The sequence below is a fragment of the Tachysurus fulvidraco genome, chromosome 10 (assembly GCF_022655615.1).
Source record: "Tachysurus fulvidraco isolate hzauxx_2018 chromosome 10, HZAU_PFXX_2.0, whole genome shotgun sequence".
Classification (NCBI taxonomy): Eukaryota; Metazoa; Chordata; class Actinopteri; order Siluriformes; family Bagridae; genus Tachysurus; species Tachysurus fulvidraco.
Genome location: NC_062527.1, coordinates 12,221,843 through 12,364,710, shown reverse-complemented (window position 1 = coordinate 12,364,710; position 142,868 = coordinate 12,221,843). Strand labels below are relative to the sequence as shown.

General features: G+C 38.0%; 11 protein-coding genes across 29 annotated transcripts in view; 3 read left to right on the top strand and 8 right to left on the bottom strand.

Annotated features, from left to right (window-relative positions):
- Positions 1-13,642, bottom strand: part of lsp1a (lymphocyte specific protein 1 a) — a 23,324-nt gene extending 9,682 nt beyond the window's left edge. For 2 of the 6 annotated variants that reach the window (XM_027173376.2, XM_047819532.1), the window contains exons 1-8: positions 13,324-13,641; positions 7,415-7,561; positions 5,123-5,510; positions 4,688-4,830; positions 3,373-3,625; positions 3,100-3,240; positions 1,449-1,490; positions 992-1,035 (exon numbers count right to left, since the gene is read on the bottom strand). In XM_027173376.2, the coding sequence (XP_027029177.2) occupies positions 992-1,035; positions 1,449-1,490; positions 3,100-3,240; positions 3,373-3,625; positions 4,688-4,830; positions 5,123-5,510; positions 7,415-7,561; positions 13,324-13,382 (1,217 nt within the window). In that variant the 5' untranslated portion in view covers positions 13,383-13,641. Of the gene's footprint in view, positions 1-991; positions 1,036-1,448; positions 1,491-3,099; positions 3,241-3,372; positions 3,626-4,687; positions 4,831-5,122; positions 5,511-7,414; positions 7,562-13,323 lie in introns of all 6 variants that reach the window. The other 4 variants (XM_027173377.2, XM_047819533.1, XM_027173378.2 and 1 more) reach the window with 3 other exon arrangements.
- Positions 13,643-28,474: 14,832 nt separating this feature from the next.
- On the bottom strand, positions 28,475-31,987 carry LOC113659906 (troponin I, fast skeletal muscle-like). The gene is made up of 7 exons (XM_027172977.2): positions 31,417-31,987; positions 30,385-30,416; positions 29,756-29,792; positions 29,503-29,631; positions 29,030-29,119; positions 28,767-28,943; positions 28,475-28,667 (listed from the first exon to the last, which is right to left on the bottom strand). Exons 2-7 carry the CDS (start codon positions 30,390-30,392, stop codon positions 28,578-28,580), a joined length of 531 nt encoding a protein of 176 aa, XP_027028778.1. The 5' UTR covers positions 30,393-30,416; positions 31,417-31,987; the 3' UTR covers positions 28,475-28,577.
- A 234-nt stretch (positions 31,988-32,221) lies between these two features.
- LOC113659907 (troponin I, fast skeletal muscle-like) lies at positions 32,222-36,706 on the bottom strand. Its single transcript, XM_027172978.2, has 7 exons — positions 36,605-36,706; positions 35,341-35,377; positions 34,807-34,843; positions 34,571-34,699; positions 33,057-33,146; positions 32,779-32,955; positions 32,222-32,507 (listed from the first exon to the last, which is right to left on the bottom strand). The coding sequence occupies exons 2-7, from the start codon at positions 35,346-35,348 to the stop codon at positions 32,421-32,423; spliced, it is 528 nt and encodes a 175-aa protein (XP_027028779.1). The 5' UTR covers positions 35,349-35,377; positions 36,605-36,706; the 3' UTR covers positions 32,222-32,420.
- On the bottom strand, positions 35,341-42,250 carry LOC113659925 (troponin I, fast skeletal muscle-like). Its single transcript, XM_027173014.2, has 10 exons — positions 42,160-42,250; positions 40,569-40,601; positions 40,372-40,408; positions 40,130-40,258; positions 39,860-39,949; positions 39,585-39,761; positions 38,761-39,432; positions 38,419-38,533; positions 36,605-36,738; positions 35,341-35,377 (listed from the first exon to the last, which is right to left on the bottom strand). The coding sequence occupies exons 2-7, from the start codon at positions 40,574-40,576 to the stop codon at positions 39,346-39,348; spliced, it is 528 nt and encodes a 175-aa protein (XP_027028815.1). The 5' UTR covers positions 40,577-40,601; positions 42,160-42,250; the 3' UTR covers positions 35,341-35,377; positions 36,605-36,738; positions 38,419-38,533; positions 38,761-39,345.
- A 702-nt stretch (positions 42,251-42,952) lies between these two features.
- LOC113659924 (troponin I, fast skeletal muscle-like) lies at positions 42,953-46,355 on the bottom strand. The gene is made up of 7 exons (XM_027173013.2): positions 46,241-46,355; positions 44,842-44,871; positions 44,560-44,599; positions 44,281-44,409; positions 43,871-43,960; positions 43,592-43,768; positions 42,953-43,284 (listed from the first exon to the last, which is right to left on the bottom strand). The coding sequence occupies exons 2-7, from the start codon at positions 44,847-44,849 to the stop codon at positions 43,180-43,182; spliced, it is 549 nt and encodes a 182-aa protein (XP_027028814.1). The 5' UTR covers positions 44,850-44,871; positions 46,241-46,355; the 3' UTR covers positions 42,953-43,179.
- A 2,849-nt stretch (positions 46,356-49,204) lies between these two features.
- Positions 49,205-53,026, bottom strand: LOC113660140 (troponin I, fast skeletal muscle-like). 2 transcript variants are annotated; one of them, XM_027173443.2, is made up of 7 exons: positions 52,906-53,026; positions 50,757-50,789; positions 50,567-50,603; positions 50,320-50,448; positions 50,069-50,158; positions 49,798-49,974; positions 49,205-49,532 (listed from the first exon to the last, which is right to left on the bottom strand). In XM_027173443.2, the coding sequence occupies exons 2-7, from the start codon at positions 50,762-50,764 to the stop codon at positions 49,437-49,439; spliced, it is 537 nt and encodes a 178-aa protein (XP_027029244.1). In that variant the 5' UTR covers positions 50,765-50,789; positions 52,906-53,026; the 3' UTR covers positions 49,205-49,436. The 2 variants fall into 2 exon arrangements, with proteins under 2 accessions (XP_027029244.1, XP_047675584.1); XM_047819628.1 differs by having other exon boundaries at positions 52,910-52,987.
- A 2,869-nt stretch (positions 53,027-55,895) lies between these two features.
- Positions 55,896-62,940, bottom strand: LOC113659886. Of its 7 annotated transcripts, none has more exons than XM_027172947.2 (5): positions 62,854-62,937; positions 62,118-62,206; positions 60,531-60,617; positions 59,344-59,528; positions 55,896-58,870 (listed from the first exon to the last, which is right to left on the bottom strand). In XM_027172947.2, exons 1-5 carry the CDS (start codon positions 62,856-62,858, stop codon positions 58,007-58,009), a joined length of 1,230 nt encoding a protein of 409 aa, XP_027028748.1. In that variant the 5' UTR covers positions 62,859-62,937; the 3' UTR covers positions 55,896-58,006. The 7 variants fall into 7 exon arrangements, with proteins under 7 accessions (XP_027028748.1, XP_027028749.1, XP_047675582.1 ...); XM_027172948.2 differs by having other exon boundaries at positions 62,793-62,868; XM_047819626.1 differs by lacking the exon at positions 62,854-62,937 and adding an exon at positions 62,660-62,769.
- A 2,812-nt stretch (positions 62,941-65,752) lies between these two features.
- On the bottom strand, positions 65,753-72,201 carry syt8 (synaptotagmin VIII). Its single transcript, XM_027173462.2, has 9 exons — positions 71,869-72,201; positions 70,522-70,822; positions 70,047-70,213; positions 69,857-69,952; positions 69,447-69,614; positions 69,182-69,349; positions 68,062-68,179; positions 67,817-67,950; positions 65,753-67,200 (listed from the first exon to the last, which is right to left on the bottom strand). The coding sequence occupies exons 2-9, from the start codon at positions 70,787-70,789 to the stop codon at positions 66,961-66,963; spliced, it is 1,359 nt and encodes a 452-aa protein (XP_027029263.1). The 5' UTR covers positions 70,790-70,822; positions 71,869-72,201; the 3' UTR covers positions 65,753-66,960.
- Positions 72,202-74,018: 1,817 nt separating this feature from the next.
- pdcd2l (programmed cell death 2-like) lies at positions 74,019-79,264 on the top strand. Of its 2 annotated transcripts, none has more exons than XM_027172980.2 (6): positions 74,019-74,344; positions 75,018-75,181; positions 75,288-75,683; positions 76,686-76,799; positions 78,514-78,671; positions 79,092-79,264. In XM_027172980.2, exons 1-6 carry the CDS (start codon positions 74,252-74,254, stop codon positions 79,220-79,222), a joined length of 1,056 nt encoding a protein of 351 aa, XP_027028781.2. In that variant the 5' UTR covers positions 74,019-74,251; the 3' UTR covers positions 79,223-79,264. The 2 variants fall into 2 exon arrangements, with proteins under 2 accessions (XP_027028781.2, XP_027028782.2); XM_027172981.2 differs by lacking the exon at positions 74,019-74,344 and adding an exon at positions 74,773-74,937.
- A 1,917-nt stretch (positions 79,265-81,181) lies between these two features.
- Positions 81,182-128,760, top strand: LOC113660066 (BTG3 associated nuclear protein). Of its 4 annotated transcripts, none has more exons than XM_027173296.2 (13): positions 81,182-81,376; positions 84,455-84,536; positions 84,976-85,061; positions 86,328-86,468; positions 86,590-86,717; positions 87,016-87,185; positions 89,630-89,869; positions 91,664-91,825; positions 93,191-93,318; positions 95,193-95,264; positions 104,833-104,877; positions 119,308-119,448; positions 127,619-128,760. In XM_027173296.2, the coding sequence occupies exons 2-13, from the start codon at positions 84,461-84,463 to the stop codon at positions 127,739-127,741; spliced, it is 1,512 nt and encodes a 503-aa protein (XP_027029097.1). In that variant the 5' UTR covers positions 81,182-81,376; positions 84,455-84,460; the 3' UTR covers positions 127,742-128,760. The 4 variants fall into 4 exon arrangements, with proteins under 4 accessions (XP_027029097.1, XP_047675592.1, XP_027029096.1 ...); XM_047819636.1 differs by having other exon boundaries at positions 81,183-81,376; positions 86,328-86,519; XM_027173295.2 differs by having other exon boundaries at positions 81,184-81,376; positions 86,328-86,527; positions 86,613-86,717.
- Positions 128,761-131,257: 2,497 nt separating this feature from the next.
- Positions 131,258-142,868, top strand: part of LOC113659969 — a 182,471-nt gene continuing 170,860 nt past the window's right edge. For 2 of the 3 annotated variants that reach the window (XR_007144083.1, XM_047819421.1), the window contains exon 1: positions 131,511-131,717. The gene's annotated coding sequence lies outside the window, so the exon portion shown is untranslated. Of the gene's footprint in view, positions 131,718-142,868 lie in introns of all 3 variants that reach the window. The other variant, XR_007144084.1, reaches the window with a different exon arrangement.

Sequence of the window (142,868 nt, the reverse complement as noted above, 5' to 3'; positions counted from 1 at the left end):
GTGCTTGCACATGTACAAGGTGCTAGACTCTTCTATTTCTTTCTATTTTCACAAGTTTAAATAGTATATGTCTGTGTGGGGGGGGTTGGGGTTGGGGTGGCGTTGGGGGGAAGGGGGGTTAAACATTTAAAACTGGCTGGGAAATACAATGTATTTTTCACATGCCAATCATTACATTTGTATAAAATTTTAAACTAGTGAGTATGTGAGAGACATGTGTTAGTCATTACTGATACATGATAATGCTATCCCATGACAAATGCAGTCTATAAATCTTAACACTGAGTTGTCCTATGGGGAAAAATGACTTATATGGAACTGAATGTCATCCTGACAACAGTCAGACAATATAACTTAACTCATACTTCTAGTCACCTTTTGCTGTCATAGTGTTTTAACCAATCACATAGTGACTTGTACTACTGTGTCATCTTTTTTGTACTATCAACAAATACTAAGATATAGTCATATTCTGAAAAATAAGTATTAATGCTGAAATCCGGTACACATATTGTGACACGATATCCATAAGGACATCGGCTTCACTCTGCCTCTGTCACCCATCTGTTTCTTGTATTAAATCGTTCCTGCAGCCCAAAAGTGGACATTTTGCTCATAATAACTCGCCAACTTTACATTTCTAAGAGTTGTGAATACTGATAAGTTTCTGCCTCAGACCGCATGGAGCCTGGCCCGAGTCTACCACAATATCTCACAAGCCACCAGAAGAAAGACACACATTTTCCACATCTGGTGCATGTTACCCGACCCATAAATCACTGCTAACAAAGGTGATGAACTTACAACATATGAAGGTGACCTATGGCTCCCAAGCACCTATGTCAATGTTTATTTTTAGACATCAGTCATTTAGCTCCGAAGCCTTTCATTTGTTCTAATGTTATTTATAGTCAACTCAAGAACGAGTTTACACACCAAGAATAATTTGCCACCATGTATATGTGAGTTGGACATGCATTGTGATGCTCACCTTTTCTTTAAGGACCGATTCAAGGACACTGTTCTATCCATGATCTGTGAAGAAAGCAGTGAAAAAGGAGAAAAGCATTACAATTCAGTTGCTGGTGGTGTGAACATTCCATTCCATTATTTTACCCCCTCGTTCTCATTCACATGAGAAATTTGAAATTGAAGCTCTAGCTGCCCTGCATTGGAACCTACTTGCACGAATTAGCCCTAGTTTCTATAGTCATTGGTTTTTGGTATATTATTTTACTGCATGCTCAGTGTTTAAATGAATCAGCTATGAACAAGTCAAAAGGTGATTGTAAACATGTGTATAAGATTTAGGACCTAAACAGGTCTTTTCCTGCTTCTGTACTTCAAAGCAAACTATCAGTGTGCATGTTCACTGACTCTTGATTCAACCCCACAAAAATGCCCTTGTTTTTCTGTCAAGCCTGCTGGCTTTTTGATCCCCAACTCACCGAGCATGTACTTTCAGCTGTCAATCTCTCTTCATTCTCTCTCTGAAATTGCACATGCAAGCAGAAGGAAGCTCAGGACCACATATTTGAAACACCAGAAACACCAGCTAACCACCAACCCACAGTACAGACAGAACGTGTAAACCAACAGAGAAGTTACATGCATGTTTTTGTGATGACCAGGGAAAAAGCATATTATTACTAATGTTACCAATTGGATGTTAATACAACCACAAATAACATACAGTTAAGCTTATGACCGAAATGTTGTTTGATTTTTTTTATTATTATTATATGGTTTGCAATACTAAAATATTTTCATTAACCTGTAAACCTTCTGTTACGTAATGTAAAAAGTGGCCAATGTAAAAAAAAAATAAAGCTGTAACTGCTTAATGGTTAAACTGCTTTGAAAAGGTTGTTGGTTATATGTCACACTGGATAAATAAACAGTCTAAATAAAATAGCTGTAAAATTATTAGTTCGAACAACTATTACACGATAGAAATGGCAGTAGATGAAGATTTGATGTTTTAATGTCAATCACTAAAGGAACAAAAGTCACTGAATTCATCAGTAGTTGTTTAAGTACTTTAGTACTGTAGATGTAGGACTGTACAGTCTTTAGGACTGTAATCAAATGCCGTGACTGTCATTTAACCCAGGAAATGACACTAGAACAACAACATGGATGATGCTAATGATCAAAGTGAGTACTCAATTTCCACACCTAAAGTTATCATCTTTGATAAACGTATGTAAACATATCTATTATTTTTGAATTCCATACGTGTTAAATTCAAATTAAATTAATAAGCATCAGGTTCTTTTTAGAAAATATGTGTATTTTTCAGATCTCAGTTGTAACTTGCTTTGAGATTAAAGATTTAGTTCATTATAAAAAATCCCTTCAGAAAGCAATTGCATTAAGTGTAAAAACTAAAAGAGTAATTTATGGTCATTTGATAGATTCATGCAGTGGTACAAATACAGCAAAGAGGCACATACAGCAGCATTTTAAAGGTACATTCACACACAAACCCATGTCTAAGATTAAGGTACTGTAGTATCATTTATACAATCATTTTGCTGGTGAAACAAGTTAAATTGAAAAAAGGCATACAGTATAATGTGAATTGTGATGTATTAAGATATGAGGCTATGCTAGAGATATCAGGATGTCTTGTACAGTACAACACAAAGTGAACAGAGTGAACAGCAATACAAACATATACAGTATAAAAGCATAACGTATGTTAAAACGAGACAATCTTTTAGCCTACTCTCTTAAAAAAAGGATTCCTCAAAGTTTTTTCGGATAGTTAAGATTAACATTGTAACATTTTCCAAATTGGGAAACTACTTAGACGCTTTATGGGTTCTCCCCAGAGGGACAAACCAAATATGCCTTTAAGATTGAACCTTTTTTATAAGAGTATACATGCACTTCATGTGAAACCAATAAAATGTAAAAAGGCCACACAAGAAGACTCACATCATCCGACAAACATGCAACTTACAAATTTAAATGTTCTATCATCTGAAAAAAAAACAAATCTTTTCATCAATTCCATTTCCAAATTAAATTTACAGTACATATAAATAGTACATATAGAAAGTATGGAGTACCCATACTACTGCTGTTATTTACCTTAGAAGTGGGACTCTTTGGACTGAGAGGGTTGAATGACTCATCCCCTTCTGTGGAGGATATACTGAAGCGCTTCATCCTCTTTTCAGCAGCCTCCATCCTTCTCTTCTCAATATCTTCCTTCATCTGCCTCTTTTCCTCCTGTGATCCATACCACATGATTTTTAATTAGCAACCGCACACATTGCTCTCATTATTTTTAATCCAACTCAATACAAAATATCATGAATAATTTAACAGAGGTTATATTTGTGTGTGTTTCTTTTCTATTACCTCCTCCTTTGCAAGACGCTGCTGCTCCTCCTCTTCCTTCCTGCGCTCTTCTTCCTCACGCAGTTTTCTGCGTTCCTCTCTTCTCTTCTTGAGCTCCTCCAGCTCCATCTCAGATTCAGCCTGCCGCTGACGAAGCTGCTCCAGCTCCTGGCTTTCCTTTTCCTGGTGGCTACGCCGGATCTTCTCCAGCTTCTGCTCTGTCTCCAGATTGGCCCCTGCCTGTTCCTTCAACTCTGATCCCTGACCTATGATCCTGTGAGAGGAGAACATGAGGAAGAAGGGTCATGAAATATCAGCCACGGAAGGCAGTTTTGGAAGTCCCCTGGCAAGAGGCCATGTCTGACAATACAACATCAGCTTTTTTGTTTATTTAGCTTTTCCAGTGTATTCACACAGATTCCTTTGGGGAAAAAGTTCTCAGCCAGGTAATAATGACGTGATATGGTTCTGAATCATTTCATCGTAGATTGGTAATTCTTTGTAGTTTATATAACTAATATAATTTACTGCATTACAGGTAGTTAAAATTAACAAACTACAACCTCCTATATTATATAAAGAATACAACCAATGGGATTTTATTTTACTTATTGAACAATGAGATGCTGATTCGTTCATTTATATTTCAATTTTACAATTGTGTATTATACATAATTTTCTTTTTCTTGAAGTAATTAAAATTATAAAGTAAAATGTCCCTCTTTCCTGAAAAATGTCTCTTCAATGAAAACTATTTCAACAACTGCATACATTTTTTACAATTTGTGTGGCGAATCGAACATTAAAGTATTGGTGTAAGCGATTACTATGAAACTGATAAGTTATTAAACAAGCAACAAGGCCCAATGTCAGAGCCTTTCTGAGTAATCAGATTTAAGAATTCAGCAGTATTGGGGTATAAGTAGCCATACATAATGCTTAAAGTAACAGAAAGGAAGTTAAGACATATATTAATGATTAACTAATAACCAAAACTATGTTGTGTAACCCTTCTGGTGTGTGTTGAGGCACTGGACCAGCAGGAAAGGCAAGAATAATTTACAGGAGCCCTTAATGAGTCTATAAAATAAATCAATAAAAGCTCAATGTAGCAACCTAAAGGAATTTTAACTTTGTCACTGTGAAGGAACCATAATGGGTTTCTAGAGACCTGTACAAGAAAGGGTTTTCACAAAATGTTCTTCTTGGAAAGCTAGAAAGAATCCCTGAGTAGTAGCTGGATTACCTATGTTATATAACTAACTCTATAAATATTGTATACACCGCATTAAACATGTTCTGCATAATAATATTCTTTCGATGACATAAAACTCACCGTGTAGTTTTTCTAGATTGGAGCGGAAGCGATGTCACTTCCTCACCAGCAGGATCCTCACTGTGGGTGGTGGGAGTTTTATCTTGCTGCAGGAAAACTTTAGATGTATATGAGACCTTCACTTCTTTCCTCACTTCTCTCACCTGAAAATGTAGCCAAGACAAATATATAATGAAAATTTTGTTATGTATACAAATATTCATTCGTGCATTTTTTTACTGCTTATGCTACACTGGGATGGGGTGCCACCCCATCACAGGGCACAACTGCACACACACAGAAATGACAAACCCCTGAAACACAGCAAGAATATGCAAAGCACACAAGACAAAAGCATGAATCAATTTCCCAACTCAAGTCCCTAACATGCTAACCAGTAGGCCACTGTGCGCCCCAAATATAAAGACTGCTTTAAAAGATCATGTCAGCTCTTACCTTATCCTCCACATGATGCCTTGGCTCTTCTACTTGTCTCCTGTTAACTTTGATTAAATCTTCTCTCCATTCTGGTGTCTCTTTAGCCATACGGCTGCCTGTCTTGTCTCCAAACAACATGCACTTTTCACTGCTCTTCTTCCCTGGAATGTAGTTCACGACTTCTTCCACTTTATCTTGTCCCTTATGCTTTCGATTTAGTATGGTGGAGTCAATCTCTCTTCTGCTTCCTCCATTCATGGTTCTTTCCACCTCCAAATCCTCCTCTCTAGACTCATTTTCCTCCTGCCTGACCTGTCTAAATCTCTCCAGCCTTTGTGTCCAGTCACTGAAACCTTCATCCTCTTCCAGTCCACCAGAGCTGGTAGGTTTCAGTTCACTCTCAAATCTGCACACACAATGGGTCAAACTCTATTCTTATTAACTCTTTTAACTATATACGTACATTTCCTACCAGTTTTATTATGGTAAACTCATAATGGATTTTTTAGTGTTCCTTAATAGGATGATTTATTATAATTTATTAATTAATAATATCATGCATTATATGGTATTCTTTCACATCCACATTATTTATAATCATCATTTCACTTTGTAGTTGTAATTTTTTAAGGTTTTTGTAAGATTTTTATTTTTACCCACCCAGTCCTATAATTATATATATATTTTTTGGCACTAAAGTGAATGTTTTTGCTTTTTTGTTTTTGAAATCTGGGAATTTTATAACAGATAAACAATCATATAGACTCTCAGGTGTGTTCTTCTGCAATAGATCTGAAACCATTAAATTTAAGTGCCAATAGGAAGATGGCTACAATCCAAAATCACTTATGAGAGATGTGCTTAAGTTAACATCCAGCGAAGCATGTACAGACACCATGTGGTAAAGCAACATATGGAGCCCAAAGACCTGCAACAGCATAGCTTCAAATATCCAGTCATAAAACTACACCCTGACGTCATTCACTCCATCTATTAACACCAGCGTTCTGCTTCAAACGCAAGCTGAGGAAGCAGATGTTTGAGGTGTGATTGAGGTTTTTAGGTGGTTTTGTTGTTGCTCTGGTTTTTTTTGCCACAGGCAAGCAGACACAAGTAACAGATGTCAGTATGAATAACACCTGATATGACTTTATACTTGATATGACAACACATGAAATGACAGCAAAAGCAGACCACACGATCGTTCATTGTCTAATGTTGCATGTTAAAGAGAAGGGAGATTACTAATCAAAGTCTCAGGAGCATTCGATTCAACAAACAAGATTAAACACAGCTTGGAATTCTTGGTTTGAAAATAGATATGGATTATCATGTTCCATCATCTTAGAGATGAGATAAATTAATGATTCTGACAAACAGCATGAAGGGCTAAATACAACAAAGACTTTTTTTACTCACACTTACTAAAACTAAAAGACTAAACCGCTATAAACAGTAGATATGTATCTTATCTTTGTGACATGTCATCTTTGCTGGCATGGCTCAGCATCCTTGGCATGTCAGCTGACCGACATGGCATTCTATCAAATGATAAACAAACCACCAAACAATCCCTTACATTTCTTGCTAGTAGTCTTCAGACTAATCACACACACACCTGTTCTTAATCATTACATAGACCTACCCTTTATTGTCTGTAGACTTTTCACCCTTATTTTCCCAAGTCTTGCTCCAGCATTTATGGCTGTGATGTTTCTGAGACATTGTTTGCTTATTTTGTGTCAATCCTGTCTTTCTGGTTTGACTTTGCTTCCCTGTTTTCCTTCCTTTGTCCAGGTTATGCCCGTTAGACGATCACACAACCTACAAGCTTATTGTTTACAAGAATTACATACTCGTTTGGTCTTGTTCATGTTTACAAAAACCTGGATATACACTTGCAATATACATCAATATACATAACAGAGTGATGGTATCAAAGAAAGTCCTCAAAATTGCTCAAAAACTCATAGCCAAGATTCTTCTAAGATCAGCCCATAATTACAGGGTGCTCTCTAACAACATGTTCTCCACTTAAAACTTTGGAGGAAAAAATTTGAGTCTCTTTTTGCATGTCTGAAAGCTATGAAGCTGACAAGCTATAATTATTCTGTTCTGATAAAAACTGGAAGCTGTGCAAAATGAAGGACAGTCAAGGAGCCCACTATCAAGCTTTGCCATACTATACATTCTTTACTACTTAGGTAGTAATGAAAGGGTAGCTGTGGCTCTGTGTAGTAAAATAAATTAGAAAAAAGGAGAGAAAGAGAAATAAAATATGTGTAAAACATCTTTGACTACCAGACTTACAGACACTCCTCGGTGGGTCCAGAGCAGTCCTGCGGAGTTCCGGCTGATCCGCTGATACTGTGTTCTTTTCTGAGAGCCTCTCGTGCCCGGCGTCGTCTCTCCCTCTCAATCTCTTCTGCGTCCTCAATGCTGCGCTGAGCCGTCACTCTGTTGGAAACAGGACAGGAAAATGTCATCATTATACAGATTCACAATTGCTTTTGCATATCCCCAAACAATAAGTAGTCATTATTTTCTACTGCATAAGACATGCAACCCGCTCTCCAAAGCCATATGGCTCTGTGACACTCTGGATCCTTCACAGCTTCTTTGGAAGATTGTCTAAACAATAGCCTGTTATATCCTTGGGATGAGAGAATAAGCCAATGGAACATCTGTGTCAGGGTCAAGCAACAGCCATGACTAAGCAAAGCCATCCCACACACACAAAAACACTAAAGATGTCGATGCATCCTTGTGTTTATATAGCCTGTAAATACACACACATTCATGCCACACACATCCATTGTGCCTTGGACATGCACATGCACGTGTGTGTACATGTTTGTGGTTGTGGTGTAGGGATGGAAGTTTACACTGAACCCGAATGCTTTGTGTAACAGGTCATAATGTTAGTAAATTCTCAAATAATACATTTAAAAAGAGATGCTACTCTGTATGCCAGAGAAACGTTTTTGCTTTTCCTCTGGTAAGAGATTATCCCAGTCCCCTTTGGGACAGTGTAGAGGGACTTGTCAAATGGCTTCCATCTGGGTGCCTGGGTGTCATATTACAGTAAACACCAATCTGGATTCTGAATCACTTAAGAGCTTATATAGGTCACTAATAGGCCATTAATGTATACCTTAGCACTTAGCACTAGAGTCACAATCTGTTCTAGTGGCTTTTATGATATGCCCTAACAAGAGAGGGCCATAAATGACCATAATCAGGAATGGTCTACTATAACGTAGACGGAGCTACCATCCCTTTTACATATTGAAATGAGTTATTATGCTGTAAAGAAACATTCATTCTAGTCTCTATCTATTGCAGCACTTCAACATGCCTGCCCAAGCCAACACAAGTCCTCAGGCACTCAACCAGGAAGAGAAAGTGGGAAGTAAGAGGAAGGGTTAAAAGGGTACAAACCAGATGGAGTAGTGGAGCAAACCCTTTACAATCAGTCAATTATATTTCATGCAGGCACATTTATAAGTTATATAATTAACAAAGAGAAGCCTATTGTAGCTTAATGTAGATTTTCTAAAATGTTAATTCAACGATTACAATCAGAGATGAAAGGATAAATAAATGAATGTTTCAGATGTTCATTGAAAAAGAAAATACATGTGGTAATGATCAAAAGTTCAACCAAAACTTTTATTGCTTGTGGCAATCAACCAAAACTTTTATGCTCTCTTATTATTTATTTCCTGGCATAGGCCTTGTCCATGACGTCATGATGGAGATTAGGTCATTCATCTTCTTGTGATTTGTCTAGTAACCACAGACTCACAGATTGCTGTTATTTAATTTCTTTCTACACAATAAAAAAAACAAACCAATTTCATTTAAATCAAGCCTTCACCTTTTAATCACTCTAAAAAAAAAAGAGCAGGTTACTTTTTTATTCTTTGTATTTGTGCATTTTGCACTATAGAGAAAAAAACAAGAATCTGGTTCACCTCAATGTATCTTAGCTTTCTCAACAATGTTGATTCAGCTTTCTAAGCCTAATGCAAGTAAGCCCAGAGGCTGAATGGATTGGGAAAATGGGTGGGGGAGGTTGGTGGTGGTGGAGAGTGGGGGCTACTAATGGGTACAGGCATTGGCTTTCACTCGGCTATTATTGCATTTGTTAATTCACACCAGAACAAGCCTTAACCTGTAGCAGAACACAATGAGTCACTAGCTGCAAAGCCAGATTGGTCAGTCGTTGTTACGGTATGTTTCGAAAATACTGTAAGAATGTCTGTTTATACAATTACACTCAAAGCATGAGTGTATGTTCAGATTATTTATTGTTTTTTATATTAGCGTTGCATGATGTTTTAGTCATATAATACTTTTATTAAATGAAGACATTATGTACCATGAGGCAATATAATGGATATGCCTGTATTTCATTCTGCTATCACAGTGGGAATGTCTTGCAAACATTTTACAAATCCAGCAATCTGCCTTGTTTCATGCAAAGAAAAATAAGCAACAATATGGAAGATGTCAGCTAACCCAGAACAGGCAAGAAATTTAGAACCCTCTTAAAAATCAGTGTGCTATAGTTCATGCACAATGCAGAAGTTAAGAACAGACAATGTACTTGCTTTGATTTAATAGTGTCAGACAAACCGTTACTTTTCATAATGCAGGAACATTTCTGAGGGTCTTGAGTTCATTTGGATGTGTTTAACACACTTGTACTTGCAGCACATGAGGTCCAACATGGTGTTTAGCAACTATCTAAAACCAATCTAAATGACACCCAGGATTATCCCTAATGATAACTAACATTTTTGCTTTGTGTAAGCAGCTTTGAGATGGAGCAACGAATAAATTTCCTGAAAAACAGATTAACAAAACAATAGCTATGTTAAGCCATCTTTTTTTCCCCCTAGATACACACCCTTCACAGAAATTGCTTAAGGGATTCTTTCTCTTATGCCTTTCTTTTCAGAAGAAAAAGAAATAAATTGCACCCTTTTTAATAAGTTGATCAGTGAGTGCACAGAGTTTGTGTCATTGACTGGGTAAGCAGCTGAGCCAGATGATGTCATCATAGTGAGTCATATTGCAAGAGTAAAAGAGAGTTATTGACCCAGACCAGCTGAATTTCTCCCTGCTGACAGTGTACTGTAGAGACTCAACAAACTCCTCACAGAAGTCCCCAATGTATGAAAAGGAGCTTGTGGAAAGTCTAGAGCACCAATTTAGCATTCATGGAAAATCCCAGTGCAGAAAGTCACACTAATTATTACATCTTCCAGCCTGTAATTCAAACAGTGGAAAAGTGATCTCTTTGGCAAATATACTTTATCTCTCTGAATAGAAGAAGTGTTTTACAAAAACATAGTCCTATCTTTATGTACCCATCCTCCACTAGGAACAAAGGTCTCAAACTTCCTTGAGTAAGGTAAATAGTAAAGAAATAAGGGTTACGTCCTTTGACATTCAGAGACGCCAGTTTGCATGTTATGTCTGAGGGTCCAGACAACAAGAGTGAACAAACTGTGCGTAGCCCATTTGTCTTGCCTGGTGTCTGAAAATCCACAGGCACCACTTGTCTAGTCACATAGGGGGGCATTCTGAAGCACAGGAAGTGAATGGGTTTAGCATTTAGCAAAGTATTTAGCACAGATTAAGCTACTGGTATTCAAAAAGAAAAGCTCAACAATAATGTCCTGTATAATAAAGGCCAGACCTGCTTACCTTCAACTTTTGTCAACCACCCTGCCAGGGGAATGGCAGAGAGTTTATTGCCCCTTTAGCACAAACACCTATCCCCCCCTGTTCCCCTCCGCATTCCTGCAGGTCTTATCACAGTATCGTAAACAGAGGCGAGGGCAGAGTAAAAGCCAGGGATCAGTTAGGTCAAGGCTGGAACCACAATGAGAAAGTCTGTTCCTGTGCATCGGTGAGCATGATGAGCTTTCGTTTTTCCATATGAATCTTTCTAGTCTATTTATTAAAAACCATATCTTGGATCATATCCACTCAAAACTCACAAAAGTTCTTTGGACAGCAAATTAATGGGACAACTGTCATTCATAGCTACCACATTCATGCCTCAGTTCTTGTAATTACTCTGTAGATCCAGTGCAGTCCGAGAAGGGATTCTGCTTACACTGATTCACTCCAGATCACAGTCATTCATCACATGCCCCCTCTGGCAAATATCCATGTCATTTATTGATGGGCCTTGAATGCATAAACAGTTTTTATCTACATTTCAGCCACAGTTTCGCTTTATTTTTGCTTTATTTAGTGATATATTTCCTTGTTTCCATTTGTGTGTTGGTGGTAAATGCAACAGAGACCACAAATTTTAAGGCTGCTTGGATGACTTTTCCTAACAGCTGCATTTGTTTTCCTTTAAGCTAGTGCTATTCCTTCTTACAAGTGTTTGAGAGGTCATAATAATCCATCTCTGTATACTGTGTGCTTTCAGTCGGTAAGTATGTAGTATGGCCAAGCACTTATGCATTTTACCGATACATCATCCAGATCACATGTATTGCTTTCCATGTCCAAATACTGCGATATATACAAGGGATTCTACAGAAAATGTCGGCATGTGAAGATGAATAGCCTGCTTTACACTGGGCTATTATGGATCATGCTGTTTCTCGTCTGATTACGTAAAGTACACAATTAAGGAGAGAAAAACATGCAAGGAAAAAGGAAATGTTTATTAAACTTGTTTGAACTGTATGAACAAAATCAAAAGTGTTGCATGCATCATTAGTATTTTGTCCTGTAAGTCATCCAACCTATACAATAATAATAAAAAAAGCTGAATGCTGGGCATTTAAGTGCAAATCCAACTTGTCAGCTACAGTATGAGAAAGGACTGTTTTGGCAGCCATATAAAAGCCCAAGGAAAAGAATCCACCCTGTACAATGCAACCTGTGTATACCTCATGAAATGCCTTTGAGAAAGTACACCTGATCCTCCCAAAGCCCTGTTTCTGCAGATATGAATACAGTATGAGCCCTGATGAGCCTAAAGCACTCTGTTCTTTTCTAAAACACACGCTTAATGCATGGAGTGCATTACTCATTTGTCCTCAACTTGTTCTCGACATACTGTGTTCATCCTGATCACACGTGAAAATGAGATCAGGTTTAGGGAGATGTTTCATTTTACATCAGAATTTTAAGAAAGAGTATGAACCTTGCCCCTAATCCTAGCATTTGTTTTTATAACATTTCGTACAAACTGAGTCGTGCTCATTCATGCAAATTTGCCCATGAATGAGACTATGCTGACTGTCTTATTTTGATCTGTAAATATTTTGATTTTGGTAGATAATGTGATAAGGGATTATTCACTTCAATTCTTTTCTATATTTTGTAGTGTTGTAATCGGGAACTGTAATGGGGTTAACTGTAATTATATGTCATGACTATTTAAAAAATAGCTCATGATACTGAAGGGAAAGTCAAACATTAATATAGTTTGCAAAATAAATTATAAATAAATAAATAAATAAATAAATAAATAAATAAATAAATAAATAAATAAATAAATAAAAGTTCTGATTGAAGTATTTGCCACCCCCATGGCTCTAAAACCCCCAAGTGTGGAATAAAGTGTGTTTAATAAAGTTCAAGGCACTGTATTAAGGACCAAATGTATGTTTTTTATATCTATCGATTTTGTTTAAAATGAGATGTTGCATGTATTTTGTAAGCTAAAACTTAAAGTTTAAAGTCCAAAGAAGGAGTCTTAAAATTCCAAACAAGCCCCAGAACCACTGTAAGCCCCATTTCATAGAAACCCTCCAATTTTTGTCACCCCAGGCAAAGGTCATGTGGTCACTTCAGCCATGTCGACAACTCCACATCACATCCTGAAGAAATAATAAACTCTTTCACAAGTCTTGACAAATGTCTTTACCAACACTGATAATGACCCATTTAAGATCAATACGAAGGGCTGAAGGTGAACTGATTCTCCCTAAGGAATGTTGTACACGGTTATTTGACCTCAAAAAATAAATTGAGTCAGAATAAACACATGAAAGTTTTAGGATCCCGTTCTGACATTCATTCATTACTAACAAATCTTGTCTTTTCATGCAGAACAAAGTCTATTCAACAAAGATCACATGGTTTGTCAAACACTGTGAATTTTACACTCTGTTAAGTTTTACGGTAAACACTAATCCTTACTATGGTATTAAATTCCATCTCATATAAAGACTCACCTAAGGAGGTTCTGCAAGCCTTGCTTGCTGGAGTTTCGTCTCAAGAGTGCACTTGACATCTCTTTTCCTCTGTCGCTCTTTTTAACTGAACTAGAGCTGAAAGAGTCGTTCTTGCTTTGGAACCTTTGTATTCCCGTGTGTCTTTCCCAGCTCCACACAACTAGCACTCTTCCTGTGAGCTCCTACCCTACGTCCTGTCCTCAGTGCTGCCTAGCGAAAATATCAAGTGAGATCCACACAACGCTTAGTCCTCTAGGAGTGACATGCTTTAGTCACAGCCTTCCTCTACCCCTCCTCTGTTCACCTCTCCTCCCTCTTTCTCTCTGCCTAGTTTTTGCATGTGGTTCTCATTGAGAGACCTCAGGCTGCAGTTCAACATCTTTTTTCCCCTCCCTTCTCCAGCTCAGTGAGGTCATGTGGCTGCTCCTGGGGGGAACTGTAAGATGATATCCTCCACCCCATGCCACTAATCCACCTCCACAGCCCCTGGTCCCCTCAGCAGACCTCGGTCTCACTCCTCTTCTTTGTTTTACAAAGGTGGGGGATAAACAGATCCTGTTAAAATCTCTACAAAATTCAAAGTGATTTATGGTAATTATTAATGTTTTGGTACAATGTACAATTGTATTTAACAAACTATGTCATAAAAGACCTGTCATGTAAGGACCTGTCCTTAAAATAAACAATATAGGATTCATTAGCGGTATACACTTCCTATTCCCAAACATTTTGAATGGTTCACTATTCCTTTTTTTTTTTGTTTAAACTCTTATTATTTAAAGCACATTTTTTAGTAACTGCTGTAAATGATTTGGTAACTACAGTGAAAGTAATAGGAAATGTATGAAGATATTTAATGTTTGATTAATATTTATTCAATATTTAATATTTATTAAAAGTTATTCAAAGGCTAATCAAAGAAATCTGTGTTGTTTTTCAAACTCAAATACAGTAAACCCCTTTGTGTAATAATACATACTCCAATGTGAATGGTTCAGAATGGGGAATTTTCTGAAACTTTGTGTAGTTCTGGGACTTTCACAAGATACCAGCCTTGATAGAAAAGCAGCTATTAGCCAATCCTGTACATACACATACTGAAACAGTCTGTAAACAGGCAATCAATAACTGCCAGGTTTGTAATGATTATTGTGTTGTTATTATGTCAAGGTTTCTTCCTCATGTCATTGAACAGAGCTTTTTCTTGTGGCTTGCCCATTAGGGATTTAAATCTACATCTAGAGATCTGCACAATGGATTTGTGAAAAAGGCTACTGCTAAAAGTTCTAAACTCTACAGATCCTGCTTGATTTATTTTTATTTACAATTTGTTAGAATTATATCCATTTGGTAAATATGTAAACTGTCCAAGTGTTGATTCTCCTTAATTGCTTATTCTTCAAGAAATTTTATTGAGACTTTGTTTATTGACACCAACCTCAATTGCACCTACTTGAGTGCATTTTCTCATGTGTTTCAACCACAGATCATAAATCACTGATCATAAGAATGCATCGCTCACTCAAGTCCTTGCCCCTTCATGTCCGGTGTCTCCCATTGTGCCTTACAGCACTCATACATACATTTACACACACTGAGCTAATTAAATTTCTTAGACCCCAGCAGCATTATTAACATTGCTAACGTGGCAAAAAACACACCATTCAGGACTAAAGTGGTGCTATGTTGTCGATAATGACACGCTGTACAATGGAAACCCATTTTCTCCTGTGTCCAGTCTTGTTAACAATACCTCTTTTTTTTAACCCTGATAAAGGAGGGCTTGTGGATATTTTGAAAAACAAAAGCTTCAAATGGAACTGTTACATCTTCCAAGACTTTTACTGGTCCAGTAAACAGTTTTATATCTATATCCACTGGTATAATAATGTGATCCTGCAGTTCAAGTAGATTTCATGATGGAATTGTAAGACAAAATGCCTTCGTAAGTAGGAATGAAAGCAACAGTGTCACTAACTGAATAAAGGTTTCCTGCTACAGACAAACAGAAAACAACAAGCATCCATTTTTCTGACACTTAATCCAGGCAGTGGCAGAGTGCCCACAGTAAGAGTAAGGGCATTATTAAGACAGAGCAGGATCATCAGACCCTGCTGTTTGTGTATGTATGTGTGTGAGAACAGAGAAAGTGTAAGGCTGGTGGACTTGCAATAAAAGAAGAAAAAGCGAGAAACCGTACAAGTGGTAAGTCTGGATTTACCCTTTTCATGAAGCAAGATCTATTAATCTTGCCTGATCCTGGCTACGCTGCATGGATATAAACAGGAAGAATTACCTCATTGTGGAAGTCAAAAGACCGCACATGTGAAGGGAAATGACCACTCCATGTACGCATTCAAGGACACTAGCAGTAGGTGGGTGGACATTTATTGGAACTTTAAAAAACTGGTGCAAATATGCAGAATCAGTTCTCAACACCACAGCTGCACTAAACACTCTTCAGCCAAGCTTCTCAGACATAAAATATGTGCAGTTGTATTACAGCTGGTGGTAAAACAGAGAATGAATTAGGACACATTCTGTCATTAGGTAAAACATATATAGAGTATCCATAATGAAGAGCATGACATATCTTTGCAAAATTTGCATGTCTGTTTTCCTAGTTATCTGGGTCCAGTATGCTAATACAAGGGCAAAGTGCCTACAACCCTGGTGTCTAGCTTTAAGCCATCAAACTGCTAACAGTCTCATAATTTCTGTGAAATCCTGTAATGTTGCTAATTACACACTGTGCTGTGTACATCATGTTTATACCATACACAAATGGTCCATATGCTGCTTGATATAGTCACTTTGTTTTAACACAATAGTCTATTAATAGTAATTTACATATTATTTGTAAATATTTCAAGATTATTGGTGTCATAAAGGTGTTTCATTTCTAATTAAGGTATAGACTCCTGATTAAGACATGTAGCATTATTTTTAAAAGCAAGTTAGATTTTGTTTTCCAAAATGTCTGTTTTCTTACAACATACTGATACTTAATATCAGATACCCTTTCAAAACAACTGAAGGTGGTTGTTGTTACAAGAAAATAAGAGGGATAATAATTAGGTAATTATCCTCAACCATCAATGAAGTTGGCTTGCTAACGAAGGATGTAACAGGCTTAGCTTGCTTGTTCGCTAACATGTCTAATTTATATTGCTTTAACAAATAAATCTACAGAGCTCACATATAAATATTGGATAGCTAACTTTCTTACTGAGGAGTTGCCCATAATCAACGTATTTTTCTAGCTAAACTTTTTCAGCTTACAAATGAGTTGAGTTTATTATCTGGTTGGACAGCCACTTAGCTTTCATTGGCATAATTTTCTCAACGTTGTAAGTAGCTACAGAAATAAATGTATGAAGGTCTAGCTGACGATATGCATAAGAAGGGTTATGAGCCATGGGAATCGCTGCATGTGGCTGTGTGGTTTTGCGATACCATAGAGGGCAGAATAGCTCTCAAATATAATTAAAAGTTTGCTTTCGCACTCGAAATTTGCAGAACCATTCATTCTTTTAAAGTATGTGCATTTTCCCCACCACAGCTGGCAACAATTCGGTACCCAGAGGTTTTATTTTTACTGTTTCCATTACGCCAGCTATCCACCTTAGTAATACTTTAAACTTCCTCACCATTCTCATTTTATGATATTTGTTAAATCTCATGCGATTAAAAATGTTTTTGAAAAGAAAACCCCACATTTCAAATTGACTTCTTCGGCATTTCTATCTTATTTAAAAATTGCACAGGAAAGAGATATCCGGTCAGATATCCAGATATTGAAGCCATGTGATGTTGACAAACATAAACGTGCCGTTTCCTTGGCTGATAACCTGATCTGCTTGATCGGATTACAAAGAACAGAGCCTTAGATATATACAGTGAATGTATCTAGTCACGCAGGTACAACCTTCATTAGCATAATAACAGGACGCCAAGCCATGGGGAGCTTCTAGAGTTACACCATTTGAAATTGTTAGTTTTAGCCAAACAGTACTCCTTATCTTTTAGTGGTAAATAACAGTAACATGTTGATAACATTGTAGCTAATGTCTAATCTGTTTGTTTGTTTTTTTGTTTTTGTTTTAATAAATTCTGTCAGGTTTAATTTTCCTATAAAACTGTCCTGAAGTTCATTTCTATATACACAATTTGCAATTTATGTTAGCAAATTAGCAATTTGCCACTTTCACCAAAGCAAGATATAGAAAATAGAAATTCTATTTATTAAAGAATGATGTGAAACGTATTCATTTAGTTACGTTCACTCAAACAAACTCATTTTATCATTTACAATAGCTATAAACAACCTTTTCCTCATCAACCTGCCTTTTTATTACTCTTTATGAACTTAACACAAATAAACAACAACCAAGAAATCTTGTTTCTACCAAGAAACAAGAAAACACGCACTGTTCTGTAAGCAGCTGTTTTACCACAGGCAGAGCTTGTAAATAAGCAGAAAACTTCACCATATGAACAGTTACTCATCTCTGTCAGTTAGAACAATGTCTGAGCGCAAGCTTAATAACATAACCCTGTGATTTGCTCTATGGCCAACACTACTCACATACCTGTCACGATGTGACATGGTGTGAAAAAGGCAAGTGAGGATCCAATTGCAGTTACTAATTTAATAAACAAAACATAAACAGGCAGGCAGGCAAAACAGGTCAGAACACTGAACAGGACAGGGAACAGGGACAGGGAACAGAATACACTAAACACCAACAACGACTCACAACAGGGGAATGAACAAACAGTGTATATATAGTAAACAGGGACCAATCACAAAGCAGAGACAATCAGAGACAAAGACAAAACACCTGGGGAAGAGATGAAATGCAATTAGTGTCCATGGTAAGGAATGAGTAGGCGGAGCAAACAATTAACATCAGGGAAAGACGGCAGACAGAAACAAGGGGAAACACGGACAGACTCGTTACAATACCACTAACTTTATAGAACTGTAGAAAATTAATAATATATAATAAAATAATAGAAAATTGATAAACACCAACTGATCAGAATTGTGAAACAATGCTGTGGCATACATTACATAATATCATTCCATCTTTATACATAGGAAAATATTCTCACCTATTTATTCCTTAAGCTTATATCTATTTATAGATGCTTCAACAACTGATGAAAAATTTGTGGGTGAAAAATCATGTTAGAACTGTAATGCAAGCGTTATTCTGCAAAATATACGTGTGCCTATACAGTATCATCTTTAAATATTCTTGATATTCAGATAACACTACACTCCCACATTTATATAACCATTATTGTACCACAATTATACCATTCAACAATTAAAACTGTGACAGATGGCTCTATTATAACAATTGGTACAAAATGTGGAAAATAAACGGTTTTATTACTTTTTGCATTTTAAGACAATTGGGTCTAATCAATATTTTGTACTATGAATCTCAAATTCAGTATTTTTTTTCTGCTGGAAAACTTTTATCTTTGCTTTTAAATCTTTTAATTTTTATCTTTCTTTAAATATGTAAATATTGTTCTGAGTTATATATTCAAAAATTATAAAAACATGCTGATATGTTGCAACTATATTGCCTATATTTGTTTAATTGTTTTCTCACTGTCATTTTGCTGAGTATGGCTCCCACCACATCATTTATAAGAAAGTAATGTTGGAATGATGTGGTGTGATCCACCATGAGCAAAATGAAACTGATTGTTGCAGAAACATCTGACACTGTTTTCATGTCTACTGTACAAACCGGACTGTATCAACTGAGGTAGAACAGTAGTACACATAATACCGAACTTGTATAAGCCACTGCGTTTGGCTAAAATAGTCAAATTCCAGCACACAATATGAAATGCATACTTTACTATGAAAAGCCTGGATGTAATAATGACTGGACCCTATTATATAAATTTGTTATAAAATAAAATATTGTGAAAATAAAAGGTGACATTACAAACATGGATATGGTTCTGTATTCTGAAATTTCCAAACATTCTAGATAAATGAGAAGATCTTCATTCCCATTTTTGAGGATGCAGTGGCTCCAGATTTCTCTAGTAGACACCAAGGGCAATACCTGGAAATGAAATGTAAAGTAACAACTATTCTGCATACTAAAATGTGTGACCTCAAATGACCATGAATTCACAAGTTTGTTTTTAACTTTTTGTAAACTGTTTGCTCCAAAGAGAAGCACACTCAATCAGCATAGCATTAACATTCTGAGGCTTTGTAAATTTCTTCAAGTAGCAAATGGTTGAATCATTTTTCCATGTTTGGGTGATGTTTAGATAAAGATTAGACAACCATAGCTGTGTCAGATAGCTTTACATTCACTCAACCTTTTTTTTACATTCTTATTCCTTGCCTTGCTACAACCCTAAACCGTCTCTTGCATCTCTCTTGCATTCACTAGTCTACTGTATCTCCTGGGGCCTCTTGGGGTTGTCATCACCTGCACTGCTCCACCTCTACACACAGAGGCAAAAGCACAAAGTTTGGATCTTTTGATTGTAGACAGCGACAGCCTGGTTTATTTAACAGGGATAGAATGCAAGGTTTTTGTGTTTAATCTTTAGCGTCATTCATTTCTAAAAATGAATCTGTACAAGCACTTAATAGAACATCTGATAGCTAATCAGGGTTAGGAGGTTAATTAGATAAAAGTTTCTGTTGTGGACACATTCTGTATGTCACCATATATTTAGTAAGAAATTCATAGCTAAACCAAAAATGGATCACATGACCTCAAATGGTCATTTTGATAGGTAATTTTAAAATAGGTAAAGTCAAACTCACTTATGACCTTAAATAGCAAGGGTTCATAAATAATCTAGCATAGACCAAATATATGACTCATCATTAAGGGATTGCTGGACAGGCTTTATGTTGCCATGTATGAGTGCAGGAACTCTGGACCTGCATGCAACCCCTGATCCAGTGGCTCTAACTCCTCCACACTTTGCACAGCTCAGAGATGAAAGAAAATCTTAGGATCATAGGAAATAAATCCAGTCATCTCAAAGAGCTAAGGGCTGACCCATGACTCAGTGTGAGGAATGCAAAGGCCTGCACTCCCACACACACACACACACACACACACACACACACACACACACACACACACACACACACACACACACACACACACACACACACACACACACACACACACACACACACACACACACACACACACACACACACACACACACACACACATGCACTCCCTGTGTTCTATCCTTTGCCTTCACACACACAATAAAGAACACCATCAGAGACAGTCTCTCTCTTTCTCACACTTACACATAGCTCATCACTTCCCACTTACCCAGGCCAGCAACAGAAATATAAGAACTTGGCAAGCACTTGGTTTCTTTGAAACTAATCACTTACAGTCAGTGACAAAGATACATAAAACATATGCGGTTCACTTCAACATGCTACAACAGGAGTGAGTGCGTATCACAGCTTATTCTCTAGAAAACACCACAAACAGGTCTTTGAGAAAAAACATTGAATAATCATCATTATTTAAAGGTCAAGGCTACAGCTGCATGCAGTGGGGTTTGGAAACAAGTTAAAGAACAAAACAAAGCCACGTTATCGTGATACAATGTGTACAAAAAAGAACATATAAAGCACTGTGTTCATAAAAGCTGGAATGAATCCCAGCTTTGCAAAACATCTTCTGATCAGCACCCAGCACTGTTGAAAGGCTCCTGCATCACGACTCAGAATTATTTTTGAACATTTAAATTCCTACATGAAAACTAGCAGAATAATAATATTGACCTTACCATGACTACCATAGTATAACGGTAATAATGGATTATAGATATAAATGTAACATATAAAGTGCTCATATAATAATCATCGGGTACAACTGTATGTTTTATATGTTATATATAAACGTTTATTTAATGGTACCTCTTGTGGTTAAGGCTCAGAGGATCAGGGATCAAGCCCCAGCACTACCAAGCTGCCCTTAACCCTCTGGTGGCTCTGTATCACGGCTGACACTGTGCTTTGACCCCAATTTCCAAAGTTGAGATATGTGAAGTAAGAATTTCACTATGCTATAATGTGTAATGTGACAAAATTAAGGCTTCTATTCTATATTATGAGTCTTAAAGGCAAAACAACTGGCAAAAAGATCTAGTGATTTATCACTGTTAGGAAAATCATACTCAATCTTACTATTGCAAGAGTAAAAATGTTTCTAACTGACACATTCATGTACAGTGCACTAATTTGGTTTCTTTGGGAGTCAGTTCTGCTTTAAAATCTTAGTGTGTGATTCAGTACATGAAAATAATCATGTTGCTCTACAGGGCTGAACTGATAGATATTTCTCTGTCAGGTTTTGCAAGCCACTTTCATGTGAAATTCCACATACTCATTCCTTCCATCCATCTTAAACTGTACAGGATTGTGTAGGTCCGGTATAGCAGATATTCTCAGCTATACATATAATACTGTGTAAAAGATTTAGGCAGGTGTGAAAAAATGCTGTAAACAAAGAATGCTTTCAGAAATATAAATAATGAGTGTTTATTTCTGTCAATTTACAAAATGCAAAGTGAGCAAACAAAAGAAAAATCTAGATCAAAACAATATTTGGTGTTACTACTGTACATTTTGCCTTCAAACCAGCATGATGTGATAACAAGGCCCCACAGAGTCCTGATCTCAACATCATCGAGTGTATCTGGGATTACATGAAGAGACAGAAGGATATGTCTCCGACATCCACAGAAGATCCGTGGTTAGTTCTCCAAAATGTTTGGAACAACCTATCAGCTGATTTCCTTCAAAAACTGTGTGCAAGTGTACTAGAAGAATTGCTGCTGTTTTGAAGGCAATGGGTGGTCACCCCAAATATTGATTTGATTTAGATTTCTCTTTTGTTCATTCACTGCATTTTGTTCATTCATGAAAGCATTCTTTGTTTACAGCATTTCTTCACACCTGCCTAAAACTTTTGCACAGTACTATATATATACACAGTATATATATCCTATTTCTGTCTCTAATGTCATGGATATATAATATATAATGTAATGTGTATATTTTGAAGAAAGGTTTGAGATAAACACTGAAAATAATGCAAAGAAAGAATAGTTCCATGATACTAACAACTAGATACTAACAAAAGTATATCATTAAATGCAGATGTTCGTATCCCCACTGACTTCTGCGTGGAAATGAGGGGGGGGAATTACTTCTTTATGATTTATCAAAAACTAAAGAATTTGAGGCATTTTAAAATGAAACGGATACATGCTGCAACAAGACAGCAATCAAGATCATGTAGCAGAAAAGTGTTTTCAGAGCTTCAAACTTTAGTCATGACTCTCTTTCCTTATGGAAACAAGTGAACATCTGTTTTTTTCTTATGCAATCATGTGAAATACATGACAAAGTGCATTTCAGTGTTATGCCATGAACTGTGTACACACATGAAATGAATTATACATGTGAGAAAATCACATCTGGAACATTTTTCCACTCATGACTCATGAATATTTGCATGTGAAATATTAATTACTTTTTGTAGAATTACTATTTCACATAGGTGTTATGCTTATTAATGATTATTATAGAGCATGGAGGAGATACCAGGACAGATCACTGAAGGAGGAGAACTGGACAGGGCTGTAAAAGGGCAACAACCGAGCATCAGGACCCAGTATCTACTCCTATGTCTGAGAAGGACCTGGAGCAACAAGAGTATAAGATCATCAGTAGCATATTATACATTGCATAACGTGAACTGTAGTGTATACAGAGTTTAAATGTTGAAAGAACCTAGTGAAGACATCTGGCAGTGTCTTGCCAGTATGGCATCTGAATATAACAGCTGCTCTTCAAAGGATATGAATAGGATTACAAATTATGAAAGAATGTCTATGACACATTTAGAAAAGGTGATGTAGACTTCTTAAAAAATTCCTACACTACATAACACCTCCAGTCTGTGATCCTGTGTGATCCAACATCTAACTAGATGTAGTCTTCTGCTCTTCATGTTGCTCAGAATCTGCTGCCTAGGTAGTTTAGGTATTTTTACAGAGTCTAGTTGGCTTTTACTGCCCCCACCTAAAGCTTTACAGCATGCAAGCTATACTTCATCCATAGCCAGAGTAAGGCTCCACTACTCAGCCTTGTGAATTTCAAGCTCCAGAGGTCCTTAAAGCTGCACTGATTTGGGAATAGGGGCATTGTGTGGGTGCATACCGAGAGGCTGAGATAATAACACAGAGGTGATGCTGATTCCTAGTACAATAATCACTCACCATGTGACTCGTCTCCTGTGGTCTGGTGAGTGGGTGTAAACTGGGATGACATCATTAAAAGTCTACAACAACTTTACTTTTGTTTGCTCTTCCAGATCAATGTCAAACACTGTATATACTAATTTTTAATATGTCTACAAGTCTTAACAAAAGCTTCCTGGCAGAGAGAACCATGTGTGTCCTGTGCCTCTCTGTCACACACACACATATACACACACATACATACATATATATACATATATATTAGCATTTCATTATTATTACATTACAGTCAAATTTGTTTTATGAAAAAAAAATAATGTTTTAGCTTGGAATGGCTCGATTATGTTCTGTTTATAAAGTGAATACAAATACAGATTATAATCTATCTTGTTGTTTTCTTGCCTAGTTTAGAATTGCAAATTACGTTTTTGTCAGTAGAGCAAAACTATGAAAACCCAGGCCTATTGTTTTCAGGGGTAAATAGCTATGTGGATTTAAAAAGCCTGCTAGGCTCTGGACAGTTGATTCTTCACTGATTCTGCAGATAAAGATCAGTTCTCAGTCATTATCTTCTTTCTTCCCTATCCTTTAGGAGATAAGGATGTTTAAACAGACTTGTTAGGAAAAAGATTACATGTAGAACTCCTAAAAATGCCTATGGATGAACTCTTAAAGGAAAGCTCAACTTCTGAAACATATTGCACATTGAAGTAATTGTGATTTTTGTGTTAATTTGTTGGTTGGTGTTGTATATTTTTTTACAGCAGTTTTACAATCACACATAAGAGAATTTTGCTGCTAGCTCTTAAAAACAAAAGAAGAAGAGATTTTTCCCCAGTCACCATTTTCCAGTGATATTCTATTTAATATTGTTGAATAATCAATGGGTGATTTTCACTTTTCAGATTGAAGGTACTGTACTTAGAAAACTGAAAAAAAAGACAGACAAATCTGTACACGATCCAACAGCTGTTTGGCTTTCTATCGAAAATATGCAATTTATATAAGATTAGATTAGATTAGATTGGATAAAATTACATTATAATGTAGACATAATGTAGACATTACATTCTTCATATACACTTATTTCATATGTTCTCAGTATTCTTCTCAGCATATATTTTTCTTTATTTCTCCTGAGGTAAACCTAAACATATTTAAAGGCTTAGGTAATTGATATGAAGTGCCAGATGACTGTTGCTTTCTTCTAGAGCCATGTTTCTGTGGGAAATGTGGACATTTATTTTAACTATATATACCCAAAGAGTGAAAGCAGTGATATGCCAGATATTATGACATGTTCCAGCTATGTGATACTGAGAGACCTGGTTAAAGCCAGCCAGATATAATGAACAACTTGGCAGGGGAAAAGCATGTTTTTTAAAATCATTATTTGTTCTTTGACGTTCATCAGATATTGGTGTGCTTTTCACAGTACAGCTTATATCTTTAGAAAAACAGCTTGAAACTATTAGGAAGAGAAACCAATAGAGGGGCAAGTCTGGGGCATGTTAGACCCCCCAAGAACATGACCTGAATACATACACCATCTAGTGGTAACATTCAGACAGACAGATCGGTTTTATTAAATGAATTAATTAAACTGTCATAAATATAGCATATATATGCAAAACGTAGCTATATTTAAAAAATTATGAGATACATTCCAGTTCTAATTGGTTAGCAGAATCTCTGTCTGTGATAACCTCCTAAGCACTGAGCACAAGCCAAATACACAAGTAAAAAACTTTTTCCAGAAAGTGAGGCTCAATAATGCCCGAGGCACACCGAGGCCTCTGACAAAAGCTATGATCTCATGCAGTCTGGTAAACAAGGGGTGTGTTGGGGTTTATAGTGTAGGTTAATGCAGGTCATTTCCACACACATCCTGTACAGCCTGCTCTGTCACTGCTGATAGCATCATCATACAAGCTTAAACAGGCGTTAGACGCAAAGTCGAATGATCTCACTTTGGATAACTTTTCAACAATTTGTAAAAAGTCACATTATGTGTTAAAAAGTCAAGTTACCTAGTTTACTTAAAGTATTATAAGGCTCTGTTAAGAATAAATGAGACCTTATAATACTAAGGTCATGACACAGATGTAATATATTAAAAGCTTCATTTTTATTGACATATCATATAAACACACATAAAACTATATATTTAGTGGAGCCAACAGTTGGTTAAATCTTTGGCTCGTGCATCTGCACTGCTAGAAAATTGTGCTGGTGTAAACATGACACAGTGTTACATGCGCTATGTTTAACCAGATGGTGGTAGAATTGACCTGCGCACTGACTCTGTAGGGGATTTATTAGCCCAGAGAGGCCATCCATTAAACACCCAGAGTGGGCACAGCCATTACAGCTAGCTCCAAACTGTTAGGATCAAGTTACTACCTAATTTCTTCAAATATAAAAATTCCCCATATTAGTTACTCCAGGTATTAAACCTGCTTTTCCATATATGTGTTGGAGACTTGAAGTCTGCTGTGTACTCTGTGAGCTGTGCTGTGGTGTGTGCTCTCTGTATTGAGTGGAAGCAGCTGCTTTCAAGTCTGTTTTCTCACACTTTCCGGCATTTAAAAGAATCTGCAGTGGGTCATGACATCATTGCCATAATAACATGTTAGCTTTAACAGCCCCGCTGACTCGGTTTATTATCTTTTTTATTTCTAGAAAAGTATGCAATATGTCACTGTCAAAAAACGTTGGATAATGATAACCTAAATACATATTAAGTCAGGCAATAAGATGATTTCAAACACATTATATTCATTATACTTCAAAATAAAAATGTAAAATTTCAACATGGTATACAGGAAGGGGTAAAAATGCCACCTACTGTAGCTCATATTTTACAACTTAGAGTGTCTCAGTGCATGTCTTGTGCACCTAACATAGCTCAGTATCCTCTTGCATTCAGTGCTTCAGATTCAGGAGATATTCTTAGCAAGTCAACTCATCTTGGTCCCACATTTGAGCTTCTAGAGGAAACTTAAGAACAGCAGACACTAAACAAGTGGGCATGGCAGGGGCTATTAACGTCAGGCAGCCTTCACCATAAATGGAGACACCAGGTGTCTGAGTTCAGTTAGGGGAAACTGACTGGGCTGAAAATATTTGTCTGGAAATGAAAGTCACTTGCTGCAGTGAAAGTTGTTTTGGGTCTTTCTGGATCATTTGCAAAAAATAAAAAATAAAAAATAGCAATAACGCAGTTGTTCGTCAAGGGACTGAAGATTAATTATTTCTACTAGACTAAAAGAGGATTGGAGAAAAGTGACCTATAGTTTAAACGACGTTAATAGGTTTTGGGCTGTTAATAAACTGACACTTGTAAATTGCACATCATATTCCTGATCATGTGGATCATAATGTCATGTTATCGGGTACTCCAGAACAATGCAACAAAACATTGTTTATTTGGTTTAGCTTAATAAGTGAGACTTTAAAATATATATTCTGTAGGAAATTATGAATAAACAGTCACATGGCACATGAGATCATAGGGGCAAGTGCTTGCCTGCTACATCAACTAATCCTGGGCCAATATTCACTTCACCCTGTTATATAATCTTCGATTTAAAAAAAAAGTCAATATGAATTAAATTTACATTTAGAAATCTTTTTTCAATTAACATTTTTAACTTTTTTTCCAGTATGACTGGATTTAGAATTTATGAAAGAACTTGGTGAAATTAGAGAATATTTTTGTTATGCATTTTGGGCATGACAGAAAAAAACAAGAAAATTGTTACAATCTAATTTCATTACAACCTCAAAGTTATTTGATTCCCTTGCATGAGCATGACTTGCCTAGAATAAAACATGCTCTTTCTGTCTCGGTGAGAGAACTGATTCCACAGCCAAATTATTCATTTCACCAGAAGCCTGGAAACACACCACTGTGTGAAATGTCTCTTTGTCATAATTAAATTTGGTCAATGATTTGATGTTTTAGGTTTTAAAATTATAATTATTTAAAATCTTACAAAAAAGTAATGAATTATTAAATTAGACTCAACATCATACAATTACAGAAAGAGTATGAACCTTGTCCCTGAATCACATGTTGAGGTGTGTATTGTGTACTGTTTTGAGGTTGAGTGATCCCTCTCAAACATTCTCACACACACACACACACACACACACACACACACACACACACACACACACACACACACACACACACACACACACACACACACACACACACACACACACACACACACACACACTTTGTCAGGACAGACTTTTCTTTTGGAAAGATTTTGTTGTTGCTGTACCCAACAAATTATACAAAGTATTCTATAACACTCAGAAGTTGTAGACTATAGGATGTATGTATTTCTTCATCATAAATGGTTTGTTCTGGAAGACAGGATTGCAGCCAGTCAGCTAATCAAGAACTCAATGAACAGCAATGTTTGTAACTGAAGCTAGATTTCATTTGTATTCAAACAGGTAGGAGAGATAGAAGTTTATAGAAGTTTAAAGCCTTGTTTTCTGTTTTCTTAGTGTTTTCTTTTCGATTAGTGATTAATTCAGTGTGATAACTAATACTTCAGAATTTAATTTGATTGCTCTTACCTGCAACTCCTTTACCAATACTGTGACTATTATATTGTGGAAATCTACATTTATTATTTTTAACACAATTATGTTTTATTGAAGGTGAGGGGTGGCCTATTCAATAGAGATTCAAAGATGTATGTTATTTTAAACCACATTTATTTGCTTTACGCATGAGCAAACATAAAGGGCACATATATATATTTCAGTACACTCTATACACTTTGTATTTAATATCATACACATGAGGTGTAAAAAAAAAATGTGAAAATTGACCGGTAAACCACCTTTATTGAAACAATAGTGTGTAGGGGATTACAGAACAACTGCCATAGATAATTTAAGCTGAATCAGATAATAATCACTGTTCCCTCTTAAGCCTCGGACTCAAACATCTTCTTCCTGCCGTCCATACCAGCCTTGTCCTCAATGTTCTTACGCCAGTCACCAACTTGTTCTGCAGACTGTAAAAAATAAACCAGAAAATGTCAGAAACAATGCAGAAAGCATTTTAACATGTTAACAAGTTCACATGTTTCTTTAAAGTCTTCTTTTATGCCCACCTCCTCCTTGACCTCCTTCTTCACTTGTTTCAGGTTTGCTCTCAGGTCCAGAGACACCTTGTGTTTGGAGCCGAGCAGAGCCTGAAGCATCTGATCAGCAGACATGCGCACCTTCCTCAAAGCTGGCTTCTTAAACTTGCCCTTCAGGTCCTGAACTTTAATCTTCAAGTCATCAATCTAAAAAAAAGAAGTAATGTTTAAAAACTAGTATTAAAACTTATAGGTATTGTATGTTGCTTACATGTGGTACATTTTGTTCTTACTTCTTTGTTTGTCTTTGCAACCTTCGCCTCCATGTCATACCTCTCCTCATCAACTTTTTCAATGCACTGATGGAGCTTCCTGCACAGGTCCTAAGAGACAAGGAAAAGGTTAAGGATATGAGAATATAGTAATGTAACACATAGATAGGGTTTTCACTTCAACCTGCCAGGGACTGCCAGTGAGCTTCTTATGCCCTGGACCATAACTACTCAGCTATATCTGTGGATTATCACTGGATAAATAAATTCTTTCTGTGACACAACACAAAGAGATTTGTATGGTCCATACTTTCATTGTGTTTACAATAATTATCTGACATGTGCTGCATAGCTGTAGATTTTGATCCAAATAAGCCACATGAGCATATGTAAATGTTATTTTTATGTAGTTATGACATAAAAGAGCAGTTCTTTGGCTTTGTTGTCTTTGACAGATTCAGGTTTATCTTTATTATGCTTGTGATTGCTCTTACCTGCAACTCCTGCACAGAGCTTGGAAGGCCCTGTTGTTGGCATTGCTCATTTAAGTAAGTCTCCTTATCCTCAACAAGCTGCTTGGCCTCAGCCTCCAGCAAGCCAGCAGCAATGGAGAGCAGCAGGCTCTAAAGTACAGAATGAGAAATGTGGATGGTTGAAGAAATTACTTCAGGTTGTTTACTATGGTTATTAAATTGTTTATGATGTTCAGGATGAAGATTTAATTGGTTTCATTTTAATCTGATTTACCTTCAAGTGATACCTGCGGCTGGATGTAAGCTTTTTCCTGTTCAGGAATGAAAATGTAATATTATTTTCATGAATTTCATTATGGGATTATTACATCTAATACATCGCACAGATCTAAGAAATGTGCACAATCTTGACTAAATTAACAAAAATAATTGTGCAAAATGTTATGCCCCATGGATTCTTAATAGAAAGGAAGAGGAAAAGGTACAGACAAAAGTAAAGAAAGGGGGGAAAAAGTACAAAAAAGGAAGTTAAAAAGAAATAAAATCTCAAGTATAAGATTAAGAAAAATGAGAAAACCTCAATTATAAGAAAAAAGTTTTTTCATGGCCATGCTCTCCATTGCGAGACTGTGTGTGTGTGTGTGTGTGTGTGTGTGTGTGTGTGTGTGTGTGTGTGTGTGTGTGTGTGTGTGTGTGTGTGTGTGTGTGTGTGTGTGTGTGTGTGTAGCACACATTAGAAGCAGTTCGAAATGAATAGCATGAAAATATACAGGATGTTGGAGAATATTTCATAACCACATTTTCAAAGGGTTTGCAAACATTTGCACTCATTTATTCAACCTATTCTGTGGCTGGGATTAACTGTGACAAACATAACATGTAAAGTTTAGCTACAGAACTTACTCTGACATCTTGGCAGTTGTTGTGCTCACACCCTGTAAACCAAACATAAAAAATAAACAAGAGTATTTATTACACTGTCAGAGCTTTACACATAATACATCACAGACCTTTACTTTCTCACCCGGTGGTGTTCTCTGGATTTTTTTTTTTTTTTGGGTAGGATCTCCATTATTCCCACCATAAGCATGAATATGTACTTTGTACTCCTAAGGATCGCTAAATTTAGTGGCACAGTGTCAAATAACATCTGTGACATGCAGCCTGCTCATTGCAAAGGTCAACTTAACATTAATAAAAGTTTAAGGTTTAAAATAGCATGATTAGGGTTCAAATTGAAATTTATGATATGAAAAAGAGAATTAAATATAGACAATCAATAGTCAATAATCGTAGAAAATTAAAAAAAAACTTGTTATAGAATTAAATTAAAGATCAATTTTTTAGCTCTAGAGCTTAAGAAATTGTTGTTTCAGTAAAAGTTAAGGGTCTATCACAAAGTAAACAACATTTCAATGTTAATAGTTTACTCTATTAGTGCTATAAGGTTGATTATATTAAACCTGAGCAGATAGAAAGCCAATTTCATAAAACTTTACATTTACATATTTTGGCAGTTACATATGTCAGACATCACACTATGAATAATAAAATGATATAAAAAAAAATGTGTTCAATAATCTGATAAAAGAAAATTATTTTCCACATTAAGTTCAATATGTTCAGTAAGAACTGTAACCAAATAATAACTGAAATACTTCCTTGGGAAACTCTCTTAGTTCCTAATACCAATTAAAGATTGTGGCTTCCTTCACAAATGCAATCAATTTCTCTCTCAAATAACTCTCTCACTCTGAGTTAGCACATGCAAAGCTAGAAGAAAAAAGGAAAGACACTTACCATACGTGCAAAATACTTTTATTTAGATAAATCCTTTACATACCTAGATATTATTCTAACCTCAGACATTTTCAGCAAACATGTAATGGTTGTGATTTTATCCAAATTAGCTGCATTTAGCTAGAAAATGCTCACCTATACACAAGAGCGAGGGCAGAACACACTTGGCAAAAGGACAGGAAAGACTGGTTGAGACCACCAAGAGAAGGAAAAGTTAAATAGGATATATATGGGCTACACTGATGGCTCAGCAGATCCCAAGGGTACTCTTTATGGAAGTGGATTCCACCCCAGGCCAATAGCCCATCGAGTTCCTGAAATACTTCCAGTGCAAACTCGGCAGACCTCATAAATTTCCTTTTCTTGAAGAGGTCTGAGACCTCTCTTAAGTGCGGGGTCCTTCTTAACCTGCAGTTGACACAGTGAAAGCTCAATATGCTCAAAATATATAACACAATAATAGAGTGTATAATATACAATGAAAATGCCTAAAATATTGTCTAACAAAAAGTTAAGTCTCAATTTATTGACCATTTCCAAAATTGTACTAAAAATAAACAGGGTTGCTTACCAGGGCATGTGTCAAAGGTGTTGGCCAAAAGAATTCTTCTCTTAATTCTTTTAAATGACTTATAATATAGTTGGTCAAATAAGCAGTGATGTAGCTTATTAGAGTACATGTTTAAATACATGTATGATTAGAGGGAAAATAAATAGAACAGAAAATAAAACACAAATAATTAAAAAATAAAAAGTCTTCATTGGAATAAACCAAAAATACTGTCATTAAATTAGAGGAGCGAGATTAGGTTGTTGATGTTCTAGTGATATCCAGTGGTCTTGAGAAAGTTAAAAAGTATGCGATATAAATCAATATATAGAATTTTGTTGTGATGATATCATTTGAAAATAAAAGAATACAAAAGAAGCATTATTGGTATAGGTTTTTCATGCCAATTCATTTAATGGTAGTGCTTCTGCAGTAACATACATTTACCCTTCAGAACAAATATACTGCATGAAACAAATGTAATTAGCAGGCATTAGTACTGGAATAAATGATCCAACTACTGCGAAAAGGTGAGACACTACATGCTGTAAAGAGTATTCAGAGCAAGAAAAGAAAAATGTCCAGAAATTTAAGCCTCGCCCTCAAACATCTTCTTTCTGCCATCCATGCCAGCCTTGTCCTCAACGTTCTTACGCCAGTCACCGACATCTACAACCTGTGAAACCAAAAATGCATGTTTTTGGCTGAAGAATACAATAAAATAATGATAATAAAAATACATTCTTCTGTGCTTTTAAATGATTTTATTAAGTCCAACTCACTTACAAAAACAGAGATAGCTTTGTTGTTTTTAAATCACAGGTTAAGTCACTAATCTATATTATAAATATAGCCCACTTCTTCTTTAAAATGATATAGAAGCAAAGAGAGATAAAAACTAATGTTTTAGTTTTTAATGCTAAGTTAGTATAATATATAGCACCCACCTCCTCCTTGACTTCCTTCTTCACTTGTTTAAGGTTTGCTCTCAGGTCCAGAGATACCTTGTGTTTGGAGCCGAGCAGAGCCTGAAGCATCTGATCAGCAGACATGCGCACCTTCCTCAAAGCTGGCTTCTTAAACTTGCCCTTCAGGTCAATCACCTTAATCTTAAGATCCTCAATCTGTATACACATATGCAAATCAATTCACGGTCAAAAGTTATTTAAACACCAATACAGTCAAAATTATCAAAACGCTCAGGAAAATTACATCAGTATTTTACCTCTTTGTCTCCCTTCTGTACTTTGGAATCCAAGTCATATCTCTCCTCATCAACCTTGTCGATGGTTTGGTGCAGCTTCTTGCACAGCTCCTAATGACAAGGTGAATTAGAAAATAACACAAAGTGTATATATTCTGTGTTTCTTCCAGAATGTTAGACTTTCGGGAGTAAGAAGTTTTGGTAAAAAATATTGTTCATTAAAAATTTCATTCAGCTATAAATTATAGCTAGTTACACTCATTTCCCAGCATACAGCAATGAGTATAAAAATATGTATTTGTTGACTGGGGCTATTAGGTAACACTTTCTTTTACATTTAAGCATCCATGCATAAACCTTGTCTTGATCCCACGGCTGTTATGATCTCATGACACGCAGGTTAAGCATGGACAGCTTTAGTAAGCTTTAGTAAGTAACGAGAGACCGGACCTTAACTCTGAGCCTAAATAAAAGACTTCTTTTTCTTCTTTTAATTTTCATTCATTGATAATGACACATTTTTGACAGAAGGACAAAGATAAGAGGGAATCAATGAAATCACTTCAGCTCAGTTGTTGGAAAGTCTCAAATAAAACCTAAATTCTTATTATTACTCATCTTAGAGCAAATTACTGGATCATAATAAATATTAGAATTCATATATAACAAAATAATATAATACAAAATAAATAAATACAATAAAAAAAGATTAAAGAATGTAAATGTCAATTAAATCAAGCTGAATCGAATGGCTTTGGTCTTGGTAATATGACTGTGAGATTGATATTATAGCCTATATATTAATAGTATAAACCTCAGACATCCAAACCATATAATACAATTTAAATTTAAATGATTTTAATTTTTAATTTTTAAAATTTAATATTTTTTTATGACACTACTTAATCTGTTATCATATAATTCAATTTTGACCATAAAATGTGACAAACTTATTTGAGTCTGGAGTAAGCATACAATCAATTAATGAATGCAATGATGGAGAGAAGGATTCTTTTAAGTATCAAGGTTATGGGCAAATCACCTTTCTAGCCTATTTACACATTAGTATAAAAATGTAATTTTTTCCACACAAGTTGTATTTTTTATAATAATAATATCAGTAATCACTAATTTTTTTATTGAAATTAATCACTTGATTTATTGTAATTGTTGCCTTTTAAATGGATGCATCAATCCAAATAGTTCAATAGTTCACTTCTACTATATAACAACAACACTTAGAACTTCACTGTCATGTCTTCTAGTTAGTTATTAGGGTTTGTGTGTGTGTGTGTGTGTGTGTGTGTGTGTGTGTGTGTGTGTGTGTGTGTGTGTGTGTGTGTGTGTGTGTGTGTGTGTGTGTGTGTGTGTGTGTGTGTGTGTGTGTTTTAAGTAGTTTTTCATAATAAAACTAAATACATTTGGTAGTTCTTGGTACTTCATTGTGTTACATGAATCAGGAAGTTGTTTGAGTGTCACTATAAGCATCATTAGTTTGAATGTGTGAGTTGAGTGTAATATTGAATGTGGCATACCTGCAGCTCTTGCACTGAGTGTGGCAAGGTGAGCTCAGGGCAGTTCTGTGCCATGTAGGTCTCCTTGTCAATCTTAGACTGTTTGGCTTCTTTCTCCAGCAAACCCTTAGCTATCGAAAGCATCAAACTCTGTAAAGAAAAACATGCAGTTTGATGATATGTACATTGTAGTCACTGTTGTTATTTTTGATCAGAATGTAATTTTTTTTAATAAAAGAAAGGACAATTGTTTTTACCTTGAGATTGTGCCTGCGGCTTGAAGTCATCTTTTTTCTAAATGAGAAAAATATTGGAAACAGTATCCAGAATATTAGCAACCATTACATATACTAACGTATGCTGATACAAGAGAGTTTACCAGCTGTGTTTTTTTGTTGTTGGTGTTGTTGTTATTTTTTGGGGGTTTTTTCCCCATGTTCATAGAGGTTTAGGGTTTTACAGAATCTGTAAAAGATCTGAAAGATAAACCTGTAGGGTGCTAAATAGAGCACAGAAAAATGTAGAATATATAATTACAAAAGAAAACTAAACATCCATTCTTCCACTCATTGGAGGGGACACCGGAATGGGGTGCCAAGCCATCACAGGGCACAATCACACCATTCACACACTATGGACTATTTAGATATGCTAATCAATCAAAATACACAGAGGAAACCCAGGGAGAACATGCATACTTTGTGAATGCAGGGCAAAGGCAAGAATCAAACCCCAAATTAAAGCCACCGTGCCCCCAGACCAAGAGCCCATTTGGAAATCTAAATACGTACTCAGACATCTTGACGGCTTCTTTTTAATTTCCCAGCCCTGAAAATATACATACAGAAAAAGCATTTTAGATATTTCATATTTTATAATAATTAACAGTGTATTTATTTGAATTTTAATATCCTTAAATCCTCAAGTGGAGTTCTACACATTGGCGATTACTGTTAACCATGTTTCTTTTAGTTGCTCTGAATGTTATGACTTGCCCAGGAAACCCAACAGATGTTACACACATAAGACTTAACACAACATTAATACTATCAGAAGTAGGTGTGCTCAAGTATATAAAATACTCTTGATGCATATTAATTACACCCACAAGCATGCTAAGGCTTCCTGGAAGCTTGTTGAATATGTTTCATCCTTTGATATCTAATGTCCAACCTCAGCTTCTGGAAAAGTCTCTACAGATAGCTTTAACAGGAGCCCCTGACCCCACCAACTCCCTCTATCATCATCAGTATGCTAATATTAATCAGGGCAGAGCTTATCATATTCCCCCAACATTTTCTGGACCTTTCATTTTGACAGATACCTGTATGTCTATACACCGAGTCACAGTTTTAAATCTACTAAACCAGCTGAGTCAGGGCTATGAACAAAGCTCTACAATTTCTTCAGCAGTTTCTTCTTCAAGATACAGTGAGAAATCTGCACCCTGAGTGCAAAATACAGTATTGAACATTTCCCATTTCTATGAAAGCTACTGCATTCCAGGTCTTTATCACTACCAGGCATTCCTGTCAGGAACATACAAGCATCTCTGAACAAATATGACACAAAAAGGTTTAATAAGGTTTAAATTATTACCATTATGCAATCTGTCACTTAAAAAATATAGCAATATTGTGAAAAAGGTAAACTAGGCAACCAAATAAGAACGCCTTATACAGTACTGTAAATAACAGCGATGCAAATCTAACATACAATTTATCATGGTAACTCTTAGATCTTCAAACCCAAATTTAAGCAGTGCAGATTTTTTTCCTGTGGCTAAACAAACATCCAAATATTAAGCTTTAAAAACATTTGTTCTTCTGTGTACATTATGTATACATATACAAAACATTATGATTCCCAAAGGTTAAAACAAGGATATACCACAAAAAAAACTTTTGGTATGTCTCATCTCATCATTAATTGCCAAACAATCCATCAGCAAGAGCTAAGAACGAACCAGAAGCCAAGCAGACTTTTTATAGCAAAGGAAGATTATAAAGTACAAAGAGCAATCAGAGGAAAGTGTGTAGTGCACCTTACACTCACCTATATGAAAAGTTGTGACAGTGGTGCTGGCTTGATGGAGGAATGGTTCAGGGAAATGAGCCACTGGCACCCCAATTACTGGTTGCTAACAGTATATAAGGCTGGCATGGACCTCTTAACAAATACCTCCCACCCTGTTTATGGTAATAAGAGCAAAGCCATTAGTGTGCCAGTGCCCAGAAATACACACTGCATCCAATCTCAGCTAATCACTTTGCTTAAATATAGCCAGGCAAGATCAAATATGTATGGGAATGACGGTGACATTATTTAGTACAAAGTGAATAGATTCCACCAAGCATGGTATAAAATCCTATGAAATGTTGTTAATTATGAGCTGAATATTGATTTTTTTATTTATTTATTTATTTATTTATTTTTTTTGACAGATCAAAAATTGTTAGTAGTGGTTTCCAATGTACCTCCTTTCAACTTTTGCACTCAGTTTATTTCACAGGAAGGTTCGAATTAATTCAATAAGGTTTTGATTGTATTTCTGTATTTTCTTTCTTTTTTAAGTATCTCATAGCAATTTTCATTGAATTTCTCTCTTGAACCCTGTTTAACAGTGCCTGCAATCCACCACTGCCCTCAAGAGCCTCTGTCAGGAATTTGTTCATATGAAAGATGGCAGGAAATCAGAGTCAGAAAATCTTTCATCTTAATGAATTGCTTAAGTCAATAGTATCAAAAATGTATTATAGTAAGAAAGAAAACTTCTAAAATAACGTTTAAGATATTTTTTCTAAGCCTAATCTTAGCATATAAAAAATAGCCATACATGCATAAATATTGTATAATACAAGTAAAAGTATGTGCTAAAGACAGGACAAAAATGCAGGCTGAAATATATGACTGTCATAGAGGGAAATGGTTCATTGGTTACTGTTTCGAGATTTCTAAAGTTGTTCTACTTGGCACCTGTTTAAACAAAACTCTGACCAGGGTTCTACTTCAGACATTAAATAACTTCCTAAAGAGGCAAAGGAAAGGAAGATTGAATGTGCTCATAGACAATAAACCTAAAGTAAGGTCACTCTAGAGATGGGAGAAGACTAGAAACCTCAGCCATGTGGGAACATTTAGCAGAAACCCTACAATTAAAAGTGTTCTTCAAACTTCAACAGTTTCTATGTTAAAGACTAACAAATACAGCTCTTTTGGGAGGCTAATATTTCTTATTTATCCAATGGACCCCTAATGGAGCCATCATCTCTGGCCTCTTTCCACATCTCTGGAAAAAGGTTTATTGGCTTTAAAATATTTTTGAATATCCAGTTTAACAAGGCTTGCATTTATATTGTAGTCTATCCTTTGTAGATTGTAGTCTATCCTTTGAATGAAAAAGTTTAAATACTGCCCTCAAATGGTCACTCTAAAGTAATGCACCATCTAGCCATAAATCAGAACCACACTAAAATCCTGGACAGTGATTGGCTGGCACCTGTAGCCACAAGCACAGAAAAAGGAGCGTGAGCGCACAGTAAGGATGGAGCAGGTAGATGCACGAAGCAGAGCTACCAGGTTTATCTGTGGATTATAAACACAGTTTTGTTTTTGTTCGTTTTCTAAAAGATGCGACGACGTTCTTTATGTATTCTAAATGAAGGAAATATTTGGAGTGTACTATTTTATCTAGTAATTGCCTTAATACATGCCTTAATACAAGTCTTTAATTTCTAATTAACTGTTAATGAATTTTCACTAACCTGAAATAAGCATAAGACTTATAAGAAAAAGGGGGAAAGGGAAAGCCAATGACTGTATACAGACTCTATAATAACAAGACTGTGGGTAAACTTAGAAAGTCGCACCTGTAGTTCCAGACGTGACCAATAGATGTCAGTGTTTCTCTGCGTTGCTTTTACGAGTTCTGACCAGGAGTTATTCACGTCTTCACCTGCTGTCTTCGTTAGGGCCTCTGCAGCACTATTAAATTAAAAAGCAGTCACAAGTATCCGTTACAATTAGTTGTTCCAGTTATATTTAGTGGTTAGTTTTGTGGGTTCAAATTAAGTTGCCAGCAAGATGATTGAGTTGCCTTGGCATGTGTACGATTAAAAACTTCAGTGTCAACAGAGACATTAACAAGACATTTGGCACACCAGGTAGAGAGGAAAGAGATGTGTTGCATGACAGATTGAAAGTCAACTTACCAGACATCTCTGAAATGCTCGTTAAGCCTTGATTAACTGATAAATCCTCTCGAGCCATCCCTGCAGATGTGCATGAAGAAATGAACCATTTTTCTTTTGAGAGGTTTAAATGTCTTTTTCTCACCCATTCTGATCCACCCGATTTAACTCATTAACTAATTATCAAGACTTTTAAGAGTTTATTCAGGTGTGTTAGAACAGGTAAAAAAAACAAAACATTCTTGTGCTTCTCATGCCTGGATTTAGGGACCCTGAAACCTTTGAACGATGTCTACTTTGTCAAATCCCTGACATTTGTATTTTGTCCATAAAACATCAGAAACACTCTGAAACCAAGTGCACAGATTCAGACAAACTACAAGAATCGTTAAAATACTTCCGATATTTATTTATCACTTGTAGCATGTTTGTACAGTACTTACTATTCAGCAGACAGGAACTAAACAGGTGACTTTCTGGTTTGAAATATATTATCCTTAGATCATATACAAAAGAATGATGGCCTATTATGTGGCAATATTTAATAAAGGTACACTGCCTGCTTTTCTAGTCAAAAACAATCAACTGCATTGTGCTATGAGGTAATTAGGAGGTCTCGAACATCTTCTTCCTGCCATCCATACCAGCCTTGTCCTCAATGTTCTTACGCCAGTCACCAACTTGCTCTGCAGACTGTAAAATATATACGAAATAAACAACTTGACACCAAGTCATTAAATGTTTCAGTGTCTTACAAAGTCAAGAGACCATAAATTGAATATCCAAGCAATGACATCACCATTAATGGTCATCACATGTTGCTTTGAAGTCTAATTTATACCCACCTCTTCTTTGACCTCCTTCTTCACTTGTTTCAGGTTGGCTCTCAGATCCAGGTTCACCTTGTGTTTGGAGCCGAGCAGAGCCTGAAGCATAGAGTCTGCAGACATGCGCACCTTCTTCAGCGCTGGCTTCTTGAACTTTCCTTGCAAATCTTGAACTTTAATTTTCAGGTCATCTATCTGTTCCATGCAAACAGATCAAAAGCGATACAGTATTTCATGCACTGCCGATGATAAAATGCTACAATTCTTTTTTTTCTGTAACAGAGCATCCATACCTCTTTGTTAGACTTGGACACTTTGCTTTCCAGGTCATATCGCTCCTCATCTATTTTGTCGATCCTTGTGTGGAGCTTCTTGCACAGCTCCTGCATTCCATTATTATGAAAATTTGTTTGTTAGCAAGGTGCAAATCATTAGTATGCCTTTAACCATTCAAATGCACACCTACCATATGTTAAATACACAACTAATGTTTGCTAGGTTTATCTTCTATTTGAGTCATAATGAAAACACTTATATAAATATAGATTAGCATGTGAATCCACCTGAAGGTCAGCAAGAGATCCTGAGAGTTCCAAAGGTGGACAAGTCTCATCCATATAAGTGTTCCTTGTCTCTTCTGCTGCAACTGCTTCAGCTTCTAGAAGACCTTTAGCAATGGAAAGCATCAAGCTCTGGAGAACACAAGTAAAAGTTTAGATTTAATTTGGCAAACAATACATGGGCATAGTAATAATAAGATGCAATGAGGGTATTGTCAGCAATGGCAATAGTAATACTCATCAACCTTCAGTTGATGCTTCCGACTCGAGGACATCTTTTTTCTTTTCAGTGGGAAAAAATATAGAAGAGGGAAAAAAAAGAGAAAACAAGGTATTATATGCAAAAATAGGTAAAATATGCAGTGTAATGAAAAGAGTATTTAAGAGATAAAACAACAAATTAAACACTATCACTTTCAGTAATTTAGATTAGAACTCTTACTCTGACATCTTGCCTTCTTGTTTTATTCAGGTCCTGTGGTTAAAAAGTTGCATTTGTTAGAACTCAGGGAATAAAATATTCATTCTCTGTTTTAAATGTGAGGGTAAATGAACACTCCCAGCTTAATTCATATCGCTGAGAAATTCTGTTTCAGGAGAATATTTACAGGCAAATTGCAAGCTTTTTGGGAAATATAAACTAAGACATTCCTAGATGACATTGTGAGTTAACAAAAAAATCCATGAGCAGATATGATTAAACTTGTATATAATTTTTCTTATTTCTTATTCAGCCAATTGACACTATTCATTCTTTACAGGCTTAAAAGCATTTGTTCACAGAGTCATCTAGACAATAATATCAGCCATGCATGGAACTCAGATGCTCGATGTCTGGGTCTGCTGATCTAGACGGTGTTGATATTCTTTGGAAACTAATACATGATAGACTTCAAGAGCAGAGTCCTTCAATAGAGACAGAATGAAAATCCCTTCTAATTTAAGTAAAGGCTAGTAAGTGTTAGAGGCCAGCTGTTCACTACATATCCCTCTTATGGTGATATGCTTATCTTCAAGGACACATTTATAACCTCACTTCTTGGTATGTGATATCGAGCCTGACATTTGAAATTCTGTGTATTCAAATGATAACGAGTGACTAACATGAAGAAATCTTAACCGGATCAAATATGGCATGAATAATATATATTAGCTTTTACCTGAATTTGCATAATTAAGGAAAACATCTGTCTGAAATCATTTGGATTTATGATGATAATGACAGCATTGCTGGGCTCCAGATACATCCTTCCCATTTTACACTTACATCAGACTGCTATAAATGTCAACCTCTTAATTATGTCATGGAACAAATATGATGAAAGATATGCATTTATGTATTATTTTACAGGTTGACATATGCAATGATAACTGATAGTCACAGCACACGTACCATACAAGAACATTGCCTACTGAACCCTGTGCACAGGTATAAGGTTTCAGAATATTATATAAACTCATAAATCTTCTAGCACTACATCTAAAAAACATAAATCTAAAATTTAAATGCACTGTGACTGTTAAGTATCTCATAAAATAATTCTAACCACAAATCTTTTCATTTGAACATAAAGACAAATTTTATATAGATAAATAAGAATAAATCTATTGTAATTAAACTTTAAATACTTTCCAAAAATCACTAATTTTCAGCTCATTTACACAGAGCTGAAATATCAGTGTTTAATTTACAACAAAATTTTGCAAACAAACTCTAAATCTCAGCAATAATAAAGCATGGATATCTTTATTATTGCATTAACCACTCTATAGTTACCACATCACCAAATATTGTTGAAAAAAAAAAGAACCATTGTATTTTATGTCAAAACTCATTTGACATAAAATATAATTCTTTTCTTCTGTTATTGCAGATCAAATTAAAATCTACAATTGCTTTCAAGAAAATCCTGGAAGATTGAATTTATCATAAGGTTCCAAAGGGAAAGAAATACTGTCCAAAATCATAAAATCCATCTGCTGCTAAAGAGAAGACAAGCTGGATTCAGGATAGACAGATGAGAGGTTTTCACCTAAGAGAAGAAGGCGGTAAGTATGATCCAGAGAGACTGCCACGAGCTACTGAAACACCACGGGGGTTTTAATGACATTGTATGATGGCTCAGCAGAACACTGCATTTCTCTTTATGGAATTGGTGTGCCACTCAGACCAACAGATCAGCATGCATCTGAAACTCTAGCCTTAACCCCTCCCTTCAACCTTAATATAAATATCTCTTCCTTTAAGACGTTTTTCTTATTTTATGACTTGTTATATATCTTGTTAATGTCCTGCTGTGTGCTGAGATTTATGGTCATAGAAACTGAACGACTGCTCATATAATTGTTTCCCGGATTCGTAAAAGAAAGAGGACAATGTTGGAAAGCATTCACAGCATTATTAGCTATTCTCTTGTTATAGAGTTAGTTTTAACCTTAATCTATTTCTGAACAAGATATAAACTTTATTAACAGTTATTTGCTCTGTGTTGTTTAGAAGATATTAGAGATATCTTCTGCTGAAGGACGAAGATCTATGAGCAGGATGGACAGCACACTCTAGTGTATGTTAGTATATAAATGCATTTTGTCCCATGTATTACTTACCTCTAAAGTAAAGCCATCTGGTCTAGATCTGAATGTGAGAAAAAATACTTTTAAACAAATATCTTCTATTCAGTAAGCAATATTTGTCTTTTCAAATACATATTTTAAGTAACAGACATGCTTAGTGAGAAATTACTTACATTTCTTCCTAAAGAAAGTATTGACAAGAAAGCAGAATTTAATCATTCTTCATTCAAATAAATCAGAAGTGACAATTTATCAACTTTTGAAATTTATTTGGTAAACGTGTTCACAAGCATTTACAATGATATTGTTGTGAAAGCACAAAACAGGTTAAAGATGGAAAGAGACACTTGCTTAAAAATCACTCATGAGATAGGTAACCTGTGAGCAGTGTATATATTATGGAGTCTGTAGTGTCATTACTACAAGTAATACAAGTTTGAGCTGGTCTCTAGTTATGTCACTGAGACACAAATGTTTGGTCAGTTGTTTGACGACTCAGTCTCAAACATCTTTTTCCTTCCACCCATGCCAGCCTTATCCTCAACGCTCTTACGCCAGTCACCAACATCACGCAGTTCCTTATCCTGTGAAATTAAGGAGAAAAGTGAATAGGTGATTGTATCATTTATAACTACTGGTGCATCAAAGTCATTTTCAAGATGTTCAGGCTGTTAAGTTGAAGCCAATTTGTTTTTTTTAGGCAGGTTTTGTTAAACATGAGACATTTGCTTTTAATGAAGCACATTTCTCTGTGTGGTGATCAGCATCAATACACACATGGATGATTCTTCAGAATGAACCCTTATAATTGAAATCAATGCATGTCTGGAACAGCTAGAAATAATAAATACATGAACTGCACATGATTGAATAGCATAATCGAAGCCCCACCTCCTCCTTGACTTCCTTCTTCACTTGTTTCAGGTTGGCCCTCAGGTCCAGGTTCACCTTGTGTTTGGAGCCGAGCAGAGCCTGAAGCATGGCATCGGCTGACATCCGCACTTTCTTCAGAGGAGGTTTCTTGAACTTGCCCTTGAGGTCTACAACCTTTATGTTCAAATCTATAACCTATTGACCGACAGAAACAATCAGTGTGCATGAGATTGATTATGCCGAAGGAGCATTAAAATAATTGCTAATTGATTTAAGAAAAAAAATGAGAAAACTTACTTCATCCACAACCATTTTAGCTTTGCGTTCCAGGTTGTACCGTTCTTCATCAATTAAAATAATATTTTCATGTAGTTTACTGCACAGTTCCTGAGGCATGTGGTATATAAAGTTGAATTAAAGCACAGTCATATTTTAATATTTATTAATCTGAATTGACAATCATTTAATCTGGACAGAAGCAGACTCCAAACACAATAATACAGAATGTTAAATGGGACATTACAGTCCTTGACAGAACCTTGGCAACTTGTATTAATTAAAACTAAAGTGTGAAATAAAGTAAATAAAAGGAACCTTTGTGTAAATTTTTTTTATTTATTTTTTTATTTAACGAAGAATCTATATATCTATATTAATTGAATAACAAAGTTGTTCATAACTAGTGGAAAAGATGGTATGAGATTTACCTTTAAGTCCTCTTTGCTGCTGGGTAAACAAAGAGGAGGACAATGCTCTTCCATGTACTTCTTCCTCTCTTGCACTTTCTCTACAGCTTCAGCTTCTAACAAGTCTTTTGCAACCTGAAGCATTGAGCTCTGAAGACAGAAGTTATAAGACACACAATCAATCTAAGGATATGTTCTTGCTTCATTTGCCCATGCTCAAGAGTTTTATGTAACTGTATTACTGTATATGTGCTACATCAATAGTGGAAAAATTGTTCCAATCTAAACAATGATATGTACCTTCAGGCTGTGTTTCCGACTCATGGACATTTTTTTTTTACTAGAACAAAAACAGAGATGTGTGATTTTTTTTTTCTTTATTTCTATAATTACACAATGACACTAATTTATACCAAAAAGTATGAGTAAAATATTAGGTATAACTTTCATTTTTCTTGTCCTTAATTCACTACAATTAACGTATATTGCACATGCATATTTCTCATGAGATCAGGTTCTCTTAATGCTAAGTTCTTTAGCACTGCTTCTTAACTAAGAGAGTGACTCAAAAACATTACTCACTCAGTCATGTTGGCTGCTTGTCTTTGTTCCCTATTGACAGCAATACAAAGAATAAGCACATACATTGTATGCGTATAGAGTATTCTTGTAAGGACAATGGTGTGTTAGACATATTGGTATAATTAATGTTCTGCAGAATCTAATTATTAAGAAAATATCAACAGTTAAGTAATGAATTTGGCCTTAACTTTTTTTTGGAAGTAAAATGTCAGTGGTCTTTTAGAAACTGATTTTGCTTTGTGACCTTTAAAGAGAAACTTTTGAAAGCTTGACCACTGAGAAAATCTGAACTGGAACTTGGAAAGCATACTTTACAGAGCAGAGCAAGTTCAAGTTCATGTTCAAGTTCATCCAAGTCAGCTACCAATAGTTGTGTTTTTAAAGTGTCACAGGCACATGAGCGGAACCATGATTCTATATCTGAGATGTGAGCAGGCTCTGCGGCCTCAAATCCCTCCTTGACTGATATTTTCTTATTGAGGTCTCTGCAATGTGACACCACAACTGTTGTATGTGCCCAAGAGACAGACCCGGCCTTATGGAACATCTTTGAGATGTCCAAGACATTAGAGTAGAGGTCAGAAATAACTCAGTGTCCTTTATTCCTTCACAACTGACTCCATTCTTAGCCTTTATTTATCTGGTGTGGAGCAACTGAGTAGGCTGACTGTCTAACCGATGACTGATTATCGGCTTTAGTCTGTTCAGATGGTCATCATGCTCCTTAACTACATGCTTAGAAGGCTGATAGAAAAGACAGTTGTCGGGGCATGTAAAACCTGTCCTTTTTTAGACAGAGGGGCAAATTTTAGAGGCTAGAGAACATAATTCTTCTGTTGAAGTGGTGTATACAGTAGATTAGGTGATGGATTGCATATATTTTTTAAACATTTAAACTCATACTCATACTATCTTAGCATTAGAGGCAAACTACTTTTTTTTGGACAGACACTTTTGTAAACTGGCTATTACACATGTTAGAATGTGGGTGTTGACAAGAAGTAAAAGTTTGCAGTATCATTTTCATAATTTATTGCCAAAGGAGGTGTAGACTTTCAAAGTGCCACATCATCACTTCGTATATTAAGCACGCATCTTGGCTCTCTCTGTCCACTCTTCACTAAAACACACAAAACATGTTCACCAAGCTCAATGCATTTTAACTGTAATTTCATTCTGTATATTTGAAAATAAATTAAGCATTACCCAAGTTATGCTTAAGATTTATGTTAACGTTCATTTGCAGTAAAGATGCACAAATATACTAGCAGCAAAAACAACAATGATGTAGAAGTGATGTAAGAACGATGCAAGACTGCACAAAAATGGAAGGGATGAAAGCACAGCAAAATAAATAAATCAAAGAATAAGAAGAAATAAGATACAAGATATCATTTACCTTACAGACAGATGAGAACACAGAGGGTCGTAAAGTGCTACTGTCTAGAGAAGACACAGGCAGCTGACAGGCAAAGAAGTTATATATTGCATTCTCTGATCGCTCTGTAAATCCTGCCTTTCTCTTTATGGAAATGGATTACAACCAAACCAATGGGCTGACAAGGTCATGAAATACAGTACTTATGGCTTCTTTCCCTGCTTCTTAAATATAAATAACACATCTTTCAAGATTATTATTGTATTTATTAGTAATTTTCTCAAGCACATCCACCCTAAATGTAGCCTTGGAGATCATCGAGATCATCACCATCATCGCAGTGAGCATACTCTAAACTTACATGAGTACTCCAAATAATTTTGATATTTCAATTGTTTCGAATAACACCATTGACCATGCTATTGTAGTTGATGGGCTAGAAATTGTTGTTGGCATTAAGGGAACAGCCCTCTCCTGGCTCAGGTCTTATTTGACTGATCATTATCAGTACAAAGATCAAGATGGTGACTTCTCTAAGCATGCTAAGGTTATGTTCAGTGTTCCACAAAGTTCTGTTTTCGACTCACTGCTCTTCTCCTTATATATTCTACCCCTTGGTGCAATTATAAATGTAAACATCCTATCAGCTTCCACCATTATGCTGATGACACACAGCTATATGCTTCAGCTAAGTCAGATGACAGACACCAGCTTGTTATGACTGAACCTATTAACTTAACTTCCTTCTGCTTAACTTTGACAAGACAAAAGTGCTCATACTAGGAGTACATTGAGCCAGAAGTAAGCTTTCTTATTACAGAGTAACCCAGGATTGTCTTCCTGTTTCATTGCTCAGCAGTAGAAAAAACATGAAGTGATTATTGACTCCGGTCTATCATTTAAAACTCACGTAAATACTTCTTTCTTCTCAGAAATATTGCGAAGACAAGAAATATGATTTGTTACCCCTAGGTTGTATTATAGTAATGCTTTACTGTCTGCATGTTCAAGAAGGAGCATACTGTAAATAAGCTCCAGTTAGTCCAGAACGCAGCATCTGAGGATATGAACACATCATGCCAATCTTTTCCACACTGCATTGGCAGTCAAATTTCCCAATGATAATAAAATACTATTAATTCAATTCAATTCAAGTTTATTTGTATAGCACTTTTTACAATTGACCGTCTCAAAGCAGCTTTACAGAACATAAACATAAAACAAAAGGTTAATATTAAGAATAATATAAAAATTAATAGAATGCAAAATTACTATCTTCTAAAGCACTGAATGGTCTTGTGCCACAGTACCTGAGTGATCTTCTGTTTTTTATGATCTGTCATGCCTACTTTGATCAAAATGTGCAGGCTACTAGGTAGTGCCTCAAGTACAAAAGGCTGGGGGGGGGGGGGGCAGAGCTTTTTCTTAGTCTGACAATTAAGAAACAACCATTAGATTAGTCTAATTTTATGAATTAGTTTAATTTTTTTTATGAATAGTTTTTCTTAGTTCTCTTGGCTGCATAATTACATTTGACTACCAACTGTTGTAGAAAGGACATTATTTACAGTTACATTATTACTGTCCAGTGTCAGCCAAATGAGGAGGGGTTCCTATCTGAGCCTGGATTCTATCAAGGTTTCTTCTTCATACATCATCTCAGGGAGTTTTTCCTTGCACCTTTCTCCTCAGGCTTGCTTATTGGAGATAAAAGTTAACAAAAATTGCGGCTTAATTAAACATTTAATTTGAATACATTTTTATTTCATGTTTCTATATTTCTGTAAAGCTGCACTGTTAAAAGCTCTATACAAATAAATTGAATAAATGAATAACATTACAATCATTATAGATTATTATATTAAGTAATATTTAATATATACACAGTATATACAGTGTATGTATATATATATATATAGTTATATATATATAGTTGTAGATATTAATACATTTATTATAGATACTGTAATAGTGATTACACCTCTAATACTCTATTATTATAGATACTGTAATTAGAATGATGCTGCTTTTAAAGATATTTTAGCATTTAAAGACATTTCTTGTTCAGTTTTTAAAAACTTAAAAATAGTTTTGATTAATTGGTTATACTATAACTGGTAACAGAAGTCAAACATGTCATCCAAATCATCGAGATTGTGAAATGGCACTCGAAATAATTTACAGTGTCCATAAAATCCACAAGCACATAACACAATGGCTGTGAAAATGCTAGGAGGACAAGGGTGAACATAAAGTGTGAACATACTGTATGTTGTAAATAATAAATACAAAAGTAAGTATATGTAGCTTTACTCGCAGTGGTTTCTGACCTGTCAGACACCCTGTAGATAATATAAGATATAAACATTACTTACCGTAAACAGAAGAATGTCATGAAATCTTCCATCATTTAAACCATACTTTAACTTGCAAAACAAGAGAAACAGGTTAATTAAAAAAAGGATAACCACAGTGTCAACACAAAACACTATTACTTTAAATTATGTTGCTTACCTTGTATTATGAATTTGAAGCTTTACTACACAAAATAGATAATAGGTAATTAATATGCAAATTTCAAATATTTATTGTGAGGATTTAGATATTAGAGACAACTTTTTAATCATTGTGTGTATTAATTTGTTACTAATACTAATTATTAATTAAAATGTTATGTAAATGGTATCAGACATCAGTTACATCATCCAAAGGGAGACTGAGAAATAGCAAAACTTACCCAAAACTAAAGATTTATCAAATACCTCGTTTAATATTTTTAAAAAATAATAAAATGATAAGCAACTCTTATCACCCCGGCCCAGGTTCGATTCCCAGGTAGGTAACTAACCCAGCCACTGAGGGGGTTAACTCTCAGTACTAGTCCTAAGCGCAGCCAAAAGAACAATAATAAAATTATAATCAATAAATGCAGATTTTATTGACCTTTCATTAGGATTTACATAAATTAAGACAAGAAGGCAAATGTAAACTTTAAATGGTTTATTCATGCATTGGAAAATTTAATTACCCAACACAAATTCAGTATGAAGTTACATTTTATCTAGGCAAAGTACAACTTAATTCTGAAACTTTTGTTTTGAAAATATTACTTTTCTTGTTTAGCTTTCTCATTTCCAACATGCCCATATTTCCAATCCTCTAGCGCAGCATACGACAGTAAATCTGTAGAAGCAGTGAAGACTAGACTACATATGATTTAAGACTCAGACTCAAACATCTTCTTTCTGCCATCCATGCCAGCCTTGTCTTCAATGTTCTTACGCCAGTCACCGACATCACGTAGTTCCTTATCCTGTGATTCAAACAGAAACATTAGTATATTTAAGTGTTCATTAAACATTTCTATTATACATTAGTAATACTTTTATATCCCTATAATGTTAAATGATATTGAAACAAAGAGAGAGAGAGAGAGAGAGAGAGAGAGAGAGAGAGAGAGAGAGAGAGAGAGAGAGAGAGAGAGAGAGAGAGAGGACTATGTTTTAATAAACTAATGTTTTAGTTTTTAATGTTGTTAGTATAAAAAAAAATAAACAAACAAAAATATTGAGCCCCACCTCCTCCTTGACCTCCTTCTTCACTTGTTTAAGGTTTGCTCTCAGGTCCAGAGATACCTTGTGTTTGGAGCCGAGCAGAGCCTGAAGCATCTGATCAGCAGACATGCGCACCTTCCTCAAAGCTGGCTTCTTAAACTTGCCCTTCAGGTCCTGAACTTTAATCTTCATGTCCTCAATCTTGAGTGATGCACAAGAATAGTCACACAACCAACCATAATTATAAATGTTGTTTATTGAGGCACTCTTGTCTCATGTGAGGTCTAAACTGTACCTCCTTAGAACTTTTGTTCACTTTACTCTCCAGATCATATCTCTCTTCATCAATCACATCAATCTTATGGTGAAGTTCTTTGCACAGGTCCTGTAAATAACCCACAGGCATTACAGCATGCCATTAGTTTTGAGATATATACTGTAGATATACGTATATAGATATTTTTATTTTTTTTAAATATCTGGCATAAATTAATTATACATATCTTAGGAGAAAAAAAGGCCTAAATCCTTGCAGGATGTACTTACCTGAAGTGCTTGTAAGCCACTTGGCAAAGATAAAGAAGGGCACGTTTCTGCCATGTGCCTTTTCCTCTCCTCTTCTCTTTCCTTTGCTTCAACCTCAAGCAAACCTTTAGCGATTGAGAGCATTAAGCTCTGAAGCACAGAGTTAATCAGTTTCATTGCATTCCTTCCTCACAACAAAATTCTAGATTGTAATAAATGTCCAAATAAATGAATGAATACACAGGAAAGACAATCATTTATAACATACCTTCAGATTATGCTTGCGACTCGAAGACATCTTTTTCCTTAAGAATATGGATAAGAATAGTGAAATTGTTTAGAGTCATGATACATATCTTAAACTTCAGTATAGTACTTCCACTAGTTTATTTCACAAATACATGGCTTACAATATACCTAGATGATGATAAATGATAAAAAGATTCCATGGTACTTACTCTGACATTTTGGCTGGATTTTTTTTTTACACCCTGTAGTACAAATGGAAGGTAATTTTTTTATTTATTAATTTATGTTTACAATACTAACAATATTCATTAAAACAAGCATAGCATAATTAAAATAAAATTTAAATATTGGAAATTTAAAAAAATAAAAAAGTGACCCTTGGGGGAAAAAAGAGATATCATAATATGTACTATTACTTGTACTAGGTTGAAAAATAATTAGTAATGTAGTCATTTAAAAACCCTTGAGGGTCCTTCAACAGGAACAATCAATTATACAGTTTAGTATATTTTTAATTAAAGTGAAGAGCTATTAATGAATCTGGGAGGAAAATTCACTACAAGATTTAATGGAACTGTTCTAAAAGAAAACAAAAAATAAAGACTTTTCTTGTGGTCAAATATGCTCTAAAAGTAAAGTCATTTTAAGGATGAGAGAGTAAACTATACCGATTACACATATTAACACTGAACTGCAAAACTCTGCTCAGCATTTTCACACTTCATTTGCAGATACTTGAGACTTTAGCAGTCACTTGTTATATTCATCTGCTATGATTTTAATTCTAGCATGTACAATCATACTTACTATATACACAAACTATCCATTGCTATTTATGAAGGTGCCACTGCTTTATACGGAACCTTCTAAATACGATAAATACGATACTGGCATATCTTATTTATTGTTAAATTCTGTGCAGCAAAAACACACAAATCAGAATGGCATTGTACTCTGTATTCATGCCAGTAAACATCTCAGTGATGTTCCAGAATGCTTCCATAAAAAAACTAAATAAATAAAATAATAATAATAATAATAATAATAATAATAATAATAATAATAATAATAATAACAACAATAATGGCATCAACATCTTTTTAAATTTAATAAAATTTAATTCATCTTTTCAATTTTAAAATTAATTTTTCAACATTAAATTTTTTTTTAATAATACTCAGTTTTAAACTTAATCCGAACACAAGTCTTTGGAATCCTTATTTTGGCATGTAGTGTGGAAATCAGTTTAAGGTGCTATATTTGGGTGAGTGTGAGGTTCTTCACATCACTGGCATGAAAGGCTTGCTTTTTTGGATGATTGTCAAAAAACCTAATACCACTTCAGAGTCCACCTGGCCTTCTAGAAATGTCCTGAGATGGCTAAGATGACCAAGACATTAGTGCCTGTGGTTTATAAAGCAGCTTAGGATTTATACAATAAGGCTGTGTAAGCTTTTCCAGCATAGCACAAACTGGTGACAAAAAAGCATTTACATTTCATGCAGCTTATCAAGAGCGTTTACTATATTTAAGGACAAGAAAGTCATTCTGATGTTGAAAACAACTCATCAACCAACAAATCTAGTAACTAAAGCATAAACAGCAATAGAAAATGGGTGGTATTTTCTTCAGTTATTATTTCAAATGATACACATCATCGCCTCGCCTACAAAGCCAGCCACCACAGATGTCGATAATGTGAGTTAATCTCCCATGATCATCTTTTTCACTCATACAAAGCTCTTTAAATACACATCTGCTTCAAGCTATCCAGTATCCATCACATTGCATGCACATCACAAATGCCATCTGAAGCCTCATATTTACATGTGTAGCATTTGGCGATGCAACAAAATAAACACAGCCATATCACTTTCTTGAGATCAGAAACTTGAGGAATGTTGTTTCTATAGCACAGCTCAACACACAATTTATCATCCTGCAGATATGTAAATTAATATATAAGCTACTTAACTAGATAATTTGTGAACTAGCTAACTGAACCTAGTTCTGCCTAACTTGCATGAGTTATGAGAGTTACAGAAAAGCTTCTCTCCAAATGCATACACAATCATCTAAAATGGGCATCTATAGCTTTATAAATGTATATACAATTATTAAATTATCATAAATTCATAAATTAATATATCGGTCTGAAGCACAATAATAAACTGAAGAACGGCACTGTGAAATGTGATTTACTGCAAAACCAGTGAATACTCTCCAGATCAGCAAAACCATGTCAGACAGCACCGTCCGAACAGCTACAGTGCTAATCCAAAATTGCGAATGCAGCACAAATACTGAAATAACAGCTGCAGCACACCACAGAGCAAGTGACAGAACGCAAGCGCTCACCTACGAGAGGAAGAAGGTGAAGAAGAGCTCACAGCCGACAGAGTTGCCGGACAACTGTGACTGCTGCAAAAAGCTGGCATTATCTGAAGGTTTATATTGGATTCCCTGATGGTGAAGGAAATCCCATCTTCCTCTTTATGGAAGTAGTTTCACTCAGAAGCCAATGGGCTAGCAAGCACCTGAAACATTAGATGGAAACCTCCAACTCCTCCCTGCATTTCCAATAATATAAATAACCCTTCTTTCAAGATAGTGATCCTTATTTTTAATTATTCATATAAACTATACCCCCATTATCAGAGGCCGGGGTGGGGGGGCCAACAGGATCTGCCAACTGGAGCTGGTAGAGGTTTCTTCATGAAAGATATTCAGATGGCCATAAAGGAAGACGTGAGCTGCATTTGGAACGATGCAGGATTAAACATGGACATAAAGGGCTCAAGTGACTCCTTCATAAAACAACGCAACTGTAGGAATAAGTGATACGAGCACATGTGATGGAATGGTATATAAAAACCCAGCGGCATGTGGAAAAGGAAACAGACAACAAACACAAATTTACCAAACATGTCAAAATTTAGTGCTCCTTTGATTTCCATGAGCTCTTTGTTCTTAGTTAGATGTCTCAATGTCCCATCTGTGTTAAGTGGCTGTGGAAAAGAGATTTGCTAGTTGTCGTTATCTCACTAATTGGAAGAACAGAGTCAGAGAGACATACTCAGCAAGAGTTCTGCAGAACATTAAAGGAATGGAGCCAGAGAATTACTATCAAGACCCACGCACACACACACACACACACACACTCTCTCTCTCTCACACACTCACACAGCCAGGATGAACATAAGGGCACATTCACATACACACACATGAACATGTGTGCGTGTGAGAGGAAATTGTTGGGGGTTCAAACTGTTGAAGGACAATTCTGAACAGATTGTGTTTAAAGTGAGCTATGTAGCTCAGTCAAGAATATAACGATGAACTGCTCATGTCTAGATGTAAGAGTACTTTGATTACCACTGTAATTTGAACAATGATTTTAAATAATTTCAGTCGCAGCAACTTTACAATGTACAGTAACATCCAGTGACAAACACACGATCAGAGTTGAGATAAAAAGAGGCAGTGTATAGAGAGCAACTGCTAAGTAATTGGTGACAGAGGGATAGCACTGTTAACTATACTAGTTTCAGCTATAATTTAAAATGGGGAACAAATTGTGCAAGTCACTGCAGAAGTGAATTCCAAGTTTTAAGTGTCAAAACCACAACACCAGCCATACATGAAGGAACAACATGATATTCCTAAAAAACCACATACATTCTTAAAAATAATACTAGCAGCAGAAAAGTTTGTTTAGATTGATGCAACAGAAGAACCGTTTTTTGTTACAGAAAGAAATCTTAAGTCTATTCTTTGTTGAATTTTTAAATTTCATTTTACACAACAAAGTTTCTTCCATGTAGCTATATGTACAGTATATGGAATGGGTCTAATAGTTCAGCGAGGAAACCTCTTAGCGGGCAAAGAAAGGGGTAGGGAAACTGGGGACAAGGGAAATTAAAGTGAGAGGGTGAAATATGAACAGAACCTTTAATGCATGTGGGAATTTTGTTGGAACTGATGTTTGAGTGACGCAACGAATCAAAGATGATATAATTTTGTAACAAAAGTCATTGTCGACATAGAGGTCGAAAAGTTTCACCAGTGAAGCTTTGGAAACCACCTGTTTTATGTGTTAAGTTTAAAGTAATTAATATGCATACAGTGCTTAATATCATGTGTCGAAGCTTATAAATAAGCAAGTGGCAGAACTAAATTACAACTAGCGTTACATTTCATCTGCATAACAGTGAAAGCTAAGTCTGGGTGACTGCAGATAATGTAAATGAAATCCTGGAAAAAAAAGTTAATGCAATATGTTGTTGCAAAAGTTATGGCACGTAAGTAAGTAAATAAAAAATTGACAAAGAGAAATAATTAGCGGTCTATGAAAGTGGCAAGCGACAAGTCTTGTTTTTCTTGCTGTTAAATTGTAATCCTTAAATATTCAAACAGATATTCAAAATATACCTCAAACAGTTATTGAAGAAAAACAATTTCAGGTATTTAATTTTGCTGTGACCTCGACTCTGTTTGGATCAGCTTCAAAATCTCATCTGCTGGTTAAAGTGATAATTCCAAACTAATCCTACAAAGTCAACCGCTCGTTCTTGTCATATCATAACAAGATTCTCAGATGGATCAACAGACACCCAGGTCACATAATGCCTCCAACACGGCATAACAGAGCCATAAAATAAGGGTCAATTTACAATTACTTACTTTAAGTTTACAGCATTTAGTATGCACCCTCATCCAGCAGAGGCAGCTTGGTGGGATTCGAGCTCACAACCTTGTTGTTGGTTGTTAGTCCTACAACTTACCCACTACGCTACCACCGATATCCTTAGCCATATTTTCCTATTGTAAAACTATTATAAGCATTATCAGATGATTCAATGCGTTTCTAGAACTTTCAGCTAATTTAATGTTGCAAAAAAAGTTTTCACTGGTGTGTAGTTGTAATAATTCAGTTTCAGTATATGCTTTATCTGTTACAGGGTGCTGGTGGATATGTAGTCTTTCCCAGGAACACTAGGCTTTTTACACCTATGGGCAAATTGAATGTAGCGAAGCCAATCTACCAGCATGTTTTCCGGTCGTGGAAGGAAACTGGAAATTCCAGAGGAAACCCAGTCACAGAAACAACACTACATTAAATAATCCAAAATTATCTGCTAAGAGGATGACAAGATCATTGGCAAATAAATGTGTTGGATCAGCTTATAGTTGTTAGTAATGAAAACTATTAAACACAGTTGCCAATATTATAAAATGTTTTTTTTTTTTTTGCTCTTTACTTTGACTTTTTAGAAGTTAATTTAATTCAATGTATTGATTGAGCTTGTTCTGATAATACACTTCAAATTATGGCCTCGGGTCAAAAATGAACTGAATGTTTTCTTTAATATCTACATATACAAATGCATAAGACTTTAAAAACATGATACAGAAAATACATTGCAAACATTGTTCCGTTTTCTAGTTTAAACAGAGAACATTATAATTTAGGTCGATGAAGTTCACCTGAGATCAATTCAAACTGTTAGAAATAAACAGCAAAAGAAAAGCACTGTAGTTAGGCCATAGAGGATTGGACTGTGGATAATGTTTTAGGAAAGGAGCATAGCAGTGGAGAGAATTTACGATCAGTCAGACAGAGTTGCACTAGTTATCGCCACGAGGGTTGAAAACACTGGCACCGCTCACAGAATGATCACTGCAACAAAACCTTCACATTACTGAACTGAGCTGTGTCCTGCTGTACAACACAATGCAGGACTGGCAGCAGGACAAGGATTAGCCATTATACAGAATATTCCAGAGTATAAAAACATTGTCAGTGCCTGACAACTGCATACATAGTGCGAGTCTCACAATACAATCACGCAGGACGAGTTCAAAGGCACCAAAAACTCAGAAATGCACCACCTCAGCACACTGCTCACTAAAATATTAAAACTGAATAGAATTACTGTACACAAGCATAAGCAATACTACACAAGAGGTTGATTAGAACTTCCTACATGGTGAACTGAAACACAACAGATTAATCTAGCATCAATTAATAATCAGTACACAGGAAGCATGTGCATCATATTCATCTAAAAATAGTAAAGTCTATCTGTGCTGAGCAATGAATAACCAAAAGAAGTGGCATGTCAGTTAAACATTTCAGCTGTGCAGTTTCTTTACAATGTCTAGTTAGTGCAATAAAAAAAAGTCTTTGCAGTACTTCACTGCTTCACAAGTCAGTCAAAATCCATACTACTAATGGTGACAACCCCAGAAATATACACTATTTGGTACCAGACACAAGATATCTCACTTTCCAAGCACAAAGCTCTACGTGAGTACAACAGTTTGCATCTTGAATTGTTTTGGGGTGAAAAAGGGTATATTTGAAATTGATAAGAACCAAAAGCAAAAAACCTTTTAATCTGTTCTGCTTAGTGGTATCATAATAATAAAAAAGGTCAAAGCAACATGCCCACCCTGGCATGACTAGTAAGGGACAGGAATATTACAAATAAACCGATCCAAAATCTGCGAATATTTTGGAAAGGTGAACGGCTTATTAGAGAATATTTTAATTTAGAACTAATACTTAGACTTGGGATCAATGTTAATATCTTTTTTGTTACTAGTGATACTGCAGGAAAAAAAATGTTAAAACTACCTTTGTAGATGTAAATGTCTTTCTTTACTTTGTGCCAAGGTTATGCAAACTTTTGCACTCAAACTTGAAAAGATGGTGATAATCACATGACCAGATTCCTCATGGAGGAAAATTAATTATGTCCACCGCCTCTGAAAAATGCATGGTTTACCAAAATGGTCCAGATTCAATGTTGGCTCATTTTTACAACAGCATCAGTTAAAGACTTGATGCTAGATCAGTGTCTCCCAAACCTCCCAGACTGTTCACTTTGTTGCTCTCTCCCAACGCAGCTGTGCTGCATGGCTTGGTTTGTGTTTGTTGCTAGCTAAGAGAAAGCCTGAAGTTGGAGAGTCTGGAGGGTCTTGAGGATTGAGTTGGGAAACATGGCACAAGACTGATGCTTATCCACTGTTCAAAGGTAGTCCATTTTGGAGAATCATTACACTCCCCATTCAGTAGACATGATTTGACATCACTAGGTCTCCTGAGATTTCCCGTCATGGTGCCCTGAAAGAAAAATATTACAACACTATGGCTGCAACCCTCATATACACAAGACTTCAGCACCAGAGTCTTTTTTAACACTTGAGCAGACATTTTCACTCCGGCTCTCCTGTTTAGCAGCTATACAGTACTTGATCTTGTTTTCTTATCTCAGATATAGTCTGGAAGAAGGTTGGTTTTTTTTTTGTTGTTTTTTTTTTTTTTGAATGAACGAATCTTATTTGAATAGCCAGTGTCTAATCACTAGGATCAGTAATTATGCCCAAGCTGCCAATCCTAAAAGTGTCCCCTATAAATCAGCATGAGGCTGAAATGAAACGCATAATGGTATGTTTAGGTCCAAGCTAGCTTGCGTGAGATGGCCTGTTTGAAGCACTCAGGGTCAGTGTTTCCACCAGGTCGAAGTGTCCTCTCCAGAGTCACTAAAGCATTCTGGTGGCACTCACGGATGTTAACCGGGTGCTTGGCCCTGAGCAGCTCATACGCAGCGATCAGCCTCATGTTGTGCTTGATCATGAGGTACTGGATGATGCATGTAGGAGCAAGCGAGAAGCCATCGCGGCAGTGAACCAGCACTCGCTTCCTCTTTCCTGCTGAAGCATCGATGCACTCATTGATGGCATCAAAGCAACGCTGGTGCAGCTCTGCACCATCATCACCCAGCTCTCTCGGCTCCTCCATGTGCACCTTCAGGCGTGACCAGCTGTGCTTTGTGCCTCTCGAGCATGTGCAAGGGATCAGGTTGAGGCATGTCTCGCCTGGCAGGCTGCTCATGTCGATTATGCTATCAATGTTGTTCCGGCACAGCATGCGCCCACTATACGCTGCATTAACGTTCCCAATGTAGATGTAGTCTGTTACTTTGGAGATTACTGGTTCAGAGTAGTGGAAGTGTTCCGGGCCACTAGGTTTGGGTTCAGGGGTCTCCGGGCTAGTCTTAACACACCCTGGTCCGGCTCTGCGCCGCAGTTTCTTGGAGCCGGAGCGCGATGGAGGGTTTGAATCAGACTCTGAGCTGCTGTTCCATGGTGGTGAGAAGAGCGAGAAGCGGCTAGAGGACTTGCTTTTGCCGAGAAGCTCAACAGGACTTGAGAGGCCTGAGCTGGAGGCAGTGGTGGAGCCAGAGGCACAGAAAAGGGAGGCTCGCTCTAGAGAACCCGTGCTGCTGGCTGCACCAGCACTGTGGGCCTGCTCCATCTGCACAGAACATCAACCAAAACAATATAACCGATTGACTCACACAAAAGTCACATGTAAAGCCAATGATCTATAGTTTATATGATGCAGGCAAAGAAACAATAGAAATTTTCACAGTATATGATTTACACATTTACTGGATGAAAAAAGAAACAATAACCAATAAGTTATAAATAAAATGTTGATATATATTCTGCTATCGAATCAGTTGTCTGCCATAAGCAGGAATTTATATATTAGATATACATTAATCTGTATTTGTGAACTCAACTAGCTAACTAGCTCACTATATTTAATTACAATATATCAAAACATTTTTATGAATCAATGTGATTTAGGTTTCCGAGCAAACAATACATGGGACTGGGCAGCAAGGTAGAGTTTTCACACATCTGCTGGACTAGCTAATTGTTTTCTGATTTATCCATTACTATTAGCATGTAGACAAATGTAGACTGTCCTGCTTTCCACACCTGAGCTTTGAGGTTGTTCTTCCATTCCTGTGTCTCCAGAGCTTTGAAGCGACCATTGCTGTCTGAGGAAACTGACAGACAGAGCGGCCGGTGAGTTCTGGGGGGCAGCTGTGGGGTCAAAGCCACCGGGGCCGGCCGTAACTCACGCTGCTCGTTCCTACTCATCATTAGATCTGGACAGGAGCCTGACAGGACAGAAACAAAACATTAATAACACTAAGTTATTATAAGGGAAGTTTGAAACCACAGAAATGACATAATAGAGAAGAAATCGAGGTGCTTGGAAGTGAGAAAACACAAAAAAGATGACAACAATACTAAAATTAAAATGCATAGCACTACAATGAAGGTTTGGTGTTGCCTTTTGTTAATAAACCAGGGAGCAAACATAGTCTCAATATCTCTCTCTCTGATTATGTGGCACTTTTCACTGTGGAAAACTGTGTGCATGGGCCTGAATCTAGAAAGACGCTTATTAAAGTAGCTGAAGGGTCTTTTTTGATTTTTTAACAGCAACATGACACAGGCATTAAAACTCCCACAAAGCTCACTTCAGTCTGCTGCTTAAACACGTTATTGTTCAGCTGATTGACAACAAGCACATGTGATAAGTGTGTCATTTCAATAGCACTGCCAGCACAATGAATCTTTGAGTACAGCTGTATTGTGGATCAGCTTGTAAAAACAGCAAAGTCACGAAATCTAGTTACAAAAAAACATTCCAGCAATTTGACTGGATGCCACTGGGAATTCTTCAAAACAGTTTTATCAGACAAGTGAAACAGGATTACGGATGAAAAATTGAGAAAACTATCGCTAAGATCTTTCACCACTGCATGTGCGAGGAAGAAAATGAGCCACCAAATAAAATTACATTTACATTTACAGCATTTAGCAGACGCTCTTATCCAGAGTGACTTACATTTTTTATTTCAGTTTATACACCTGAGCAATTGAGGGTTAAGGGCCTTGCTCAGGGGCCCTGCAGTGGCAACTTAGTGGACCCTGGGATTCGAACCAATGACCTTCCGATCAGTAGTCAAACACCACCTTAACCACTGAGCTACCACATCCCACAAATTAAGAACATACAGAGTTTCTCAGCAACACACAACACAGACTGCAGATGGAGCAAATATTCATTTCATTCAGGATGTAAAATGATCAGCGCAGCTATAGATCCTTACCAACAGCACATGCTGAACGAGAAATGGGCTGGAGCTGTAAATGATTGCCAAGAACCTTCTGAATACACTCAAGATCTGCAATCATGCCTTAAAACAGAGGAAGAGTATTAAACAATGAGATACCACAGCATTCAGCTAGTTTATCGACTGTAATAGCTCCACATTACAATTCTCACTCACAAATTATTACTGGCCATACAAAAACAAGAAATGGCTCAAACAGCAGACAGAAAAAACACTGGTTACAACAATGGCAATAAAAGTGTGCAATGTTATCACAATTTAGTGAGTTTACATGAAAAAGTAAGCAATTTGCTTTCTGTCTTAGTTTAACACTGGAATTCCAGTAAGACGTAAGAAATAATATTTGGATAATTGTTAGGAGAGAAGAGCAACTTCATTATTGTGCCATCATCAAGCACCATTTCCCAGTTCAATTAAAATTTTACCCTGGCTGTGAAAAAACACATGTTTGTGTTTGACAAACAGAAATATTAAATGCAACAAAAGCCTTATTGAAACTCAGCTCAATATTTCAGCCTGTAACCTTTCTGTAATAGCTTCGTAGTCTTACATAATCTCATTAACATGGCAATGTATGTTTATGAAAAGCTGATGGGAAGAACAGCTTTGCAGGATTTATTTACTAAACCATTATTCCCTGTGTATAAATGAAACAGCATCACTGAGCAGAGAGAATGTTCTGTGTGCATTGCCGATGGAGTTGAATACACTGAATATCATTGGAAATCAGTTATATCTTTGTCTCACAAGCTTTGTTTCTGTCTTTTCCTTACAATCAACAAGAAAGAAAGAAAAAATACTGGTGACTCAAATGGTTAAGTGTTTTTTTTTTAAATACCCACGTAAAACCCTAATGGATAAAATGTTTGGAGTTGGAGTGAGACTTCTGAAGGGTCCCATCATAAAGATCAACAATGAAAACTTCCCCACACTTTCAGCAGTTTCATGTGAAGCAAATGATTCCAAATTCAGAAATTATCTAAAAACCTGATCTAGATATAAGAACATGAAATCTACAAACTTTTACTAGTTTCATTAATTTCAGGAAAATAAAAACATCTCCCCTAAAAGAACAAAATATTACACTTGAAAAACACCTGCAAATAATCTAAAACATCCATCAATCAAGATGACCAAACAAACCTCTTAAATTACATTTATTTGGTCTTTATCCAAAGAAGGACCTGACCTCAGGTAAGAACATCATTTATTCATTCATACTTCCGTGGATCTGGTGTCAACACCGGTACATTGCACATAATACAAAAACTAAACATTCACACTTATATAAACTTATAGTATAATTTAATGTAGCTACTGCACCAATGTTTCAGGATGTGGGAGGAAACCGGAGAACCCAGATGTCACCCACACAGGGAGCATGTGGAACTCCACAGACACTAAGCCACGCTCTAAATTGAACTGGGGAGCTGTCATTTCCTAAAAACCTCATAAACTGAATTTCAAGTGTTCAGTCTTTGTCTTGATCTTTCTGCTGCAATGCTTTGGGGAATCTCATCCCTGATCAGATCTCTGTGTCCTGAACAATCAAAACTGTCTTACCATGTTGTTTGGAGTGGATTTTCGTATCCAGCTGGTTAAGTGCAATGAAATCATTATTCCATTTTTTCACGGTTTCCATCTTCTGCCTCCTGTATGAAGTAGACAAAACGCAATAAGTTATTATTATTATGCTTATTATTATTATTATTACTATTATTATTATTATGCTTATTGGTATTATTATTATTATTATTCAATGAATGCATCACTGGAAATTATTTAGTTTTAGTAAATTAGCCCCCCCCCCCCCCCTCTCCCCCTCTTTTTCTATCTGCATTCACAATAACTTAATGGGAAGGAAAACAAAAACACCCCCGCAATTCCGATGCATTCCACCACTTGGCGTCTGGAAACACGACAAATAAGAGCAGAAATCAGAGCAAATCACGTTACCTAAAGTCTTTGCATGGTCTCACTACGCAGTAAACAGAAATAGGCTTTAGGAATCGACCGCAATCGCGTGTAAAACACCGCTATCACATGACCATTAGTCTAAACGAAAATGTATGACTGCGGATTGAAGTGTCTCAGACAGACAGCACCTTCATCAGCGTGCGGCTTTCAGACTCACACACTGTGCGTTATTCCTTTAACCGCGCATGCAATTAATCCCACACATACACATCATACGAACACGCCATGCATTTATGATTAAAAAAACTGAAAAGCACAAACCCCAGCCATTCACACTGTCTTTGCAGCGCTCAGCTGAATGAGGCTCACGCGGACTACTGACCTCATACTGGCGACACGCTGGGGATGATGGGAAATGTAGTCAAGTACGAAAGCCAGTGCGTCGCTCTTTTCCGGTTTCCGCTGCTGTGTTAAACACGGCCATGTTGGAAATACAGGCTTCACTTAACACTTTAAGATCACAGCACCTGACAGCGTTTTTGTGTATTTTCTTCACAAATCATATAATTTGTTGCTTAATGTTTCATGACACATGAAAACAAAACCATGACAGCTGTAACAGATACTGTGTCACAAATTAGCCCACAAATATTACCTGAACTTAATCTGAATTATTTTCCACATTTGTGTACTTTTATACTAATATTCATGGGCATACATAAAGAGTAATGCATTAGAATACTACTACTACTACTACTACTACTACTAATAATAATAATAATAATAATAATAATAATAATAATAATAATAATAATAATTAGTAGTAGTAGTAGTAGTAGTAGTAGTAGTAGTAGTAGTAGTATATGTGTCAATGTCATATGATATAAACGATCACAGTGTTATCCCATAGTGATAGTTTAGTTGGAATAAAAACAGAATATCTCTAAAAAAGTTTCTTTATTTCATAGTGTAAATGATAATAATGTCATCTCTGCCACAACTGAACGTTATTAGCCACTAGTTATGCTAGCTTACTTTGTAAGATAGTAGTCGAATGTTACGTTAGCTATTATTATTTGTAGTTTTCTAGACAAATGGCTGCTGGAGATCCTACTCATCCTGTACACAGTCAGCAGTCAGATACGCAAATATTGTCTGTGGATGTGGATTATTATTTCACCCCATTTTAGGATTTCTCCCCGGTAGTCATTTGGTCAAACCATGTAAAAGGTCTAGTTATGTCCCTGTTCATATTATTCATATATATATATATATATATATATATATATATATATATATATATATATATATATATATATATATATATATATATTCAGTGTCAGGTATTTAGCTTAAAATTAATGAAAGAGCGCAGCACACGTTGTGCAAGAAACAAAGCAAATACTAAATCCTGACTCTGATTATTTTTTAGTCTACACAAAAAATATGTCACAAAGCATACAAGATTTTAAAACTAATCATCTTCACTTACCTTTTGTCTTGTTGATGTAATGCAATGGTTGTGAGATGGAGCTCAGAGCAGCTTGTTATCAGTGTTTAAGATCATCAGTCTCTTCTGAGCTGTTCTGGATAATTAACCTGCTGCTAGACTCTCTGGGTTTCCAGGAGACCTCAGCTCACCAATGATGTCATGGTCTGAGACAACAATAACCTACAATAACCAGGGCACCTACGAGTCCTTTATTCAACTTATTTAATCAGGGAATAACCTTTGAATGGTTGGTTTAGAGCCTGTCTCTGAATATACTGGAGTGCTTTTACTATTAGTAAATGGTTGCTTTGACCTGTCAGGACATGTGTTATACTTCTTATATTAATATTAATACATATTTGCTACTTTTTAAAATTATTTTCTTTTCTCTATTTTAATTACTTACATGTAATGATTGAATAAGGTGTGTGTAAATGGACTCTTACTTAAAGATGTACACCAGTGGGTAGTACAATGATCCGATTTGCATTTCAAAGAGCTGGCCTCTGCATCTCGGGCCATTATGCTCGAGATAAGATGTGAATCTCTTAAGACTACACTGCTCCTTGGATTAAGAACATGGACAGTGGAAAGACTAAAACACACTTGCACAGAATTATATATATATATATAAAAAATAAAGTGTTTCCAGACTTTAAGTTATGGGGTGGGAAAGCAGGAAAATAACACACTAATGGTGTGGTAACACCTTATTCTGCATTACCAGAGTTTTTAAAAAAAGAGATAGAAAATAGCCTCAATATTTTTGTTAATGGTTCCTAATACTTAAGAGATTTAATCAAAATACTTACAATTTAATATGAGTTAGACATAATCCATTATGTCCACTGTATTAGATTTATCTGAGGTGTGGTTTTAGGTTACAGTTTGGGGTGGCAACTGGGGCGGCAGCATCCTGAATGGTAAATCTTTTTTATATTCTTGCATTCCCTTTTCATGACTAACTGAATGGAAGCAAACTACATTTTGTATAGCATGTATTTTACCAGCATCTGCTGTACTGAATATCAGCATGATTTTGATTCAGACATAAGCAAGATGCAAACACAGACAAGTAATATAACATAGTCATATAAACTGAAAACTACCAATGCTGTTTTACTAAATATCGGGAGTCTTGGAACTCTACTTGTCTAATCAAATTAATGTATTAGAAGTAACAGCTGTATAATAGATATCAGACTGTAAGACTTTGGTAGATCGCCAGCCTTTGTAAGCAGCTCAGCTCAGTTTATTTCAGGCTGCTGTAGTATCCATTCATAGTGATATCCTCATAACATTTGTGTTGCTGTATGAGGATCACAGCTCTGCAATGTTCACAGTATGAACAAGAGGAAGCCTGAAGGTCATACCTGCTGAGTGTAGGCTTTCATGCTGCAGGATTTCTTTTACTACTGATCTGACTTTAATTTAGTTATAAGAGGTGTTAAATCTGAATAAAAATATTGGTATTTCATCAAAAATTTAAATTTGGGGACAAAAACAGGAAACATATGTACCCAAATGGTAAATATATATATACCCAAATGTCCAGCTACATTTTCACAGAGATAATAAAAGCCTTTAAGTCCATATATGATTAATACCATTTAAATGCTTTTGAGATACACTTGCTTACACTTCATTTTATAAGGAACATCTGTACACCTGCTCAGTTGGCAGCAGCACTATACATAAGAGCTGGCAGATACAGGTCAAAAGCTTCTGTTAATTCACATCAGTCATCCCAATGGTTTAAGTATAAACCATTGGGATGGTTTAAGGCTGGTTTAAGTATAAATCTCCTTGGAAATACACATAGTCTATGGAGTTTACAGAAATGAAAAACATCAGTTCCAAGCAGCAGTTTCTTTTTGCTGAAAAAGATTAAAGAATGGTCAGACTGGTTTGAGTTGACAGGAAAGCTATAGTAACTAACAGGTTAGGGTAGTGTGGGGTCAAATGGTCAAGGCTCTGGGTTACTAATCGGAAGGTCAGGGGTTTAAGCCCCTGCAACTCCAGTCTGCCACTGTTGGGCCATTGAGCAAGGCACCCACTTTGCTCCAGGGGCACTGTATCAAGGCTAACCCTGTGCTCTGACAACAAATAAAGCCTTCTTCTTCTTCTTCTTCTTCTTCTTCTTCTTCTTCTTCTTCTACTTCTTCTTCTAAGAAATAACCACTCGTTATAACCGTGATGCACTGATCTGAGAATGCACATTAAACATGGAAGCAGATGAGCTGTAACTGCAGAGAACCAAAGTGGGTTTTACTCCTGTCAGCTATGAACAGGAATCCGAGGCTATAATCGGCACAGCCTCAGCAAAATTGGACAGTTAATGATTGGAAAAATGTCTCCTGGTCTTTTCTAATCTTTAACTGCTCGGTTTCACGGAATCTGTGTCCAGTGATCTCACATTGGCTGACTGGATAATTGCGTGACAGAGTAGGTATACATATGTACATACAGAGTAAAATGGTTTGATTACACACTCTAATATTCATCAGTGAGAAATCCCAGCAACCTTGTAGCACTGGGTATTGGTTCAGAGGACCTGAAATTTCATTAAGGCAGCCTAATTAAACCATATGTGTGCTGACACTCTGCACACAAACCCTTATCCTTTATCCTTTATTGCCACCAGAGAAATCAGCATGTGTGTGTGCATTTCCACCAGAGAAATCAACATGTATGTGCATGATAGAGCGCATCTAACAAGCCTACAGTATATATATATATATATATATATATATATATATATATATATATATATATATATATGTATATATATATATATATATATATATATATATATATGTATATATAAAACCTGTAATATACAACCTGTGCAAATAAATTTTCTTGAACTGTATATCAGTTGAGGACAACCAACCTGCACTTTTTAATATTCTACTATTCTACTCAAGAAATTATATAAATTATTTAGTAAAACAAATGGCACAATGTTGTTCACAAAAAAATAAAGTGGTGACATTTTCAAAAAGTCTTATTAGTGAATGGGATTCTCAGTGTGTGTTTCAGGGCCAGAGTCGAGTCCACCTGCTCGGCTGAGAGTAGTGTATGCCACTGTGCCAATGGCCTCCGTGGGTTTGACAGCATGTCTGCCCAGTGCCTCAGCTGGTTTCCTGTAGCATCACATCCCAGGAAGATCTTCCCAATGGCATCATTCCTGCTCACTTTATCATGATCCCACACAGAGATCACCAACTGGACTCGCTGTTAATACAGGGTAAATAGAGGAAACATTTATACTCAACAAAAATTATTAAATAAACCTTAAACACAGCAATTCAATTGGAGTAATTAATTTTCTCTAAATAAAATTGACCATAATGTCCAGGCATAAATGCAAATTCAGCTCAAAGCAGATGAGCTATATTCAAGTCAGGCAAACAGGCAAAAACGCAGAGTTCACTAGACTAATGAAAATATGAAAACTAAAATGTTTATGTAAATTCAAATGCAAATTCTAAGAAAATGCTAATGCTTAAATGCACAAAATATTATAAAATTAATCATTTAATTTTCAAAATAAAAATTTTACAAAAGTACTGACCTCACAAATTTAAAAACAGCATTTTTTTTAAATGTTTCCTGCATTACATTCTGAATCAGTTTTTTTTGTGTTCAAGCTCAAAAGATCATATATTGCATGTGTTATTGTAAGTGTTAAAACTCCCTGAACAAATGTAATATGGTTTTTGATGACACTGAAATGATGCCAGTGAAAGGAGGTAAGATAATTTGTTTCAAGATAATAACAAGAGTAAAACATAATATAAGCAAAAAAGAAAAGACTTGTGTGCCAAAACACAGTAAGCAAGTGACCCACCTGAATCTGATCAAATGACACATCAAATGTAAAGGATTCATTAAAGTAAGGATTCAAAGTTTGCTTTTTCACCGATGTTTTCTTTTTCTTCCACTTCCTCTTGTCCAGAACCAACTGGATTTTAACGTATGGATCTAAAATACATTTAATGCCACTGTTACATTACTGTCATTCAGAATAATCATTGATATATTGACACTTCACTCTCTTGATCAGTTAATACTTAGAAGAAGACCACAACTAACCTGATAAACCTCCAATGTCCATTTGCTTTAAGTTCTTTGCCTCCAGAATCACCACAGTGAGCTTACTTGCAGTGGGGACGTACCGCAGTGAGAAGCAAATCTCACCCAGATGTTCTTGCTATAAAGTGGTATAGTAAATACTGTATTTAGCTAAACCTATTTGACTTGATTTTGAGTTCTACTGATCTCAACTAATAAGAAGAAAACTAATAAGAAAAATGAATGAAGTATGACACATGCATTAATAAACATAGCCATGATCTACCTTATTTAAAATAAAGTAGCAGTGAGACTAATGAACAAAAGCAAATATTTCTCCTCAGATATTCAGCTGTTATTTTACTCACAACTGAGTAATTCACACAATGAATAATGTAATGAGTTAAGGCATTTACTAATAATGAGCTAATGAAGAGCTAATGTTAACTACACCAGACTACACATGATATAACATGTTTGTTAATTAATGTATGAAGTAACAACTAAATCAAATATGCTCTAAAAGAAAAAACATGAATTAAACATGCATAATTTCAGGTTGGTTATATAATTGGCCATATGCAGCTGTGCGCACAAACATAATTGTCTGGTGCTGAACCACTTTCAGAATATATACTTATATCTTCCTTATTGAACAAAGAAAGACGCGCCAATACTAAACAACAATAATTTCATCTGAAAAATATTAAAAAAAATCAAATAAAAAATCAGTGTTATCTTTGTACGCATTAAAAATGTATGATAAAACAAATTTATAAAGATTTTTACACTACTGATTTGTTGGCAGTTTGTTGCAAACATATCCATATATCACTATGCTTATACATTTACTGTGCCTGTGTTTGATATTCTTATATAGTTTCTTTTTTATATAATCTCACACCTCTTTGGATCAATAATATATCAACACTGATGTTCACTTGTTATGTTTCAAATAAAACATGTTTTAGATAACAGTTATGGGAATGTCTGGCAGAAGCTATATAAATATTTAGTCTTCATAACCAGACATGTAAGAAAAAGAAGGTTTGAAGGTGAGATGATTGTAACTTTATCGTCTGCCTAAAAAATGTGCAGAAGTAAAATTCTGCCGCCTCTCTAAGAGTTAGCCTCACAGAACCTCATGTTTTGATGGTGCATTCAGGTCTCTCCACTCCTCAATCACATGGTTCCAGTCCACAGCAGAGAGCTCCAGCCTCAGCTCTCCAATCACATCATGTTTGGAGAATCTGTTGAAGTCATACACCTGCATCACAAGTGTAGACTCGCTGAGATCCTTCTGAGAAATCTAAGCACATAATTTACATGCATGTGAAAAAGACAGAATGCAATCACTTTTAGGAAAGCTAAATGAAAATCATAAAATCATAGCTTTTGTGATTTACCTGATACTTAAACTGCTCGTTAAACACTGGGCTCAGAGTTTTTCTGAACACTTTTGTTTCAAAGGTTTTGGACTTGTTGGGATGAATGTAAACTTTTACATAAGGGTCAGATGTTCCTGATGAGTCCATAGCCATTAGTTCTGCAGCTTCTTTCACACCGACAGCCATCTAAGTAACACCAAAAAACATTTAGATACTATAAAAATGTAAAAATTATATATATGTATATATATAATAAATTACATATGTGGTGCATAGACATTTACACTGATTATCCCTACAAGAGCACTATAAACATGTTCCTGAATATAGATAAATCCCTAAAAATACTTAATCAGACTTGCAATCTGCAGCACCAGTCTCTAAATTAAGCTCATATAATCACACATGATTAAATGGCTAAGATGGACCTCTGAACGTGCTGCATTGTACTCCAGGGAATACAGCAGCTTTCCTCGTGGCTGGTTAAGAGATCCATACTCTACGTCTCCCGTTTCAGGCTGCACCTGTCGATCAAATAAATCATCCAATGAGAAAAAGACCACACCTCCAAACTCCCCAGGTGATTCATCTGATAGGGTAAGATGTCCTTTCACTCACCAGTGCTGCTGTACTGGTACCATTCAGTCCTTTCATGCTGATCTTCTGGTTCTGCTTTTTTCTCTTTTTCTTTCCTTTGCAGCAGCATTTTATGCAGCAGCACAGCACGCAAATTAAAACCACCAAGAGGATCAGGGCAATTATCGTATAGGTGGCCCATCTTGGCACTAGAAGAGAGGGTGATACAATATGTAGAAAAATGTATCCTTAATATTGACCATGTAGAGGAACAAGAGTGGTGTAGCTGTAAACTGCACTATGACATACATCTGAAACATTAGGCAAGAGCACAGCCAGCAGGATTAGAGTGAGATAAACTTGCAACAAGTGAAAAGTGAGAGGAAAGAAATGTGCCCCAGGAGTGGAATTAGATATACTGCATGGAACAGGTGCCTCCATCCTCAGAGAGGGAGTGACAAAGATAGATGGTGGGGTAGTTAGCAGAGCAGAGGGGCAAATGTTTAGCAATACTCACATGGGATTTTGTCTAACAAAGAGGGCAGAATCCCATGGTAGGCTGTGGTGGAGTTCGCTATCAGTGTATTGACAATGACAGTGACTGTTGTTGGAGATTCATTTGCTGAGGTTGGAGGAGCAGTGACTGATGCTGAAGATACAGAGATTGATTTTGAAGTTGCATTAATTGAAGATGAGGTTATGTTGACTGAAGATGAAGTTGTGTTGACTGAAGATGTGTCTGAAGCATTGCTTCTATCCCGGCTCAATGCAAAACTGAAGCTCATGGCTGAGTTGCCAAAACGATGTTTAAAAGCTCACTGAAAAAATATAAATATGAAACATAAGCAGTGCAGTATTCAGCTGTCTGATAGAACTGTTGTACAATACTGCTCTCTGATGGTTAATATGCAAACTATATATCCTCAAACAGACATTCCTTCAATAGGATTTTGCATTATTCAATAATGTATTTCCTGAATGGCAAAAAAAGGCACACAATTCCTGTGGATTAATTGAAGCAATTGTTAAGAATAACTTTGGGTGTAATAACAGATCAGACGTTAAGCCACCACCATAGTTAAACAACTGCATGAAATGTTGACAACTGATGCAGAGCTCTATTAAACAGGGTGTGCTACAGAGCACAGAGATAACATTCTTTCCCAATGAAATATATACTGTAACCAGAAAAATGCAGCTACAGGGATTGAGCAAATGCGCTGCCATAACAAATACACCATGAATATGTGTGATTCAAAGCTTGAGAAAATAGAAAAGTGGTACCTTGGGAACAAATAAAAAAACAGATTGATTTTATTATTTTGATAAATGCAAACCTATAGTAACAAATGCTCAAAACAGCATAATCAAGCCACTATATTACACTACTGGAAATACTGTAAATAGCTTTACATATATACTAACATAACTTCAAAATAATACAGAAAACTCACTGTTGCCGAATCTTAGCAAAGTTTTAGACCCGATTTTGGACCTACTAAATGTACACTTCACAACAGCTAATGGAGTGAGGAAGGAAGTTACTCCCCATGCCAAAGCCCAATCACACAGACAAAACATGGCTGCTTAGCTTCCCAAAGCTGGTGATGTTCATTTTTTAAATGATAGTTATCTGATTCTAGGTGTTTTTTTGGAGGATGAGATTTCGGTTGTGGTCCTGCCATCATAGGATTTGCTTTGTTTAAATCATCCTATAGAGAATATTTCATTTACAACTGGTGGTCTAAAGAAAATTATAAACAAAACCATTGTGAACACTTGCTGAAGGTAAGTATTCACGCAAGTATCATAGTAATAACATCCAGAACAAGTCACATCCAGGGAAATAGAATATAAAGCTTACCTTATTCTGTTTCAGTTAGGCATATATTTCCTGTTTTCTCCATTTTATTCCATTTGTGTACTTTAGCATTAGCAATATTGTAAAGAAAGTGGTGAAAACTGACCATGCCATGGAGGATCTTACTGAGTTACTTGCCACACCTCATCTTCACACTTTGTGTGCTCAAAGGCTGAGCTGGGTGAGGTGGAACCTTTCAAGAAAATTCAGATAAGGTTACAAATCAGAAAACACACCACAGCTATGAGGAAGTGCTAATGAAGATACTAGTGAATAATGTAGCCTACACATCAGCAGTGCTGTCGCTGTAGGAGTACACAACACAGTTATGTTTCCCTCCCATATATTTGCATTTGAGGTGGAAATATAGACAGAAACCAGTTCTTTGTAAATATTGTGACTTGACATTGGGACTTAATGTTTGAGCTTCAGTCTGATGAATATTTATAAGCTAGGTTTGTCGTTCATTCTCAAGATCACACACTGATAACAGTGGCCTATGACAAAACAACAAAATATGTAAAATGCAGGCAATAAGGTTTAAAAATTTATCCAAATTTCTGTATTTTTCGTTTGATATGGAATGCTTTCAGACACTTTCTATGATGGTTTTATTTGTTAAAACATTGTCCAGTAATAGCCTTCTCCAGCTCTGTGAAAGGCCAGCATTTTCTATTAGCTGGTTAACTGATTAAAGTAAACTGCTTCAGCTGGTTTTAACTTGTCTTGCACTTACTGTAACTAATGTGTTAAATGTTTTAATGACTTCTTAATAAGAAACATTTACATGAATTAACTACAGCATGTCTTTGGGAATTCTGATAAAGATAACTGCTGACACAGACACAATCACAGTAATATGTAGGAAAACACAATTAAATGAATGTGTAATGTCACTATATTTATCAGTTTTCAGCCCATCGTGATTATGAGGGAGTATGATGCATGTACAGTTAGCTATTACCTTTTCACAGAATGGTTCTCAATGTGGCAAATTACAGGTGTTAGTGGAGACATGTTTACATTTACAGCATTTAGCTGTAAAGCTGTACATTTACAGCATTTAGCAGACACCCTTATTTAGAGTGGCTTACAATTTTATTTCAATTTATACAACTGAGCAATTGAGGGGTTAAGAGCCTTGTTCAAGGACCCAGCAGTGGCAGCTTGGTGGACCTGGGATTCAAACTCATGACCTTCCACTAGGCTACCACATCCCACATGGTAATATAGTTATAATGATGATGGAAATCACAACCCATTATTACCAAAAATATTCTGATTTATGAATGTCTCATTAACCTGTTTGATTAGTTACTTGAATTATTCATGTTCTGTGGCTTCAATAAATAGCAAGAATAGGAGTAAAAAAAACTTAAAAAAACTTCAACTTGCTCAGAATAGAGCTGCCAGAGTTGCTCTTGGCTGTTCGTACAGGACCAGTGTGAATGAGATGCACACTATATTAGTATGGTTGAAGGTACAGGATAAATTAAAGATAAGTCTTCTGTGCTACATGCATAATGCCATCTATAAAAACAACCCCAGATTTTTTGTGGATAAATTGGTTTACAGTGGGTATTGCCACCAGCATATTACTCGGAAGGTCAGCTCTGGTGATCTAGTTGTTCCTTTTGCACAGTCAAATTGTATGAGGAGAACTGTACTATTTAGATCCTCAGTAGCTTGGAATCAACTGTCAATGTGTGTAAGACAAATAAGCAATATATGTTATTTTAAAAGATGGTAAAAAAAATGTATGATCTGTAATGAAAACTAAGTCTAATGACTCAAATTGAAGTGTATTTATTCTTTTGATAACATATTGTAAAAAGTGTAATGTGATTGTGTGTAATATGTTTTGATATTGTAAAATGGACCCCAGGAAGATTAGCGACCACTCGTGGAAGCTAATGGTGTTCCAAATAAATAAATAAATAAATAAATAAATAAATAAATAAATAAATAAATAAATAAAAACTGTACACATGTGAATACTGAGAATAAATATTGGAATAGCTGGATTATGTTCATGAAGTTGATCTGTACTGGGATTGTATATGGAACATATTGTACAGCTAAGTGTGTCGCTGGCTGCTAGATGTTCAGTCTTGATCAGACTGGGTCTCTATGAAAAGCTGTGCATATTGTGTAATTGGCCTATAAGGGGTTAATGGAGATTTACTTTCATTTTTACCCAAGTCACGTATGTCATCTTAATAAATAAAAGACATTATAAACCCCATTTTGGTCTGTGATTGAACCTTAGACGTTCTGTGCACGTGTGTTGTTTAAAAAAAAGGTACCTAAAGTTGTTTATAGCTGTTTAACAGAGAGCACGTTGTGGCACACGTGGGTTTAATATTATCCCCATAGACAGGAAACGATGGAGAATTCACTACTCATAGGATTATGTGACGGTGCTGTTGAGAAGAAGAAAGACACTTATTATTACACAAATAAAATCGGAGGATATTCGGTAAGAAACTTTTTTTCCCCTTTCAGTTTTGTGTAGCAAACTAGCTGGTGTTAGCCGTCTTGTTATGTACTTGGTAGCTAGAAGTGTCTTAGCAACGGTGCTAAGTCCTTTAGCACGCTAGCTAGCAGTTTAGTCAGGCAGTAAAGTGATTTGTCAGGAACATAGACACCCAGGAGAATAAAAATTTAGCTCTCTGCATTTATTTATGGAATGTCTTAAGCCTACTGTGTTAACATTTTAGAGAGAAATATTAAGAATCTCTTAAAAAACTAAAGCTGCTAGCTTATAAATGCATAGCAAAAGCTGTTTCCGGTTTGGTCAGCGGCAAAGCGGATATGGTGTGTGTGTGTGTGTGTGTGTGTGTGTGTGTGTGTGTGTGTGTGTGTGTGTGTGTGTGTGTGTGTGTGTGTGTGTGTGTGTGTGTGTGTGTGTGTGTGTGTGTGTGTGTGTGTGTAATCACATCACATAAAACCCGGTGTTTTTTTTTTTGTTTGTTTGTTTGTTTTGTTTTTTTATAGTTCGGTTCAATCTTAGAAGTTAAATGTTGGGTGTAATAATGGATTCGGAAAAAAATAAAATATAAATAAATGCAGGTCAGATTTCAACTGTAACTCGGCTTCACTTATGTGTCCATATAATATAATACACTAACGTATTATTTCTATTCCTTCAGGACCCGATACCTGGTGTATCTAATGCATATAACCATTGCAGACTATGTGATGGGTTCCTTAGTCATGTTGTTCAGATATACTGCCCCCTGGCGTTGTCTTCATATCATCGCACCATTCATGTGTTTGCCTGCACATCTCCAGAGTGTCATGGCAAGCTGGAAAGGTGAGCCAAGGTTTAGGTTCCAGTTTCTTTGGAAACATTGATAAGAATACTTGTTACAGTTTTTCTAAGTTATTATTTTATTCTGTTTGATTGTTCCTGTGCATAGCTGGAAAGTCCTCCGTTCACAGTGTTTGGAGTCTGAGATAGAAAAAACTTCAGCCGGTCAGAGTTCTGACAGAACACCAGTTGCTACTACAGACTGGTGTGAGGATGCAGACGACTGGGGAATGAACTCAGAGGAGAATTTGGGCAGTGAACAGCCTGAGACCAATAGCTTTACAGCAAGCCTGGAAGTCTGCAGCAGACTTCAAGAAATGTGTATAAACAGGTCAGCAGATGTCAAAGGTGCTGGACCAGCTGTAGAGGCTCCTACCTTTCAGTCGTTCTACATCAGTGTGGTGGAAGAGGCAGACCTTGTAGGACAAAATGACTTGGATCATGCCAACAGACTGCTGAAGGAGTATGAGGAGAGGGAGGGCATGGCTGTGGAGGAGGTTGCATGGTGAGGATAGTTTTGGTGTTTTGTTTGATTATTATTTTCATATTTTAGGATACAAGTGCCACCGAGGCATAGTTAGTAGAGTTTACCCTCATAGCTCCAGGGTCCCAGGTTCATGTTTAGCAACTCCAGGGTCCTTTTCTTATTTAGTAGAGTTTACCCTCATAGCTCCAGGGTCCCAGGTTCAAGTTTAGCAACTCCAGGGTCCAGGCTTTTCTTTCAGTGTTCCAGTCATCTTCCACCTCCAGAAATGCTAGAAGATGTAATGACTTTTCCAGTTTTTATCCATTCTATTTAGGGATGATTATGTATGTGTCAGCATGGTGCCCTATGATGGACTGATAATCCAATTCAGGGTGCCAGGGTGATATCCTTTTTTATAGACACTGTTTATATTAATATTCTGGCAAAGATATAGATGCTAATTAAGATTAGATAACTATTCTAGTCTTTTGTTGATTAAACTGTGTGCCTCAAGTGTGAGTTCAACTAACAGGATCAAAGAAAGAGCTAATAAGGAACGTCTTGATGTTCGGGATGGGAAAAAATCCCAGCCAATTTTGCACTTGCTCACGATTCTCTTCAGGGCGGATTCATTTTAAACAAAAAGCAGCTAAAGGAACCACAAGCCAAAATTAGTGTCTTCTCTAGAGAATAACAATCATCAGGATGAAGTTAATTCTCCTTTCGCCTGACGGAGACACAGGACCCCAGACATTCTTCAGTGGATTTTGTATTAATCAAAACGTCTGGCTTTCCTCTGATTACAAACAGAACCTTTGCGTTTGAAGTCAGTTGAATAAAGCTGATGGTCATTTTATCCTTGTTAAATTTTGTTGTGATTGAGTGATGATTGCTTACAATGAAAAGCATATGACATTATCACCTGAATCGTGTTTCAGACATAACGTCATAATGAACTAGTGTCATGATTATACTATGTTGCTTTATTGATTCAATTTGGACATGACTTTATTTCTCTAATATTTGGGTTGTGTTGTTCAGCTGTGAAGGTAAAGGAAAGGACGAGGCATATGAAAAAGCCAAAGCCAAACACGGAGATGCGGTTTTCTCCAGTTTCATGAAAAGAATCTCTCTGTGTCCAGAGCAAGTGCTTCGGTGAGTTTAATGAAGTGGACAAAAGCCAAACTTTCAGGATGGCTATCAGTGTCCTCTGTCAAATCACATGATTACTAATTAAGTTATTCTCTTTAACATAATCATGACGTCTTGTTTTCAGTTCCCATGGAGGACTCGTATTTAAGTGATACTGTATGGCCTTTTTTAAGTTAATTTAGGGTAGCGGAAAACAGACATTGTGAATTACAGGCATTATTATTAATGAGGCATGGAAAATAAATGGACCTCTATGATGTTTTGTGGTCAGAAAGATTAGATAACGATGACTGATCTTTTTTTAAACCAGTAAAATTGGTTAGAAGATTAATATGCTTTAAGTTTTCACCTTCCCACCCCATGTGACTCCATGTGAACTTATTATTAGATGAAAGAAAGCAACACATAATAAACAAAGAGTGCAACCTCGCCAATACCAGAAACAACTATAGCAGATATTTTCATGTCTGCATCGGTACGATAATTGTATAGTGTCAGATAATAATTATTTCCAGAACTGAAAGAAATTTTTGACAATCTTTCATTAACTGGAGTAATTCATATGTGTATGTTTGGTTATCTGTACGAAGCATCGATATCATTTTTTCCAGCTCCAGTACGAGTACATGTGTTTTGGTACTCAATGATGGTTTGCATTAATCAATCAGGGGAGTCATGGAACATTTTATTTTAGCTGTTTATGTTTGCCCTGTTTAAATTGTTGCCATGGAAACCACTCGCCTGTGAGTTCATGGTCCTAGGCTACAAAGCTCATTCTTCATGATGTTAGTGGGTTGATTATAATTGGTATTTATTAGATGGCTATATTAGTTATCTAGTAACTATATTCTAGTGGCTGGCTCACCCTGGTTTTTTGTAAACCCCAGCTAAACCCAATCCAGGATTATCTTGTTTTATGATTCACACTGCCCATATTTTATCTGGGGTTAACAGTTAATTCTGGATATTCATAACTTATATTTCACACTGGACATTCTTAAACTCTGGCTTAAGGTTCTTCTTTGCGTACATGTTGTGTCAACAACCATGATGGGATAAATGCAGTGCATGTCCAGGTTAAATAACAGCTTGCTCCATGCGTTTGCATCAGTGAGAAAAAGGGACACGTTTACCCGTTGTTACCTTTCACAGATTTCTAATCTCCTTTTTTTGGCCTTTTTCATGTAGCTTGTCATGTAGTTTCTGATATCTGAATTTTTTGTGTCCCCCTCGATACAGCAAGCACTCCTGTGACCGAGCTGTGTTTGTAGCTGTGTTTTTCAGTTTTCAAGTCTTGGTTGTCATGATCTTTCAATTTCTGATAGTGTTTTTGTTGTGAAGCATCTAGCTGTAACATTCTTACACTTTATCATTTTACACTGTAATCATTTACCTCTGCAGTGTCAGGTGAACACTAAAATGTTTCTCTACCCAGGTATAAAGGTGTGAAATCCTGTTGTCAATGATGGATGGGGGCTGACTGCTAAAAACTATATGCTGGTTAATAACTGTTATTTTAACTCCCTGACTATTGCCTATAAACCTTTTTTTTTTCTTAAGTAAGTGATTGTTGCAGCAGTTTGCAGTCAGTTTTAATTTGATTGTCATCATTCATGGTGAAATAAGTTCAGACTGCCGCCAATTCATGCTGTGGGTTAGAGCAATACCATTATATCACTTCACCTATAGTTACAGGTAATATTTTTGGATCTTACAGATACAGTTGGAGTGGGACACCATTATTTATAATGGAACCTCCTTCAAATATGAATCAGATGGTGCCTCCCTGTGCACACTGTGGCAGTCCTCGAGTTTTCGAATTCCAGTTAATGCCAGCTCTGGTCAGCTTGCTCCGCAGTGCACATTCAAGTTCAGGTTTGTCTCATGGATTCTGTATGTACTGTAGATTTTTTTCTTCTTCTATTTTAACACTTTGATCGAACTGGTTCTAGTAATAAGGTTGCATCTGAATGTAAGATTTTGAGAAAAAGACTTTTTTATTTGTTTTTAAAACTTCTGTCCCAACAATGTCATGAACAGTAATCATTTAGAAATAAACTGCATGCATATTATAAAGGTAAACTTTTGAAACGAACTTCGAAAGATAAAAAAAAAAAAAATGCAAAGCACATTAGATTTAACACTTCCATAAATGTAAAATGTTAGCATGTGTGTTGTAGAGACTGGTGATTAACTCTCTCTCTCTCTCTCTCCCTCCCTCCCTCCCTCTCTCTCTCTCTCCCTCCCTCCCTCCCTCTCTCTCTCTTCCTCCCCTCCCTTTTTTCACCTCCACAGAGCTTGCAGTTGAGTTTGGAACCGTTTTGATTTTCACCTGCAGAGACAGTTGTTGGACATCTGGATCAACTAGTCCTATTGAGGAATTCCCCTTTGTACAAACTGATCCTGACCAAAAGCTCTTTAAATGATAGCAAACAGTTTATAAGACAATAAAACATAAATGAACACAATGTGTTTCTTTTTTATTTATACCAATCATAAAATAATTATTCTAATCAGCCAACTTTATTTTATGCCATATGTAAAGCTACAACAATTTTACATATGGCATAAAATACACTTTTTTATTTACATTTATATAGAAATAAGGATACTGAAGGAACACACAAATACCAAGATCTAGAGAACATGACCTGTGCACAAAAAAGTGATTATGAAAGGAATGGGTAACTAGTGTAAACAATGTTGGACATCACAATGTACCATGGATGAGCTAGGAGGTGACGATGTATGCAGTGCTCTAATACAGTGTGTGTGTGTGTGTGTGTGTTTGTGTGTTTGTGTGTGTGTTTGTGTGTGTGTGCATGGTGAGGTACAAATAGAGTTCAACTGTATATATACTGTACAAATGTATCAGTAATACAAACTAGTGAAAAAGTCCTGAATTTTAAATAATCGTCTCTAAGGTTTTGCACAAGTTTGCCTTATTAAACTGTTCTTTATGTGACAATGAATGTCTTTGTGTTAGATGAAAGTATTGCTGTTTAGTTCATAGCAGTGGTATCCAATTTTATCCCAAAAGAGCCAGTGTGGGTGTAGGTTTTATTTCAAACAAGCAGAAACCACAAGAAGTATTTTGAAAGCCAAGAACTACTGAAAAAACAGGTGGTCTCCTGCTTGATCAGAATAAAAGCCAATGTCCAGTGTTACAACTGAATTTAACTGAAACACTGACATTGACTTGGAAACATAAACTGCTTCTAGACAGTGAATAACCATCTATATCATAGTGTGTATATAAAGTAAATGGGATGTGATTACAAAGGGTGGCATGGTGGATCTTCAGGTAGTGGGTCCCCGCTTCCTGAGCTATGGTTACTGAGTATGCAGGGTCTTGTAGGTTTTGATAATGTTTTCTCCAACATCCAAATAATATCCTAGTACTGGGAATTGTGGTGGGTCCAGAGTCTATCCCAGGACGGGACACATGTCTAGTGCTACCTAATACTATAAATGTAAAACTTTTAATGTGTAATTTCTGACCTCCAGGTTGAGTAAAACAGTCCTGTCAACTCAGAATTCCTACTGGGAACTAAAGCATCAACAGTAACAATTTTTTAAAATCAATTATGCTTTTTATTTTTTAAATTAATTATACCACAGGGATGTGGTAGCTTAGTGGTTAAGGTGTTGGCCTACTGATAATAAGGTCATGAGTTTGAATCCCAGGCCAGGTTGCCAATGCTGGGCCCCTGAGCAAGACTCTTAACCATCAGTTGTATAAAATGTAGGTCACTTTAGATAAGGGTGTCTGCTAAATTGATGCTTTAGTATTTTATCTATATAAATCAACACAGACATATTAGCATAAGAGCACCTATAGAGAACACATTTAGACAAGGGGAGATTGTGTAATAAACAGTTATAGAAAGGAAATGGTCTATAAGTTCATTATCCGTTGTCACCAAAGTGAAGCCGGATTCCCTTTTCAATCTGGTTCCTGTCAAGGTTTATTCACAACATCGTCTCAACATCATCTTTTCCTTGCCACTGTTTACCTTTGGCTTGCTTTTTAGTGATCATAATTTCATTAGAAATTTATATATTTCTGTAAAACCGTTGTGTGGCAATGTCCATTGTAAAAAGCACTACATAAATAAGTTGTACATGAGACACTCTGCACAGACATCATCTCAGAATTAATCTCAGAATTAAAATGGAGACCTTGGAGCTATGAGCTGCTACACAGTCTGGATTACCATGTAGGCCAGACTGTTTAAATAAATGCTGTGTGTCATTAACATGGTTGTGACTCACTAAAGAGCTTCATTTGAATTAGAAAATATAGAAAGTTTGAGGATCCTGCCTCGATGCCCGATGACGCCTGAGATAGACACAGGCTCCCCGTGACCCGAGAAGTTCGGATAAGCGGTAGAAAATGAATGAGTGAGAAAGTTTGAGGTGCAGGATTCCCCTGCAGTACTGATGTTCTCCTTTTCAGATTTACAGCGCAATGGAGCTCAGAGGAAGGAGTGGAGTTCGTGCACAGTCTCTTCTCTCGCGAGGAAGGACGCCATTACCGAAATCCCTACAAAACAACACGAGAATTCATCATTCACACGGTAATATAACCCGATGTGGCACAGCAGCGGTCTGCCGGGACTGGCGTACTCGCGTTGAGCCACAACTTCACCGTTTTTTAAATTAAACATAGTGATTGTTCTCATTGTTTTTTGTGCTTTTTATGTGTGTAATGTCGCGGGACAGATCTAGGCCTTTTTAAACACGGCATCTACTTGCTGTGTTTGCGTTATTGTTGCACACGCTGCTGAGACTTAGCGCGCGCTGGCTAACATGTTAGCCGTGTTTAGCATTAGCTACAGTTAGCACGGCCTCTTTGTTTTTTTATTGTTTTCTTTATTTTTTATTGCTAATATATTCTGAGTTGATCAAAAGACATGTATTTGTATTTGTTTGAGTGTTTGTTTGTGGCCAATGTATTAGAAATGTTCACAGTTATGGAAATAAAGCTTCATGGGGGTGAAAGTTACCTAGATTGCTAGGCTAATTTTGCTAGCAGTTTTGCTTTGGTAGCTAGCCCTTGTTGCAGTATTTAAGCGTATTAAAAGCTTTCGTTTTTAGTTTGTCTTCAATTTAATTACACCTCTCTCTGACTCTCTCTGCTTTTATATGTGTTAGTAAAAATAGGCAGCTAATATAATTACTCTTGTACGCGTTAGCTACATGATTAGCGTTAGCCTCATGATTAGCGTTAGTCTTTCCACTCACTCGAGGTTACCACTGTCCTTGAGTGCTTTTGGATGCTTGTTGGTGGCTAATAAATACATTTTGTTACAAGTTAAGACCTTTTTAAAGTAATTTTAGTTCATTATATTATACGGGAGCTTTCTTTAGTAATATATTTATGCTTTTTTTTTTTAATTACATGCTTCTCTGGTTTATTATTATAGCCTTTAGTTTTATTGGAGCTTTGAGAAAGTACAGCATTAATATTGTCCCAGTTCTTAAGTTTCTGAACATTTCTAGTTTTTTTTTTTTTTTTTTTAATTGTCCTGGATATTTAGCTGGGAATATGTCTGACTTGGAAATGTATGTATGTAAATGTCTGTTCAGTAAATATTTACTTTATAAACACCATCTAAGCATTACATTTCAGGGTCATTGTTCAAAACCTATATTCTGGAGTTTCATATTTGTGGTATTGTGATTCACAAAATAACTCACAAGCCATCACAGACCCCACATGTATGTAGTAACACAATCAGCTGATCATAGGATGTGAGTACAAATCCTAGCACCAGCAAACTGCCTTCTTGCCCCTTGAGTAATGCCCTTAACCTTCACATGCTCAGCTTTAATGTAAATAGTGTTGGGTAAAAATAATTGCTAAATGAGTAAATGTAAGAAGCATTTGTTCAGGTATTGATTTGTATTTAATTAACAGTTTTTTAACGCAGCTCACTCTATTGAGAACATATTCTCAGAGCGTTAAAAAAAAGCCACTTTGTAAAAGCACAAATTGTGACTTAAAGCAATGGCTTAAATATAATTTTAGTAATAATGATATGGACGTGAAAGCTAGAATATATTAGCAACAGGACAAATCTGTTAATATAACTTGTTTAGTTAATGATGAAGCAAATCTCGTTAGTTTAGGTCTTAAGCTTTTCCATTTGCAGTTGTGTTCAGAAGCCCTTTACCCAGAGCTGCTTACAGAAGTGTTTACATTCTACATGCAAATCAAGTCCTCGTGCTCGTAAAAATTGGTCAATGTCTAAAAAATATAACCCTCTAAGGAGGGTTTCATATTATAAGCTGTTACTGTATCGGACTTAGTATGCATGTTATGCAGGCTACTGTTGAATACATTGTTGAGAATATAATAATTCAAACTGAGACTTAGGCACTGAAATCTCGCTTGTATCTGTGTGACACGTGAGCTAGTTTAGTGACCAGCTACCCGGCGACTCACTCCATCAAACCCATATATCACTCTTCCCCAGGGGCTTGTCACAAATAAGTTGAAAACACATAATTGTTGAGAATATTTTTGTTTAACCCCTCACTGTAGTGGGCCCAAAAATGTGCTAGTATGGCAGTACCCGTGTGCACAATGAGTGATCTATAAAGACATGGTCTCCAGAGTAAATGTAGAAGAACTAGAGATGAACTTGAATGCTGACTGCACACTAGGACTCCTCACTTGACAGAGTTTCATCTATTCACTCATGCTACTGAATGACTTTGGAATGGATACACGTGGGTGTGATGGTTAACTGTCCACATACTTTTGGTCATGTACTTTAGCTGTGTTCGAACTTTATCTACAGTAATATACGGAGTACAGTACTCAACATCAAGCAAATTTGGTACAGGGTAGTGGCTGAACAAATCAAGTTTAGATGGCAAGAGTAAGTCCCAGTAGGCAGATTCACTTTATATTCGGTCAGTTCTTGCATTGTTCCTTGGCTATTTTAGTAGCATAGTATTTGGTTCTATAAAAAAGAAACATATATTCAAACAGCTATATCATATTCTGACAAAATGGTTACAGACAAGTGCCGAACTGAATTATGTTGGGATCATTTTTCGCACTAACACACACACAGGCACCTATATAATTAATTTTTCTACAAGTTAGTAGCTAATTTTTTATGTTATACAATGAAATAAACAGAAAACAGCTGCATTAGATCAATCATCTCCATGGTGCAGTGGCCATATCTGACTTTTGTCCAAAAAGGCTGTAAAATTAAGTATTGAAGCCTGTCATCAAAAAGTGCTGTGTCAGCTTTCTTTTAGATCAGGCACACGTGAGGTCACGCCATACTAATCCTTTGTTAACAACATAGTTACAGGTCTCAGTAATTGATTGGTGCTATATTTGTTTTTTTTTGTTTTTTTTTTTCAGTTTAATGTTGTGCACCATTCTGGTATTAAGTAGCCTCTCTTGGACTCTATTATTATTGTAAAAATCAAAAAAATTGTAATTAATTCTTTTCATCACTAGGAGTGAGAAAGCAGTCATAAAGCTGGGGGCTTGTGCTTATGAATGATGATGAATTTATCTGGAGGTACTTGAAAGGATTATTGAGAAAGACAAATGAGGGTTAAGGATGTTGTGAAAGTGTGAAAAACATTGCTTTATAAATTGTACTCCTTGTTTCTTTACTCCTCAGGCTTGAATGATGTCTGAGCAGGATCTGGTGGAGATAGTCCAGATTGCTGTGGCGGATTTAAACCATGAGGAAAATGACACAGGTAGAAAATCAAATAGAAAATGGCTCAGTTTATAAAACAGATTATGAACTGTTAATAAATTGGCTCACCTCTTATGTTTGTTATTTAAGCACTGTGTCTCTACTTTGTTATTTTAGTTACTGCTTTAACTTTGAAACAATTCTGTCCTTAAAAAAACGGTTATTCAAAACTACTTCCAGCTATTCTTCAGTTTGAACCATTTTCTGTCTTTATACTTTTACATTTTTATTAACCTTTTAATTGATGGCTGTGATCTTTTATTTACTTTTTTATACAGTTCGTTCTTTTTTTATTAGAAAATGATTTGTAGCTAAATGAAATGTGTTTTTGTTTTGCTGTGTAATCGATATGTTTTGTGTGTGTGTGTGTGTGTGTGTGTGTGTGTGTGTGTGTGTGTGTGTGTGTGTGTGTGTGTGTATGGTCTTTGTGATTGGTTTAGATGTTCTGGAGAATCATGATGATGCTGATAAGCCTGAACGGAAGCGAGCGAGGATGGAAAGCAGTAACCAGGATGTGACCCTCAAAGTGAGATTAGTATTTGAGTTTCATTACTTATTATTAAAGTTTGTAATGATTTGTAATTGATATTTGTGTTGTTATATCAATAAAAGATTAATACAAAGGTTTAATTTGCTATGCAGCACTGAAACACTTGCTACATTTGTGTATTACAAACAGAATTCAGCAGCACTGTAGTATAACACGTGACACTTTACTTTGATTTATTTGATATTAGCGAACAAATCAAGGTTATTAAAATAAAGTATGTACATTTTTATGATAGTTATCTTAGTGTGAGGATTTTGTAGCCTCCTGGTGGTCTAGCGGCAGGATCCCACAATCTCATTGCATTGGCCTGGGTTTGATTCCTGGGCAGGGAGCTAACTGAAGCCAGGTAACTCCCAGTGCCAAGTCAAGATAAAATGCTAGGATTGTGTCAGGAGGTGCATCTGGTGTAAAACCTGTGCCAAATCAAATATAGCTACCAGATGATCCGCTGTGGCGACCCTGAACAGGGCACAGCCGAAAGAACAGATAAGCTGTGGGTGTGGGTTCGACTGTGTGTAAACACACACAGTTTGGCTTAGGTGCACTAGACCACGAGTCATGATGCATGTTAGTAGAATGAGCCCTGACTGCTTTGCTGCCTCTGTTCTAGACAGCTTGCAGTCTATGAGGAATCCAATAGATTTGCATTGAGAACACAAACAGTGGAATTTCTTCACGTCTGTATGTAAGCTAAAGCTAAAAATAAGTTCATGCAGTGTAACGGCGATCAAAAGAAGAATAAATCCAGAAATCAACAACAGAGTGACTCAAACAGAATAAATTCCACATTTCCGAATGGCCATATTTCACTGACATGAGTCCCTTTGATACTCTGTGCTATGATCTAAAGCAGGCTGTTCAGACTGGGTCACAGTGCCCCTCAAATGTCGTTCAGTGCTGATCACCGGCTACACAAAGTCTGGCTCAAGTTTTGCCAATAAAATTTTTTATATTTTTTAAATAATTACTAATTTCCATTCATTCGCTTGATTATTTAAACCGTTGTCAGCATAACATGTTTTTTCTATCTTTTTTTATTAAATCTGACTTTTATGTATTATGGCTTAGCAGAGATGAAGGCCAGATTACATTTTATGAGGAGTTTATGGAGAAATCCTGATAGTTCTAAAGCGTTCATTGTCAGTAGATCAAAGTTTGAGGAGAGTGACACAAGAGAGTCACATAACACTTTAAGATGTTTGATTGTTTCCTCATGTGGGTCATCTGTCCGGCTCTTTTCAGGCAATGCTAATGTCCATTAGCCAGGCCATTTGCCAGAGGTTGGACAACATGGAGGCGAAGCTGCAGGTGCTGGAGACAACATGTCGGGCCTTGGAGGAGAAGTTTGACACTGTGATGGGGAAAAACCCAGGGGCAATTCAGGTGCCTATGGTGGCTGGATCACCCTTCGGTGCTACGCAGACGTGTGACAAAGTGCGCTGGTGAGCGAAGCATGAATATCATCTTGTACAACAGGAAAACCTGACTTGAGTTTCTCTAACAGCTTCCTGATGGTTGTGTCGTCAGTGTGGTGCCACAGACCAATGTAGTAATGAGCAGTGAACGTCCCAAACCAAGCCATGAAGAATCTCTTCCTCGCACCACAGACTCACTGGAGAATCTTCTCAGCAAGTGAGGCCTTTGTGATTGTTGTTCTCTTCATGTATATAGATAACTAAATATCAACATCATGTGCATCATTAACTTAAAGGTCAGTAGGCTAATCATCATTGTTTGTATACATTTATTACAGCTTAAAGAAAAGTCAAGAAAATAAATAAAAACTTCAACCTTGTCTTAATTAGGCAGCTACGCTTAAAACAAGGTTGATCAACATTTGTTTTTTTAGATTATTAGGCTGTAAAAAATGGGTATATTTTACAAATAATATGCCTAGTGAATCAGTAACAACTGAATATTTGGTTTACAGTACGGTTGGCAGAGGGAAACACAAAACAATCGTCCTGAAGGTGCCAGGGCCAGAAGAGAGTCAGGAAGAGCAGGAAAGCGGATCAGAAGCCAGCGACACTCTGTCGAATAGTGGTCAATCGTCAGCGCAGAACACCAACAATGTCACGCTCATCACCCTTAACTCAGAAGGTGAGAGGCTGTGTTCAGGCAGACATTTATGAATACTACACGGTAAACAGCACTACATCCTGAGAGGAATACGCACAAGAATGTGATGCATGGTGTGTGATATATTAGGTGTGTGTGTGTAATAATCACTATTCTGGGTGGTCAGGAAAATCTGTATCCTTTTTGTCTGACCAAGTAAGCTGCTATAATATTGTCATCAGGAGATTTGTCCATCGGGGAAAAAAGACGAATCCTGTTTCCTGTTCATCAGAGGCAAGACAGATGTTGAGCGTGAAGTGATTGTGTGAAATCGATTGACCTTTTTTTAGTTGGATTTTCTAAGCACTAGGCTTAGGTTTGATGATGTTTTTGTGTATTTGAAGCAGTTTCTGACTGTTTAGGATCTGTCGTATGCCGTCAGTGTGGGAATGGGCTTCAGCTAACAAGACTGGTTCTGATTGAAAAGCTTCTGCTTTTGCTTTTATTATCTGCTGTCTGGATTGTGGTTTCAGAGAGAGGCTTTGTGCAATTCCCATCAATTCCTGTGCATATATATCCTATTATTTAAAGCTGTGAATTTTCATGACAGTGTTTTAGAAGCTTCAGGATACCATGTGGTTTGAGTTTTTCTTTCTTTTTTTTTTTTTTAAGAAAACGTTTGTTCTTCTTCATTCCACATGTCTTTCCTGCTTTCAACTTTTGTCATTATCAGTCACGTCTTGGCTCCGTCTGTCAGCTTAGACTGCTCTGGCTTCTCAGGATCAATCCTATCACATCAGTGATCTTTATCTCTCTCAGCAGCACCCATTTTCTCTTATCGGTCAGGCGTCTCTGTGCTTTTCACTGATTTTCTCTTGGACGCATTAGACAAACCAGACCTATTGATATGATAGTTCTTATCTACAGAGTGTTTTGCACCTTCTTTCTGACAATAATCTAAATGTCTTGGATTACGGTACAATGTGTAAATCAGGATGGAGAGCATATTGTTAAATGTGGTTCATTATATATTATAAAAGTACTACCTCTTACTCCACACTCATACACATCTCATTAAGTCAGAAAGAGTCAGTTTTATTCCACTTTCTCGCTTTAGGTATGAATATTAACCACCAGGGGGCAGTTTTGTATCAGGGCCATAAGCATTATAAACTCTGCTACATGAATATCTAGTCTAAAGATTTTTTTTAAGAATTGGGTTGGAAGTTAGGAGATACCTTCACAATAATTTTTACCCCTAATTAGTCTTATTTCTTTAAAAGACATGCACTTGTCTGCTAGTTATCAATCTACTTATTTGCACAGGAAGTCATAGACACAGAGACTAAATAAACAATTACTACATTTGTGTATTATAAACAGTGAGGTAAATAAACTGTCCTACCTCATATAAAACATAGTAGAGGAATAAACACGGTGAACTGATGCCATGTTTCCCAAGTCTGTCCCTCCTTTACATTTTGCCCGATTACAGATCCCGGAGTAGCGACTTGTCTACGTTCGTAATTGCTCGGTTCATGTGGTTTATTGCAGGACTGAACACATTCACTGCTTCTCTCTCGATCTGTCACACTTATTACATGAATGAATAAAGATGTTTCGTTTCAGCTGTGTGCTATAATTTTGTTTATACCACCATTTCCCCTTGGGACCATAAAGTGATACTTTATCTTATTGAAGCTCAAGTCTCATGAATCACAACTCGTTGATTTATTTTCTACAGCAGCAGCTCTGAGTCTAATGACTGATGAATGCACTCGTCCTAATACGTTATCATTTCTATAGTTACTGCATACACAGGTCCTGCCACATACCTGGATTAAAAAACATAAAGTAGAGTTGATCTTGTGCATTTTTCTGTGAGGAGGGGATTGTTTTGGAGTCTCTAGTGTCATAAGCAGAGATAAATCTGTAATTACATTTATAAGAAGTCTCCAAAGTTGTACAGTTTTGCTGCAAAATGGATTTTTTTTATATTTGTTTGTCTTGACTTTATGAAAGTGAACTAGAAACTGTTGTTTCTTCAGCTATAAACGTGTCAACAGAAATATAGAATCTGAAAAACGTGTATACTATAATAAAGGGCTGAAGAAAGATTAAGTGTTTATCTAAACACAAGAAGGTTCATTTGTGTCCGGCCTAAGAAGACAGTATGGTTGGTTTGCTTTCTGATTTCTGATTCAGAAGCTCTTGAGAAAGCTGCTTAATTTCAAACATAAGCTTATTTTGAGTTGTGTAATTGAATCAGATTGTTCCTAATATTAGGTTATTTATTGGACAGATGTGTTTGTCTAGCCTACTAATCACATAAACACTTTATCGACACCAAGAGACTGTGAAATCATTTTACTGCTGTTATGAAAGTTTTGTGGAATGTTGTTTCCAAAAGGTTGGTTGGCATCTGAAGAAAAAAGACTTAACATGCAATGCTGATGGTGGTGTACATCTCGTGTGTGTCTGTGCAGAGGATTACCCTGCAGGAACATGGCTCGGGGATGAAAATAACCCAGAGATGCGTGTGCGCTGTCCAGTGTCTCAAAGTGACATGTTGCACATCAGCAGTAACTGTCGCACACCGGAGAAGATGGCACTCACACTGCTGGACTACCTGTTCCACCGTGAGGTGCAGGCCGTCTCTAACCTCTCCGGCCAGGGCAAGCACGGCAAGAAACAGCTGGACCCACTCATGATCTATGGCATCCGCTGTGAGTATCCCACCCACAAGGTTATACACATATCTAAAAATACTGCTGCAGACTTTTACACAGCCCGGTTCAAGGAGTCCAAAATCATCAAAACTGCTACACTGAGTTCTGCATTCATACTGTACCATTTCTTCTGACTTTATTCTTATTTGTCTCTGTTCACTGTTTAGTTGTGTCACAGTGCTGTCATATTCTCAATCCTGATTGGCTGGAGGGTTGATTCATTGTCTTATGCAGCAGTTTCTCATGTACACATTTGAATATATTATGCTATATGATACCTTTGACCCTAACCTGATCATTTTAGTATAGTAATGAGATACATGGACTTACATGTTGTCTGTCTTTGGGAATATAATTTAACATGTTGAATTTGTGCATTCGAGAGTTTAAAAAGAACATCTAAAGGATTACATAATGCAGATCTACTTAAATGTTCACTGAACATTTATTTACCCTGGGATTTCTGGTAGAGGAATCTATACTTAAGCCAGTATTCTCTGGCATGACTCATGCCCCCAACCCCCACTCACACACACACACACACACACACACACACACACACACACACACACACAAAGTATTCTAACACAAAAGTTGATTCCCAATGTTCCAAGTTTTACATGTGAAGTGATCCATCATGAACTTAGAACTTCTGGTGCACTCCGGATCTGAGTTCTTACTTTTTTCCCCTCAAGGCAGGTTAAAACAACTTGAAGTCAATCTTCATTACATATTTTCTGCTCTGATATGGTACAGATTGAATGCCAAAGGAAATCCTAAGTGCCGTTCTCAGAGATCATGTGTCACAGTACGAGTAATGCACTAATGATTTTGAATAGAACCTTGTGATAAATGAGAGCACCGCTTTCGGTCATGACCTTTCCAGCAATAGGTTTCACTATAGTACAGTTGACTTGAGTGAGATCATTTCTGCGTTAAATAAATGTAAATCACTCTATAAACTAACTGCTAAAGATGACAAGGTTTTCTGTATGAAGCATTATTTTCTCTACCAGCCAGAAATGAGTGTAGAACTTTATTTTTAAAGCATTTAGCATAGTTTTCCTCCATACATCGTAGTGTATGTGCCATTGTTTATATTCGCAATGTATATAAAGGAGATGAATAGTATGGAATGTATGGTGTGTGGCAGTTGGAGAACCTTGTGTGCATATATATGCTAAGGCATGAGTCAGTGTAGAGAAGTGATAGCTGCTTTGTTTAGCTCTGTTACACCCATTTCGACCACCCATACCCCAAGTGCCAGTGTGACCTGCTCCTCAGAGCCTTACTAAACAAACTACACCCAGTGTATTGCTGCACACTCTCCCTTATTGTTATTGTTAATGGATGGGGTTCACTGGGTGTGAAGCTGGATCAGGGCTGTCAGAATAAATCTCAGTGTGAATTCTGGGTTTGTACAATGCTGATGTATTTGAAGGGGAAAAGTATTCATTTACCACGAATGATTAAATGTTTTACTTTATCACAAAACAAATCTATAGAAGCAGGCGTTTGATCCGTTGCTTTTGGCCGACTCTCGGTCGGTGATGTAGAAAAATGGGTCTTTTATGGTATTCTTTATTTTTGCATATTTTATAAATTTCACAGAACTGATGTAGTTTTCATTTCTCGTGATTTATGTAAGGTTCTGTTTTCATTTATTTAATTGAATAGTTTATCTTCCTTATTAATCTTGACAGACCTAAGCTGGACTGGTCATAAATACTTGATTGCATTTTTGGTCCAAACAACTTTGTCTGAATACAATTTTTGTTTTGTGTTGTATAGGTCATCTGTTCCACAAGTTTGGCATCACTGAGTCAGACTGGTACCGAATCAAACAGAGCATTGACTCAAAGTGTCGCACAGCATGGAGACGGAAACAGCGTGGACAGAGCCTGGCGGTTAAGAGCTTCTCCCGCAGGGTACCGGCTGCCCGCACTGGCTCAGGTAACAGTGCCTTGACCCAGGCATTTCGTTCATTGAAAGAGATTTTAGTCTCTTGCTTGACACTTTCTGAGTATGAGGCTCAGCTGTTGTGCACTTTGGAGAGAAGCTTCACCCTCTGAATGTGCACGTCAGAAGGGATTTTAACGACAGATGGTTGTAATCGTGGAGTAATTCTTCCCGTCCAATTCCTTCCTCTTTGAGATCTGTGGGCTACCACTTTTGACCTGCTGGCACACACCCAAATATCCTGCATAAGCCCACCAGCGTGGCCTGTGTGTGTGTGTGTGTGTGTGTGTGTGTGTGTGTGTGTGTGTGTGTGTGTGTGTGTGTGTGTGTGTGTGTGTGTGTGTGTGTGTGTATATATACATGTGTATATATACGCACCCTGCTTTCTGCACTCCCTTGGAAGCATTGCTCTCTGCCCTATAGTTAAAGCTGTTATTTGCTGAGGAAATAGGGGACTGTGAGGGGTAAGGGTCAATATAAATCAATTGGACATCTTTTATTCAACACAGCTGTCATCTGAGGCCCCTATGTGAGTTTCCCTGTTTGAATTGACAATGTCTATATTTAGAGAGATAATATCCACATTAATTTGTCCACATTAATGTTGTACTTATGTAAGACTGTTAAAACAAACACTGATGTTCTTTCTTTTTTAATGCACGAAACTGCATAAGGACACACGTGATTTATGACTAAGGTTTTCATCATAATCATATTAGTTTTCCAGTTGAGTGGGGAAATAATCAAATAATATAAATAGTTAGCAGTTTCCACCAGGCATCGGTTTTTAAGAAAGTTGTCAACACTGACTAACGGAAAGTTTCTGTACAGTGCTGCTTGCGGTTACAGCTGGTCAGTAGCGTGTATCGCCCAGCCTAGGTGTGGCTGCTGTTGACCACTGTGATGATAGTGAGTGTTTAGGCTATGGGGCTGCGTTTACTTTTGACTGCAGGGGTTCGAGTGTGTTTGGATTGCTCAAAGGCAAGTCTGTGTTGTGTTTTCAGTAGTGGTTTATGCTGTATAAACATGGGTAGTTTGGACATTACACAAGTTTGTCAGGAGAGCGTGATGGCGTTTCCGAAAGTGTTTGTATACTTGGTATAAGGTATGTGCAACATGTGTGGCCTGTATGTACGTAAGTATGTATATGTGTGATGAAGCCTTAATGTATTGCTTAGATTAATGCATAAGCATGAGAGATTGTTTATGAGAGATGTGTAGCAAGTCTTAACAGTCTGTTTATCTCTGTCTGTGTCTTTTCCGCTCATCTTTTACAAAAAACAGTCAGTTGACTTTCAGCATGCATTGCTGCTATGACGAATGCATATATGTAATGTGTTTTTGTTTGTGCATGTGCAGAGGGGGTCTCTGTAACAGAAACAGCATCTTTGGAGAACTCCACACAGCAGGCTCTCCAATACGCACTGGCTGGTGCAACTCAACAGGTTCAGATCCACCGCATAGGAGAAGACGGACAAGTGCAAGTAGTAAGTACACGTTCATGCATGAACACACACACAGCCCAAAGACTTGTGAGTTCCTCTGGTGGTTATATGGATCAATCTAAATATTTATGCCCCCCCCTGCTGTGTTCATGTTTGTGTTAGTGTTTAATAAAGCAGAGCTTTAAAAGATAAAGCCTTCATGTGCTCCTCTCAAGAGCCATTTAGTGACCTGTGAACCTTACAGCTGCATTTGGTCACCTCCTTTCTCTCTCTGTCTGCCTCTCTCTCTCTCTTACACACAGACACACACACACACACACACACACACACACACACACACACACACACTGTTCCATTTTAATAAGATGGGGTTTGAGATGGCTACACACTTATAGTGTCTTGTAGTTAAGATTTACCCTTATACAGTTTGAAGCACAGCAGTTAATGTGTAGATAAAGATAAAAGATATTTATAAGATATTAAATTAAGATATTGATCCAATTAAAATGAGATTTTGAAAGGTAGTATAAACCTAGACCCTTAATGCATGCGAATTTTGTGACTTTTGTAGCTACTGCCACTGTCTGTAAGAGAATTGGCCCAAGTAGAAAAGCAGTAGAAAAGTAGACCCAATGACACCACCATGATTCAAATCCACCTTCAAAACCAGAGCAAAACAAACTCCAAACGATTTTCCAAACGTAACGCCTGTGGCAGATCTCGTGTGCGTGTCTTCGTGATTAGCTTTGCAGAGAAACCATTCAGACAAAATGCAGTAACCAGTCGACGATCTGTGAGACAACACAGTTGAGACAGTTGAGGTGCTTTGGGCACGTCTGCTGAATAAACACACCTGGATACAATGTCAGCTTCTCTGGTGGCAAAAATCAGCAGATTGGAAAATGCAAAGATCTGCACCAAAGGAGACAAGGCCCAGGCAATAGGACTCAGTTTGCCATCGCGTCAGTCTCCATGATGCCATGGATTGTAAAACATGCAAAGGCATTATGAGTGAAGTTCGGAACGCAGCAGCACCCACAGCAGCATGATGGCTCCAGATGCAACCCCGCCCTGTCGCCAGCTAGCAACCAAAAAAGAAAGAAGCTGGCTGGATTTTTATTTAAATGTGTGTTTCTTCCTGAATGGTGGTTTCAACTGTTGCTAATGGTTTTCTTAAACACATTATATCTTGTTATACCCTTTTATATCTCAGTGACATGGCACTATCTTTTGCCCTTGTAAATGATTTTACTACCCGAACGATGCTTCAAACGACTGCCTAAATTGTTTGAGATTAGTCCAAGACGCAAGGCCAAGTTCTGACAGTTTTAAATCACTAGAGACTTTCATGAGAAACAGTAAATTAAATGAACTGGAGCAGGAGAAGAGGGATGGACAAAGCAAGATAACAAACTGACCCATAAAATGGTTCTGGGATATTAAGACAACAAGCTCTAAATCATATTTTCACACCATAAGTATGTAATAATTCTGGAGTGTTGATCTAGCAGGAGAGTAATAATGTATTATTCATTGTAATACTTGTTTCTGTAGTAATACCGGCAGGTAGAATAGATGTAGAAGCCATAGCAAGAGAGACGGAGAACAGCCAGGACCTACCGTTTAGCAGTTAATAGACTCTTGATATTACACAGGAGCTTAGTGGGAGCAGCTGAGGCTGAAGTTTACGAGGGCAGTTAATGCACTAGAGGAAATGTAAAGCGCACACACACACTGGCAGGACAAGACCTCTGATGGCTGCTACGCAAGCGCAGGCTTTAATGTGCACATGGAACCAAGAAAGACCTCAATCTTTTGCCTCAAATCAGCTGCCAGGACACACACACACACACACACACACACACACACACACACACACACACATAAACTTGCTCTGTTTTTTTTTTCCGCTTCAGATCCCTCAGGGACACCTCCATATTGCTCAGGTGCCACAGGGAGAGCAAGTGCAGATCACGCAAGACAGTGAGGTAAGCATCTCTGCTTCTAGTTTGTAATAAGTCTTTTTCTTTCTCCTACCCTCGTCTCTCTCTCTCTCTCTCTCTCTCTCTCTCTCTCTCTCTCTCTCTCTCTCTCTCTCTCTCTCGCTCGCTCTCTCTGTAACACTGTGGTAAATGTCACTGATTTCAGAATGTGGCGCACCCATTCAAGTTGACACTAAGCCAGTTTTTTTTTTTTTTTTTTAAGTTTATTTTTCAAACCTCAGTGAAACAAACCTTTTTGAGAGGTGCTCGGAAACATGAGCAGGTTTTCTGTGTTTAGTGAAGCATTTAATGTACACTTCCTGACAGGTTTATTAAGTAACGGTAACTGACACTCCAGTGATCTCAAGCACCTGAAGCTTATTAACACGCAATCATGAATTGCAGCAGTTTCATAATGTAAGCATCATTTCTTGGGAATAATGAACACTCCGAGAGAAGGATTGTCTCCTTCAATGCAATGCAGTGCCTTTCATTTCCATGAGGTTTTGGAATAAATCGTATAAGCTGTAATTGCCTGCGAGTTACATAATATGCATCTGGACAAAGACGGCACAACAATAATCATATGTTAAGCCTCAAGGAGCCGTTTGTATATAAACGAATTAAGATGTTATCTGTAAAAAGGAATAAAGGTAATGGAGTTGTTTCCTGTGGGGTTGAGGGCCCTATTGACCTGATGCGAAAGTGCAGTTGAGGGTTTTTTCTACTTTCACTAGCTACTTGCTTCCTCCATGTAATCTACAGAATCACTGTGTCCCTTTTTCTTCTCGGTCTGTCAGTTTACTTTTTCTTACTCCAAGTATTAATCCATTTCCTATCTTTTAATTAAACCTTAGAACAAAGCACATTCATTTCTCTATTTTGTCAGATTATAATTAGTGTTGTTTTAAGATAAAGAGGCAGGAGTGGAAGCTGAGGCACATGAGGCAGTGATCCCTCAGGGTTCAGTGCTAGTGACCATAAGGTTGTAGGTTAAATTCCAAGGACTGTCAGTCACAGTGGAGCTTTTGTCACACACCTACACTCGGCCGTGGATTTGGACCGGTTTCTTGGACATGTTGCATTTGATAAAAGTGTCTTTTAAATAAAGATGCTGAAATGGAATAGAGACGGTCAGTCCAAAAACATCATATATAATAAATGTCTTATTTATGGAGCTTGTTTGCAACATCTTTAGGCTGCACTTCACAAATAATTTTTTTATCCCAAAACTTTAGTTTCTGAAAATAACTCATTAAATATTTCATCTAATTTTTAGTGGTTTAGTCCTAAAAAAATGTTCTGAGGAAACCGAAAAGGCACAAGAACTGGTGTTCCATTAACTGCATTTATCAAAACTTTATTGCCTCTTAAGTTTTATGATTTGCTTGATATGGTTTTTAAAGATATTCTCAGTTCTTCCAGTTCCGAAAAGAACGTGACAAAACCATTGCAGTGTTCTCACAACCCACAAATGAATTCCCACGAATGGATTTAATCACATAAAACATTTTAATATGTTTACCTACCTTATCAACTAATCTTGTCCTGCTTTTATTCTATTCACATATTTGTCTTGTTTTGTGAAAAATAAAATATCTAGCTTTTCATGCTGACACACGCCTATTTGCTTTCAGTCCCTAGCCATATGGCTGATCTCTGGCTATTCAAAAAAAAAAAGGTTTACGCAACAATTTGGCCAAGAGTGGAATACCAAATGAATTTATGGGCAGTTTTTTGAGACTAAATGTCCTCATTTATTTAGCTGTGGCTTCTGGACAAGTAAATACATTACATTCTCATGAATTCGGAGAAATTTAGAACCAAACAGATGGTCTTGGGTGACTTGTGGATCAATTCCAGTCATGGCACTGAAGAGTGACACATGCTGATGTTTTGCATTAGTGATGCTGGATAAGGAGTGAGACGTGTGGAGTCTTATCTTTTAAGTAAATATGATGGTAACATTGTAGGATTAGGCAACATTAATTCTGTGCTCTGATCATAAGGGGATTCATGAAAGTATTTTCACACTGAAAACATTCTTGGCTCTTTTAATGTGGTGCTTCAATATTTATACTCATAGTCCCCAGTTTATTATTCACTTGTTTATCTCAAAGTGGATTATTCAGTACCCTCTGTACAGCAATACAGCTAGAGGAGATTTTCCCAAGTTTTTTGAGCATTGTCTAATTATCCATTCTAATTCTTTGTAGTTTGGCTAAGTGTTAAACAAAGTGTTAGACAAAGTGACACTTTGTTAGAGACTTATTTAATCTTCATTATTTACGCTCCATTAGTCTTTTTTTAAACAAAGAATCAGTGTTACTTCTATACATGTCTAATGAAAGCTGGTAGAATTCAAAGTTTTTATTCCACTTTAACGAATTAAAAACAAACTGTTTAACACATCTTTTAAGCAGGAAAATCAGTAGAGGCGAGAGCACCAGGTGAAACATTACCATGAGGCTGGACTGTCAATCATATAATCAGTTGTTGATTCTGCTGGTTTTATTATGGGAAAAACCAACACTGAAGTTATTTTTCTAACTTCGCTCGGTGTTTCACTATGGGAATTGCTTTGGGCGTGACCAACTACGGAAGCTCTTATGACACCACGTCTGTCTTTGACAGACAGGTCGACCTGCGACCAGACTCTGCCCTGTCTTTATCAGCCAGGTCGACCCCTGTCTACGTCATTCGCGCTTTCTTCCCGTGGGAGACTGCAGCAAGCTCTCTCAGGGCATCCCGACTTGCTGATCTCGCTTAACTGTTCATTAGACGGGCCGTTATTGGACTCCGTCGCCAAACGTGACATCAGTAGAGGGATTGCGGTGAGTGACAACCCTACATCTGGAATAGCATCTGCGTCGTGGCGAGCTATTCTTACCTCCTGCTGCGTGTTTAGTTACAGTGGTAGGGAGCATCTAATTTGCTTCGGTCTACGCGTCAAGGCGGACCTGCTGGAGATTTTAATCCAAAGTCTAATAGGCTAACGTGTTGCGACGAGTCTTTGGACTGCGCTATGGCAATTCCCCCCGCCAAAGGGCATGAGTCGAAGACTAGGGAGGCTGTATCCCGTCCGTGTCCATCATCATGTGGAGCTACCATCTCAGGCAGGGACCCTCATCCTATGTGCATTGTGTGTATGGGCCCGAAGCACGCTCAGACGTCACTAGTGGACCCGCAGACATGCGCTCACTGCGCGTCATTGCCGGTGAAAATCTTGGAAAGGAGGCTGAAAGTGTCGGTGGCTAAACAGCAGGACCCTTGCCTGTCTGAAGTTGCCTCGACAGATATGGCCCATCCGCCGCGAGCTAGCAAGAGCTGGGCAGACATGATGGAAGCCAAGTCCCCAGACATGCCTCCGCGGTTCGATGGCCTGCTCATGCAGGTGGATGACGAACTGGGGGACGAGGACGCAGATGGCGATGCTAACTCTGACCTCCTCGATCTAGGCATGGACGACGAAGAGGAGGAAGACAATTCCCCCTTCCCAGTTCAAAAGTGTAGACCGCCTAGCACGACCGATTCGTCCCCCCTGCTGACAGCAGCCTGCACGAAGTGTGCAAACGGGCTGCGACAAAGCTGGGCCTGGCCTGGCCAGCCCCCAAAGCTGCTGAGGGTGCCGTGAGAGACCTCTACGATGGGAAAAGGCTGCCGCCGACCCACTCGGCAGCGAGACAGCTCTTGCCTGCCATGCCTGCGTGCATGAAAGAGATGTCTCGATATTGGTCTAGCCCCTTTAAGAGTAAGCTTCCCACCAAGGGACACTCAATGTTGGAGATTCTGGGGATGGAGGGTTGGGGTTCTGGGGTTGGCCGGACCCCCAGCAGTGGAGCCTTCGGTGGCGTATCACCTCCACCCGAATCGACCATCTGTTTCCTCCTCATCACAGTTTTCACTGCCGAGCAAGACGGACCGTTTGACTGCCGCGACTTTTCAGAGGATGTACAAGTACGCGGGGTAGTCCGTATGTTCGCTGAATGCTGTGACTTTACTGTCGGCATATCAAGCGGAGATTTTGGAGGAGATGGGGTGGCAGTTGGACTCAGGTGTACCGAACCCGGCACTCTGGGACGAAAATCTGTGTTGTGAACGACCTGATTTTGCGCTCCTCACTCGGTGCGGTTCAGGGCTGCGGCCACGTCATGGGCCTGGCCGTGTCAGGTGAGAGAGCGCTGTGGTTAAACCTGTCAGGCCTGGGCGACGCTCAGAAGGCGGAGGTGATGGATGCCCCTTACGACCCGACTAAGGGCCTATTCGGGCCCGCTCTCGAGAAAATGAGAGAAACCAGCACCCTCAGGAAACAGAAGGATGAGGCTTTTCACCTCTGTTTGCCACGCAAGCAGGTGGCACGACCACCCTCTCAGCCTACGCGGCAGGGCTTCGCAGCAGCTGCAGCATCGAGAGGGAGGCCGATGACCGCGAGAGCTGTGAGACCTGCTCACAGCGGACAGGTCGGTCAGCGACCGCGTCCGGATGGCTCCGGACCTTGGGGAAAGCATTCTTTTGTGGCCGTGGCGGCTAGGAACCGTCCGCCCCACCCCGAGGAAAGGAAGAAGAAGCGTGCGACCTGACGCACAGTTTTTCCCCGGTCCTTCTCTCTCCGCCGGAGAAGAGAAGAAGGCGGGAGTTCAGCCCTTCTGTTCTGAGTTTGTTAGGGGCTCATTATGTTCGCTCTCCTCCAGTTCAGCGAAGAGAGGGAGGTCAGAGCCATGTGCAGTGTCACCAAGCACTCACACACACAGGGGAATTGACATTAAAAAATGCATTATCGCAGCCAAGCCACGGGCTGAGGGCGATATGCTCCCCAAGTTCAAGACACATGACAATAAATGTCGCACTATCGCAGCCAGGCAAACAGTCGAGGGCGATATGTTTAAAAAATCCCAGAAAATGCAAAGACATGAAAGGCGCTCCCCCAGTCCCACTGCTGGGGGCAGTGCTCACTTCCCCGTCAGTGGGAGCCCGCTCGGCGCATGTGATGACGTCATCACTGTGCGACGTTGGCGGGGCGGAAGTGTACGTGGGCCTTCTCTCGACCCGCATAGCCAGCTGGCGCGCATGCGTGGTTCACCCGTGGGTTTTAGCAACAGTTTCACGGGGATACAGGCTCCAATTTGCCATGAAACCGCCTCGATTCAACGGGCTGATCATGTCGGTGGCCGAGGAAGAATCGGCTCGTGTGGTGACGGCCGAAATAGAAACCCTCCTGCACAAGCAGGCAATCAGAGTGGTACACGGGGGGGAGAGCCGTCAGGGCTTCTATTCCCGTTATTTCGTAGATCCAAAGAAGGGCGGCGCAGCCCTCCGTCCCATTTTGGATCTGCGTGTATTAAACAGGCACCTCAGAAAGTATTCATTCAAGATGCTGACACACAAGGTGCTGTGTCGATCGATTCATCCGGGCGATTGGTTTGTGACGATAGATCTGGCGGACGCGTATTTTCACATAGATATTTATCCCTCTCACAGGAAATTCCTCAGGTTTGCATACCGGGGCACAGCATACGAATTTCAGACTATACCGTTCGGGCTGTCGTTAGCTCCGAGGGTGTGGAGGCAGCCCTGTTCCCGTTGAGGGACAAGGGCATAAGGATATTGTCTTACATAGACGATTATCTGATATGCTCGTCGTCGAGGGGGCAAGCCATAAAAGACACAGAAATTGTCCTGAATCACCACAGAGACCTGGGTTTCAGGATAAATATGATGAAGAGCCGGCTGGTGCCCTCTCAACATACAGAGTATTTAGGGCTCAACTTGGACTCCCTGTCGTATCGAGTCACATTGACGGAAGAGAGAGTAGCGTCTTTCACACAATGTCTCACTCGTTTTCATAGGGGACGAGTGGTCCCGTACAAGCTGTGCTTACGGATGCTGGGGCTTATGGCTTCGGTGGTCGTGGTGGTGCGTTTGGGGCTGCTCAAAATGAGGGATTTTCAGCGCTGGATCGCGCGCTTGCGTCTGTGCTCTCGCCGGCATCTCAGCCGACCGGTGAGAGTCAATCATGCGTGCGTCGAAGCGCTCAGACACTGGAAAGCCCCTGTGACGCTCAGATCGGGGATTCCCTTGGGGGCGGTGTCATCGAGAGTAACTATGACAACGGACGCGTCCTTAAAGGGTTGGGGAGCAACCCTAATGGGCAGGGCTGTGAACGGCGCGTGGCCGCCAGCTGATGCACGAACATAAATTATTTGGAGCTATTGGCGGTGTGGCTGGCACTGAAACATTTTCTGAGTTTCCTCAGTGGTCGGCATGTTTTAGTGAAAACAGACACCACCACAGTGGTTGCTTACATCAACCGTCAGGGGGGCACACGCTCCCTTCGGCTGCATCGGTTGGCGACAAAGCTGATCATGTGGAGCGACACACGGCTTCTGTCTCTCCAGGCGACTCACGTTCCGGGGATCTTGAACAGAGGGGCAGACTTACTGTCCAGGGGGTATGGCAGAGGTACGGTCAGGCTGCCGTCGATCTCTTCGCCTCGCGAGAAAACGCTCATTGCCCTCTGTATTTCTCTCTGGTGGACGAAAATGCACCGTTGGGTGTGGATGCTCTGGCCCATCGGTGGCCGGACGTGCTTCTGTATGCATTTCCCCCTCTGAGCGTAATCTCCCCCACTTTAGCCATGTTGAGGGAGCAGTGCCTGTCATTGATTCTGATAGCCCCACGCTGGCCATCCCGACATTGGGTGGCGGAGATAGTCCAACTATTGTCGGGGCAGCCGTGGCCCCTCCCCCCCACGGAGGGACCTTCTGTCTCAGGCGGGAGGGGAGATTTACCATCCTCATAGGGACATGTTAGCCCTCTGGGCTTGGCCCGTGAGAGGTGGAATCTGAATGCGGCGGGCTTGCCCTCGTCAGTTATACATACTATACAGAGTGCGAGAGCCTCCCCTACCCGCGCTCTTTATAGCAATAAATGGCGTGTGTTTGAAGAATGGTGTGGGCGGAAAGTGATTATCCCTTTTCAGTGCTCTGTAAGGGATATATTATGCTTCCTCCAAGATCTGCTTGATAAAAGGAAGGCTTTCTCCACCATTAAGGTGTACCTGGCAGCTATTTCAGCCTGCCATGTAGGTTTTGGTGACAAGTCAGCAGGCCAGCACCCTTTAATAAGTCGTTTTATGAAGGGGGCGCGCCGCTTACGGCCGGTGTCTAGGCGGTTGGTTCCTCTGTGGGATTTGCCCATCGTCTTAGAAGTCTTGTCTCGACATCCTTCTCTTGTCTCGACATCGACATCTCGACATCCGAGCCGATAGAGGCAGTGAGTCTTAAGTATCTCTCTCTTAAGACGGCACTGCTCCTGGCTTTGGTGACAGCCAAGCGTGTGAGTGATTTACATGCTTTGTCGGTTAGCCTGTCTTGCTTACAATTCGCTCCGGGGCTCACTAAAGTCACTTTTCATCCTAACCCTGCTTTTGTGCCCAAGGTTTTGGAGTCGACATATAGGTGTCCGTCTACCGAACTACCGTTTTCTTCTCCGGAGGAGCGGAGACTTCATACGTTATGTCCGGTGCGGGCTCTTCATGCGTATGTGGACAGGACAGCTGGTTTCAGAACTTGTGAACAGCTGTTTGTGTCTTGGGCTACTCCTCACACAGGGAAGCCGTTGTCTCGACAGCGGCTATCCCACTGGATTGTGGAGGCGATATCTGTGGCTTATGGTTGCAGGGGTCTTCAGCCCCCTGAGGGGTTGAGAGCCCACTCCACTAGGTGTATGGCCAAGTCGTGGGCTTTACTTAGAGGGGTTTCCGCTCTGGACATTTGCTCGGCGGCGAGTTGGGCAACGCCGCATACGTTTGTGCGATTCTATAGGCTAGACGTTGCGGAACCGTCCTTAGCACACGCAGTGCCGGGACTACTGTACCCATTTGGAAACAGTAATATGGGTGCAATCCGGGAGCTGTCTATATCTCCCATAGTGAAACACCGAGCGAAGTTAGAAAAAGAACGTTGGGTTACTTAACGTAATCCCCGGTTCTTTGATAACAGAGTGAGGTGTTTCACCAGCACTTCCCTCCTTGCACTTGGACGGGAAAAAATCTCGTTAATGATGTAGACAGGGGTCGACCTGGCTGATAAAGACAGGGCGGAGTCTGGTCGCAGGTCGACCTGTCTGTCAAAGACAGATGTGGTGTCATAAGAGCTTCCGTAGTTGGTCACGCCCAAAGCGATTCCCATAGTGAAACACCTCACTCTGTTATCAAAGAACCGGGGATTACGTTAAGTAACCTAACGATTTGGCACATTGTTGAGTGACAGCTTGTGATTGCGTGCCCTCATGTTAAAATTCAGATTTATTATTTCTGAATGATGTAAAAGTCTGCATGTCTGATAGTCATTCATTTCTTTTTTGGATTTTTTTTCATTCTCACCTCACAGTTTAAATACCTCTGATGTAGGCAGAAAATAATGATTTATTGATTTTTTTGAACCCCCCTAAATTTAATTCAGTTGTATTTTGTAGGGTGTATAAGAGGGAGGGAGGGGAGAGAGAGAGAGAGAGAGAGAGAGAGAGAGAGAGAGAGAGAGAGAGAGAGAGAGAGAGAGAGAATAAGCAGTCAGGACTACAAGTTATTAGCCTCTTGATATTATACAGGAGCTTATTGGGAGCAGCTGAAGCTGAAGTTTTAATGCACTAGCACTGTAGTTAATGCACTGTAAATAAGAGTGACTTTTCATAATGCCTCACTAAATGCATGTAAATGTAAACATGACCATCAGTCATGCACAGTGAATGGACATGTTTGTAATGAAACAGTGAGTCGGAGGAAAAAATAGAATATATATATATATAAAATAAAGGTTTTTTCAGTTCACTCGGGGGAACACCAGAAAACGTTTTTGTTCCTCTTTTAACTTTAGGGATATTGTTTGTTGTTGGAGTTCAAAGCTAGGCCTGCCTCATCAAAGCCATTTGTTTAAAGGTTTAAAAGGAAATGAGCTCTAATTCCCTGCTGCTCACATCTCCAGTGTGTTTGAAAGAGGAAGTGTGTGTGTGTGTGTGTGCGCACGCTACCTTCCTGTCTGTATTTAGATGAGAAAATAACGGGGGATCTTATAGGCAGAAGATGATTAGATAGCTTTCTTATTCTTCCACACAATTTTGTGTGTTTTTTTGTCTGTGTGTATGAATGTGGTGGTGGTTGTGGTGCCTTTCTCTGCTGCCACAGTGCTCATTTTTTGCTTATTGGAATGATTCTCTTTTTTCTCTTGTGCGTGTGTTCTAGCCATAAAATACAAAAAAAAAAACCCAGGCCAAAAACCAGCATGCAAGCTCACTAAGATTAACGTGCTGACAGCTGGAGGTCTGATCACACACTAAAGATGACCAAATAGTCTGATTCATTGAAAGACAAGAATGATTCATTGAAATAAAAGCCACATTCACTGAAATAAAAGGTGGATTTGTCGATATAAACGAGTTCACATGATGTTGTGTTCTGCTTGCATGGCTAAAAAACACATGGGATTTTAAAGGGAGGAACCTAGTAATACATTTATGTATGTGTGTGTGTGAAGTTCTACTCATGCTCAGGCTGTAACAGTGTTTGTGTCTCTTTTAGGGCAACCTTCAGATCCACCAGGTGCATGTTGGGCAGGACGGACAGGTAATATCCTCGTCTCACCACCTCACATCTATCTACCTACCGACCCACCCACCCACCTACGCATACACGCTTGTTTATTTGTTTATCTCTCTCTCAAGCTTGCTCTCTCCTTCTCTCTTTCACCCCCTTCTCTCTCTCTCTTTCTCTCTCTCTCTCTCTCTCTCTCTCTCTCTCTCTCTCTCTCTCTCTCAGTTCAATTCATCATGCACTAATGGCATGACTATATGCATACACAATTGTCAAACAAATGCAGGGAAGAGAAAAACAGTTCTAAAAATTTTTTTTTTAAAAGATTAGATTAGATTCCGTTTTATTGTCATTGTGCAGGGTACATGTACATAAATATATTGTGTGTGTATATATATATATATATATATATATATATACAGTATATATATACTGTAACACTGAGTGTTTGTATGAAAACTTGGAGATGAGAGAATAGGCATGATGTTTTGTGTTTGTGTGTGTGTGTGTCTGAGTGAGTTGAATTACTCCCTGCTAAACACACACACACACACACACACACACACACACACACACATACACATATACAGTACAGACCAAAAGTTTGGAAACACCTTCTCATTCAAAGAGTTTTCTTTATTTTCATGACTATGAAAATTGTAGATTCACACTGAAGGCATCAAAACTATGAATTAACACATGTGGAATTATATACGTACATAACAAAAAAGTGTGAAACAACTGAAAATAGGTCATATTCTAGGTTCTTCAAAGTAGCCACCTTTTGCTTTGATTACTGCTTTGCACACTCTTGGCATTCTCTTGATGAGCTTCAAAAGGTAGTCACCTGAAATGGTCTTCCAACAGTCTTGAAAGAGTTCCCAGAGATGCTTAGCACTTGTTGGCCCTTTTGCCTTCACTCTGCGGTCCAGCTCACCCCAAACCATCTCGATTGGGTTCAGGTCCGGTGACTGTGGAGGCCAGGTCATCTGGCGCAGCACCCATCACTCTCCTTTATGGTCAAATAGCCCTTACACAGCCTGGAGGTGTGTTTGGGGTCATTGTCCTGTTGAAAAGGTGGTGTGTCCAAACTTTTGGAAGGTGTGTCGAAACATTTGGTCTGTACCGTATGTTTTTATATATATACAGATTTGTGAATATATTTAAAATATATTACACATTTGAATTTGTTTCTACAGTTTTTCTGTTGTGTTGTGTTCATATTCTCATATCCTCTGTTCTACAGGAAACCATTATCTCTTATTGCGTATGTTCTGAGAACCAGTTTGTGCGAGTCTGTACTTTGTCATCGTGGTTCTTTTTTTGGTGCTCAGACAGTCAGCTACAGTGTACTGTCAATTTTTGTTCCAGTGGGCGTTGTCTGGTGAACTCTCTCTCTCTTTCTCTCTCTCTCTCTCTCTCTCTCTCTCTCTCTCTCTCTCTCTCTCTCTCTCTCTCTCTCTCTCTCTCTCTATATCTTATTTGCTTTCTTTCTCTGTCTGTCTTTCTCTTCTGCTCTCTCTCTTTCCCTCCCTCTCTCATGATGTGAAACAGCACTCTTCATTTATCGTAGCCGTCTTAGCTCTGTGTCGGCTCACATCAGAGAGACCGCAAATCAGAGGAGACCAGTGCAAGTCACACACATACGTCACATGTTGTGTATGCATGACGACAGTTGTAAAAAGGGCGTGTAGCAGGAAGATAGCATCATATACACAACTGTTCTAATTATACATCACAGTGTGTACCTCATAAGTACTAAGAAATTAGTACTCTATAAAATAACATGGTGAGATTCAGTCATGTAATCTAAATAGGTCCAAATTTACATCAACCCATCAGAGAAAAATATTAATTTTCATTTCACAAAATATTCAGCAGCTTACTGTATGAATTAATTTTATAACCTAATAAATGTACAACCTTTTTTTTTTCATGTCACTGTGGAAAATGACCCATTTTAATAGTCTTAGGCTTTGTTTTCCAGATGTGAATTGAAACTTTCACCTTGAGCATAAAGTGTAGACTTGAGTGTATGCACAACAAATGAGTTCAAATATCAGGTCAAATATAACTTGACAGTTAATTGCCTTTTTTTATTGCTTGATGCACAAGTGTGGCATTGGCTTCTTGAGTTTGTTACTCAAGAACAACTCATCAGCACGAGCACCAACGATTCTAGTTAAGTAGGCCATCCTGAGGAAAACAAATCCAAACAAATCAGTTCAAGACATAGACAAACCACAAAAATTTGTTAATAAGTGAAAATGCGCTGGCGAGTTTGTGGCCATGGAACACCACAGGAGCAAATGGATCAAAAATACTTTCGCTCATCAAGAAAAAATGTTTAAATTGCAAGAAGCACTCTATTTTAGGTAGGGCCTCGTTAAAGACTAACACAAAGAGATGTTCGTAAAACGTGGCATCAGAGGATGGATGCTCTTTGAAAAAACTAGTAAAAGTAAAAGAAAGTACTTTTGAGTAAAGCCATTTGAGTATTTTAGGCCTTCCCTCTGATGAAACCCAGAAAAGTTCTGAGTAAAAACCTACATCATTGTGTTTCACAATTTGAACAGGTTCCAAGGAGAACCATTTTATGCAACTAACATAGTAAGTGTACTATTATCTTACCTTCTTTCCTAATTTCTCCTATTTTCTTCAGTTTGTTGTTCTGAAAATTCCAAGCTTTACTTATCATACAACAGCTAGCAACCAGGGAGGGTTGAAAACTAACGTATTTCCTCTGAGAACGTATTCCTCCCTACTACTAAGGCTACTAATGCAATGATTGACAGGGGGATGACAATATTCTATCCCACTGAGCATCACCAGGCGATTTTCAGTTACTAGTGATGACTATTACAGTCATCAGTTGCAAGGGATTTTCAAGCAAGCACTATACATGACAGTTTTATGTAGGATTATGCTACTTTTGATCTCCTGGCAAAGAATGGATGGAGGAGGTATAAAAATGCTTGTGTTTCCTACATGGTTTACTGGTAAATGTAATTTATAAATGTAAATTTCATTAATTAGATCTAATCAGATGTTCTGCAGTTTTGGCTCATTGTGATTATTTTATGTCAAAAGTGCAGGAGCACAGAGCTAAGACAACAAAAACCATGCCACTACTCAATTACTTACAGACTGCACTGTTAAATGATGTGATGTGATGTTCAGGCCAGTGCAAACACACAGTGACTTATTCCCGTAACCCTGTGTTCCAGATCTGGATCTTTAGAAAGTCAGACATACAAACGGCAGAGCCATATTTTCCTTTTCTGAGTGTGATTCCCATGGCGAGAAACAAAAATAGCTGTGAAAAATGTCAGCATTGTTCTGGTGGCAGCATCCTCGCTACCTTATTGATGTTACAGCTTTAAAGCAGGGCCTGGCAGGAGACAGGAAAGCACAGAGCAGCTTGTGTCTTCTGCCTTCTGTGTGTATATCTTGGAGGGAGGCAAAGTTTGCTTATTAGGCCTGAGACCCATTGCGGTTTATTTCTCTGGCCTCTTCCACATCTTGCTCCACATCAGGTCTCTCCGTCCTGTCCAGGGATTTTTCAGTGTTTCTTCTCCATCCTCATCATTCCTTTTCATCTCTGTGTGCTATTGTTAGATTCTCTCTCTTCTCCTGTCTTGGTCCTGTTCCTGTTCCCATCCTGCTACTCTCAGCAGCATTCAGCTGCACAGGACCTTGTCTGGCACTGTAAATACTGCACACACGATATTTCACTCCTGTATGGGTTTCCTAGTGTTTGAGGTTTATACTTGTCTGGACAGCTTATTGATCATAAGTGGTAAAGTGGAATTTGTGGGTGATTTTGAATGAGGTGCACAGTGTTGAAAATCAGCAATGTCTGGGATTGATGATTGAAGTGCAGTTCAGTTGTAGGGTTTTGTTCACTAACAGTGTTGATGTGTTTTTAGGTCATTCTTGGTCAAGTTCATGGCTCAGCCATGTCTAAATCAAATTTCTGTTCAGCAGTAACGCATAAGGCAGCGTTTAAATAGAGCTGACAAGGGCAAGGTTGCAGATTGTTTGGCAGAGGGGTTTGTGTTTGTTCAGTACATGGAGAAGTGTTTGGACAAGAAACTAATCACTGGAATTTAGAAGGGTTTTTTTTTGTCTTGAAAATAATCAAAACAACCAGATAAACCAAGTTTTATGGGATTTCTGTATATTAGATAGAGGGACACACTGTAATTTGTACCCTGCTTTTCATTCTTCTTTCCTGGCTGCTCCATTAACTGTCACTGAAGTGCTTTCTAGAATGAAGAGATTTACAGTATGCCAGCAGCAGTGCTGAGCATCACTCATCTGTCCAGCGTCTGTGATCAGAACAAAACAGCCGCTTTTCCTTACATTTTTTTTTCTGAGAGTGAGACCTTTTTTTGGCTCTTTTATATGATAGTTCCAGTTTATGTTTCAGTTTCTTTGATCCTGCTGACACCAAGCCACAGTTCAAATCCAGATGGAGAGATAAGAGCAGGCAATGTGGAGAATGTGGCAAAGGAAAAAACCTATCTTTGGTGTTGCTTAGTTAAGACAAATCTCCCAACGCAGACTGTAAAGATGTATGTTATTAATGCTTGTGGGTCACCATGCAGTTGTACTTTCTGATCTTCATCAAGCAGCATAATGTTGCTGATGCTGAGACTGGGAGAGAACAGAACAAGAGCTGCCAAACCTGCAGACAGTCCAGTTCTCTAAAAGCTATTCTTACATCTTTTCTCATCGAATATCTCCCAGGAATCACTCTGGGCTCAATTCTCCTTCCTCACAAAACTCTTCTTTTAGTAGATCTGGTAAGTTTCCCCTCAGATTGATTTTTTTTTTTTTTTTACAGAATACTGTTCTGAGGTTAAACACAAACCTTCCTTCAGTTGTGTTCATACTGGGGTCACTTTCTGAGGGACATGTCAGTTCTTCTCCAAAGAGATTTGTAAAGGAGGAAAGGAAGACTGTGTGAAAGAACAAGGGAGGAAGGGTTGTTGAGCAACAGTACCTCCCAGACGAGCCAGGTGCATTATTGGAAAGGTTTGATATTTCGCTGGCCAGGAATTCTTTAAAGGCTTCTGCTCCCAAACTGGATACAGGAGACCGTGTTTAGACCTAGGTCTTCAAAGACCTGTATCTTGGGTGTTGAAGCAAAAATGCAAGCTAAATGAATGTATATAGAGTTTCTAGTATCCTGGTTACAGGGTCAGTGTGGTATCTCAGAAAGGCTAGATGTGTTTACGATTATGAGCCACAGTAGGCCTTAAGGGTTTGCTTCTCATTCACATGTGTTTTGTTTTGTTTGGGTCTGTTGTGGTGGAGTTTTTTTTCCATCGTATTTTGATGAGCCAGCATTTATCCGCAGTCCATGTTGAATTGGTTATGCAGCATCTCAAGAAATTGTGTGTATTTATTTGGCCCATGTCCAGCTTCAATGATATCACTGCTCTTTTTGACTTGTAGACTTGTGTAGAAATGCATTGTGTTTATGTGTGTGTGTGTGTGTGTGTGTGTGTTTGTGTGTGTGTGTGTGTGTGTGTGTGTGAGTGAGAGAGAGAGAGATTCAGGTTTCCTCCATGTTAACATTAAAACCAGATGTTTTGAATCCTACTAGGCTTAAGTACCTGCTTAAGAACTTAAATTCTCTTGGATTTAACCCGGGATCTAGTTGCTGCCATAACCAAAGCTTTGGAGTGCTAGCTTCTAGACCCTCAATTAATTTACCTGTCTTCCCAGTGGTGTCATGAGAGAAAGACCGTAGTGCAAGGCTTTTCTTAAAGCATGAGCTGTTGTATTAAACTGGCAACAACACAGCTCATGTTACACCATCAAGTGTGTGATGTTGAGCTCTTAATGGAGCGCTTCATATTTCAAAGCAGCAGTGGATCAAGGTCTGCTGTGGTATTATAAAACCGAGGACACTGATGGGATCAGAAGGCTTTGCCCAGATGCAGTCGGGAGAGCACATTAATATGATAGGGCTTTAGGGGTAGTGTGCACTGACTTGTTAAAGAAAAGGCCTAAGAATAGCCTGTGTGCATGCATGCATATTGATTCATGAAAAGATCTAATTTTGCTCATCTGAGTATGCAACTGAGCTTGTGTTTGCTTGGCGGAGCCAGGGAGCTGAAGGAACCTGATGCCCCTGCTGGAGTGCAGTGCTTTGGGCATGCGATTGGAGCCTGGCTCGTCAGGCTTTTGGGTAAAGCACTCCAGATGTCTCTGGTAGAGTTTCTGTGTATGCCTGTTCCAGAGAGCTAAGCGGCCAGCTGGCCCTCAAGCTCCACACTCGTAGGAGCCAAAGAAAGAGACGCAAACACACTCTATCTTTCTCTCACTGCTTCATTAATGACAACACGGTCTGGCTGTCTCTGACTGTTGACATGAGTGGAGAAAAGGATGATAGAGGCAGTGCTTGTCAAGCATCTTTTGTTTCCTGTCCAGTTGGAGAAAGTGATAAGGCTTGAGGAGTGAGAGGCTGTGAAATCATCCACTGATGAGAAAATCACCAAAGCGCTTATTATTTTCGTATGTCACGACATGTGGGCTTTTCATAAGAAATAAGACGAGTCACATTTTTTGAGCATTATAGTCAAATAATTCATAAATCTGGACCTACTCATTCCTTCTATGCAATGTTGGTATTTCAGAATTTGTATCTTCTATCTTAATGTAACAAAAATATTTTCGTATCTTTCCTGCTTGAACACGTGTTTCAAATCACTGATTATCGTTAGAAATCTCCGTCAAGCCGAACTCAACCCAGTGAAAGGTGTAAATGCTAAAATGCAGGGTTAAATGCTGAAATGACGATACACAAACCTGATGTTAAAGATAAAAAATGTTTTTTAAAAGTATTAAACACATCTGGACTGTTTTGTGCATCCCAAGAACAGTCTTGGCTTTGTAGATGTGTGTTGGTAAATTTGTAGTTTATATTATAGTCATCATTTTTTTGGCAGCTGGATCACTGCCTGCATCTGATTGGCTAATTTCAACTGATGTTGATTTTATTTGAAAACTGTGCTGGGTGTGTTGATATCTTGGCCTTGCCTGTATCAGGGTGTTGGATTTCCAGCTAGTGTCCTTAAGGATTATGTCAATAGACTAACAAAAGACATTTATGGGCATTTCTTACAGAGAAAGGCCGAGGCAGACAGATCTTCAAACAGATTTAAGCTAAACGTGACTCTTAAATCCTGAGTACAAACCTGAATCCTATCCTACACCAAAGTAAGATCCAAATGGTAAATTAGCAGTAAGGCAACGTGTAGCAGGTCAGCCTGTAAGTTACAGGAACGGTTGAGCTGAGGTCTGTGGGAAGATTGGAAATGAAGCTCATGTGCTGGTATTTGCAATTAAAGGGTGGTATGGATTTTTCAGCAATAAAAAAACATGTTTTGTTGGAATTGGATAGATTTAGAGGTGAAAGAGCTGTAACATCATCAGCACTGGGTGAATGACTGCAAGTGAATGCAGCATGGCCAATCATAAGCAATCATCGCTCATTTCAAAATGTTCTCTTTGGTATTCTTGAATCCATTGTACTTCTTTTTGACCCTTTTGAACAGTGGACAGAGCTCTGCAGTAGAGCACATGGTTTTGCCTGTTTAGCAGCGTGGCCAACTTTCTCCACATCTGATTGGTCCGTAACATTTTTGTGTGGATGTGTAAACAGAGAAGAAAGAGTGCAAAGTAAAGTACAGCTGCAGAAATCATTCAGAAAGATGCCAGATTCTTTTCTCTTCTGTTACCGGAATGATGTAAATATCTGTTTCCGTAAAATTACTTTCTGATCCAGAGAATGTGTTTTTAAGAGGGCACCAAAGGTTCAGCTGAGTATTTGTTAGAAAACTTCACCGCTTTCTGAATGATCTTAGTCATAAAGAATCGACTCTTGAAAACGGCATTTCCTTTCAACATTGGAGAAACTACTAAGGCTCAATCCTGCCAATGTCAAAGGTTCTGTTATACTTCCAGGTGGCCCAGTCATATTTCAGACAAGCAGCTAACTGAGGATGTTCTCACTCAACCTCTGTTTGCCCTGCTTTCAGCTGGATCTTATCAGCTGGAGAACAGATTCTGTCAAGCTGATTAAAGGCTTTCAGGGGTTACATGGTTTGTGTTGTGAACTTTTGTTCTTTTTTCTTCTTCATGTATTTACTCCTTGCTTTGTTTCTTTATTTTTTGTTTGCTTTATTTCATGATTTTTGCTTGTCTGTATTTATTCTTTCTCTTTTTATCTTTGTATCTCTTCTTCTGACTTTTGATTCCTCCGTCCACATCTGTTCTGGTTCTGGTCTGCCTGCTGCAGATGTTGTTGACTTTTGATGACTGTAGATACAAATGACTGTAGAGTTGTGTGTAGCTTTGTGAGCATTTTGTGGTAGAATGTGCTGAAGATGATTGCAGGTGACATGGGCCTTATCTCTGTAGCGCCTCGGCAGAAGCACTGAGGTTGAACATTTTATTTGGAGGCAGATGGTACTCTGGGATTTCCCATGCTTCATCTGCATGTTCAGCTTTCTTAGCCTTTTCCATATAAGTCCACGTTAGATTTCAGAGTCAAGAAAATTTGATTGTGTTCTAAAAGAGAAGTGATAAGCCAATGCAAAAAGGCCTAGATGTCAATATCTTATATGATGTATGTGAAGTAAACAACGTACCTAAACGAAAGTGCCCTGATATTGCACTATGATCGAACCTCGGGTTTACGAAGTTTGTTAGCTCATGCAGCATTCAAGTTCACAACTCCTTCTGTTTTGGGGTGTGTCACAGGCTTTTATTTATCTTGCATAATTGGGTTTAGTGAGAGTCATATGTAGTGAAGATACTGGAACAGAGATAAAGGGGCTTTGGAAAAGGGCTTGTTTGTACAGTTGGTTATTGTGTTTCAGAGTGAATGTTTTTCACATTAAGCTGTTGTTGTTTTGTTCTGTCATCTTTGCTCCAGTTGCTGGATGTGTTTGGTGTCCTGTGTTACTGCTGAAGGCATTACTGCATAACTGAATGATTTATTTCGATCCGTTTGCCTCTCTTGTTTGTTTTTGGGCCTAGCAACCAGTGCACATTGAGTGAGGATTTCAGTTCACTGGGTTCACTCTATACAGCACTCGTCTTGTACCTGGTGGCTAGACTGAATAGATCTAGCAGATTTCATAATCTAAATTTATCTCCACATGAAAAGCTTTAGTGGTCAATCCCAGCTCTTTCATAGTCAGTCACAGACACTTCCTGTGCCAGCCATTCTCATCATCTTAATGTGGGGTTTTGCACAAATGATCATGTGACATTTCTTTTGGTCTAAATTGGCTAGTGTTTCCAAGGATGTTCACCACCTGACATGTTCTTGTTATTCTGTGCCAGACAGGTTATATGTGTCATCCTGTGCCAGAAATTGTGTATGGAAATATGTGTCCTGTGCATCTGATTTTTTTGGTCTTATTGTCAGTCTCGCTCCATCATGCTTAGGTTTGTTGGCGTTGGCCAGAAGCTACCGATGCTTTAAGCGGTCCGAGTCTGTCGTGAAGGAAATGGTAATAGAAAAAGAGCAGTGAGATTTGAGAACGGCTCTAGAGTCGGGTGACAAGAGTTTCTTTCATCACTTCCACATCCAAGGCTTGTAAACGCTCATCGTGTTGATCTTCTGTAGCTGAACATTCACCCAAGTCTCAACAAGAGGTTTTCAGAGGGCTCCCTCAGAGGGCTGGTTGTTGTAGAAGTATTTCTAAGGAATCTAAGACATACATAAACACACACACCACAGATACCTGCTATCCTGTCTCCCATTCTCTCTTATGTTGAAAGAACGATGTATTAATGATGACATCTCTATGACAATCTTGAGCAGAGTCAGGACTTAAAGCGTGACTTTATTCATTTTCTTAGTTCTCATTTTGTTTGGGTGTTTCTTCATTTAAATCCTCAAGATAGGGCTGGAATTTGAATTTGGAAATGTAAAAGCTAACCCTTAGGGCTCTGTGTGTGAGCATTTGTGTATTCATGAACTTCCTTGACTGGCAGCTTCTCACTAAGTGTGCTTCTCATTAAGCTCTGCTCCAGAATTCAAATCCTTGACAAAATTGGACAGGTTTCTTGTTCTCAAACTTCTTATATTAAACTAATTTCAGGCTTTTACAAGATATGACTGGGTTTATAACATCAAGATGAATTAGTCGTACCGAGTTATACTTTCAATTTTGTATTTCCTACTTACAGATACAGGGTTTTATTGTTGCACTGTGATATGTTTGTGTGTGCAGCCCCTCATATCTCAGCCATCTGTAGCCTGTCAGCACAGAGATCTCATTTGTGTACAAACTTGGCAGAAGGCTGTGCGAATGTTGACAATGCCATCACAATCCAGCATTGCTAAGCTGTTTGTTCTTAAAAGATTTCATTTATTATATACTTTGCTGTGAGCTATTTTTTGTTGTATTATCCCTGAGTTTGGGAGGGACTCATCATCAGGTGCCCCAATTGTGTGTGTGTGTGTGTGTGTGTGTGTGTGTGTGTGTGTGTGTGTGTGTGTGTGTGTGTGTGTGTGTGTGTGTGTGTGTGTGTGTGTGTGTGTGTGTGTGTGTGTGTGTGTGTGTGTGTGTACAACTGCATGTATTGGACATTTAAAAAACAATAACTCTAGACATTGCAGATTTTATGATTCACGCTTTGTGTTTTACTTGTTTAACATTCTACGCCAAGTGAACACCAGATGATTTTTAAAATCTCGGAATCGCCCTTTATGACCTTTATGAATTCACATTTTATGACTTTTAGCTTTTGGCTGTTGTTGATTTAATGGCTTGTCACAGAGTGAGCATTATAAAAGCAGTTGCAGCTTTCACCTGGAGAGATCTTTTTTAAGAAAATAAAAAAAGTCACAAGATAGACAGCTTTTGTGTATAAGTGCAACTGGTGTTTTTTTGTTGTTGTTGTTTTGTTTTTAAACAAAACAAAGGAGAGAATTAAGGAAAAATTAGCCTATTACAGTTAATCTTACTTGCCTAAAATCTTACAATATAGAATTTCAGTTATACTTAGTATTTTGTATATATAGTATTATAATACTGTACAAGATGAATACCTTATTATATTCAATTTAGTATGCTTTTGCCGAGCATTGGTACATATTGCGTATGTAAATGATATAAAACCTTATAAAGCCCTTTTTGCCTGTCTGCTTGTGTTTTTGTGTAATTACCCTAATCAGACTGCAGGGATCTGAGTGATCCTTCCCTAGTTTGGTTAAGAAACAGGAGACAATGTGGTAAATCTGGCAAATTTTTCTCAATACCAGTGGAGACGCATTGGGCACCACGATGACTCGTACAACATCGAGACATGCCACTGACTCACAGCTTCAAAGCCAAGGTTTGGATTGTGGTGGGAGGAGGAGCCTTAGCCCGCACTGCATCTTTAATTGAGGGTTGTGTGGCATTTTGTGCTGAGCGACAGATTCCTTCTCCGACTAATTGAAAATGGATGCCAGTTCTGTCATCTGCGAGGATCACATGTTTTGTGTTGTCGCGAGCGTTCGGAGCATGTGAGGTCATCAGGGGAAGATGGAGAGGTGTGATAATACATGAGGCTGAGGATGACAAGAGGAGCGTTGTTGCTGAACTAATTATTGCATATTGCCTGTCTGTTGTTTTACTTCAGCTTTGTGGATTGTGTGTCTGCTCGTGTATGACTCACCAGCAAACTCCCCAACCACACATACACTCAAGGGATGTAATCGAATACAAACTCGTTACTCAGATTGCACAGATATTGTGTTCCAAACAGATACAAATCCGATATGAATCGGAGGCCCTGACTATTTTTATTCAAGACAGCTTGCTAGAAGGTTTCAGAAAGCATCTGATTACAACTAGAGGTGCAGAGGTGTGTATTGGGACAGGAATCCGGTGGGAGGAAACACAAAAACAAAAGCTGAGCAAATGGATGGATTTCAGCTGTGGGTACGAGTAATCGGTCAGATATGAGGCAACATTATTAACATTAACATGCAGCCATCCTTAGTAGCTGTCTGGTCTGGGTCGTGGTTGTTGAAATTAGGCTACTTTGTTTAGATTTTCAGCAATAGAACTGAACAGAATGTGTTAGAAATTTCACTGAAAGGTATAAACAAAAATAGTAAATGCATGAGTGGGATTAAAAACAGTCCACAAACCTGTCTAGTTAGAGACAAATATTTGGAGCTCTAAACAGACACAGATAGTGGCATTGCGTTACACTTTAAACACACGCATTATTTATTAAGCAATTTTACAAATATGGATGTTCTCATCCACACCAACAGGCCCTCTTTTGTTTACCAGTGCAATTCATGAGATTTTAGAGGAATTACTGCAAATTTATGAGCTGTCATTGGAAATGAAATTCCTTTTCTTGTAGTCATATCCATCAAATAAATTGTGATGTTGTAGTAGATTGAGAACAAGCACTGAAACATTGCAGTGTCACTCCTTCAAGGCCTGTATTCACTTTTTACAATGTCAACGGCTTTTTCTGTGCCTCTTGTAAAAATCTCGGGTCTTCAGTTTTTATTTTCTACAGGAGTTTGCTATCTAGCAAAGTAAACCGGGTGGTTTGGACAAGATAGATTGCATTTGAGGTACCAGTATCATGGAAGGTTTATAATTAAATATTTCGTAGTACTTATCTTGAAAATGGAAAAGTAATAAAATTTATTTAGAGATTGTTTCCTGCCAGGAACAAAATCAGGGCCCCATTTACTGTATCATGTTATGGCTAAAAATATGAACACTTCACAGCTAATGTTAATGCAAGCCATACTCATAAATCCACACACACACACAAACACACACACATGCACATTTAGTTTCCATTTCACTTTAATTATTTTCCCGCTCTGCAGTGCATGAGTGAAAGTCTGCACACATACCTGTGAATGGAGGGTATTTGTTGTGACCGGGGTGAACACTAGGGGTGAAATGATTCACTCTGGTCATGATTCGAATGGAGTCACAATACTGGCTTCAAGCTTCACGATTCAATTTGGTTCTCACAACATTTTTTCACGACTCATTTTTTTTCTTAATATCTTAATGAAATCCAATGTGCTTGTTTGTCCGAATAAATCAAAAATTTCTATAAACAGAGGGTTTAATATTGTAAGCAGAATGTACTACAGGCTCAATATACAATAAAAATTGTACATCTGATAGAACTCCCCGAAAGTCAATGGATTGGGGCAGTGCTAGCTCAAGTTGTTTAGGCTCTGGGTTATTGATTGGAAATTTGGAGTTTCAAGCCCCAGCGCTGCCAAGGTGTCACTGCTGGGCCCCTGAGCAAGACCCTTAACCCTTTCTGCTCCAGGGGTTCTTCATCACAACTGACCCTGTGCTCTGACCTCAATTCCCTAAGCTGTGACCTACACTCTAAATATTTTACTGTGGTGTAACGCATATGTAAAATTTAAGGCTTCTTCTTCTTCCCTATTAAAAATAAGAAAAATATATGTGTGCATTCTTCCAAAAATGTGTATGGGAATCAAGTGGCAGAAAGATAATGAGTTTAGTGGCAGCACATGAGCCGTACTTTTAACTAGAAATAGAGCTCCAAAGTTGGTTAAACTGTCAGGCTTCCGTGGCTTTGTTTCGTGTAAATCGCACATTCCTCGTATACACACACTCAGATTTTTTCGTATCACGATTTGCCACAATGCAAATGCATTTGCCACAATGATACCCTTAGTGAAAACACATGGATTGGACATGTTTATTTTAAATACTTCAATCTCTCCCTGTTTGTGTAGTGTGACATGTTGGGGTAGACTGTAAACTCTGATTTTAGTGTTTCTGGCAGCTTGCTTTATAGCTTTCATGACTCGAGAGGCCAGACGGTTGGCGTGAGAGGCGAAGATGATTTTGTTTTGATCTTTACTGGAATGTTGTAACACACGTACTCGTGCACCTAAATAATCTAAATGGTGTCAGTAAGTGCAAACATAATTCAGAAGGAAAGTAGAATTATCAGATCCTTTCCTATGTTCTAGTCAACTTCAGAATTGTTTTGACATGTACATGCAGTTATTTATGTTGCAGTTATGAAAATAAGCACATGCAAAGGTTTATTTGGCAGTTATTTTTTCTATTAAACAGATTATTAAGCAGATCGCTTTCAAGCAGATGAACTCCATTCACTTTGGCCTCAGTTTGTTCCTAGCTGATTGCAGTCAGATAATAAACATTATAAGACTGCATATAAACTCATTGTGCCTTGAGATGAGGTTTTTGAGCAGATTTCAAGCATTATCTTGAAACAAGGGTTCAGATATATAGATCAGGTTTCATCTTGTCTCTGCTGCCATGTGGATGTACTAAAGTGTGGTCTTCACTAAATAAGCAGTATGAGCTAGATTGTCTTTGTTTGGAATCTTTTCATCCTTAGCATTTACTCTGTGTGTGTGTGTGTGTGTGTGTGTGTGTGTGTGTGTAGGTTTTGAGAGGGACTCAGCTCATTGCTGTGGCCTCTGCTGATGGGACAGGGACGGTGGAGGCATCTCCTCTGCAGGCCAATGACATCCAAGTTCAATACGTCCAACTGGGCCCTGTGACGGACCACACGGGAACTGTGCAAGTAAGGACACACTCACACACTCTCTACACCCTTCTTTGTAGGTAACCTCTAACATTCCATTCGCCGTTTAGCATGCTTCAGAATGGCAGGTTTGGCCATTTGTTTTTTTTTTTATTTTTTTTGGATCTAGCTTAGGGTTTTTTTTTGTTGTTTTTTTGTTAATATATAAATACTTCCTGCAACTTCTGGCTGCCTTCCCACTGCTCTGGCTCCAGCACATGGGCTCTGCTAATTAGCACATCACGTTAGTTTGTTTTTCTAGAGTCTCTCTCTTACTCTTTCTATTTCTCTCACTCCCTCTATGTGAGGAAGTACTGTAATCATTTCCTTATGATGACATTATAATGTTTCAAAGATGGCCACGTTTACACCAACACCACTCAGGTTTTAGTGATCCTTCTAATGTATGGAGTGTGACCATATTTCTGCACTGAGGAATATATAATTCTCCATATCCAGAATGAGATGCGGAGTTCCAGTAGTTCTGCCCACTGTCTGGATTCTTTCTCTAAGCATTTCTAAGCATATGAGCATGTGAAAGATGGAATGCTTGAAGAAGGGAAAGTAATAATTAGTAGATGAGCTTCAAATCCTTTTGGCATGGTGGTGAAGTAGAGGGTAATCTAGGCCAAGTGGAAAGAAAGAGGAGGGCACTTGCTTCCCACTGTTGCCTTTAAAGTGGCCAGTCTGGCAAAACCAAAAACAGCTGACTTTTGGGAGTCGCTATGGTCTATAGGTTTAAATGGTATTTGATCATTCTAAGGAGAGCAAAGTATAGAAACCAGGAAGTGTTTAAAACTTGCGTGTGTCTTTGCCAGGTGGTTTATATGAAGATAAATCCTTCTCTCCCACAAGGAACTGAGTGGATTCTTCAGTACCCTTGGCATTATAAAACTGTACTAACATCTTTCCCTCCTTGATGATTTGTGGCATTGCGTTTCACTTGGAATGCACTGAATCATGCTATGAATATCTTAGCCACTCTCTGCATATCTACTCATTTTTCACATTTCACACGCTCATTTGCTTTTTTCCCCCCACTTTGGTGTCCTTTAAAAAAAAAAAAAACACCACACATACAGTATTTACTATCATTCCGTCATCTGTCCATTGGTCTATGTAGCAGGGATCACAAACACTTAGCAAATGAATTTTATTTTCAAAAATGTGATACGTATATTTTTAGTACTGTTATTTAAAAAATAAAAATCATGATGAAATGGCAAGGTTAAAGGAAATAGATTAGAAAGTGGCTTTGGAAGGTAAAACTAAACCACCATTAGTGTAAAGGAGAGTATAAAAAAGTTAGCAAATAGTTGAAACATAAGAGCTTAAAATGTCAATCTTGTTTTGCATATTTAGTCAAGCATAAACATAAAGCATATTCTCTGACAGTTTTCATTAAAAAATATTTGGACTAACCCAAATATTAAAATAGGAATGTTCAAACGGAGTGGAAGTATGACTTATGGCCCAATTCGTTATTAAGCAATTAAAAAAATATACAATTTTCTCTTTTTGCGTATCATCTTTCAGATTTTTCACCTCAGCCAAGCAGTTTTATGTTTTATTTTTTTTCTGCATTCTTCATATTATATATATATATATATTTTTTTTTTTTTAATTTATTTAAAATTTATTTCTTTTTTTAAGAGGAAATGTCAGAGGTGTTCTTTTAATTCAGTTGAACCTTTCTTGGCATGGCTGTATGTTTCACAATGTTGCCAGAACATTGTAGGGGAAATAGATCAGAATCAACAATAGCACTAGTAATGTTCATAGCAATAATATTACCAAAATTAATAACAGCTGTACTATAATAACAACAATAATAACAATGGATGTTGTTACATACTTCCTAGTGTGTGTTGTTCAATGGCCTTCACAAATGCAGTTTATCAGATGGAGACCTCTGATTATGGTGATTAGAGTTCGGAGGTATTTAGAAATAAAAATTCTCAAGACTTTTGTTTTTTATAACAATAATGTTGTCATGCAGTGTGCATGCACACATACTACCTCCTCTCTAAGTATTTAGGGGTTTTAATGTTTACTCTTTACAATAGTGAGGCTGTATGCACTGAACCTGTACTTATTCAGGCTCTGTCTAGGCTTTGCATCTGTAACAATGCATAGATGCTGTGCCAGTCAGTCCTCGCTTTCTAGCACTCTGGCTGACTCTGGCTTTTAGTTTCACTGTGGCAGTGTTCCAGACAGGTGTCTTAACTCTGTTTGATGCTAGTTGATGATTTTATTGGGTTGTAAAGCAGTGCTGATCTGGGTGCGCTTTGTGTTAGTGCCAATTACAGGGTAAGTAAACCTTTCAGCCAGCTGACTATATGTATTCTCTTCTGAAGACAATTGCTGGGTCTATAGTATCTTAAAATGGGTTGATTCTCTAGGACTTGATTCTCTTCATACTATATTGGAACTAGGGTCTACTTTTGTATTTTTATCATCAAATAGCCAGAAATAGATCTTTGTCATTTCACGTATTGGATAAAAATGTACCCTGATGCTTTACAGTTTCCCTTCACTGGATCTAAGGCACCTAAACCTGTTCTAGCTTGCAAGGTTTGCAAGGTTCCTGAAGACCTGACTTCAACCACACTGAACACCCATTGGATAAATAAACATGATGAACATACACAATATGGATGTACTATGTAAGAACCTGTCAATCACTCTCATATTTCCCTATTTCAAAACCATGGGCAATAACACGGGCATTTACTCCACTCTTCTTGGTAGGCTTTCCACTAGATTTCAGAAGGTGTCCACATATTTTTAAACATAAAAATGTTTACCCTTTCCTTAGAAGTTAGCAAACTTTAATCCCAGTGATGATCTAAATTAATTTACACTGAATCAAGATTGAGACCTCGGTTTGGTAAAATGTATGTGAATTCACTGACATTCTAAAACAAACACTGGTAAGGCTGACAAGCTGTGAATGTATTGTCTTGTGTGCACTAAGCTAGTGCTTCCTTGAAACTGGCATCTGTGCTCCTGGCATCTGAAGTTTTCCTAAAAGCATTATGTTAGTCAGGGTTTGATGCCAGACCTCAGTTCAAGCAGTAGTTCCAGTAGTTGTCCAGGAGATCCAGGTGGTACTCATGGATGGCAACTCAGCTGAAACAATATCCCAGGAAAATTTCAAGACTGCCTTACTAAATTTAATTCCTAGAAGGTCTGCCCCTGCATGCCATCCTGACCTCTGCTGTTTATCTTGAGTTCAGCTGTAAAACGTTTCCACTCTCTGCAAGTTCTCTCCGTTGACTCTGCACGACACTCCTTTTCAGCCTCTAGCAAGTCTCGACTGGTTCCTTCATCCTTCAAGGTAGAAGACCTGCAAAAAGACTCTTCTATGTCTTGGCACTCTATTTCCACAGCTGTCCAAACAGCTGAGCTGCTGACTGTCTTTATACACAAGGACATGAATTACCACTTAGTTATTTAATCTATCATTTTTTTTCTTGCTATGTTAACCCTCCTGCCTAACAGGATTTATGTTATGATGTTAAGTCAGTGTTCACATTCTAACATAGACAAGTGGATGTGCTTTTGACAGAGACTGTAAAGCACTTCTCTGTGTCTCTATAGCCCTATTCGGACAGGACTAGTTTTCCAAACGACGTTTGAGTTAGAATTTTTTCATCCGACGTCTGTCATTTCATGTATGGATTCGGACGGGACTAACATCTCTGTGTTGATTACGGAGCTAGGAGTGTGTGTGTTTTGTCTGTGTATGTGGGCGATGCACAAGACCACATGTTCAGGATGCATGGATTGCGTATGGTCATATGACCGATCAATAAAAAATGTTTAACATCATATGGTTTTACAGTGGAACCCTGATTATCGGCTTTAATCCGTTCCTTGAAAAGGTCGAAGAGCGAATGTAATTATCCTATAATAAATAATGGATACCCAATTAATCCGTTCCCGACCTCCACCGATACCCAATAATTACCAATTTTTGCCCCGTTTTTAGCACTATTAATACTAAATAATACATAAAATTATACAGGTACACAAATAATATTGTATATAATTGTCACGGTCGGCGCACCTGCTCCAGCAACATAGAGAGGCGTCTACGGAATATTCGTCGCTTCTGGACTACACCTTTGGATGCTGGGAGGTGTAGTCCGAAGCAGGTGCGCCGACCGTGACAATAATACAGTAAAAAGTATAAATTAAAAACTTTACAAAAGTAACAAAAAAAAAATGATTGTACTGTACTTACTCGTTAAGTACTCGTTTTTTTGGGACCCATATTTCTAGAGTATTTTCACAAATTTAAACAAAAAAATTATTTTACACTTTAAACAAAGTATTGTATATACAATATGCACACACTAAATTGTTATATTGACCGATAAAAAACACTAATATTGTTCACAAACCGAAGTTTAATTTACGATAGATGCTCTCTCCACGAAGGCTGAGGCGAGACTGGGAGGATCCTTCACCTCGCGCCACGTGGGTCGAGGTCGATAAGCGGGGATTTGGTCGTTCAGCGGGGGCAAATTTTGGCCGAAAAACTGAAAAGGTCGATTTCCGAGCCGGTCGATAAGTGGGGTACCACTGTATATAGAACTTCTTATAAACCCACTGGAATAAATACGTTTTTATATAATTTTCACGTCATGTAATTGACTATAGAAATGAAAGTACTCTTACCTGATACTGATATTACAGAACCAGTCTTAACAATTTACGTGATTTGGCTCTTCTTGTTGATTTAATTTTTTATTTCTTTGCAGGGTAGCAAACACATTTACATCCATTATTGGTGTGCAGAATGCAGAAACCTGAATACCGGTGCGCTAGGGTTAATACGGTAGTTCACGTTGACCAAAACAAACAAGAAAATGCATTTTGGAAAAAAACATTTTCGGCAATCACAGACATTCGCATTCAGACGGGATTAGATTTCTCAGGAGCGCCGAGTTTGCTGAAAAACAGTAGGTAATTTGCTCTGGAATTTTTACACAGGTCGTGTGAGAAAAAGACAGACATGGCACATTCGGACGGGATTAAAATCACAAAGTACGTCTGTGAAACTGAAATTTCTCTAACGACCCCCTGTAAAACTAGTCTCATCCGAATAGGGCTTATGGGTCCAATAAAGGTAAGTCGCCCATATACTGTGAACATCAGCAACAGCACCAGGTCATCTGCATAGAGCAGTAGTTTTGTTTTTCTATCCTGGCAGACCGTTTAATCGGCACTGCTAGTTTATTCATGTCAACACTGTAAAATGTTGGCCTATATTTGCATACTTGTTGCCCCACATTTTTCTGATCCTCTCTCTTGTTCTGTCTTTTGGACCAGTGTCCACATCTCCAGTGTTCCATGGCTTATGTTCACTCTAACATTTTCCACTGTTTCTCTGTATTTCCTGGACTCTTGCTTTCTTCTTCAAACAAATACACACATCTTGTCCTGATGTGCCTGTACAAAACTGATGTAAACAAAAGTCCTCATATTGCTCTTAACAGGCTGCTGTCCAAGTGTTAAGCCTGGGTATTGAACGTTTCTGGCATCTTGTTTTTCTCTCAAATTCCATCTGTCCTCTGTCATTCCTATACCTCAAATACACAAACTCTTTGTCTGATCTTGAGCATTGTCTTTTTTCAGCATGCTGTGCCAAGCCCAGAATGCCAGTGTGTGAGAGATTTCATAACTAGCCATATTCAGCAGATCAGGCTCTGTCTGTTTAGCCTGATTCTCACACACATCCAGTCTCTTCTGAAATTGATGCCCTTGTCCTCTCAGCTCTGAAGCGTGAGCTCAGGCAATGTTGCCTCATTGGGAGCATTTTATGACAACATGGGTTCACTGGCGAGTGTGTTCTCGATTATCCCGTGCATTAAGCTCTGCTTTCTTGGACAGGTTTTGTCTGGGTTTTATTGTAGCTGTTGCTGTAATCATGTTTGTTTACACTTTGTAGCTATCTGGAAATGTGTTTAATGGTTGATGATTATCAAAGCATTGGACAGAAATCAACAACTGAGTTGATTTAAATCAACAAGCTCAGAGCAAATTAAGTTGGTGATTACGTGCCCATTCTCTGGCTCCTTTTTAACCATGCGCTGACCTCACCGGAGGGAGCCAGTCAAAGCAACCATTGAGGTATTATGAAATTTGCCATAATTACATGAGTTTTAGAAAGGTGTGTCCCTGGTGGTCCAGCGGCAGGATCCCAGGTTTGATTCCCGGGCAGGGGACCGACCCAGCCACTGCAGGATTAATTCTCATTGCCGCTCATTAGAAGTCTGTGTCAGAAAAGGCATCCAGCATGAAATCTGGATAAAATATACAGATTGGCTGTAGAGACCCTGAACACGGTGCAGCCGTAGGACAACAACAACATGAATTTTAGAAAGGCCACTGTATATTGCTTCATATTTAGACATGACAGCTCTGTTTCATGACCAGCAGAAGTATTATACAGATAGAAGATGATCAGGAGACACTGTGCAGTTTTAAGAAATGAGAGGAACTGATTTGTGTAGAATTGGCAGTTTTACCAATGAATCATACTATTAGTTTTTTGCATTTGTACCTGAACCAGACTTTTTGACGACCCCCTTGCTGTCTTAAGGCCAGTGAGAATTATGAGACTTGCTATCAATTCTAACTCAACATGTGGCTTTGTTTAGTGAGTTCTTTTTATTTATGTATTTATTTGACCTTTTGTTTGCCTTCTTTTTGTAACGTAATAGTTTCCAAAACAGACACTAAATAAAAAACTGGGCTGATACAAGTAAAAGAACATTTCCAGGAAACAGGAAGTGCTGTACAGAATTGCTTAGCTGTTAACCTAGTGATATACTTGTTCTTTTGTGAGTGATAACCCATTGTGCAATCAGCACAAGTCCGCACTGTACGATATTACTATCTACTTTTTTTTTTTTTTTTTTTAAGATATTGAACTTTTTTGTAGTTCTTTTGGCCCTTTAATCCAACTGAGTGTGCATACTCAAAAATATCTGACAGTGAAACAAGGCTAATATTGTTGTTAACAAGATGTCTAGCTATTTTATGCTTGTTAGCAGTTTAACAGTTAGTGCAGCTTGCATCAGTCGTACATGTTTGCGCCAAGATCAAGATTTTGACGGGCGGATGAGCATAGACGTACACACACACACTCTACCTATCTTCTCAAAACATCAGAGAATTTTTGGAGGAGAATAACATGCAGGCTGCTGCATAACCACAACTAAACGATTAACCTGTGTTAGATGCTGCTGTGCTGTGTCATCCAGTTTGTTTAGATTTTGTTTAAATGATAAACTGTACTGTTAAACTACAATTTGATCTCAATTGTGTCTACACTTCAAAAACACTCAAAGAAAAAGCTCTAAAACAAACATTTAAGCAGGAATTCACATTACTGCCCTCTTGTGGAAATGATGCAATTCATGATTGAGTGCTTGAAGGACATGGGACAGAGCACTTGGCAGAAATCATATCCGTTGAGCGTGTTAGGTCAAAACATCCATGTTTTAGGGCTATGGCACATAAGGGACTGATGTAGTGTAGGCTGTTGCATTCACAGCTGTGTGCTGTGTGAATGTGTGTGAAAGGGAGAGAAAAAGGTTTCAGTGTGTGCCTGGGCCTTGTCCTTGAGTGACATTGCTTCTTCATGTTGTGCAGGTGTACAGTCTCTTGGCGAGTGTAAGAGGAAGGAATGACTCACTCAACATGCTCCGCTCTCAGAAGTGACTCATCATCATCCCTCGTGCTCTACCTCACACACTGTTTTTATTTGGTGGTTGACAGAGATAAAGTATAGCCTTAATCCAACCCCTCCGCAGTTCAGTTTGGTTCAAACAACCATTATTGGTCGGGCTTTCAAATACTGCATCACAGATTGAGTTGACTTCATAACAGTAGTGTTAACAGTGATCAAAGAAAATAAACACTGTATTAATGCAGCGTGCTAACAGCAGTACATTTAAAAAAGATGTAAGTGATGACAGATTTGTTATAACATGGTATACATGTCTGTCATGGTATGGCTGTCACGGCCTCTTTCAATCATTTTTTTTTTTTTTTTCAGTTATTTTCCATTCCTATCCTCTAAGCTTGTCATCTGCTTGTCTGTTTTCATCACAACCCTCTTTTTCTCTCCCTCTCTTTCTTTCTGTCTTTTCAGGCTGAGGCACTGAGCTCTGCCCTGCAAGCAGAGATGGACGTGAAAGAGGCCATACAGATCCAGCAAGGTGCGAACGGTGAAGTGGTCCAGATTCAGATGCCTGTCAACACAGTGGGAACCTGAGACACCAGCTCGTGCACTCTCTCTCAAGCACAAGACTTTACATACACAGATGTATTAATGCGACTCTTGAGCAGTAGCACCTGTGATTCACAGCGAGAGAGAGAGAAAGACCTGTATGTGAAGATGCTCAGAATTCAAAGTTGGAGTGGACAATCATGGGTTAAGTCTAGATGGAGAGCCTTAGTTTAAACAAATCACATAATTCCTTTTGGCTCAGCTTGTCTATTGGCAATCTCCTGACAATCACAGACTGTGAAAGTGGCCAGTCAGCTTATTAACACAATAGCAATGCTGGCTCGAGTGCAGGCTTGTCAAAGCTGCATGTGATACAGACTGTGGCCCAGCTGAGTACAGGATGAAGGAGTTTTTTCCCCTCTCTGCATCTGCACTCCATCACTGCATCAGCTTCTCTGTGTGTGATGAGTTTATTTAACTACAGCTTAAAGGAGTCTGTCTAGCTGTTAGGTTTTCAGGTTCAGCTAATCTCCTCCCAGTTACGACGAAGATCCTATCCCGAAAACACCGAAGCTTGCAAATTAAGGACGTTTTGCTTTGCGTGCTTCCTCCAAGGTTCTGGATTCCAAATAATCAGGAGCATCTACCACATACCCGACAAAAGATTGCTTTGTGAATACTAATGAGTAAATTCTTTTTTTTTTAACTTTTATTTGTTTGCTGTCATTAAGTAGATTGTGGGTTGCTGTTACCTTATGCTAAAAATTAATTAAACACAAATATTTATGGCTCTAGATAGGAAACATGAATTTGTATTTGGCAGTAACAATAAAACGAAACTCATGTACATACATTGTATTACAAGTATTCACCCCTGAACTTTTCCACCTTTTGTAGTGGTACCGCCTGGAACTGAAATGCACTTCATTTTGATTATATGTCATGAATCTTAGTTCTGTTGCAACCAGATTCCAGTCACATAATTAACTGAATGGATTCCAACTGTGTACATTACACAAATATCACATGATCTCAATACAAATAAACCTGCATTGTACATGGAAGGCCTCAGTGTTTGTTAGAGAACTTATTGTTATAAAAATATAGAAACTTTGAACAAACTGTGCAGCAAGATTAAGTCCGTTATTAAAACATGCACAGAATGTGGAATATCTGCAACTCTTGTCTTCAGGAAGCTGGTAAGGACACCATTAGTTAGAGATACATCCAACTAAACTAAGTAGGTAACTAAATTTTGGATTTATCATCGCTGTGCTTCAGTATGTGCATAGTCATATTCGAGTGATGACAATGCTGGGTTTTTACCACCAGTAGGACTTTATGCCAGAGGGCCAACTGTTCCTGTGTGGTTTAAATCAGAACAAATGATCATGTTTGCTGAGTCTCCATCAAGCCTTTAACTGGACTGTAGAGAATACACTGCTTTACACTGTGTTTAACTAACACTCAAAATGGAAAAAAACAAGAGGAATTTATTAAAGAAGAGAAAAAAGTGAGTTATGTTTACACATTACTGTCTCATGATGCTGTTAGTTGAGTTATGAAAGCTTTGTGCTCTGAATGATTCAAAATCTGGGTTTAGCACCAGTACTGTGACAAATATTAAAAAATCAACACATGCTTGTAAAGTGTGGTGATATAACTGTTGTAGTTTTGTGACTGTTTGCTATTAAAAGAGTAGTCTGTTTTCTGTTAATTTTATATTCTGGGGACTGGGTGTGTTGAAGGATAAAGTGCTTCCTCTAGGTCACCACACATTTTCTCATCACAGTGACCGAACTAAGCTTCCACTCCTGCTATTATGCTTCCTTTGTATATGTGTGAGAGTGAGAGTGTGTGTATGCCAGATGGAGGAGTGAGTCTCTGGTGATGGGTATCAGGAAGACTGGGGGAGAGAGAGATAAAGAGTCTTTTTGGATTTTTGCTGCAGTTCCCACACATTCTGTGATGTAACAGTGTATTTTGGATTGCTTGCAAGAAACAAGTTGTATAAACGTTGATAAACCCACTTCTTCTCTATTTCCTTTTGTTTTCTCTTAGTCTCTGTGTGTCAATTAACCACTATTTTAATCTTCGTCCCTCTATCTTTCCAGCACTTTAACACAACCCTGCTTTCTCAGATTTCTTCTTTTTTGCTCTTACCCCCTCATCCGTTTTATCTGTCTGTCTCCCTCTCTTCCTTTCCTCTGTCTTTGTTCTACTATCAGTCTGTTTGGGACAGTTTTGGCAAAGCTGAAGCTGCTGAAAACCCCTCGTTCACCCCCTTTCTTTGTCTGACTCATCTGATTCTTATGGGACCTGGCTGTCCTCATTGCTCATTTTAAAAACAAAAAGACAGGCAAAAACTTCCATGTGCAGTGGCCTAGTTTCTTCAGCTTTTACAACCTGGGCTCAGCACCAGGGACTGCTTGTCCATGTTGTCATGAAAAGAGATCTTGTGGGGGAAAGAAAGAGCACTACTGGGGTCTAAGCCATAGGCAGAAACAATGAGGAGGAGGTGAGCTGTATATTACCACTCTCAGGTTTGTCTGCATGCTCACTTTAAGCTCTAAGCTCCCACCTAAGCAGCAACTAGGCTACAGCAAGCACACTTCGCTCCCCTCGTACCTCCCTCACAGCTTCTCACCTTCTTCAGCTTGGGTTCGCCTGGACTGTTTGTGCACCTTTCCATCCAAAGGTCCTTTCCCCTTTTACTATTTACAAGCCTGGAAAGGATATCTGAGAATACAGATATACAAGCAGAGTAGGACATGTTTGAATCAGACTAAAGCTGTTTAAGGGGTCCAAATAATAATAAAAATGTAGCGAAGTGGTTATAAATCTTGTTGATCTCATGGAAAAAAGGAGCAATAGAGAGAATGTAGCCTCAGTCTGACTTGTGAGCCATGTTTTATTCAAAGCCACCATGTCTCAATTAAAGCTTGGGTATTATTTTCCTGATAGGTACAGCTTGTTATTCAAGTCCAAATGGATATCACTTAGGGGCAAACAAACTTCTCCATTTCCATGTCCCCTTATCGCATATCGGAGAAGTCTGTAAATCCTGGCCATTTCATTCGGACCTCATTTATTATGCTTTATTTTTTTTCCATCATAGAACAAATCTCAATGCATTATCTTAGAAACATTTATCCTACATTATGCCACATGTCACTCCAAGTGCTCTTGCTGCTCCATCATTTCTTGCCCCTTTTTTTTCTAAACCCTGAAAACATCCCTGATAGTTTTTTATGGCAAATGTATGTACACAGTGTCATTTTATGACACAAGCATTGAATTTATGGTACTGGTCCAGAGAATGACCTCACTCATTTCTCTTAATGAAAATTTCCTGTGCACGCTCACAAAAAAAACCCAAAAAAAAAAACCAAAGGCATTGCCTAATAGACCTTTTATTGCTATACAAACATTGGAAAGAGGTCCTGGGTGGTTCTAGTGGGAAAGGATGGATTAGGCTCAGGGGATGAAGAGTTCAGTAGCTCAGAGACCTTATTATCCACAGAGTACTTGTGTGCTCGGCTTTGTTTCTTATTTCTGTCCCGTATTACAAGTTTTAAAGCTCTTTCCCAAGGTCTTTACAGTTCAGACTGGATTTTGAATGTTTGTATTAGAAAACTGACTCCAGATAAAGTAAATTTCCCAACAGGCCTGTTCTCATTGCACTCAGAATCTGGCACTCCCCATGGGCCAGGAGTCATCTCAGCTGTATGGATACAGACTTTCTTTCATTTATTCCCAGGTTTGCATTTATAGGTCGAGTGACTGTGTGTGTGTGTGTGTGTGTGTGTGTGTGTGTGTGTGTGTGTGTATACACGAAGAGTGCGAGGTCTTTAGACACGCTGGTAGTGTAAAGGTTAATTCTTAACTGAGTGGGCGGGGACGCGCAACAGAGGCACGTGTGCGCGCGCGCGCTCGGATAAGCGAATGGAGCGGAGCGTGAAGCGCGCACACGGCTCTAGCACACAGCGCGAGGGCTTATGGACGTTTCTGAAGTGTAAGGGTGAGTCTGCTTACCTCTGCCGTTACACTCAAAGACACGTGCAATGAAAGTGTTGACAGGGAATCAGGACACGTGAGTGCGAACCTCGGCCTCAAACTGAACCCGAGGTGACGTGACGTGACGTGACGTGACGTGACGTGACGTGACGTGACGTGACGTGACGTGACGTGACGTGAAGTTCAGGACCAGTGTTCTTAGACAGTCTTCTATCATTTCCTGTGTTTGCACATGTGTTACTTTCGTTAGTTTTTCTGAGTGCTACAGATGAATATAACACTAATAATACTGACATCATAAGTATCTGTTACTAATATATGCTGCTCAGTTAAATATGTATTCAGCATGTATTTTTCCCCAACAGTTTTCTAAATTGGTGAAAGTGGGAATTCCACAGAATAGTGATGTAGCAGGTGTATCAGTCCTTACGTCTGTCCACCTCTGTCACGTCCTCATCTGTCCTCTCTGCTCTGTTGAAGAACACATCACCTTCTCTTTTATACATCACTCTGGATAAGGCTGTCTCATCAGATCTCATAAATGTAAATGTTAAACCTTCCACAGCTTTAAATCCTTCCTGAACAGCACTGTCATCAGCATCATGCTCGTCATCTAATTGATCTTGTCGTGTCTCATTAACCAAGGTTTAGGAGTTAATACCAGAACTAGCAATTACAACCCCCCATTATTTATACCATGATTAAATGATGCATGTTTATCAGTAATCTATTTTATAACTAAATGATTGGGAGACGACCGGTAGCTTTAAAGATGAGAAAAGACATACCTGCCAATTGTTACTGTTCCGATTGATATCAACAACAGCAACAAGGTTGTTCAGATTCCCATCACATTGTGCTGTCTTCTGTTTACAGGTGGTCCAGTTCTGTGTATATTACTCTGTTGTCAGGTATCTGAACTTTCTAAGGTGATGTGAAACTTTGACTGAATCGACACGTCTGCTATAATCTTTCTCAGTTTGATCCTAGATGACTGACCCCCTACACTTCCATTCTTATTACTTAGTGTTCAACTTTTACTGTTGTAAGTGAACATCTTTAATAGATATGCTTTGGATATTATAGACAGATTAGGCAATTTGATGAATGAGTAGATAGATAGAAATATAGTAGTTGGAAATTATGTAATGACACTGTTGATATAACAAAGTTGCATGATTTTTAAATGCAATTAAAAAATATCTGGAAGCATTCCCATTCACACCTCAACCCCCTATGGACCAAATCTACAACCATGCAATAACATTTGTCAGGAAGGCATAAAGAAAATGCAGCACCAACCAACAAATCGGCACCTGAATGGACCTTTGCGCCCACTCCTCTGTTTCCTTTCATGGTTCAATATACTGTACCTCAGTGCATTTTAAGAGTCTTTACTAGGCACAGAATGCCCCAAAACAACAACAAAATTGTTGACATACCACATTTGTGATAAAGTATGTGGACCCCCGCCATCTTCCTGTTTTCCATAGCAGTAGTAAAGGTTTCTAATGGAAGCTGTAAACCATGGTGATGCTGTCAGATAGGGGTTTGTGTGGGAGGTGTTGAGACTGAAGAGGAGGAGAGATGCTGGGTGTCCTTCTCTCTCTCTCTCTCTCTCTCTCTCTCTCTCAGCTTGAGACATACCAGCTGTACCTTGCACACTGAGAAAGTGTGATTCCGACTTTGTCTCATGTCAAATAGCATGTCTCATATCTCATGCATATCTGTGTAAAGTGTAACCATTTATTATATTCAACAACACAATCATCAACACAGGATTGCATACTCTCTTATAATTAAGATTGCATCTATTTTGGTCGAGAGTTTAGTGTCACTCTAGCGGAAATGTATCCAAGAATACATAAAAGTTGAGTAGCAAAACTGCTTGCCAGAAGCAATAATAGTGTAGTTTGCATTAATGGGTTATGGCTCGTTGCGGTATAATAGCTAACGCATTTGTCAGACTGCCATGTGTCTGGTTAGTTTTTGAATTGCTTAATGAGTTGTCATGATCCCCCAATCACCCCCCATACACTACTTTTCAATTTTGTATATACAGGAAGGCTTCACTCTCACGTCACTTTAACTGTTTTAATAAGTTTGGTATGTCATAAAGCTGTGTCTCGGTTAAGAAGAGTATTGCTCTCGAGTCTCACACATGATAGTGTTTCTCAGAATGTTACAGCAAATTTGAGATAATTTATTATGCATCATTGTGTTTATCTTATCTTTTAATTTATATTCTTTCAGTGGCAATGTGTGGGAATGCATAATTATAGATTTTTTTGTAAGATGTCTAACTCTTCCAGAACCTTCACAGGGCTGAAAACAATTTGTTGTTAGAGAGAGTGGAGAGGCAGAGACAGCGTCCAAGTCAAATCTCTTCAGTTTCCTTTTGCAAATGAGGCAAATAACCATCAGCTGTGAGAGGGGGCTGTGTTACAGTCAGAGATTCTGCAAATTATTGTAAGTGTGTTAGGCAAACTGGCACTACTGAGTCAACACTAACAGATTTGGCTGAGAATCCAGAGACTTTTCACTGTGCACATTTGAAACGGCATCTTTTTGATCGGAAATCTATAAAAGCGAGTCAGTTATGTTGGCAGAAATCTGATTTTGAGTGCAGAGTTCAAACAACTTGCATCCAGCTTGCTTTGCGAGTGTTGGCTGTTGCAGTTTGGTAATTGAACAATTTATGCGTTTTAGTTTCTGTGGAATGTTCTGTACACAATCTGAGCAGTTATTTCAGATCATTAGTAGTGGGATTCACAGCATTATGCCAGCTAATCACAGACTTTATTCAAAAGCATTCGGTGCCAAATAAAATGTCAGAGAGCTACGGTTTAGGTATTGTAAAGTTTTCAGGCCCCGGGGTATTTGTGGACCTATGAAAAGTTGGCACAAACGGTTAGATAGTTTTGATATTGGACAGATACAAAGAAGTCTAATCTTATTTTACTGACAAATAATTTTTAGAAATCAGAGAAATAGTTTTATAAAGCATGCAGCATGCATAAGGGATATCATAGATTGATTAGCTATGACATATGACACATCCAGCATCAGGGAGTTTTTGACAAATGCTGAATAGTCTGTTGTTTTGTGAGTGGGACTAGGCTCTCGGTTCCCGTATGGAATAACGTGTTCATATTCCACTGGAGAAAGAGCTCTTATTTGTTAATGCAATACAACTATTTTTCTCTGCACAAAGTTTAACTGGCCTGGGAAAGGCTGCCTTTGATTTTTCTTTTTTCATATCTTTGTTATGGTCATGCCAGATGTGGGATTCGAGTCATGCTTCAGTTACAGCCAAAAACATTTGATAATTTTTTTACTAAGAGGCCATTTCAGGGGAAGAAACATATTTTTATGTATTTCTCATTTTTCTTATCAACATATGTCCTGTGTCCTTAATAACGTTTCTATTTATTAACTTTCAGCAAATGCCTTATTATTCCACCAAAGTCTTTTAGGTCAAATGTTTGAGATTTCTGTATACATGGGTGCGACTGAAGCTAACATGGGAAATGGAGTGAAAAGGAACAGCGGCATCTTTCACACACTGTCTCAGAACGCCATGTTCCAGACAGACACACCAGGTCGTGCCCTGTGCGGAAGTGTAAAGTCCCGGGCTAAACCACTTAATGATCCCTCCCCTCCTCAGCCCTCCCTGAGTCTAGCCTCATTCTGGCTGCCTCTCATAGATCTTAATGCATGAGAGATCACTGTCAGACAGGGACTGTGGTGTGAATTAAGTTGTTAGGAGGGTAATTGCAAGGCACTCAGAAGACTGGTAGCATTCCTGTACAGACTGTAAAGGTTGCACTCTTGAGGAGGGGAACGATACAGACGAATAACAAACAAGTAGTTGAGAGAAGGAACGACCTGAGATTTTGCCAGTCAAATTTTTCATGCTTTATCTCTAGTAGTGGGACAGTAAACATTAAGATAAGTGGAATCCGATTTCACTGATGATTAAAGATAAGAGAACAGATAGTTTGGATAGCTATGTGGTGTTTTATACACTATTCATGGTTCAAAAGGATGTTTCATTTCCTAATCCAAAAACCTTAAGGCATATCGCACCTTGGTCAAACCTGTCTTATGTCTCCCATCATACCTGAGGACTATTTTCTCTTTCTCGGATTTCCTCCTAACCCATGAATTCCTCCTGAATTGACATGGTTGCACAGTTCCTATGTGTACAGGTATGCTTTTGTATGGCCATGATTGCAAAGTGGTAGGCATTATGCTCTTCGTTTGTCATGTTATATTTCTAACATTATTAGTGAAGATCAGCATTTACTTAATGCACAGCATGTGACAGTGCAGAAATACCTGCACACGAGGATGTGTTCTTATGTAAGAAGGTTTTTATTCATGCAGGCTAGCACATGATGTGTGTTTTCAGCGATACCTTCACTGCAAGCACTTGAACCACAAAGCTAATTACAGCACTCCAGACCTACAAAAGTCTGCTTTTATATCTCACTAACCAAAATAACCCTTTCCCTGCCAGCATGAAAGTAGAAACCCAAAGCAACATGACTAGCTGTTGCAGAACCATAGCATTACTCTGCATGTGGTGCTGAGAGTGAAGAACTTCTACACACTATGTGCTGCCTCAGGGTTCAGTTGAAGCTGAACCCATGAGGACCAGGAATCAATTCTCTGGACCAAATCCCAGAATAATGTACACACTTCACCAATTATGGGTGGGATAGTTGTATGCAAAAAAGGTTTGACAATGACCGTAGTGATCCATGACACCTAAATCATACAGTGTATCACAATGAAATGTCCCTTTATTGATAAACTCATCTAAGATATATTGTGTATATTTAGTTTTAGTTTTATTTATGTCTATGGCTTTTGTCACATGACCCTAAACCATTCAGATGTGCTAGAGAAGTATAAAAGAAGTTCTTTCTGGATGAATCTCTCCTGATCGAGTGTCTGTGATCACATTATCCTCTAATGCCACCTTGTAGGCTGGTTACTAAACTCGGTAGTGCCTGAGAGACACGGTGCAGCTCAGTTTATCTCCATACAAACAACGCTGCCTGTCCAGGCCTGTCATTCTTTTGTTCCCTCCATAATGAAGTCCAGAAAGTGTGGCAAAGAGTGATGGAGAAAAATGAGAACCAGATGGTCTATCACATATTGTTCACTGAAATAAATCACATATATTTGAAATTCACAGCATGATTACATTTTTTCGGTTTAGAGTTAGACCAGGCTGTCAGCCAAATCAGCTGGCTCATGCAGTATGCTTGATTTAAAATAAAACAGAAGGTCAGACCTGAGCTGGAATTCTGATGTAGGAAGAGGAAAGAGAGTTTGCCTGGTTTTGAGGTTTGGATGCTCCACCCAGTAATCAGCACTAAACAAAAAGTATCTGTTTATTTTTTTTCCCTCTAGCTACTGGTTATCTGTTTTATAAAATGATTTACATCTGATATTCAGGGTGAGAGGAGAAGATGAGAGAAGCCATTTTAGGTCATCTGCTGTGCTTCTTTTGTGTATCTGTCTGCTGCAGGTTAGGGTTATACACGGTCAAGAAGACTTAACAGTGTCTTACAACCTGGTAAAGTGTGAGGGTGTCAAACTGTTTATGGCAATGGAAATCTTTATGGAAATGGCCCACAGCAAAGTGTTCGTATGTGAACGAATGAACAGAGAACTAGAGAACGAGAGAAAAGGGTGGTTGCTGAGCTTCACATCTGGTGTTGTTCTTTAGAAGGTTGAATGAGGTGATTAGTGGGGAAGACTGAAGAGCAAACTGTTATTCTCATGCACTAATACAGAAACTTACATTTCCCTTAAAACTCAAGTCATACTCTTTAATGTGTTTGTAGCTGTCCTGTTTTTACTTAATTTTCCGATCCTAATTGACACATGCTTTCATCCTGTCTTCACCTACTCTTACTCACAGGTTTTGTTCATTTATTCATTTCACTTCCAGTTTGGCTTAACTATCATATCATTAGACATGTATTAACAACCTCCAGATTGCAGCACAATCATCGATTAGTCTGCTGTTGGGCTACTCTGACGTCCCTCGACTTTACAGCTCTATCAGAGACAGTTCAACACAATTTTGTGTGTTCTGCATTCCTCCCAAAAATCTCCTAATCACTTAACAAAATTGCACTTAATTTCCCTGCAGACGAAAGTATTCCTGAACTTTGTAGTAATGCGTTTCATTTCGATTAGTGCCGGATAAATAATACAGGTGGATGTCACTTGTTTGCGGAGATTGATTTCTCAAGAGACGTCGCTTATGTGTATCATTACACTTAATCATGTAGCTAGAAAAGAATGCAAATCCTTCTTCAGATTTCAGACCGAACATGTGTTTTTATTCAGCCCATTATTAGTCCTGCTTTATCGGATCCAAATGGTGCTTTAATTATTAAGCTCATTAACATGGAACACTGAGATTTGAAATTCTCTTGGAAAAGCATGACATTAAATATAAGGATATATCAACAACAGCTATGGGGTGTGTGGGATCATGGAGCAAGAGCACGTGGTTCTGTCTTGGCCTGCGTGTTTGTCTTCTGCATTGTAAATGATCTATTCATTTTTCCACATGGATAGTTCTTTTAAAGAAAGGAAAAATATTTCCATAGCTTACTTCCCATTGCGAGGAGGACAGACAGTTCAAATATTTATTCTTTATCTGTGTTACACCAAAAATGTGACGTACATCTGCTTCTTTACAGGTTTACAAATGATCATGGCTTGACCCATTGCTCATCTCCTATGGGAAGATCTTACATGTATGCAAGAGATTACATAACAATGATGTATTTTTTTGCTTGCTTTCAAACATTCTTTGAGCTGTGTATTCGATAATAAATATAATAAATGGTATGATTTTGGATTACTTACTTCCTGAAAACTTGGTATAGAATGATAGAAGCTGGCATTCATGAGATGATCACTCAATGTGTGAGATATGTGAAAAATGTTGAGAGTCGGTGAGGATGTATTTACTGAATATGAATATGAGAAAAGTCAATGAGATTGGAGTGTCTGGCTAAATTTGGAAAGGGTAATATGAAAAACTGCTACATAATGTTGCTCTGTGCTTGGCTTCATGACCACAATTGTGTTTATGCAATACAGATGCTTTAGCTAGAAGCACACTGTTTGAAGCCCAGAGATATATACACACTCGGGCTGTGGGAAGAGATCGATTTAGCAACCGACGATATAAACATGTGCAGATAGTTATGGTAAAGGAATTTCAATAGTGGTTATGAAGCTGTGCACTTGACTAACAGATGACTGGAGACTATCAAGCTGTTTTGTAAGCATCTGTGAGACAGTCTATGTACAAAAATGAACCCTTAGTCTTCAGATCAGTGTGGTTGTAATAACACAGTGCAGACAAAATCATGGTAAAAATGTGAGATTTAGGTCAAATCTTTAAAACCAGCTTTGTCAGCACTTTAGCCATCAGTTTCTCATGCTGAAATGAGTCACTGCCAAACAACACATCTAAAATAAAGTCTGCAAAGAACATGCCATCATGCTAGACCCAAACCACTAAATCCCCCTTCAGAGCAGATGACCAAAACAAAGGCTGGTCTTCATTAGACTTGAGATACAGGCCAGAAGACACATTGTGCATGCTCACATTGTCTTGCCAGAAAATAAAGCAGTCACAGGCACACAATGGCAATAACCCTGTCTTGTCAGTAAACAGATAAAAATGGTTCACTTTGTTGAATTTTTGGGTTCGTTTGAATTTATGTTGATAAAATACCCAACATATAATGTTACCCTATAGTCTAAACAGGCTGCATATTACATTCTACATTATCACTGGTGTTGGCGCTCGAAGCACCACCAAATCCTAACTAGCTCACTAGAAGACTTTTAAATCCAGATTACAATACCTACATACCTGCTCTATGTATTGTATTGTTGGTCCTTTCATTGATTAGTTGTTTTATGACGGTTGTTGTTTTTTATGACTTTCTTTCTTTATGGATTTTTATGGGATTTGTAGTTTAATATTTTTGTCTGTAAAGCTGTTTTGTTTACTAAAGTTGTATGCAAAGGTTTGGGTACAACATATTTTGTAATGTAAATGTAAGTTTTTTTGTAAATTTTAATGCACAGTTGCTTGATTAGCTTCAAACATAGAAAAACACAAACAGTCTGACACAAACAATCTTCTGATACTCAACAACCATGGACTTATGTAAGCAGCTGATGAAACTTGAAGCTAGCATGATGGCATGATGTCTCTGTATATCAAAATGCTTCCAGATTACAATTTCCAATGTCTGCAATGTCATTAAAAAAAAAACTGCACTGAAGGGGAAATGTGGAAATCAAGGCAATATTTGGTAGACCAAAACCTTTTCTTTCAGAATGAACGAAATGAAAAAAAGGATATTTGGTCATAATCACTAAAGGTCCATTTGGAGAAAAAGCATGTGTGTGTGGATCTGTTATGCTTTGGGGTTTTGTACCAGCCAGTGGCACAGGAAACATTTCACAGACAGACGGAGGAATGGATTTAAAAGTCATGATGACCTACTTTAGGAAAGGAAAACTAAAGCTTCTGGAATTGCCCTAACAGTCTCCTTGGGGTGGTGGTTAAAAATCACAAGTTCGCATTCATACAGTATAGAATAAATCCTTTCAAACCTGGATCAGTTACGCAGTTCACATAGGTTGGCAAAGGTTACATTTACAAGCTGTTCTTTTAAGACAGATTTTTTAAAGCTGTTTTTTGACATTTTCCCATTTTCCATTCCATAAATATAAATAAAATGGAATGATATATTTAATCATGCAGGCCAACATGCATTTTTCATGATGCTCTCAGTGCAAGCATTCACACCACAGAGGTAAAGCAAATACAGTGTTTGGAAAATGATGTTTGATGTATATATCAATACTGGGATGCTACCAAGAACAGATAGTTTACACAACAGGGGTTTGAGTTGAAGTCAGCCTCAGTTCACTGTTTTTATAAAGACCAGGGTTCTCTGGACTGCTTGCAGAAACAATATATACACATCAAACTTACCTAGCTCTCTGCAAAAAATGGCTCTGAGTCTGGGGGAAAAACACAACAGCCTTACTCTCTGTAAACACTTAGTGAATTGTCTTCGCTTCGAGCATTTGGATTTTCAAATTATATCATCACTTCTTTTCTTTCTATGTTTCTGTGCCACCTGTTTGTCATCGTCTAATTTTTCCCAAATGCACACACAGACATATACATACACACAGCGCCCTTGTAGTGCCAGACCCCTGAACCTGACTTGTCTGGGCTTTATGTACTAATGAACTTTGTGGTTTGTGTGTGTACATATTGCTTTTATGAATGACTGAACTACTGTATGGTAATTACTCACAATGCCTACCATATGTTACCATATGTTATATGTTACTCTGGAAGTCTAGCCCTGGTAAAAGAACAGCTTGTCTGCTCCGAATGAAGCTAGCTGTATTGAAAAAGCATGCTCACTTCCCTAGATCAGATCTTTCTCTTCTCTTCACCATTTGCCTCTTCCTCTAGATTTGAATTCGGTCAGAAGCGTTACAAAAAGTTTGTGCCATGCAGTTTATTTTTTGCACTTTTTGTAATTTGAAGATAATTAGATATACATTACAAGTCTGAGCAAGGTGCCACATATGTATTTCATTTGTGAAACAGACCTTAGCTTTTGTTTAGACATCGTGTCTTTGTGTACATGAAGATTATTAACAGTTTAGTTTTCTAGGAACTCCCTGTGAATGAGTCAAACTATGTAACCGTCTCATGTTACCATCATGATAAATCTTTAGTATATCTTTTCATTCTCCTCTCAGTCTTTTTATCTGTTGTTTTCTTTTTTTCTTAAATTTCACTTTTAATCTTTTTCTTATACACCCGTCTGTGATCTGTGTAATAAAATGATGCAGCCACAGAGTATTGTATTATAGATGGCTTTCCAGCTGGTAAATGAAGCAACACTTTTAGAGCTTTCAGTGGATTTGAAATGGATGAATATCTTTGTCTCATTACACACTAGAAAATTCTCCTAGAGTTCTGTTTGTTCTTGTAGACAAGCTCTTAATTGCTACCTGTGTTGTCTAATATTGTATTTCTCTCTGCAGATGCTCTCGGTTGATGCCTGTTGAGTAATTTATTGTATTGATTTATATCTAACTCTAATTTTTAATTAAACATAACCTCACTCTTCAACTCTCTTGATCAAGGTTTAAATTATTTACCTACAATATTAATATTTAAATACAGAAGAAAGATATCGTATTTTATTTATATTCTTCTGTATTTTCTTGATCTCTTTTACAGTATCTGTTTGTTTGTTTCTTTGCTATCAAATGGAGTGGGCCTGCAAAAACAATAAATAAAGTAAGTGGTGACTAGTGAGTGCATCCTCTTGTAAGATTATGTAGTTCTTGAGTGTTTCAGACCTCTTAGCAGGAAGCTGGAGGCCCATCATCTGCAGATTTGGATTCTCAGTGGAATTTGGGTTGAAGAGAAAGAAATACTTGTTAGAGCTTGGTGTCAGAGCATCAGCAGAACAAACCATAGAGCAGAGCATCTGGTTTTTGTTCTCCAAAGCTTTTCCCAGCATGCAGGTGTTTTGTGTTTTGGGCTCTTGATTCAGCTGACAGCTGAGGCTTAATTGTGTGGTTCTCTATCTATGGAAGCTTAGTCTGTATTTTCAGGCTGTATGTATCTGTTGTGGTGATAAATAATAAATGAAATGATTTGAATCCATTTTATTATAGATAAGCTTTTTTCATCAGCTAAACACACACGTTAACTCCAACCTTCTTTTCGACACAAAAGAGATAGTTCAGAAGGGGAAATAACCCCTTGTCCATACACAGAGACATCCAGTATGTGGTGAAGGACAGTCTTCCCAGACGTAAGGGTGCTTTTGAAAGTTTGATACTTTATCTAGCTTTGGAAATCCTTACAGAACCATCAGGCTTTGACCATGAGCTTACGTCCTCCTGTCATATATTAAATCCTAATGTGACTACAGCGACGTAATTGCAGTATGTGATTAATGTTCTAAAACGTCAGTTTAACCGGAGAATTTGCTGAATACATTTTTGAAAGGCTTCTCCAACTTCATTGGGTTTTTGGCACTGGTGGACAAAG

Bases quoted from the DNA above. Each gene is read 5' to 3' on its own strand.
- LOC113659886 (XM_027172947.2), bottom strand. The intron at 60,618-62,117 runs GTAAGACAGTTT...CTCTGTTTTAAG, and splicing joins AATCCACTCCAAACAACATG to GCATGATTGCAGATCTTGAG. The intron at 58,871-59,343 runs GTGTGGAAAGCA...TGTTCTGTGCAG, and splicing joins AGAACAACCTCAAAGCTCAG to ATGGAGCAGGCCCACAGTGC.
- LOC113659907 (XM_027172978.2), bottom strand. The intron at 32,956-33,056 runs GTAAAATACTGA...ATGTGTATACAG, and splicing joins TACAGAAGGGAGACAAAGAG to ATTGAGGATCTTAAGATTAA. The intron at 32,508-32,778 runs GTGGGTGCTATA...TTGGTTTCACAG, and splicing joins AGAAGGAAGTCAAGGAGGAG to GTTGTAGATGTCGGTGACTG.
- syt8 (XM_027173462.2), bottom strand. From the start codon at position 70,789: ATGAGCTTCAGTTTTGCATTGAGCCGGGATAGAAGCAATGCTTCAGAC. The intron at 70,214-70,521 runs GTGAGTATTGCT...CCTCTCTTCTAG, and splicing joins TTTGTTAGACAAAATCCCAT to TGCCAAGATGGGCCACCTAT. The intron at 67,951-68,061 runs GTTAGTTGTGGT...AATGTATTTTAG, and splicing joins GGACATTGGAGGTTTATCAG to ATCCATACGTTAAAATCCAG.
- LOC113659925 (XM_027173014.2), bottom strand. The intron at 40,259-40,371 runs GTTGATGAGTAT...TGTGTTCTCCAG, and splicing joins GTCGGAAGCATCAACTGAAG to AGCTTGATGCTTTCCATTGC. The intron at 39,762-39,859 runs GTATGGATGCTC...TGCATGGAACAG, and splicing joins TGTCCAAGTCTAACAAAGAG to ATAGATGACCTGAAAATTAA.
- LOC113659906 (XM_027172977.2), bottom strand. The intron at 29,120-29,502 runs GTAAGAGCAATC...CTTGTCTCTTAG, and splicing joins GCTCTGTGCAGGAGTTGCAG to GACCTGTGCAGGAAGCTCCA. The intron at 28,668-28,766 runs GTGGGCATAAAA...TATTTTTTACAG, and splicing joins AGAAGGAGGTCAAGGAGGAG to TCTGCAGAACAAGTTGGTGA.
- pdcd2l (XM_027172980.2), top strand. From the start codon at position 74,252: ATGGAGAATTCACTACTCATAGGATTATGTGACGGTGCTGTTGAGAAG. The intron at 75,182-75,287 runs GTGAGCCAAGGT...TCCTGTGCATAG, and splicing joins TGTCATGGCAAGCTGGAAAG to CTGGAAAGTCCTCCGTTCAC. The intron at 78,672-79,091 runs GTTTGTCTCATG...TCACCTCCACAG, and splicing joins CAGTGCACATTCAAGTTCAG to AGCTTGCAGTTGAGTTTGGA.
- LOC113660140 (XM_027173443.2), bottom strand. The intron at 50,449-50,566 runs GTATGTTATAAA...TCTGTGCTTCAG, and splicing joins GTCGCAAGCATAATCTGAAG to AGCTTAATGCTCTCAATCGC. The intron at 50,159-50,319 runs GTAAGTACATCC...GGTTATTTACAG, and splicing joins GTGGCTTACAAGCACTTCAG to GACCTGTGCAAAGAACTTCA.
- LOC113660066 (XM_047819636.1), top strand. From the start codon at position 84,461: ATGATGTCTGAGCAGGATCTGGTGGAGATAGTCCAGATTGCTGTGGCG. The intron at 91,826-93,190 runs GTAACAGTGCCT...GTGCATGTGCAG, and splicing joins GGCTGCCCGCACTGGCTCAG to AGGGGGTCTCTGTAACAGAA. The intron at 119,449-127,618 runs GTAAGGACACAC...CTGTCTTTTCAG, and splicing joins ACCACACGGGAACTGTGCAA to GCTGAGGCACTGAGCTCTGC.
- LOC113659924 (XM_027173013.2), bottom strand. The intron at 43,961-44,280 runs GTAAATCTCATA...CACATGCCTCAG, and splicing joins GCAGCAAAGAGGACTTAAAG to GAACTGTGCAGTAAACTACA. The intron at 43,285-43,591 runs GTGGGGCTTCGA...TTAATTTCACAG, and splicing joins AGAAGGAAGTCAAGGAGGAG to GATAAGGAACTGCGTGATGT.